The sequence below is a fragment of the Plectropomus leopardus genome, chromosome 8, assembly GCF_026936395.1.
Source record: "Plectropomus leopardus strain MGB_pleo_1.0 chromosome 8, ASM2693639v1, whole genome shotgun sequence".
In the NCBI taxonomy this organism is placed as follows: domain Eukaryota; kingdom Metazoa; phylum Chordata; class Actinopteri; order Perciformes; family Serranidae; genus Plectropomus; species Plectropomus leopardus.
In genome coordinates, this window is record NC_142183.1 from 6,190,948 (window position 1) to 6,302,195 (window position 111,248).

Sequence of the window (111,248 nt, forward strand, 5' to 3'; positions counted from 1 at the left end):
AATAATCACCAAAATACTTATAGTTTATAGTTTTAGTGTATATATTTGCAGAATAGGGTATCTACATCTGTATCGATGCAGAGGCAGTTTTGTGACATTTTTGATGGCATATCATAGAGATAAAGTGAAGATTTAGGTAGCAGAAACAATGATTCAATACAGACAAAATAATCGCCACACCTGATATGCAATCCAATACAACAGTCATGCAATAGTTAATTATTTTGTAAAGTTTAGGCTTTATATTTTTCAAGACCGGCTACTGCGTCATGGCATTTTTCTATTTAAAGAAAATACTTCAACTACAAAATGATTATTTTTACATTAATTACTTACCCCATGGTAATTTGAATTTGTGAAGAAAACTTACTTTGCCTCCACATTAAACGAAGAATCCAAAAACTTTCTTGATGAATTGGAGTGAGAGGTAGCTGCATTAACAACAGCAAAACTCTTCGCGAGTACCGTAATATGTAAACCACTTCCACATATGAGTGAAATCTCTTTTTCTGCATTCTGGAGAATTTTTATGCAATAATTTGTGCCTTTTTGCATCAATAAATGGTATAAATGTCTTTAATTCTGTCAAAACCTTAATGTCTAATAATACTTCACCATGACTTTGAAAGAAAATAACCACAATAAAGCCCCAGCTTGACCAAAATTTTTAGCTAATATTGTCTCCCAGAATACGTTTTGACTGTTGTTTCTGTGAAAAGCAAAGCATTTCCGTCATAGAAAACACAGCTGTTACACTGTCGCTGACAAGAAAACAGTCCTTAGCCTTATCACCAAACATCAGAGGTTTCATCAGCATCACCATCTTCACCGTTAATGGCCATCAACCTGATCTCCCCTCAGCATTCGTCAAGGTGAGGGTAACGCAACTCAAGTAGAAGATCAGAGATAGGCTGATGAATGAATCCCGGCCTGCTTTACTGAGAGTAAGGCCATGGTGGTAGTATTTGTGTTTCTCCAAACACTCTCAGCTCTGTGTCAGGATTATTATGGGCCGACTTCAATGGTCTGAACCCCATCTATCACGTCTCAGGCGATGGTGGCTGAGGGCGTTCTCACACGCTGTGAAGGAGACATCCTGTGAAAAACCAAGAGATCTGTATCGTGGCTTTATATAAAAGTAACAAACCCGCAACCGGTCAAACTTATTTCCCTGTTGATCCAGGCGAATGTTAATGACTGCAAATCTTGTCCTGTTCATGATGTGTTGATATGCTCTTATGAGATTCTAAAATTTATGTATGACCCCTGTAGGTTTACCTGCTGTGTGATGACTCCGAGAGAGCCTAAACAGATGTTTTATGTAGTTGTTTTGTGTCTAATTGTTCTTCTTTTATATGTTGTGTTTTCACTGAGGAATCATGGCAAGGATAATTTACTGTCACCTGCAGAGAGACAGACATTAAATTTTTGCTTATTCTTATTCTAATTATTCCTACATGGAACATTTGGAATAAGACTGCCATGTAATGCAGTTTCTTCATTACTAAAGTTTTGCACCAAGGTAAATTTCGCTGCTGTAGTACTTTAACAAGGCAATATTTTTCAGTAAAACTACACCCAGGTGGGTGTCCTGCTTGGTTGGCCGTATCACGTGATCACATGACATCCCTGCTTTCGTGTCAGCCTGAACCACAAAGTGGGGCTGCAACAGTGAAACGTGCCCCATTCTTACTAATTGAAATACTGTAGACCCCGTTGCCCAAATGTAATTATAGCATCAAGTATGGGCACTTGAGGAAACAGCAAGATACAAATTGAAATTTAAGAGTGAAATACAAACTGTCTCCTGCAGTGCATCATAGTGCCCACAAGACCTGGCCCGCAATCTGCATATGTTAAAAAAATAAAAAATAAAAAAAACGTTCTGAGTTATTTGATTGTACTGTTATAAAGCTATTATTGAAAATTAATTTCGTATATTAAATTCTTTTGGACACTTCTATCCGAGGCACCTGCATGCTTACATATTCTGGGAGGAATTTGGGATTCAGATGAATAAGGGCGAGCCTGAGATAAAACCTCCTCCCCTACAATTCATCCATAACCCAGTACAAACTAAACTATAACACGGAGGTTGAGTGAGTGCCATAAAGTCCTCCTGGGATGATATTTTTTGTGGGTCAACAATATTGCAACCATAACAGAAAGAGGACAGCAATTTTGTTTGCCCCTGCTAGAAGTCGAGGAAGCAATGAGAACCTTTACTACTAAAAGTAAAAATACTAATACCACACTGTAAAAATACTCTGCTACTAGTAAATACTTTAAGTATTAGCATCAAAATATACCTTAAGTGCATAAAGTAAAAGTACTCATTATGCAGAACGGCTCGTTTCGGAATAATGAATATCAATGAGTTATAATAAGTTATGCATTTATGTGTTCATCACTTAAATGCTGCAGCTGGCAAAGGTAGTGCTGTGTTAAATAATCCAAAATGATCCATCATATTTTGTTTCTTGAGATATATTTTCTATTAAAAATATGAATCTGTAAAGTAGCTATGTTGTTAAATAAATGTAATGAAGTAAAATGTTTAAATTCTGCCTCTGAGATGTAGAGGTATAAAGTAAGACGAAATGGACATTCTTGAGTAAAGTACATGTACTTCAATTCTGTAATTAAAGTATAGTACTTGAGTAAATGTACTTGGTTACATTCCACCACTGCTGATAGCTACTGGTAGTTCTCTGCAGTTGTTATCCCCAGAAGCAGAAACTGTGGAAACTGAACCCGGCCAATGAGCCCAAATGCTAATGGAAACATAAAGTGATCAAGAATACAAGCAAAAGGCAAAAGATTTTTTGCAGAGCCGCAGACTGTAATATTTCTACAAACTAAGCCTCTCATTTCTTTAAGTGTTACCTCTCACTGACATCTGGGCTTTAAGCTGTAACTATCATTGATATTCTACTTAATAAAACTCTGTTCCCTTCTGTAACTCGCGGGAAGATTGGTTTCCACAAAGGTTTAATTGTGCAAGAATATTGAGCACTCCATCAGCAGAGGAGCATAATGACAGCTAAACACAGTGCGTAAGCTTATATCAATACACTTGTCCCCCGGCACTGCTGTTGTGACTCCCCTCACGTTCGGGAGCTGTCAGCAGGTCGGCCGCGGGGAGCTCAGAGTGCAGATGACAGGTGGAAGAGCAGAGCGGCCGCGCTGGAATGAAAATGGCACAGCCTGGACAGCATGGCGACAAAACGTTTCAAGAGGCTCGAGAGTTCAGAGAGAGATGCTGTCCAGATGCCTCTTTTCAGACTCAGAGGAAGTGTTCATTCTTTGAGTCGGTGTGTCTATCACTGGCTGCGAGTATGAGAGAGAGGCTGTTTTTTTTTTCTCCAAGCTGTGATCTTCAGGCTTCTGCTCTGCCAAGACCATGGCAGATGGGAATGTGTCGATATTAGCAGAGGCCCTCTGCGTGCATGGACATGTCATGCAAAGTTCAACAGTGTCACGCTCCATCTCTGACTCTGCTGCTGTGTAATGTTTGTGTATGATTTCCTTCTCTGAAACTCTTGTAAAACTTGTGTAAACTTGTGCCTGCACACTCTTGTATTTGTTTTTCTGAAGACCTTCAGGGTTTGTTCCCATAAAGCATCATTAGTGTGACTGATATTAACTTTAAAAACCACTGATAATCGTTGGAAATGAAAACATTCGGATTCAGACGCAACCTTGAGACGGAGCCAGTTGTTGTTGTGAGGTTTAACCCCACAACACCTGCTTCATCATTAACATAAGAAGCAGCAACAGGCCCATTTTAAGCCCTGACATAAATTAACTTGCGTCCTTCTTAATAAAAGCACCATATCTGGTTTCCAGAGGACTTACGATCCGTTGGGACTAATGCATTTTCCTCCTGCTGGACGGCCGTGTAGCCGACGACAGAGACGTTTCACACAAGCTGTTGAAAATGGCAGCCGCTTCGTTCATTCTTAATCCAGATATTTCAATCTTGACACTTTTATGGGTGGACAGTCAAAGGAGAGTAGAAGTTGCACTGCCGCGGAACAAAACAATCCCCTTAGTTACAGTAGCCAGGAATTTGGCCACGGTGGAAAGACGCAGATGTGGAAGATCACATTTCAGATGAGCGCAGATACACCCAACAAGCCTCTGCAACAGCTCTGTGTAAAGGTATGTGCCACACTTTCCACGGGTGATCGAGTTTTTGATGACACATTAACAAATTTCATCATCTTCTCAGCCCCCCCCCCCAAAAAATGGATCTTTAAATGGATCGAGACATGGCGAGACAGCTGAAATCTTGAAATAGCTGCCACGTCTGCTGTGGCTGTGTGTTTTCATCCACCTATGGCGCCCTCACCACTAAAATCTAGTCACCGCAAGTGGATTGACCTCGCTTTGTAACCAGAGACGGAGTTGTACTTTGGAATTCACAAACTTTCATCTCTGCAGTCAAAACCTTTCATCGCAAATGGCTCAGCGTCTTGAACTGCCGTCAGTTATCTGCCAAGAAAAGTAAACACCACTCACACTTAAAGAAATATACGGTAACAGAGACACTGAGAAACATTTTAATTACGGGAAGCTTCATGGATGCTTAATGTGTTTAAGTGAGTCACGGCTCCAACTTAGGACAAGATACAGACAGTGGTGGAGGACGTTTTCAAACTCTTTAAGAACTAGCATCTGCATAATGGAAAATAGGTCAGTTTCTGGTCAAATTTCTATTTTAAGAAAAATTTGCGTGTAACTGCAAATATATGCAAAATCACATCTCACATAAACAAGCTTACATTCAATGCATTGAACTGCACTCTACAGTTATTGCTGTCATTTGATCAAACATTAAATTTCAAAGGGACACTACACCTCTCAAGTGACTATTTGTGTATCAATCACTCACTTGTGTTATGTTGAATAATTTGTGGAGAATACTTTGTTTTTCTCGGGTGCCTCCATGCTGAATGAAGAATCCAAAAAGGGAGAAAATTCTTGAGGAATTGAAGTCAAAGAGGTCTTAGTTATGAGCAAAACTATAGGCTATCGAAACATCTGTTTACAAACTCTCACACAACTCATGCAGTGTAATCCAAGTCTTATTTATCCAGTTGAATGCTCAGTTTTTCCCAAACAGACAGCCCTGTCCAACAGCAAACTGAACTCAAAGTTAATCTTAACAAAGTCAGACTCCACTGACAAATGTATTAAACTGTGGGAGCTGATGGTCTACCACTGCCTCGATTGGAGGTCTGTTTGCATTATTGTGCGACTTTGGTTGGTTTTAAAGGGTTTGTTTGGATACACAAAAGTCACACAATAAGACAAACAAACTAACTGATCGAGGCAGCTGTTGACCAGCAGTATCCGTGTTAGCGAGGTTAAATTTCCATTTTTGCCAATGAAGTCTGGCTTTGAAGAGAGATAAGTTTCAATTTTTGTCCAGTTTTCTGTCAGAAAGGGCTATCTGTACAAGTACTGAGCATGTGAGTGGATAAATGAGACTTGGAGTTGTGTCAGTTTGTTAACGGATGATTTGATGCTGTTAAAAGCGGATCCCGGTGACTCCAATTCATCAAGAATTTTCTCCACTTTTGGATTCTTTGTTCACCTTGAAGGCATGCAAAAAAACAACAAAGTTTTCTTTACATAACACAGGATGAGTAATTAATATCCAAATGAAGGGTACCTTCAAGCATAAAAGTTTGTGACCCCTGGGAGCAAAATACAAAATAATCAAAGCTCAAAGTCTGAGCTTTTTTGTAACTTTTAATAGCTTGTCACAGTCGAGCAGAAGCTACAGGACATTGTTTTAACTAAAAACTGTGTTAAAAAGATGGATGATATGACCCCTAGTGGTATAGGTCATAAACCCCGCCACCTCCATGTTAGTGAGTGGGACATGGGCCAAACTAAAAACTCAAAGTGCACGCCAAAAACATTTTCACAGAGATGGTTTCTGCCATTTTAGGTAGTTCTCATCACAATGCTGTATGATCAACTGTTTGTTTTTCTGAAAAGTTTGGTTTTAATCAGTAATCTGATGCTATAAAGAGGCCGCTGTGTTTACCAATAGATGTACAAGCGTACTTGCGATGTCCAATTGGCATCCCCAGCGCAGGATGACAGCACTGTAACCTTGATATTTTGGCTTCACTTTTACATAGTGGGGAGTTTTGTTGTCCATCTTTATATACAGTCTATGGTTTTAACACCCAAAACCTCTTTGTAGAAGGTCAGAGTGAAAAGTTGGCATACAAAGCCCAACTATGACCTCAACTTTGGCAACGATTATCACAGTTTATCGGTTTACAATCACAAAATGTTGCTTTATTTTACCTTAAAGACCATCTTTCCTAAACCATGTAGCTTTACTTGCCTAGTTCTAATTATTTTAGGTACAGACCACCTATACTAGTCTGCCTATCTATGTATTTCCACAGACACATGGACGCATGCTCGTCATCTGATCTCATCTAACAAGGCTCATAAATAACACACAATAGCACACGTACATGCACACAGCCGTCCTCATTCATTTTCGACTGATTTCAACCACGAGCAAAGCTAGTTTGGAGTGCTGCATACAAGCAGCTCACCGCCTTAAGATTCCTTCTCTTCCCTCTTCCTGTAAAAGAGCAATCATTTCTTCATTAGCCTTTTATTTGTTTCTAACTGTTCCACTTCAGGGGTAACACACACAGTTTATTTGGGTACTCTTAATTACAAAAGGGAGATTGTGTGCCCTCCTCGCTGAAATGAATGTCTCTCTCCGCCTCCCAGAGGGCAACAGCAGCTTAGAGTTGGGCTGTATCTGATTGCATTTTCCAGGATTGATGAAGTTATCGAAACACTGACCAGACTGACTCGGACCTTATCTCGCTTGTATACGGCTGTGAAGTCTTTAACCTGTGTCTTTCACCCTTGAGGTGAGGAGGATTAAGAGGAGAAATGCCTTTATTTCCTATTTGTTAGTTTTTGAGATTTTTTTTCCTTTGGAAGGAGAAGCCTGGGGGCTGTGAGCTCAGTCACGATAAATTACATTGCAGTGCTGTTTCTCTCTCCAGATAGCCGTTCAGGAGGTATAGCTACCTTCAGGATCTTTTCATTTTTCGTGCCGTTATTAAACACAGTGATAGAATCGGCTTCCCCTAGTTGATTCAGAAATGTCAAGGCTGACAACAAAAGAAGAAATATGGCTTTGTGTTTGCGGTTCACTGTCACCTTCAACATCATATCGAAGACAAAAACACTTTCACAGAGAGAACACCTACACATGGATGTACACAGAATTCTGCTACAAATAAAGTTAATACAAAACCAATCTGTAAATGATGCTTATTGGCATCATTTAGAGCCAATTCGGGAAACAGTGAAAAGTGAGTATGTAAGTAGTGAAAACTGAGTTTTTATGTATAATGTCAAATTATGCAAGACTAAATAAGCAGTAAAAGATATAGTTTGACATTTTGAGAAACATTCTTAATTGCTTTCTTGCAGACAGTTAGAGATTTTGTTGACCTGGGACAGAGCAGGGCTAGCTGTTTCCCTCTATTTCCAGTCTCATGCTAAGCTGAGCTAAATAGCTGCTAGCCCCAGCTATGCATTTACAGCACGGACAAGGGATCTTTTTATGTAACACTTGGTTATAAAGCAAATATTCCCCAAGGTCAAACACTGAGGTAGCCTGTCCCTCATAGTAAGAACAAATTGGTAAAATATGGTTTTAGAGCGTTTAAGAATAACAAGGTCCCTTAATTTGCTTTAATGTTTTGGTGCATTAATTAGTTTTTGGTCACAAGGGGGAAAACAAAAGAATCTGTCAGATACAACAACCTGCCATAATATTGCCTTCTGAAGTTCTTAAGGCTAATATGTCAGAAAAAAATGCTTAAACATTCTGCAAACACAGACCACAAACTCTGTGGAGTTGTTCTTTGGACCATGATGAGTTTACGTAAATTGTTCTGTTTTCACTCTGGTTTGGTGTCCACCATGAGGGAAAAACTACCCTTTTTGAATGTTAGGTTAGACTGGTTCAGCTAAAACCTTCAAGTGGGTTCAGAGGGCTGGTATCAGTCGGGCTGGGCAGTGGTTTACGATACTTTTTAAGGTATCGACCAAAATAATTTGTGTCAAAACATCTGTAGTCAAATAATACCTGCATTTGAAATTCTTTGTACCCAGACATAGAAAAAAGAGACTGTATGTATGGTTTTGCACGCAGCCAATCATGAGCGAGCATTCTTTTACTTAATGCGACATGTGATGGTTCATTGCCACAGCATTTAAAATTCATACAATCTGTGTTTTGGAAAAGTTGAGCACAATGATTTCTTTGTAATTGTAGTTGAACACTTTCAAGATATATTTGTGTGAAAGGTATATAGTATATGTAGAACTATATAGTTAAGTTTAGAAAAAAGATCACGTTTGGGTTAAAATAAGTACATTTGCATGATAGCATGATAAACTTATGTACATCTATTAAAATAGACCACGCTGACTATTTAAGGACACTATAGTGTTTTTAAGTGATGTGCATTGCATGTGGACGCGCTCTGTGCCATCCGGCCGTCCCCCGGTATATAATAACAATGCCACCGGTTCTGTCCAATCGCGTTCTCATCTGACGGCATCCAGCCACATTCCAGTTGGATGTGAAAGGTGGCTTTTGGAGTCACGCTCATATGCTGAAAACACTGACATGGCGGACGTATTTGACGAATCTGGAGTGAGAGTGGACTGGCTGTTTATACTACATGACTTCTTTATATGCTTCAATCATCATTACTTAAATCACTGGAGGTCACCACCAGACAATAAAAATTGTGATGTAATGGGCTGATGCCAATCTGGACCCTGCTAACCCATATGTATAAGGGTGATAACCACTGATAACGCCATTTAAACATTGAAAGCAGGCAAAATATGGTCAGTTTTCTTCAACAGCGACTAACTTTGTTTACCATTGGTGATGGGCAGGTAGCATTTAGTGGGTTTATCAGAGCTTGTATTTTGCTGGAAGCAGCTGCTGCTTTAAACAGGGTTGGTGAGAACATTGGGAATAAACCAAACAGTAAATGAGCTGTAAAACCAAAATATGAGCTATGAAAAGAGCCTAAAATGTCTTTCAGTGTGCATGAGGACAATAAAAATGAATGTTATTTTAACCATAAATACCATTATCGTGCTACAGTTGCCATGAAATATTTCACAGATATCTTCAGTGTGAACATTACTTACAGTATGAAAATAGTTAGCATTTTGCAGATATGTTTAATGGGATTGTTTAGTTGATAAAACAAGGATAACTGGTAGCATGTGTTCAGCTAATGCAAAATAGTTGCATACGAACAGACTTTAGTTCTTCACATACACACACTAATGTATGCACTACATACAAACACCTACAGTGTTTTCCTGGACAGTCACGCTCTTGATATCTATCCAAAATCTCGGAGGGTGAGGCTAAAAGGCCTTAAGTCTCATCCACAATTGATTAAGGGCATCGGACTCAGCACGCATTAATTCAGTTTATGGCCATTAAAAGAAGAAGAATGCTTGGGCTTGCAAATGGCAAACTACGACTGTCAACGGCATGATGTATGGTAGCTTATTATATTCCACTCATTATGATTAATAACATAGGAAGGAATCCTCCATTCTTGTCGAGATGGAAAATGCAATTAGCTGCCTTGGCTGGCGTTGCAAGCCAGGCCTCCTCTTGGCTGCTCACATCCCCAAGATAAAACACCCAGTTTACAGCGGGAGACTCAGCATCTAGTGCATGAAAACCTGCAGCCGGTTACACATCATCCCTTTCTTTCTGTTTGTAGAAATTAGATTTGGTCCTGATTCCAAAATGACATGAACCATAAATTCTTTCTATTCTTTCCCTAAAATGTAGTTATAAAGAAATGCTGATTTATTTGAGTAAATAAGTTGTTAAGGACTTAAAAAATAATGAAAAACACATATTAGTTCATATTTATGGTTGTGTGCCTAATGCTGACCACATACTTGAGGTCACAGTCTGCTCATATTTGTATTTACTGCTGTGCAGAGGTGTGTGAGGGGCGGAGAGGAGGTAATAGTGTTGGTGGTGGAGGTGAGTTATGGCGAAGAGCAATGGGAGGGCATTCTCATCATTTCTGCACCTGCAATCAGCACCTTTGAGACTGATCGAGCTAAACATCAATTAATGCCATGATATCCTCACGGAGACTCTGCTCGTTCTCACCTGGACTCACAGCAGCAGCCTCCTGATTACGGTAATGATTGCGTTCAACCAAGAGACACTCAGAGAGGACTTAGTTTTAGTGCAGTGTTTTTCCTCTCTGTGCATTTTGCTTCTGTAATACAAAAGATATGATAAAATGTTATTTACTTCACAGCTTGATATAAATGTTTCTGTCCAACTGTAGACTTTGGCATTGGTTGGTTTTTATTTATGTAAAAAACAAAAAGCGATATGGCCTGCACTCTCAAAATAATCTCTTTGTGTTGGTCCCCAGGGTTTCACACAGAACTTGGCAAAAAAGCTCCTAAATATGCTGCCCCCTCTCATGGGAATAATTTACAGAAGGATCAAACTGACATTTGCTGGATGATTTTGGGAAGCAGAAATAGTGGAAAGTATGGAAACAGTGTCAACAATTGATGGTAAAATGATACATTTTGTTCTTTTGTCCCAAGTAGCTATATTTTACTTTTAGTAGTGTCACATTTTAGTATTTGCATCTATTAGCTGCTGCAAGCAAGCAAACTTTTAACTATAAAGCATGCTAGGCGGGTATACTAACATTGATTATGATGTTATTTTATAACAGGCGCTGCCGTGTTGACGTCATAAATGCATAAACGTGGCAGGCAAAAGTCAATGTTTGGCCAGTGGTAAGAAATCTTTTTATTAATCATGCATAGAAAAATATAATATAAAATATATAAAAAATAAATTAATATATAAATAAACAGATAACAGCTATCAACCTTGTGTGTTAATGCTCTTAGCTTTAAAATGCAACCCATTTTCTTTGTAGCTTCAATGTTGATCCCACTTTACAACCTCAAAGCACATGAACACACATGAATGCAGCATAAGTAATTCTCACTGAAATCAAAATGCACATATCGATTTATTTGACTGTTTGCTAGAAGCATACATGAGTGGAATTTTTTTTTTTTTTTTCTGGTGTGTTGTACCAAGAAAACCAAAAAAAAATAGGCAGTAAACAAGTTTTTGTTTTTTCTGTTTATTGGTCTAATGTATTTTTAAGGCCACATGAACAACAAATTTTATTGATTAAAGAACAAACATTGTTTTTGTAAGACTATGAAATAAAGAAGTGATACATAATTTGATAAGCAGTGGTGGAAAGTAACTACTGTGTTGTGCTTGACATAAGTACAACTTTAACATATGTGTTTTGCTTCCATTTTCTTTAAATATTTCACTACAATTCTCAGAGAGGAGAGAGACAGCAGCAGAGCTCTGAGGGGTTTTCCTAAAGGAGCGCTGGCTCACAGGGCCCAGGTGCTGCCAGTGAGGCTGACGACCCTCTGCCACAGTCACCTGCAGGACCTGTGAGGTCAACAGAAACACAAAGTTACAGGCAGACAGAGCAGAGAGGGTCCTCACATTATCCAAACCACAACTCTTTATGTTCTTTTCATATATTGGTCATATCATGTAGGAAGGAGGACTTGCCGAGCGTGATGTGCTGCTGATATGTTTAATCAGAGAGCAGTCAAATAGGTTTTTTTGGATGCCACATTTTCTCTAGACAAGAACATTGATACTGGATGATTCTGTAAAACCTTGTATACATTGCAAACACTTTTGAAATCCTCACTTATTACAGGATCAATGCATAACATTAGGGAACAATGTGGTTATGCCAAATAAACTATGAGGATTCTGTTGGGTAACTTAAATACTTTGTTAATTTTAGAGATACTGGCCATGTGGAAAGTCATAAATTAAATTGTGCAGTCCAGTCTGTATAATTTGGGGAATAAAAAAGACTCTCATTAGTCTCTATTGTTTTCAAAATAGCTGTATTTAGTCACAATGCTTGTACCAGGAACCAGGAACAGACCCACAAAACAGTGGCAGCACAGACTCTGCTTGACAAACAATCTTTCCAACTGTTAAGTTATACCCAAGAAAACAAGGACAGACATAAAGGCATGTGTAGCTGAATTCACAGTCCAGTCTTCATCCAATATACCAGAAAGTGAGACACCACAAGGTGGGGTTTTTCAGCCACAGATTTTAAGGATATAGGACCTCTTCTGTCACATAACAAAGGACCTGTTGGCCCTCAGTTAGTTTCAGTGTCTCATACTTCAACATGAACAAAATGTGTTTGGTACAAAAACAGATGTGCCACCTTGTGTTGTTGTGATGCTGCTGGGTGTCTTTTGTGACGTCGTCAGCACATACAGGAACCACAAACAGGTCACATCCAAAAGTAGATATGAACAAAAGAAAAAACTACAAAAAAATACTTTATAAACTGAACATGAAGTCCTGCAGTGTGAACATTACTGCAGTTAACACCTTGCTGGCTCTGCTATCACATCTGCCCTTATTGGCCCGAATTCAACTCCCATCAGCCCCCTCTGCACCGTCTCTTGCACTCAGCCTTCCTACAGCCTCAATAAAGAAAATATAAAGTGTGTGTGTGTGTGCCTGTGTGTGTAGACTGACCAACTCTCCTATTAGAGGAAGGGAAGAAAAACACCAATAGCAATCGACTAACAGCAACTTGAGATGGCGGGCTCTCATCCATCACTCTACATGTTTCGCAGACGCCATATGAAAACACAAACAAGCAATCAATTGTTTTGCGCACAGCTTGAGGCCTCCTAATAGAGCACATTTATCTGACGCCGCGGTGGTAGCCCCAGCAATACTTTAATTTGTGAGACATTATGTTGAGTTAATGCCTACCAGGTTGCCGTTCAACCGGGGGGACTTGGCACATTTGGCGGTGTTGTAAAAAGCCGGCTCTGCGCTGTATTGTACTGGGACCCAGTGATGTAAATGATCTCACCCGCTGTATCTTTAATGGGTTGTGAAATGAATTTATGTGGGAATATTTGCAGAGGAATATTGCATTGTATCATGGCGTAATTAGAGAGCAGGAACTGTGCTGCCCTGTACGGAAGCGGCTGCACGACGGTCGGCTCTCCGTTTGTCCTTCGTCCGCCCCTGTGATTGGATGGAGAGTCTGGTGGAGAGAGAGAGAGAGAGAGAGAGATGGCACATTAGGCCTGAGGGCGCATCATTATTAGAGTGCCTGGCTTCCCTCTCTCTTTCTCTGTCTCTCTCTCTCTCTCTCCATGCTCTGGTCTAGTAAACACACACACACACACACACACACACACACACACAGAGTACACATTTCATTCTTCCTCAGATGTGTATGATGCCAACAAAGAGTTCATTTACAAAAGCCTGTTTTTTCCTTCATGTTGAAAATAAATTTAACCTCAACTTTATTATTTGATTTCTGGAAAATAAACAAGGCTCAAGTCAATAAAGGGGTTTTTATTGTTTTCATTCAAGGAATTAAATTAACTTAAAAAATAGCAATTTTTGTGATTGTGAGTTTTGAATGTTGTCTTTTCCTTCCAAATTGTGGTCAATTATTTTTGGACGAAACCAGGGTTGTAGCTACAATGGAAAGCGGGGAACAGAAACTTGTATTTTCCTGATAATGCTTTACAATTTAAGGTCACACTATCACAGCCCTGCCTCCCATTTTCATGTTTTTCCATTGCATCATGTGACAAGTAGCCTGCTGACTGAATCCAGTGTGTTTAATTTCCTAAACAATAAATGACCCACTGTTAACACGCTGTCAGCATTGCTGTCATTTTAAAGGGGCTTCATCTTGAAAGAGCTGCTGTCAGTTGCTTCTTGCTGTTGTTGCTCATCACGTGAGCTCCTCAGATTGAGCAACTCTGTTTAAACAGGAATAATGCATTTCCATTATTGTCTGTGGTTAAAGTGAAAAAAGAAATAAACACTAGCTGGTGATCATCATTAAAAACACAAGTCTATAATCTTAACGCTCTGTATTTTAGAAATTAATCAGTTTTTCTCCATCTTCACAGACTCCTGTGATTAGTTGATGTTCCCTCAAATAATGTGGCTACATGGAAATGATCTATGAATTGAGATTTGCAGATTTCTTGACTCTAAAGGAGATTAAAATGTATTATCTACTCTCTCATCATCATTACTTAAATATCAACTGATACACAAATCACCCAAGCTACCCCAAGATTGTTGCTGCACCAAATAAAGTAATGCATAAGAAAAATACTGAATAAATAAACATAGAAAAAGCACCATTCAACAAAAGCAGTAAAAAAAATTAGAAATGTTGCAAAATATGGATAAATAAATATAATATTGTGTCAGAATTGCTGTTTACAATTTAAACACACACTGAACACAAAAAATACATATAATCTAAATCAATAGAAATATGAAAAAAATGCTTGAACATAATGTGAATATGACGATGTAAAAAATAACTAACAAACTATTATTGATGAAGAGCACAGTATAAAATCAGCCTCTTAATTAATGATTGACCTACTTATTGATAAATACTTAAATTAAGTTATAGATTCATGTCATCTAAACCTTAGAGAACGGAGTGCATGGTTAACCCTCTCTGGATATCATTCATATAGACTTTTGTTTGCAGGCAGATGTCACCCCCTCCTCCTCCTCCTCCTCCTCCTCCCTCTCCAGGATCGCCCGGGGCCAGTCTCTTGCCCGCTGCCCGGGGTTGGGGAGGCTGAGCTCGGCCTGACAGGCGGCTGGTGGCTCTTCAATGCGGCAGAGGAAATTAAATTACCGCTCCTGTTGCCCGTTTTGTAAACAAGACAAAAGCCAATGATACGGCCAATTACACTTAAATACGACGCATGTGTACAACTCAGAGCAGACTGTGGAGTCAGGGACGGAGAGGAGCGTAAACACACTGTGCAGCCAGTTTTTGTTCTTATTTGTCCTGTAGAGATTCGTCACAGTTTTATGATTTTATAAAAAAAATATATTTTAATTTATTATTTATTTGCACAAAATATGTGATGTATTGAAAGCGAGTAGGATGTTTCCAAATGAAAGACATGAAAAATATTTTTTAAAAATACCATAATAATAATATAATGATCACCAAATCTTTTGCCTTTGCTGCATTAGGTAAAATTAAAGTTTTCAGTTGGAGACTATATTAAAGTATGCATTATTTCATTAAATATTGATTCTAAATCATTGATAGAGACAAAAAACATATCGTTGATTAAACCACCATTTATATTTATATTTAATTTTTTTTAAAGGCAGGCTACACTCGGACGTTCCTGGTTAACCCAAAAATAATGAACATTTCCTTTTGCAGTGGTGCATCTTGCAGCAGTGTTGCAGCTCTTGACGAAATTGTTGATTTTCCTATACTCCTGCAGACAGAAGACAAATGCATATGAAAATGTATTTATTGCAGACATAACTGACTTAGACATCTGTTGCAAAATTATATTTAAAATTCAGAGGCCTCAATTTTAGGGATAAAGATCTGTTTACAATAATTATAACAGTGATTACAATAATGATGGTGATAATTACAATAATAATGCTGTGTATTGTCAATACAAAAACATTACAGATTACATTGAATGTCATTTTAATTCTGCAAAAGAAGCTAATGTTCCTCTTCTCTCCAAAAATCCTTCTCAAAGTCTGCCCTCACAGTCTCACAATAAACCCCCGATGAAAATGGCGATCAGAGTAAATAAAATAGATGGTCTTTATCAAAGTAAATTAGATTCAACTAAATAGTTCACCGGAGGGGCAGAGCAGTTCCTGTAATTCACTTTAAGGTTCACCAACTTACTCAATAAAGCCCTGGCTAGGAATCTAACTGATGTCTAATCGATAGGTTTATCTGAGGCAAACAGCTGGGAAGAGCAAAATGAATCGGTTTGCATTTAAACGGAAAAGTGGAAAAGATAAAGTCGAGAAATCTGACGTCGAGTAATGAAATCACGGGTTTTATTTTACCTTTTGGTGTCAATTTTTTCCACAAATAGACTTAACTCACAAGGGGAAAAGTTAGAAATAAAACATAATTCTCCAATTTCTGTTTTCTTTCTTTCTTTTTGTTCTTTCCTTTTTTTACCCATATAGTTTAGGTCAAACAACAACAACAACAGCAATACTACTAATAATAATGATAATAATAATAATAATAATAATAACAATAGTGTAGAAAAAATACCTGTTTTTCTGAGGCCTGCGCATCAACATGACATCCCTCCATCCTCCCAGTCCTAAGCCTGCATTTCAGCGATTTCTCCCCTCTTTTTTTACTATTTTCATTCCCCACCTCCTCCCCCTCCTCCTCCTCCTCCTCCTCTCAACCCTTCTCCTCCTTTCCACTCCGTCCAGTTTCGAGTCGTCTGATCCGGGCAGGAGGCGCCAGGTTTTCCCCTGAGGGAGGCGAAGAGTCAAGGACTGAACCCTCCAAATGCAGAATAATGTAATTCTACACTCTCAATAAAAAGGGTTCCAACATGCAGAATGGTTCTTTGTGGGGTAGCGTGCAGCAGAACCCCACACTCTGAGGAAAAATAATCCTGGAGGCTACACAAAGGTGGTTCTTCTTCCATCAGGGCCCTGGCTGTTGTTATGCACTCTGAAGAAAACGGGTTTCCCGGGCAGCATAAACAGTCGGTTCTTTCTAGATAGGGAGCATGCAGTGCACTGGAGGTTCAAGGAAAGTCATATTTTTTATAGTCTTTAGTACACAGTTTTGGCCATCACTGCAAGTGGTTGTGATTTATAATATTGTGTTTGAGCAGTTAATAGCCTACTGAATATTAGGGATGACTCTATCAGGACAAAGCAAAAAAAAAAACAAAAAAAAAAAACAACAACAATATGCAGATTATTGTAAATAGACTGTACATACTAAAAAAAAGTGAATATACCTTAAACTAGGTCAAGATTAAGTATTCTGTAACATCCTCAAAGCAAATAAGCATCATTATGGGAGCAGCATCCATTGTTCGAGGAAGCCATGGCAATAGGAAAGGAGTATCACACAAGAACAAAGAAATCCTAAAAGATATGTTGAACCAGCTAAAATGTTTTGGCTTGACACATTAAGAGCATTTAGACCTTTTCATTAATTGAGCAATACACATTAATACATTAGAGAACCACCAATTCAACAGTTAAGAAAACAAATAGACACATATATATATGCAAAATAAACTTGTAAAACATTTTGAGCTTTTTAGGGTGGGGGACAATGTGTGCACTTGACCCCAGTACGTCTAAAATCCAGTCTACGGCCCTGACAAGCCACAGCAGGATGTTAAAGGACTAACAAATGAATGATAAAAAAGTATTTGAGAACCTTGTAAGTTTTCTTATTTAACATTTACAGGAGTCGAGACAACGCACAGGCCCCCATCTCAGACCACTGGACCCTGTTTTTTCTGGGTGTCAACTCTGAAATCCAACCTAACAGCAGCAGAGAGCCAAACAGGGCCTGGGAGGGAGGAGGATGACAGCCTTCGTCACACTAATCTTTAACATCCTTGATTGCAGAGGCAGTTTTTTCCCTCCCTCCCCAGGTCTGGGATCATTTCAGCTGTCAATTTAAATGTGTCCTTTATCAGACAACTTAACAGCTAGACATCCATTATCGGATGCCCCTACTGTCTGGATTTTGCCTTTTTTTTTTTTTTTACACAAATTTGGACTAGACTGCACAAACAAGCAGCTGACAGGATGTAAAAGGGTTTACCCATGCATGTCCACTTTTGTTGATACACACATTCATAGTTTGGGGGGATTGAATGTCTATGCATTCGCCTGGTATTTTCTCAGGCCAAATCTCAACCAAAACTGGAACTATAGGCGTATTTTTGCATCGTCACATCGTTGCACAAACTAATGCAAAATAGACACTTGCATGTTTCCTCTCATTATTACTCTTTACAGAAACAATTAGTGAAGTCTAAGAAAGCATTTTCTGTGATGGATTGTGGAAAACAATCCAAATGACCAATAATAGGCTTTGCACAAACTAATGACACAAAACAATGTTTAACAAAATGAAGAACATCAGCAACAACAGTAACAGGCTTAATCATCACCAGGGACGTGTCCGGCCTGTGGTGGGGACACGTGCCACCGCTGAAATCTGATTGGCCACCCCAGGTGCCACCCATAAAGAATGGCCAATCTTTCCAGTCAGTTTGAACTGTTTGATAAGTAAACTGAATTTTTGTTTAGTTTGGAACTGCAATTCAGTATTAAACCTGTGAGGCAGTAATGTGCCAGAGCTGTGTGAAGACTAATTTTACAAACAAATAAATCGATAAAACTGTTGGTTCGCACAGGCTTATTTATTTCATTTCTTTGGCACTTTATACTATATTATACTATTTACTTTTTGAGAAACAATTTCTCTAATAAATGGAAGCTTTATTTTACATTTGTGTCATATCACTCTGTTGTGTTGTGATTCGTAGCTCTAGTTATCCTTTAATCTAAACAAGAAACAGGAATGTAAGACACTACAATGTTCCTGGCATTTTTTAGTTCAGAAAACGTTATGAGAATGGTACAATGTAATGTTTTTCTTTTGGTTCCCAGAATGCTTTTCTTAAAGTTAGGGTAATGTTCTCTATAGAATAAATTTTTTTTTATTTTTTTTAACCAAAAACATATTAAATAACAAAAAAATGAAATATAATAATAAAAAATAATAATCTCAGGCCTGAATGATATGTTCTGGATGTTGCTTTGAAAACCTTCTTCCTTTGTTATCATGTAACATTTTAGGAACATTTTATAAAAAGAACATTCTATGATCTGTCACCTCTCAACATCACCGAAACATCCTCTGAATGTTACAGTGAAAACGTTACATCTTGGTCAGCATTTAACCTTATAGGGACATTATTTTAAGTGAAGAACATCCTTAAAACGTTCTTGAACATTAGAGTAAAATGTTGTAACATTATTACAACTTGTAGATAACGTTAGCCAATGTTATGGGAACGTTCCCTGCCTGCTGGGTTAGTAATTAGGAGACAAAAATAGTAAATTAAAGCTATGTCGCTTTACTTTCTGCCACCCCTGCATAAGTCAGTGCCCCACTTGGGCCACCCCAGTTAAAAAAAAAAAACTAGTCTGGACACGCCACTGCTCATTTCTCTTTACAGAAACAATTAGTGAACACGATGAAAAATCCAAATGACCAATAACACGCTTTGCACAAACTAATGACACAAAACAACACAATAAAGAACATCAGCAACAACACTAACAGGCCTAATCATCATAATTATAATTAAATAAAGAACAATAAAGAACTGTGTTTAAGTGCGATTTTAAGGTTTATTATTTCCATTCCCCTCTATGCTGCTTCTCTGCAACATTTCTGGACACTTTTGCTTTTTTTGGTCTTATTTTTCTTCTGTTCGTTTTAATTTGGTGTGTAGGCCCCTGGTCCCCCTTCCAAATGAAAGCTATACCGGTCGGTAGGACGCTAATATATCGGGGAGGAAACTGTGACAAATTCCTTTTGTCTCCGCTTTGCTGGTACTTTATTACCCAGACGAGCAGCATGGCCTGGAGATAACGATTCATCACGCACAGCCGGCAACCATAGACAACGCCTTTGGGCAAAGTCAGCGAGGAGCTTTCATATTGAGAGAGAGAGAGAGAAAGGGTGTGTGTGTGTGTGTGTGTGTGTGTGTGTGTGTGTGTGAGTGAGAGAGAGAGAGAGAGAGAGAGAGAGAGAGAGTGAGGGGGGTATACCTTAATTGGCAATGGGGTTTTATTGCATTAGTAAAATTGCTGATTACAATCCAGCACAGCATCATTGCACGTTTGCATTTAACAGCTATAGGTAGACCTCCTATTGGCCTATTTTATCGCTAGTTTTATAGCGGCAGCCCTCCCATAATAAGTCAGGGATCTTTATTTAAAAAATAATAATAATTTAAATCCCCTCGTGTTTTGAAGCTATAGTTTATTAGATAAAATTTTAATGATCCTGATGGGAGAACTGGGTCATTGCAGCAGCGGATAGAGAGATGTATAAGAAGAGAGCATAATGAAGATACTTAAACAAGCATTTAGAGGGAACAGGGAGCATGAGCAGTTCATACACACTAATCTCATTATGTGCAGAAATAGTGTTTCCCTTTGCAGATGTCAGACACACGAAGAAATGGAGAAAGGTGTAAACAGTTAAAAGGGCATTTAAATACATTAAGGTTAAATATTATGTCACTTAAATCTCTTTTTGAGATAAATCTGATGGTCAAAACAAGACATTTACAAATTAATGTGAAAATAACCCAAAAGATTATTATTTTAAAAACTGGATAAATGAGATTTTCTTTCTAGCTTCAATAAAACTGCAGAATCATATTAGTAATACTTTCTGTTCTGCTCAGATCTGTGTACAGATCACATGATGAGACATTTCATGGAGTTTAAGGTGACATATCAGCGTGAAGAGTCCCAAACTGCACATTAGAAATCAGACAACTTTTTAAAATCATTTTTAAAATTCCCTCACGCTTCATTATAACAGCAGCTCGTTGGAGATAATCACAGCGAATTTGTTGAGAATAATGAAACAAGACACTTGGTGTCTTGTTGAGTAAGCTCTGGTTGTCAGACTCAATAAAGAGAAGTCTGATATTGCTCCTGATGATTAGAGGTTTACAGTTTTACCATTGTGTTCAGCATGTTGGCAAAGAGCCTCATTTGTCCACATGCAGAGAGCTGCCTCCTATGAACAGGACACATATTGGAAAGGCTTTAGCTATAGGATTTCAGTGTAATTTCCTGCTTCGGGACATGTGGATTATGAGGATTATTTTCAGTTACTATTAAAAAATAAACGCGTTTAATAAAGTAGAATAAAAGTTTCCAATACTAGGTTTGAATCTGTAAACATAAATAAATAAATAAGCAAATAAATAAATAAAACCTTGAAATAGTTTGGTTTATTTTAGAATATGTTGTCCTTTTTTCTCTTGGTCTTGTCTTTATTTGGTAAATTTAATAATTAATCCACAGCAAACTTATAAGTGAAAAATAATTATAATAAGAACTACATTGTCTTTGGGTTAATAGATGAAGTAAGGTGTTGGTACAGGAAAGACGTACCACTGTTATTGCTGCCACAGTTCAAATTAGTACCACCTGCAGATAATTATGGCTAGATGTTGGCACAGTTAAAAAAAAATGTGCAGGGAAGAGTCATGAGTCTGTTAATAAACATCTCACAATGACTTTTAATAATAAATCGATATTTTGAAAAAGCATGCAAATAATAACAAGAAAAGGTGTAAACATCAACTGAGTGACAGTGTTGAAATCAACCTGAGGTAATTTATTCAGAATATATAGACCTATAAATACTTTTAAATAATTAGCTTGTACTTATATAGTTTACAAGGGTTTAGGTTTGGTTTCAACACTGGAGGGGATGCACATGAGAAAAGGAGTCTGGGTGTCCTGTGACAGAAAATTTTGAGCAACACACACTAAATTATCTGTATTCTGGTGAATTTTTATCCACCAGTCTATGCACTTCTCTGCATCAATCTATGGTATAAATGTGTTTAATTTTGACAAAATGAAAATCTTCTTCTAGATTTCTTGTTTGTTTTAAGGGGGGCAAGGGGCCCCAGAGGCACTGTATTTCGATTTTTTTATTTATTTTTTTTCCTGTAAGAAGAGGTAAAATTTTAAGAACTTCAATGATGCACATGGTATTCAACCTGCACAGTAAAGCAAGGGAGAGGTTTAAAGTTAAGGCATTACATGAAGTTTAAATAATTAAATATTATTTAAAAAAAAAAAAAACATCATATTTATCAAAACATTAGGATTGGGGGCATAGTTTTGCAACATTTTGTGTGACAATACTGTATCGATACAGGGACACCATGTACGGATTTATTAAATAAATTATTAAGATTTATTTTTATATAAACTATTTTTTAGTAATCTTTAATTTAAAAAAAACACTGTTGCTTTTTGAGTCATTCTGCTGCAATAAAAAATGATTAAAGTGAGATGAAAATGTCATCTTATTAGGTAAAAACAGATGTTGACAGAGCTGGGGAAATACGTTTCTGTTCAACAAAGGTAATAAATCCAGATATATGTTGTGGCAGTGCCTGGCATTTTGCAAAATATTGAAATTACCATAATATTGTATTGCGATTTTAAGTATCGTGATAATATTGTATGGTGATTTAAGTATCCTGATAATATTGTATGGTGATTTATCGTGATAATATTTCATTGTGGGGTCTCTTGAGAAGCATTAACATATATTTTGGCAGAATTTAGCATGATGACCAATTTAATTATTTCTCAGATTTTGTTATGGTTACCATGGTGCAGCCCATGTGCAGAAAAAGGGATTTAAACCGCTTTTTTTGTTGTTGTTGTTTCTAAGGGAGAATCCTCAGACCCCCTGTTTTATCGTGTACCCCCAGTTCTCATAACTTTCACTGATTGGTCAGCATTTACACAGAGAATGTAGGCCTATCTACTAAACAGATATGACAAAGTTTGGGATCCCCCGTGTTGGTGTAGCACTAAAGGTGGCGCACAATGAGACCTCACATCCCTGCTGCTGACATCACCAGCAAAGAGAGATGTGTTATACCTTCAGCATTATTTCCCAGCCTTCCGGCCCATAGATCTCCCTGCTTTTGCATAAACGGCCAATTACCTTGTCTGTAAGCTGATCTGCGGCCTCAGTGCATCCTCTCGTCCCTATTCATTTCATTGTAACGCGCAAATATAAACAGGCCTAATAGCAGCTTCACTCGCACTGCTCTCGTCCCGCACCGTTATTGATATGGCCTCGAATTCACACAATTGATTTTTATGCTTCCCTCTAGCCACCTTGTGCAGTTGAGAGATATCTTTATTCGCACGGAAAGTGAAATAAGTGCGTAATAAAACGGTGATATATTAAATTCGTTTTTCCCCGTGTCGCGCTTTTATTGTGAGCCATTTTTCATCTTTATTGAATTGAGACCCGGGCGATCCGCGTCGTCGCTCCGGGCGAAGAAAGGTTAAATAATTTGTGCAAATCAGCAACGCATTTGGCTTTCATGATGGGACTCCTGCAGCTGCCGGTGTTTAATTATCTATCTATCTATCTATCTATCTATCTATCTATCTATCTATCTATCTATCTATCTATCTATCCATGTTTTTCTCTTTATTTGGACGCGTAAAACCTTTATTTTACTCCTGGGTCTATACATTGTTTCCTATGCATCGCTTATGGTTGGTTTACATTTCATTACTTGTGATAATGCACGTTGGAATGGGCCTATCAGTGCCTTTAAATCAGGGCATACTCTGCACAACTTCCCGTCAATATCACCGGATTTATGGCTTCATTGTGCGCAACAGATTATTGCCTCAGCGGCTCTCTCTCTCACACACGCATAAATCTGGACCAGTATTTGTTGTATCTTGCAGGACCCGCGCGCACTGATGTAACCGACATTAAAAATAACAGGGGATACCACTCAGGCTCGTCCACCAGCATGATCTGCAACTTGCCATTTTTTTATATATATTCGCTCAGTGCTCATTGATCCGAATGTTGGTGGATCCTAAAACTGGTGTGCCGGGAAAATCTGGACGAGGAGCATGGGTGAATGTGTGTTTGTTTTGATTGCGTAGACAGTGAGCGCACAGACAAAAAGACACCCGTGTATCATATCTGAATTGAAAACTGAAGTGCTGTCGAGTTCTGCACCAAATCGTGTCCAACAGCAGGTACTCTGTCAGGTGAAGAAGAGTTCCCAAACACAATCTTATCATGGAAGATTCTCCAGGGGCCTAAATGTCAACCTGTAAAGACCCTTTGCTGACAAAACTGTGGGACTGCGTTTAAAACATATTTAGCCCTTTGAAACCTGAGCAAATTGACTTAAGTTCTTTCAAAAACATGGAAATTAACAAGAAATTACCCCAAAATAATAATAATAATAATAAAAAAGACCTGGAAAAAAGGTGCAAAAAATAACAATAATTACAAGTATTATTAATGATAATAATATATAGCCTATATTTATGGTTATCTGTACATTTTTCCATAATTTTGAGATTTTAAAAAAAACCAACTCTCTTTCTCGCTCTGTCTCTCTCTGAAAGGTAATTTTCAGGTAATTTTCTTGTCACTTTTTACAATCATCTCTTGCAATTTGCAAGGGATTTCCTGCCAATTTTCCTATTGCCTTTTACCCCAGGATTTCCAAAGAAAGCGCACCAATTTGCTCACATTTGAAGGGTTTAAATGCGTGTGAACGACGTCTGAACGCAGCAAAGTGATGTCAAACCAGGTTTTAAAGGGTTAACCAAGAGCAAGGGCGTATAGGCTTTTTTTCAACATTGGGGGGACATAGGGAGATTAAGGTCCTCCACCAAAAAATAATTGGGTATCAACATCTTAATTTCCTGCATTCTGGTGATTTTTTGCACTCATTTGTGCCTTGTTTGCACCAATTTCTGGTGTAAATATCTGTAATTTTGTCAAATTAAGTCACTGCTAAAAAAAAAAACAAAATACACTTATGTCCAAGAGTCCCCAAGGAAAGATGGACAAAAAACATCCAAAAAGCATTTTATTTATTTAGATTTTCTTAAACAACCGAAATGTTTCAATTTTAAGATTTTTAAAAAATATAAAATGTATTCACACAACAGAAAACACTACAACTACAAAAGAAGACAAGCTCGTGCAGGTGAGATTAAAAAACCCTTTGGGGTTTATGGGGAATCTCACCTCAATAAGGATAACAAACAAATACAAATATCACGTAATTGATGCTAAAATATGTATCTTTTTTGACATGAGGGGAGAAATATTTCTTAACTGTCGAAATTTTATATTGAACATTAAGTCAAACTTCTGAAGCTCGATTCGGTGTTTTTAACATGTAGACACAAAACAGTTTGGAAAGCGCTTGCCCCGGACCTTCTGCACCTAAAAGGCACAAACACTCCTGTTTAATATCAGCAAAGCTGCAGATAATAAAGAAAGCTGCGGCTTCTTTAAGACAGCAAAACAACTGCCCTGCTGAAGAGGGAGGGAGGAAGGGCGGGGGGGAGGAAGGGAGGCGAGGTTTGGCTGGATGACCGAATGGCAGCTTTTACGCAGAGGGTTGTCTCACCTGCTGAAACGCACTTCACCCATTCAGCACAACGGAGCCGTCTTTCGCTCTCACCTCCAATTAATATCCACGCCTGCGAGGTCAGCGCTTCGTCCTGTCGCCTCTTTTTGGGTTTGTTTTGTCTGTGGCTCTATTTTGATGCGACGAGCTTGGGTATCCTACCATGCCCCCTGTGTATGGATCGTCTCTGCCAGAGTAGGCGAACAAAGCGCATCAAGCCTCTCCAGAGAACTGCCTCCTCTCAAAGAAATCACGGATTGTTTGTCTGTAAGTACTCGGGATAACCATTTGGCGTCTTGGGTTGTTTTTTTTCTTCTTGTTAGGCTGCTTTGTATGTAGTTCGCTGGGAAAAGAACACGCTGTTAAAGATGGATACGCTTTTTCTTAGCCCGATGGATAGGCATTTAATTTAGGGAACACCCGATCCCAATGCTGGACAAAAATTGTCCAATGGCAAGATTCTGGATAGCGCTGGACACGTTATTGGTTTCCTGGGAGTAGAACAGGCCCGTGTCGATGCTTGAAACCCCCCCAAAAAACAGCCCGATACCGCAGCACAAACATTTCCCAAGGCGCGAATTACCATATGACAAAAATACATCCGAGCACTGATAACTGACAAACCCATCACAGATTTAAAAAAAAACTATGGAGCACACCGGGATTGAGGAGGTGAACCAGACGCACCAGCAGCAGCATGAACCCATCAGCTTCGGCATCGACCAGATCCTCAACAGCTCGGACCAGTCCAGCGGCTGCATGCTGCCCAACCGGACCGGCGACCCGGATTACGCGCTGGCCCCCAACGTCTACAGCAACGGGTACAACAGCGTCTACAACCCGGCCTGTTCCATGGCGGCGGGTCTGGCCGGCTCCTACAACGTCAACATGAACATGAACGTCAGTATGAACATGAACATGAACGTTAACGTGAACTCGGGCGGCGCCGGAGGGGTGATCCGGGTGCCGGCGCACAGACCCATGCCGCCTCCTCCGCCGCCCGCCGCTGCTGCGCCGCATCCGCCCCCTTCGACACATCCGCCGGGCATCGGACCCGGCATCGCCTCGGTGCCCGGGATGGGGATGGGGAATGCGGCAAACTTCACCTTCCCGTGGATGGAGAGCAGTAGGAGGTTTGCCAAGGACAGATTAACAGGTAAATAAGAGTTTCATCCTGCAACACTTGTAGCTTGATTTGTGTTTCCTACTACATCAGATTGGGTCAAAGAATGTTACACATTCATGCACCTTCACCTGCATTTCACACCCTAAAAAATGAGCCCAAAGACTCATGCGCACACTACTATATTTTTCTGTCATGGGCGTGCAGAGTTCGAGATTTTCTGAAAAAAAAAACAGGCCCTGGATAATCTGGGCCTAATAGCTCAGGCACAGAGGGGGACCTGATTTCATCTTTAGGTTGTAATCTATAACGAATCGTATATGCACACACAGTCAGCTTTATTATGCTGGAAGGGCAGTCTGATGAACGAGGGGAGAAATTGACATGGACGTGCTGATGAATCAGTATTGGACCATCACTCTCCATTTACAGCGGATGACGGATAACGACGTTCCGCGTCTTTTCATGAGGATGAATGATTTTTTTTTCTTTGAGCCAATTGAGAACGCAGGAGGATGAGTCATAATAATAATAATAATGACACAAGGCATCTCAAAAATCTTAAAATCGGAAGATTAGGCCTTTTATTTTTATTGTTATTATTATTATTATTATTATTATTATTATTATTATTTAAGAATCTAAATGTAATGTTCTCAAAACAAAAAATGAAAATAAAGATCAGCACAATTAAAATAAAATTAAATAAAATCATAAACATCTCACACTCAATTGATTCTGATCCTTGCTTTTCTTTTTCCTTGCTGCAATTAATAAATAACCATGACGCAGCAAAAATACATTAAAAATATAACAACTGTAGACTCTAAATAAACTTAGATGTTTGTTTTTGTTTTTTTTTTTTAAAAATCTAATAACCTTTATAACCCTCTTTTAGGAGAATATAATAAAAACAAAACATGAAAAATAGCAAATTATTTCTTTTTTAAAAAGGAAAAGAAAAACTAAGATTAATTATTATTAATCAAATTATTTAAAAAACTATGACGTTTTTTTCACAAGCTGTATTGATGTAGTACAAATAGTCTGCGTTACATAATGCCAGTTAAATTGTTTTTAGTCATTTGCTCACAAGATAATGTTTAGTTTTATCTCCAGACACCATTATACACTTACATTTATTATTCATATTTTAAATGAAAAAAAACATGAACACAATAATAATCACGTTTTTTTTAAAAAAAAAAAAAAGTCATAGGCGTTTACAGCTTCTAATTTTATTCTATTTATTTATTTTTGCGGTGACAATACAAATAATACCGTGGCAGCAATATCCCAAATGGCAGTTTTCTGTGACAGATGGGACAGATGTTAAAAACAGTTGTAAATGTAAATTCTAATAAGAAAGAGGTAGTATAACAACAGCATTAAAATAATATGTCATTTTAAATAATTATACCCGAAATCTGACCTTTTTATTTATTTATTATGATCTTTTTATCTATTTTTATTCTCTTTATTAATTTTGGAGGGGGAGGTGTCACTGGTGTTTTTCTCATGACCTCATCGTTATGAAGATGAAAATGAAGAACATCATGGATTTGCACAGCCTCACTCTCCCCCCTCCACCACACACACACACACACACACACACACACACACACACACACATACACGTCTCCACGCATTAAATATTCACCATTCCGTTTCTTTCCACCTGATTAATTATTAAATACTGGGGGACGATATGTCAACTGCAAAAAGATACAGTGTAAATAGGCTTATCAATTCTACTCATAGTCACCGAGGGCCTCTCGTTTAATTTCTCTCAGCTTTGTGTCGCTGTAATTATTTCGCAGCTTATATCTTTCCACTGTATTGATCAGCCAAAGATCAGCAGTACACACACACACTGCACAAATACACACACACACACACACACACACACACACACACACACACACACACACACACACACACACACACACACACACACACACACACTTGCCAGATTTAGCCTGCTCTGTTTCCAATAAAAGGCCATAAATCAAATGGACTATCATCTATCCTGATGGGCAGAGCACCATTTTAAATCTTTCTCTCTTTTCGTTTCTTGTTTTTTTCTCTATTTCTCTCTTTGCATTTCAAGTTGAAACCGGAGGAGAAAAACTGCCTCGTGGAGCTTTAAACAGCTAAACATTTAGCCAAAGGCTTCCAGCTCTGGCAGCCATGAGCGTTTTTTTGCAGGGATGTAAACGAAACCTGTTAAATTGCACAATAGTTTTCTCTCAATTTTCAGCCATGGCGCGCGTCCCCGTGGCCTAACTTCAGGTTATAAATCAAGAGAAGTCGTATCAAACTGACGCAAAGGATTAAACTGTGAGGCGTTAGAGAGATAATTTAATCCATTTCTGAAAATAAGACTTTTATTTACTGGTGGGTTTATGTTGAGAATCACCAGCTCCTCTTTGCATTCAGGGCAGATAGCTATTCATTTCATTCTTCTTTTTCTTCTTCTTCTACTTATTATTATTATTATTATTATTATTATTATTATTATAGTGGCAATAATAATATTTTGGTGACAGCAGCGTTTTATTCATCTGTACCATTCTGCTGTTAAAATGATTTTTACTTGATTTAGCTTAACACTTTTACTAAATTTATTTATTTATTTTATATTTATTTAATTATTCTATTCAGCTTTGTTGTATTTAATATTTTAATCCTGCTCAGCATCTTGCAACAATAAACAAATTTATAACATAAAAAAACACATTAAAAAATAAAGAGATATAAGAGACATTTAAAAAAAAAAAGAAGTAGTGGTCTGGCTATTTTAAAGATATAGGTATAAAATGATCTGATCAATAATTGTGATAAATTGAAACACATGCTCAAAAAGTATTTTACAATACAATATTTGTATAATCTCAAAGTCATAACTTTTACGGTACAAATTCTTACAAATGAGTAAATACACGGCCAAACACAAATACAATAATTCGTGTTACACACTAGTAATAGTAATAATAATGATAATAATATAAGACCAGAAAATAATATGGATCGTTTGGCAATAAATACAGCCGTAATACAGTATGTGCAGCTATATAGGCCGAAGCAATATCAATAAAAAAGCAAACAAACAACATAATTAAAGCCCCTTTCTCCGCAATAAATCTGTTTCTGTCTTAATGGCAGCAGAGGAGGAAAATATGATTTTATTTCCGCTCCTGTCCTCGTGGTTCCACACTGCCCCGTTTCTCGCTGTGACGGAAGACAGTGTCCCTGCCTTTTGTCCCATACAGTGTAATAAATAGCAATATATGTTCATGTTATATTTCAATATCCCCTTTAGAATCCTTCACGGATATATTTATTAGATTGCTACAAAGGTAATATCCGCAGTGGGGAAGGGAGGCGCTGTCACCGAGAAGTGTTATTAAGTATAGGTGGTTTTATTATGGGAAACATATCCTCTGTGGTAGCATTTTATTTTTTGATATGCTTATGCTAAATTGTATTACCCAGGCGGCAAATTTAGTATTTCTCGATTATTTTGTGTTTCATTGGAGGGAGAGGAGAAAAAACTCTAATCGTTTTTGCAATATTTTCTTTTCTTTTCTTGTTTTCTTTATAATAGTAATAAATGGTTACATATGTATGAATTCCTTTTTTTACACAAATGCTACATTAACAGTTTAACTGTTTGTTTTTTTTTAATTTTATGCTTGACTGAATGAAAATAATTTAAAAATCCTAATTTTGGATTTTAAGAGGGTATAAACACACACATTAGGGTTCATTTTAATTTCTCCAACAATATTATATCATAGGAAATACCAGACTTGCTCCACCAGCTTCATTTAGCTGTATTTTCTGTTTATATGTAGGCTTTTTATGACTGTGATTCTAAAATTTAATGAAGGATTGTGAAATTTCTAAAATAATATAGATGTTTTTTGTTGTTGTTTTTTCATATTGTCGTACACCTTCAAAGTCATGGTAAAAGGCAAACTCATAATTTAACAAAAACAAAACTGGCTTACTCTAAATGCATAACTAATTGACAAATTTGAGAGCTACTGATACAAGCATATATTAATATTTTGGATTATTTTCATTCATGTAATTCCAACAGGGCTGATGCAGTTGAGCATGGAAGGTCTTTTAATTTGAAAATCCAGGCGATTTTGTGCTTTTTAAACCGCATAACCTGAACTCTCTCCGCATTTCTTGTGCTATATAAATAGCCTACAGCCCTAATATTAATAGCATTGCATAAATCTGAAGGCATATCTGATTCCTAAGCTGTCTTAGCCTTACACAATGAGTCAAAACATTAATCATGATTGATGCAGTATCCGTAGCATCACTGTATCGTATATTTCTCAGCATTTTGCACGCTGTGAAGCTTTTTCTGCACTTGGCAGGTTCAGTCAGAGGGTCCTGCAGCCTGCATGTTAACTTCCACTTGGGTTTCCTCTGAACGTGCTTGAATGCGCCTGGTCCATTAGTTAGCCCGCAGATGGCCTGAAATAGCCATCTAATGCAGTATTATTTAGCCAGACCTGCCGCTGGGAGCAACAACAGGCCTGCTCGCTCTCTGCATGTGACCCGTACGGCTGCACATAGTTTTGGGCTCCCAAAAAAGGACCAATTATAAGGTTAAAATGTATTAGGGACATTATAGAAGCGTCAAGACTCATATGAGATTTAAAAACATACAATAAAGTGCAATAAGGTCACTTTAAAGTCGCTGTTAAGGGCAATAAAGGTGCACAACTTATAGAAATATCCGAACCACCATGGGGATTTTTTCACTATAAACTGATGATTAAATACCACAGATGCCTGTCTAAGTCCCGAAAGGAATATTAGAGGGATAGCATTTCCATTTTTACTGTTATTGAGCACCAGAGCAACACATAATGTGAAACCTGATGATAATATTATAGGAATATTACCATAGGAGATTAAAAATAATAATGAGGAGGAAGAAAAAGAAGACGCGGACACTATAAATCCAGCACAAAACACAATAAAAAAAAAAAGAAGAGGGTAGTTTTCATTTCAGTCACTAAATTTGCATGGCTAATTTCCACTCAGGTGATGTTAACTTTATGTGACCTACTGTAACAGCACATTGCAGCCATTCGTCTTTATTTTACAAATCATTTGCCTCGTGTACGCCTCAATTTGCCACTCGTGTTCAGCACCATCAGGGGACGACGGCGGCTCCCTGGAAACGACTGCCGAGCGCATAATAGCTTCATGTTCCATTTTCCATTCAAATTGTCATCGTCTGTGCGGCAAATGAATTTTCAGGTCGCTGAAACTCTGAGCAGCAGCAGCAGCGGCGGCAGCACGTGGCCCCCCGGGGGACACCTATGCAGATGTTTTCATATTCATTTTGGCTTCTGGTGAGCTTTTCTGACAAAACAAAAACAAATAAACACCCTGTAAGACAGGAGGCAAAACAGCTTGCTGGGGAGGAATGACACAAAGAGAAGGATTGAGAGAGGGAGAGAGAGTGCACTGTAAAATCTGACAAGTTGGTTTTGCTTAAAAAGAAACAAAAACGTAAAAATCTAGTTTGCCTTGAAAAATGCAAGTGAAAATAACTATTAATCTTAATATATGTTGATTTAATATCCAATCGCTACATTTACTTAAAACTGAGTTATATTTACTTAATTTTGTGAAGTTGTTGCAACTTAGAAATAACAAGTTTTATTAAATCAATATTTACAAGTTTTAGCGACTTAGTTTACTGCGCTAAATATCTGTATTCTTCTTGTTGCATACTAGTCAATCATATTTGTGTTTTTTTCCAACATGTTCAGAAAACAGAGCTTGCAGATCTCCCAACGTCAGCATTAACAAAATCCTCTTTGTCATGATCAACTTAAGTCCGATTAACTTGATACAATGAAGTTAATAACAATTAGAAAGAACAAGGTAATTTCACTTGTCATTTTTTAATTGCAACAACTTCAGAAATTAAAGTAAATAGAGCTAAATTTCAAGTAAACTTAACACTCTGATATGAAGTAAACAAATTAAAATTAATAGTTATAGTTACTTAGTCTTTTCAAGACAATTAGTTTCTAAGATTATTTTAAGTAAGATCAACTTGACAGATTTTACAGTGTGATTTTTTTTCCTTCCTGTTGTTGATTTCCATTCTGCCTCAAAATGAGAATGTGGCTTGGGAGTGGATCTATGGCCAAAAACGATCTCATTACATTTATCGATCTTCTGTTTACCCATGGCTGACAAAATAGACAGGATTCATAGATATTTTATGATGCAGGGGATAAGTTGTTATTAATACCCAGATACAGTGATATGTGAAAGTGAACCGCCAGGCAGAAAGGCACAAAAACACAATACAGTGGCAGCGAGCAATTCATATTTTTGAATGGACACAATGACAAAGCAGTTGGGAAGACACATAACAGTCCGGTCAATACATGTTCATATGATTTATTTAAAAGAATGAATAATGTCCTCAAATGCAACATCAATATCTTTAAATTCTGGGTGGTCTGTTCCGAAAAGATGATGTTTATATGGGTGTAGATTTTGGGCGTTATCCGTAGGAGTTAAAAAGCCAGATGCTTAATAAGGTATGGAAGACAATTTATGCTAAAATTGTATAGAATTAAAATTCTAAAAAAGGTTATTATTAACCCTTTGAAACCCAGAAGAACAGTGCTGCTCTCAGACACCTTTCACAAGTGTTTTAACCTTTGAATTCTGAAGAAATTGGTGCTTTTTATTTATTTATTTATTTTTTTTAAATAGGCCTTTGGGAAAAGGGGCAGTGAGCAACTTGGTACAGGTTGCAAGGAGTAGATATAAAGAATTATTTTTTAAAAAGCTAGGGAAAAAATGTATAAGGAAAAAAAGAAAAATATCTTGGAAAAAAATATATTTTAATTAGTATTATTACATAATTTAATATTGTGTTACAAAATTATGTTTTTAAGCTATTTTTCCAGGTCATTTCTTTTTTTAATAAACATTTTTGTGCCAATTTTTAAGAACAAGTTTGCATGGAAATTCCTTGTGCTTTTTACTAATTTCTTGCTATTTTTAAGGGTAATTTCTTCTTGCATTGCTAATTGCCTTCTTTTTTAAAGACCTCATGCAAATTTGCCCAGGTTTCAAATGGTTAAAATACATATGACTTATAAATAGACCAGAATACATATCCATCCAATCTGTAAAGAGATAACGGGACATTTGCTTGACCCACTGTGTGTATATTCATCCATTTATTCTTTTCAGTGTAGTTGGTATTTTTTATATCAAACGGCAGATATTTGTCTTTAGTCATGTAATGTTAGCCTTCCGACCCTTTGGCCACATACATTTTAAGAAGAATCAGTAGAAAACAATGTGTTTTAAGATTTATACACTTTAAGTACAGCTTTTAAAAGATGACTATATACCCTATAAAAAGTTACCCCCCAAATTTGCTAGATTGAAGGACTGTTGCTAATGGATTTGTTTTAAGTGAATGGATGGCCTTCACTGACTGAATCTGATTGGTTGACCAGTATGTGCTTGATTTATTTTTGCAACCCTGCTAGTTGTCACTTATTCTTCTAAATGGCAGATATGTAATTTTGGAGCAAAACCTCACCAAATGCTAACTTAAGAGACCAGCAGTAAATGACATTAAAGTAGACTCTGCTCATCATTCAGGCTTCCTTCATGTGATTAGCTGCTGCGCGTTGGCGCCCGCACAGCGGCTGCTGCTGCTGCTGCTGCTGCTGTGCTCCAGATGTGGGACCTCACTGTGTCTCCCTTTCCTTTAGGGGAGCAGGCAGAGGACAGCCGAGCCGGAGAGGCCACAGGGGGGCCGGGGCCTGCCGGGTCCCTCTGTCCTCTCCCCAAGGGAGACATCGGCAGGGTCCCCGTCTGGAGCACTGTGGAGACATTAGCCAAATGCTATTACCCCGAGCTCGCTCACCTGCGAGACGGCAATGGCCTTCTAGCAGACTATCCTTTTCCAAAGGGGGCTTGCCCAGGTGAGTCTCCCCCTCCCCCCACCAACCTCACCCCCTACCTCACCCATCTGAGTCACAGCTGATTTTTCAGTGCATCCTGTGCACTCAAGTTGACTGAATTTAAGAAGACGAGAGAAGTTGATTCATTGCAAAATTATTTCAACGTGTCTTCTCAAATTCAGTCAAGTTTGTCAAGTTTACATGACATTCGGCTATATTTACTTAAATTTGTTAAATTGTTTCAACTTAAACATGACAAGTGAAATTACCTTGTTCTTTCTAAGTGTTTGCAACTTCAGTAAGTTAGTCTCACTTCACTTGATCATAACAAAGAGGATTTTGCCAATGATGAAGTTAGGAGATCTGCGAGTTCCTGTTTTATTTACATGTTTAATAAAATATAAATATGATCGACTAGTTTACAGCCAGCAGAATACAGATATATAGCAAAGTAAACTTGGTTTACTAAAGTTGCTAAAACTTAGAAAGACTGATTTAATTAAACTTGTCATTTTTACGTTGAGGCAATTTCATAAAATCAAGTAAACATAGCTAACCTTTAACTAAACATAACAATTAGATATAAACTTAAACATAAATAAAGAGTAATCGTTTTATTTACCTACATTTTTCAAGGCAATCAATTTTCTACATTTTTTAAAAGTGTCGTTTCTTATAACATTGCATACCACCTGAGGGAGTTTTGCCTTTAAATGTGAAAAAAAACACATTGTTAAAGTACAAGTTGGACTTTTTGCCACTATTTAACTCTATGAGACCAATTTTTTCCCAGTCGTAAGCGATATAATTTTTCTTGAATTGTTTTTGGAACTGTATAGCCCAGCTTTTTAAATGACTTACCCTTTCTGTGCAAACCCGAGTGCTGTTTGGTTTTCAAAATCTGGCAGGGGAATATTAGTTGTAATTACATTTATCTTCTTCAATTGGCAGCTTCTGGGCCTTCTCTTAGACTCCCCAAACAACACTGGCTTTTCCAGAGTTAAGACAAAATGGACAATAATTTTATCTAACCAAGGACTGGAAAACAAAATTGTGTTTATATCATGAGCGCAGACAAACAAAAACTCAAGGGAAATAAGTCTGTATTTGAGAAGCACAGCTCATTCTTGTTTAGAAATGGAAATAACTACTTACACTTAAGGATATTAATCTTAAACCCTCGAAGTCCAAACTTAAAATAACCTCATTGCTAATGCTGACATGGACTTTTTAAAAGTTGTCCAAAGCTACAGTCCACCAATTTCTCAAGTATCATCCATAAAAAAATCAAGGCAACCTTTTTTTTCCCACCTTTTTTAGCCGCCCTATCACCCTTTTCCGTGACTCGTCGTATCGGCCACCCATACCAGAACCGGACGCCGCCCAAGAGGAAAAAGCCCCGCACCTCCTTCAGCCGGGTGCAGATCTGCGAGCTTGAGAAACGTTTTCACCGGCAGAAGTACCTGGCGTCGGCTGAGCGCGCCACCTTGGCCAAGGCCTTGAAGATGACAGACGCACAAGTCAAGACCTGGTTCCAGAACAGACGGACGAAATGGCGGTAAGATTCTGCTACCGTTTTTCTTCACTTAAAGTGCTATCTGGTGCAGTTCAGTCTCTTAGTGGTGTAAAAGTAGAGAAAAATGAAGCAAAGGCATCATAATGCTGTCTTCTATGTGCCAAGTTTTGCTCATATCTTCACCCTCATGATCTACTTAAGCAAAACAAAGAGGCCGTGGTGGATTTCTCAGAAGCCGTTTGTCTTTATGAGGGCAGGATGTTCGCTCCTTCCTTCCAATTTCTTTCTCCTGCCATAAATTGACAGCACTGAACATGTCTGTGTTTTGCTCTCGGGGTCCAAAATGCTTACCGGTGTTTTACTTTAAACGCGAGTAAAAATGGCCCGCAGCTGAAGCATCCGAGACGTCGTACAACACAACACCTATTTTGCTTAGCTTAGCTGCCAGTCGAGGCCAGTTCACTTGACCAAGCACAATTACTCCTGAGCCTCCTGAAAGGCCTTTTAGAAACCTGCTGTCCAAAGCAATACTGAAACACTCACAGGAGGAATTGACTGCCAGGTCCATAGACAGAAAACACACACACACACACACACACACACACACACACACACACGCAGATGCTCCTTCACTTCATTCTAACTGTTGTTTATAGCCATTTGGAAGTAAATGAGTAGGAAATCAAATTATGAAGCCCTGCCCTTAGTTAAAGGGACAGGACGCATATTTCATAAGCACATTATAAACAATTAAATTACCTTTTAGGGTTTAATGTTTAAATGATTCTAAAGCTTTTTAGAAAGAGTCAGTGGCGGAGAGGGGAGGTGGCTTCAGGGCACTGAATGTTTTCTTAAAAGCCTCAAATCGTTTAGCCATTTAAAATACCTTCAGCTTCGTGTCATTTCTGCTCAGTCTCTCTGAAGGAGTTCAGTTCTGTTACTTCATGTAAGTGATGTTGTTTACACCAAATTCGTATCTAACCTATCATGGATGGATTACCGAACAGGCCTTTCGGGCACAGGCCCAGGGGCCCAAAGTGTCAGGGGCTCAACTCTGTATTACCTGCAAAATGCACTCACATTAAAACGTACCAACCTGGAAGAGACTCAAACACTACTGCGCATATTTAGTGGGCCGAATTGCGCAGAAATAAACCTTGAAGCTAAACAATTTTTGGGCATATGTGCCAGGAGAGCAACTCCACTGGAAAAAATATGCACCATCTTGTCATCCGCTTTTAAGTTATTATTATACATCTATAAATTACCACAAAGAGACACAAAAAGACATCAAAGAGATGCAAAGGAATTGCACAAGACAACTTAAATATAACTTAAAAATAGGCAAAACAACCAAAAACCGACACAAAATGACTACAAAGAAACTAAAGACCACTAGACTGGGACACAAAATAACCTGAAAGAAATTTAAAACAACGAAAGGGAGACACAAAATAAGTACAAATACACATAAAACAACCCCAAAATACACAAAATGACCTCAAAGAGACTCAAGACAACCAAAAAAGACACAAAATATCTACAAATAGACACAAAACACCAAAAGGAGACACAAAATAAATTTTAAAAAAAAATCAAAAACAAAAAAAAACAGAAAATGACCTCAAAAAGACACAAAATGATGCCAAAAAGACATCTGTAGTAGATAATAGGATCTAGGCTCCATAGGATGACTTATTTCCTTATTCTCTGTGATTTCTTCTCCAAAGTGATATCCAGATTTATTTGGTATTTCATTATTTAAAACAGCTTGAAAAACAATGCATATAGCTGTCGTAAATCCCTAGGGGAGCATGCCACCGAACCCCCCTCTGTTTTGGCTGAGCCTTGAACCTGGTTCCAACCCTGGAATGAGTTTTGACCTCATACACATAGAAAACAAGTAAAACACACGTTTTTTTGATTTAGTTTATGGGCATCTTTGTCTTAAACAAACATGTAATACTGAAATTTGATTTAATGATCACTTTTAAAACAATCACATCCTGTAAAAAACAAACAAGATAAATTTCTCAACAAGATACAATAAAAAGGAATTTATTTGAAATAAAAACCACCAAACTAAATCCAAGACTAAACGGCGTGACACGAGTAACAAGGGAATTGGCTTAACTAGTTTTTCTGATTTCCTAGTTTTGCTGAGATTTATGCTATTTCCCTGTAGTGTGCACCTGATAGGATGAGCATGAGGGATGTCTTTGCGTGACAACTACGCTAGTAACAAGAGGATGATCAAATCAACAGCCGGGGAATGAGATTATGATAATGCTGTTAACAATAATGTGTGGCTAATGGATGGAGGTTGGTGTGCATGAAAGAGTGTTTTAGAGGTGTATTTCAGCCTGTGATTTCTACCTGTCATTTGTATTTTATAGTAAATTTGGACAATATTTGTTTATTATGTTTTGTGCTATTAGTATTACCATTATAAATTTAAAAGAGCCAATTAATTCTTCATTTTCCCTCAATCTGGGTTAGTGGTAAAGACAGATTAGAGCATTTCTTGGCAAAAATGAGAACACAAACATAGGAGCAAATGTCCTATTTACCATTCAAACATCTGCTATTTGAATTAATTTAAATATGAATTAAACTGGAAATCAGAGGTAGAAAAAATTGATAAGTAAAAGCAACATTTTATTGACTTGGAGTCACCATTGGAGCTCAGTTTGGAACTTGTTAAGGGTTCGCAAATTCTTAATAAACTCCTTTCTGGCATTTAGCTCCTATAGCTCAGTTCTTTTTATAATCCTGCAGACTAAAGTGTGCCAGTCACTTGAAGTTAACATGCTTGGATACTTTCCAACATAAACACTGCAACTTTTCCATTAAGGGCATGTATCATTTTAAACATACTTTAAACAACACCCATCTGTTACTTTTCAAACACAGCAAATGTTAATATCAGCACCAACCAACAAAGTGTACAGGAATTATGTTACTGTTAACATGTGCTTCTCTGAAAAGTTAAAAAAAAACAAAACAGTTTTCACCTTGAGGCAGGAGTTGTACCTCCTCCTCCCTCCGTTAGTCACGTCTCCTATCCTGCACCTGTCACTCATCCTGATCAGCTGTCATTTAGCCCGAAGCTGGAGTAACTGGCACAGGTGTTGAATGAACATGCACTAAAAGCAGCTAATTTGCAAATAAACAGGTTTCATTTATAAGTTTTCAGAGACACGTACAACCATGCTGCTTTAAACAGGCAGTTTTAAAACAGGCCGCTGTCTTTAAGAGGCTGTGGTGCACAAATTTTTTTAAGCTAGCATCAACCATTTCATGCAAGCTTGTAAAAGAGTTACATAAAAAAATGTTAACTGTACCTATATCACTCTATGGACATCAGACAATGCCTTGACTCTCAGCATAATCTCTGAAATTACGTTATGGCTTTTGTTTTTGGTGTGCAGATTTTTGAGAAAAAAAATTCTGGGGGCCACGCTTTTCGGGGGTAAAATGATGAATGAAAAAAGGAAGGAGGACATGAGACTAACATAGCAAACAATATTATATTATGTGGCATTAATATAGGTTACACATGCCCCATAAAAATAAACATTACTTAGGTATTATATCTTCTTTTGTCCGATTTTTGTCTCCCCCGTCCACGCAGGAGACAGACTGCGGAGGAGAGAGAGGCTGAGAGGCAGCAGGCCAACCGGCTGATGCTGCAGCTTCAGCAGGAAGCTTTCCAGAAGACGTTGAGCCAGCCTCTGCAGCCGGACCCGCTCTGCCTGCACAACTCCTCCCTCTACGCCCTGCAGAACCTGCAGCCCTGGGCAGACGACAATAAGGTGACCTCCGTCACCTCCGTGGCATCTGTAGTGTGAGCATGTGTGTGTGAGTGTGTGAGTGTATGTGTGTGTGTGTGTGTGTGTGTGTGTGTGTGTAGTGGAAAGGGAGGGAGAGACAGGAGGGAGGGACAAAGAATGAAATGTGTTTGTCAGCTTGAATGGACAAAAGGAATCTCTATTCCTGACGTTCAAAAAACGCAGCACCATAATGGGATTGTCGTAGATACGGGAGAATGATGCTTGCTTTGGAAAAAAAAAATGAATGGACATTTTGCTTCCTCACTCATTGATCGTTACCAGCAACATGGTGTAGAGAGAGACAGCTATCTGTTACTGCCAAGACCTACAAAACACTGTGCGGACTTCACAGCACAGGAGCCGCACTGACATTGCTGTTTGTCAAAGTTAAGCAACTGTTATCTCAAATATCTTAAAAGTATGTTGAGTCATTTTCCTGCCTTACACCACGTTTCCACTTTCCCTTCAGCTGACGGTCTAAAAGAGAGGAGGGCACTTTACCCATAAGTGCCAGGACACAAATGGACACCTCTGTACATGCCCAACTATCAAGACAGTCCCCCCTCTTTTGCCTCTGGATCCCTCACGAGGCGGCAGAGACTCTCTGCCAATAACGGCAAAAAAAAAAGACCTCCTGTTTTTCGCTTTTGACTTTGTACAATGTAGTAAATGCATGTTTCAACCCTTTTCTGTGTGCACTCGGAAGTACCATTGAAGCCGGCTGCCGTGGAGGTGGACTGCAGTATTCAAGTGGTAGTGGATTGGTGGAACTCCTGATGACGAATTCCTCATTATGTTGAATTTAAAAGGTGTTTTATATTAAATGATATTGTGACTTTTTGAAAAAGATGACAAACCTCTCTGTTTTTCTTCCCCCTCTATGTGTCGTTGGGTGCTCCCGCTCACCGCCTTGTCTGTTGTTTGTCACTATTATGAAAACCATGCAATAATACTTTATGATTTTAGCGAGCTAGTTAGCCCCGCGGGATTCGGCTATGATTACACATTAAAGTTTCAAACCACCCAAAGGTAAGATACCGTCGAATTGTATCAGAAGGACAGTGCAATACCTTTTTTTATCCATAAAAACTGATGACTACAGCTCCCAGGTGTGAATGTGAAGGAGGGCGTTGCCGAAAAAACAGCAAGCGTGCTCAGCAGAAGCCTCCCTGGATAAATAAAGGTTTGAAAACTGATGCCAGCTCAAATTAGAATGCGAGTACAGGAGAAAGTACGAGTTGTGAAAGTACAGGTTGTGCCACTGCAGAGGGAACATTGGATCACGGTCCGGCTTTTATTTATGCTTGTGTTTTATTCCAGCGATTTTAATACGTTTGTTTTAAGTTTGTGTCATTTGTCACTTTATATTTCATGTTGGAGTTTGCACACAGTGCGGGGCTCATGGTGAAAAACAACTTTTGTAAGCGTGAGATGATCAGTTATAGCAACCATGAAGTGTGATTTGGTCATACTTCCTGTCTTTTCTATCAGTCCACATTATGTTACGCTCTGCTTCCAGTCACTCAGCTGACACCTACAGAAGGAATGGAAAACTCCACCCTCAAACAATCCCTCAAATACCTGCCACCTGACAAACTTTATCAACACATCTGTATTACTTTTATTCAGGTTTGAGTTTCTCTTGGACTCAGTGAAGCCAGTTTTTATAAATATAAAAATAACAGTACACTCTAAGCAAAAATGGTGCTAAATGGTGCTTGTCATCATAGGGAACCTGTTCAGGAGCTATATGGCAGCCCTTATATGGCGCCCCTGTCAAATAGTGCTATATAGAATAACTAGAGATCATATAGCACTATATTATTTTTACATTTTTGAGCCTTGGCGCCTTTGAATAATGTCAGATAATACCATGGAGGAGTCTGTTTGCTTTAAAATGACACTTTATTAAAGGTCCAGTTTGTGAGATTTAGTAACATCTAGTGGTGAGTATTATAGATTCCAACCTGTTGAAACTTCTCGAAAATTCCTTCTGTTTGTTGTTCAGGAGGTTTTTTTTACCAGCAGCTGAATTATCCAGAGATGTCCTCCTGTCCTAAACATACAGAGCTTGAGATTAAAACCCATAAAAATACAGAAAAAAGCAGTTTGGCGTTACAAATCAACGCCTTTCCAATGCTGTTTGGCTAATTGTAGACAGACCCGCTCACTGTGTGATATAAACGTCTTGTTTTAAGGTATAAAAAAAAAAACAATAGCTCATATTTTCAGGTGATTATACCCTAAAGGAGTGTTTCTCCTTGAATAACACTTGTCCTGCATGTTTCCTCCCTGCTCCAACACAGCTGATTCAAATGCTCAATGCGTTATGAACTCCAGAAGCTGCTTGATAATGAGCTGATTATTTAACTCAGCTGTGTTGCAGCAGGGAGAGCTGTTTTTGGAAATGCTCACCTGAAGAGAACATCCTTAAATACAAAGTCTCAGAATACTGCACTCAGTGCTTTCTGAGGAGCAAAATATGTTGCTGTTTCTAGCCTGGAATATTTCTGTGCACACGGGGGCAAAAAAAAGGTGAGAGCCACTGCTTTTATGTGATATCTTTTGGAGATAAACACCGTTTGTAAGCTATTTTTATGCTGGTTCTTTCCCTAGCTGAAGAGCCAGACACAAAAGCCTCTCTACTGGGTCTTCAGCTGGGTTTAGTTTAGTTAACTGGGGTTAGAACAAGTGGAGAACTTCTTGTAGCTGGTAGTGTTCAGCATTGTGTTTAGATGAAGACACCAACAGGATATCTTTGGAAGCAAACTCTGTTTATTCTGACAAATTATGTAAATAATAAAATCCTCCATGAATTTATGTGACTTAAGCCCCTATTCCATGGAGAACAATAAAACAGCAAATAAAAAAGCATTTGTTCAATACATTAACCCTTTGTAACCTGAGCAAACTGGTTTCCTTAAAAAACATGGGAAGAAGACAATGAGCAATTAAAGAAGGAACGATGAAAAAATAGCAAGAAATTAGTAAAATATACAAGAAAACTACCCAAAAAGGAGTAATAAATTAAATTAAACAGACATAAAAAAATGTAAGAAATTTGATAAGACATCAATTGTGAAAAGTGCTTAAATACTTATAATAGTATAATAGTTTTTCCCTACATTTTTTCTTTTATTCCTGGACATTTTTCCTTAGCTTTTTTCTAAATCTACTTCTTTCTTGTAATTCATGGTACTTTTCTTTCCAATGTGTTCATTGCCATTTTCCCCATGTTTTTGACAGAATAGGTTTCAAATACTTCTGAAAGAAGCACAAGAAAAGTTATGTCGCTCCGGGTTTCAAAGGGTTAAGCACAGACAACATACCTGAGATAAGATATAAATCAAAATCCTCTCTCAATTGTCATTTATGTGACACACATCAAATAACACAGGAATATATTAATGTGCCACACAGTAAGTTTTAGCTAGCAGATTAACTTATAAATGAGGTCAATGTAGTTCAACAGAGGCTAAAGGCAGGACAAACGTATATAGGGGGCACCCCCGGAAATGAACATAGGGGTGCAGCAACTGAGTCTCAAAAGTTCCACATATTATCATTGTGGCCTAACGTGTCAGGTTGTAACTATTTACACAAATTTTGTGTAACTGTAATACTACATGTCACACGTGTTGCTGGTGTATAATTGACTTTGTTACACTCTAAGGGGCCGTTTACACTGCAACAGTTTTTGCATGAAATGTTAAACTTTTGTTGCGGTTTGGCCTTTAGTTCACATGACAATGGTGTTTTAGGGGCCTGAAAATGCAACTTTTTGAAACTGGGTAGGAGTGCATTTTTTTTTTAAATGCCACCACTTTTGTTGCCATGTACTCTGGCAGAGCACAGATCCACACTTCATGCATGTTGTTCTTCTATGTTGCATCATTACAAAGTTACACCGCCAACTACTGGCCTGGCATGCATACTACAGCATTTTCTGTTGTTTTTGTGAATCTGTGTGCACAAAAATTGTTTATACAATGTTATCATATTATAGAAGGGCTGTTCTTGTCTAAACGTGGCCTAAATAATACGATGGCTTAAAAAGTTCCTTGTGTGCCAGCGGTGCTATACAGCACCTCAAACACACTGAGGAACCAACATTTTTTCTGTGTTTCATCTATACATGCTGGAGAAAATGTACACATAGCTTTCTGTATGATATAATCCTAAATGACACCAGCATTATCTTTTAAAACCCCACCCTCTTTTTGGAAAGTCAGCTCCCACACCGTTTTTGGTATTGTCTTCCATTGTTGTCTCAGGGAATCACAGCCTCATAGACACCAGACAGTCATAAACATTTGTTATCATCACGTCCACCTTATCAGCAAAACGCTTATCAGCCGAGTCATAACAAAAACGACGCATCTAGAAGCACAGTAAACACATCATTCAGGTTCTTTGCTCGTAAATGAGCCTTCACCACCATGAAACGTCACAGGAAGTGAGCCTCGCCGTGCCCACCTCCTGTCCTCGCAATCAAATCCCTCAGTTTCACTGGACTGTGAGCGTAATGTCAGCCTCTTGTTAATCTTGGCAGTGCCTGCTGCTGACAAATACCTATCACCTTTATGACATACTTAGCTTTGCAAACTCCAGGGTAAACATCTTGTGCCTTTTGTTGGGATATCAGCAGCATCTGGCTGCTCCGAGTTGTTGCTCAGAGCAGGTTGATGATCTGGTTTGAAACAGCTGTCTGCAACTGCAGCCACCCCCAACAACCCCGCCGCTTTCTCTAAAACACAGCGCCTAAGTTTAGTCGGTTTTTCGGTCGTCTTGCCTGGTTGGGATCCTGTCAATAGCAGGCAGTCCTCCAGGTGACGCCTCCTCAACCCCCATTTCCTCCGCTCCCTGGTGCTTTCATCTCTCTGTCTTGGATGCCTTGAAGACGTGACTTGGCCCATTTTAGAAAAATTCCTCCCTTTACTGTTTTCAAAACCGTGCATTGTGTTTTACTACAGGTGCTTAAAGATTTTTTTCTCCTCTCTCGTTGTGGCTCTTTTTTTTCTCACCCTCTCTCTCTCTCTCTCTGTCTCTTGCTACCACAGGGCCCTGTTCTTATCCAATAAAATGTCACCACACAAGACGAACAAGAGAGGCTCGGGGTATATCAGACTTCCTATCGAGTGCTGTGTTTTGAACAGGGCCACCAAAAAACTATTCATTGTGTTCGCTTTGTTGTGTTCTTTGTCATGCTTCGTCTGCTCTAATCAGTTGTTTCCATTCTTGAGAAACAAAGTCAACATTTAAGTTATTATCAGGTAGCTGTTGTGACTTCAGTGATCAGTGAGTGGAGCAGCGTGAGGTTTGACTCCCAAAGGAGAAGCTGATAGAACTGACGGAAAACCAGCAAATGTCATACTTTATTATATGGTCACTTTACAACATTGTGCAGTATAATCACAGTCCCAAGGCGGGCACACACACACACACACACGCACACACACACGCACATTGATACGATTTTTTAAAAAATGCTATTCTATGACGTGCAACCACACGCAGCCTCCTAAAATAATCACTCATAGATAATCATACATACACTTAAAAATTGCAATTATTATTACTGTTGGTATGTCAACACATTCTCACTCCCATCTCTTAAAATACCAACGAGTGGTCAGTGGTCCATCACATCAAAATATGCAGGTCTAGGTTCCCCTGCTGCATTAGTTATGGACTTTAATGGACGACGGTCTTTTTCAAAGTAAACTTAGAACGTAGGCAACAAAAAAAATCCTTGGTTTTTGGTTTTACTTCCGTCAGTTAAGTACTTGTTAGGTTTAGAAAAAAAACCATCATGGTTTGGCTCAAAATAAGTATGATTGTTACTAACGTAATACACGCTACACATACAAACAGTGATCTCTGGGTGAAAGTCCAGAGTTTGTTTGACAAGTCCACCTCCCCTCCCTCCCACCCTGTGTGGACGTTGTCACTCTTAGCTGGCCACCAGTGTCTTTAAACACTGGTATTTGATTAATTTAGGTTGTGATGTTAGTTTACCAAAAATCAGTGCCAGGCCATTCATATAGAATAATTACCATATTTTGTTGGTTTCAAGTTTAACATATCATTGTTGTTAAGTAACCAAAATCCAACATCTTCCAAGTGTTTCTTGCCAATGTAATCTTGATGAGGAATAACAAAATGTTGTCATTGTACAGAACAAAATGCAACATTTGCAAAGCATCATCTTGTTAATGTCCAAACAATTTGAAATTCTAACGTCAATCGATGTTTAAAATACGTCAACCCGATTTCTATTCCACACAAAATTTAATGTCTGCCCAGCGTAAGAGTCCAACGTCCTTCTGATGTCTGGTGCCAGATGGGATTAAATAACAGTAGTTGCTCAGAGCATAAACAAATGCCGCCCCACAGCACGTCTCATACTGCTGCGAAAGGGTGACCAAGTGTCCATATTTGACGAGATGAGAGAGAGGCCAGGTTGTATTTGTCCAAGTGGTGTTGCCGTACCCCAGCAGAAGGCTGTTTCACAGGGTATTCAACTAACATTAATTATTTTTATTATGTCGTATTGGACACATAGCCCTCATTAAATCTAAGTGCCAATCATTTATGTTGTGCTACATGTGTAATTCATGTGAACAATACTAAATCTGGTTTATTTAACATGTTTACTTAACTATGGAAACGTGTTCAGAGGGATTATCTGCAGCATATCCACAACTGTACAACTCATGACTAATGGGAGCCTGAGCGTGATATTGAAATTGTTTGTTTTTTTACTTGATACCACATATAATGATATCAGTCCACAGTCCTAACTACCATTTTCAGGCCACGACAGCTGCTGTAGCCACTAGATTTTGGAGGAAAGCAATGGCCACTTCAGACTGCCAAACTCTATTAGATCGCTGCTAATGTGTTGACATGTGTGGCTTTGTTGACGAAAGGCCTTTATGGTTGTTGACTTTCAAATGCTGCCACGGCCCCTTAGTTTGAGTTTCTTGAATTGCATATTGCAGAGGAAATCTGCTGCAGAAAGAAAGGGAGTGCTCTAAATTAATGATTCTACAAAAACAGGCCTCCATTTTGATGTACAAGGAACTGTGCTGTTTCCCTTAGATGTTTGGTCAAATAAAAAGTGTCGCAATACATATTTCTAAACAGATTTTCGCATATGGGTGGAACCAGAGTTGTGGGAAATGGAAACAAATGAAAATCACAGTTTTGTTCCACTTGATGTGTAAAATTAAATGCATTTAATGTCAACAAGTGTCACCTCCGATGAACCAGAGTGGCATTCAGTCAGCAACATGGAAACAATTTGAGTCACAATGGATTTTTCCAGAACCATTTGTTCTTGAACACATTCATTGATCACACAACATTAGGAATGACTCAGAACCACAATGCTCCGGTGATAGATGTAATGGTCCCATATTGTTTCGTTTGGTTATTTTATCTTCAGATGTACCATAGCTCCGGAAACACGATGTCTTGTGGCTTTCGTTGATTCAAATGAGGTCAATATTCTGAGTGGAGACTTTCTGTTTCACATGATGATAGCTGGTTTGGCTAGACAGATTTACTTTGCTGTTTTTGGATCAAGAGGACACTAAGTTACAACTGCCACGCCAAAAAGAAACCCCAAACAAACAAAAACAACAAATGCACAAACAAACATGCAAAAAAACAGATCAGCATCACAAAAATAATGTAAAGAATTTAGTGTTATAACATGATGGTTTTCATGTTTTGACAAGATGTTTTTATATTATAACAAGATATTTTTACTTTATTGGTCCATACAAAAGTATCATGTAATGACAAGAAACATTTTTTGTGATGACATTAAACAATTTATCTTGTTATAACATTTTGTGTTTCATATTTCACGTTTCACGTTAGAACAAGAAAATATCATGTTTTTACATGAAACATTTTACATTCTAACAGGATAAATGATATATTTTTACAACAATAAAAGTTCTTGTTATAACAGGATAAATTTGTAAGCAAAAAAATGTAAAAAGTTTATTTTTATTACACAATGTTTTTCATGTTTTAACAGGATATTTTCACATTAGAAAATATGTTTTTATTACATACACTCTTATCACATTATTGAAAGAAACCTTCACTATTGTATCAATATATTCTTTGTCCTTTCAGAATGTAAAATATTTTAAGTTAGGCGAATAAATTATCATATAATAACATAAAACGTTTCATGTTGTAACAAGCCAAATCATATGTTGTCATAAAAATAACAGATTCTTATTATATTAATGTAATATCTTGTAATAACTTTAAAATATTTTGTAAAAATGTGAGAAGCATTTTGTCATGACAATAAACTTTCAATGTTATTAAGGTTTACTGAGCGATTTTTATTTATCGGGCAGTATCCCACCACAATTGGAGAACAGATCACTTTAAAACTGCCTTTAAAAATTAATTAATTAATTAATTAAAAGCCATAACTCAAATGTATTCCTCTTAATGGCAGTGTCTTAAGCACAAAACTACAAACATTCCAAGTATGTATTTAAACTGAAGACCAATTAGTAGAGTTTGAAACATTTAACAAAATATTCATGTGGGGTTTGTACTGTAAGTCATCATAAAGTGGATATACGGTTTGATGGGATGATTATTAAATAACTGGTGGCTGCTGTAGCAGGAAAATCCTGGAGCATCGAGTCACCTTTGTCTGAGTGGAGTGAAGAATGAAGAGCTCTTTCTGCAGCCTGACGGCATGACAGACTTCAGAGCTAACTCGGCCCGCTGACATGACACGCTTTCATGGCTCTCTCTGTCTCTCTTTTTCAGTCACACGTCTATGCACACACACCCAAATGCACGTACTCATCCACACATACATGCACAAACAGTTAAACGCATATGTTTGCATACAGGATTGCATGTAGGGACAAAAGGCACACATGCACACATAAATATAAGCAAAATTCTAAACCCAAAGAGGCTCTGCAGTGATAGAAGATGACAAATCAATGTAATAGCAGGTAATTATAATTTTTTTTTTATATATATACCTACAGCCTCAGGAGTCGAAAGTGCAAAGAAAATGTGTCGAGTAGATCAAAAACATCACGAGAACGGATATGCAGACGTGTCCTGGCAGTCTGTGACACATTAAAGCCTTCACAAGCTTTCAGGCATGCATGAAGACAACTCATTCCTTCTTGGTAATACTGGTACTGTGGATCAGTGACTCAACACCTGCTCAATACGGGGCCAGCAACTGACACACTCTGCAGGCACTCATTAATGTCAGAGAGACATTTCACAATTAAGCAACTCAGCTGCAGTTTCACAATTAGGTTTCAAATGTTTTGTGTAGATGTGCGCCCTGAGATGATTTCTCTTGCAACAGAAAAGAACCAAAGTTAAGTAGTCAGGGCAGAAGCCTGCAGCACACAATGAGCAACTGCGACTGTCCAGCTTGTGATTTGCCTTGAATCCAAAATCCTGCATGACTATAAAAACCTGGCTGTGGTGGCTTTGGGCTAAACAGTGAATCATGACCAGTTCTAGGGCTCTGATATTGAGATCAAAACAAGGAATTCAGAGTGTCCCAAAAAACAAAAATACAGTCTTTGAGGATGTAACTCATAGGCAAAGGAGCATGTAACACACTTTGAGCCACAAATATAATCTGCTAAATATTTTAGCGCCAACTGTACTTTAACCCCTTGAAACCAAAGCAAATTTGCTTGATTTCTCTCTAAGTTAAAAAACAAAACAAAACAAAAAAGAAAAATCCCAGTGAAAAACAAGAAATGACCTGAAAGGGGTGTTTAAATAATAATATAACTCTGTAAAATAATTTTAAATATATAATTATGATAATTATAATGTAGTTTTAAAAGAAATTCCTAGCTTTTTTAAAATGCAAACTTACTAACGTCTTGCAGTTTGTAGAACACTTCTTGCCAAGTTGCTCATTTACTTTTTCCATGTTTTCAAAAGAAAGTAAACCAATTTGCTCAGGGTTCGAAGGTTTGAATACTTGAAGGCATCTGAAAGCAGCAAAAGAAAAGTGATATCAATCCAGGTTGGGTTTTTTTTTTACTTTTTCCTTAAAACAAACTATTTATAAAATTATCTGTGCACAGTTTGGAAAGTTTCACACTGGGTTAATCTCTTCTCTGTAATATCTGAGACTGCAATGGCTCTCTGCTTCATATCAATATTTTTAACCACCACTGAAGACTCTTCAAAGGCTGCAACTGCCCCCTGGGCTGCATTTTTAATAGCACTGACCAAAGGCCTCTTTTATTTAGTCCAAACAGCACATTAAGTGATAGACATAAGGGAGAATATCCCTATCTTAATATAAAAGCTGTAAAGCTTATTTGAGGAAGCAATTAGGAAGATACAAACTACTGTACCTTGCAGATGTTCATAAAATTGGTGGCTGTGCAAACAACAACTTTATGTAATTACATACTTGATAATAAAACATGTGGGCTTTATTTGCCTTCTCTGCTGACTTGATGAGTCAAAAATGATATTTTATTTTACATATGTATGTATGTGTGTGTGTGTGTGTGTGTGTGTGTGTGTGTGTGTGTGTGTGTGTGTGTGTGTGTGTTTAATTAATTTGTTTTCATATTTTTGTTTCTCGTGGACCATTTACTTGCATGATAAACTCAATCTATACTACGACTGCTCCATCTACTGGTGATCCATTAAAACATTAAGTTTCATTTGTCCCGCCTTATCTTTAATTCTATTGGCTTAGGTCCTCTGGAACGTCAACACGTACCGCTTCCCTCATTGGCTTAGTGATGTGTCCGTCACTCCTGTTTACGGAAGCGTAACCGCCCACTACAAAGATGGAGGACGATATCTCAGATTTGAGCAGACCACAAATGTACTTGTTTGGTGAGCCGACTTATTCAGACTAACCCTAAAAATATTCGTTTGCACAACCAATTTTACAGCCAAGTTATCATGCACAGATAGCCATTTAACATTTTTAGCGCGGAGAAGTTGGCTAAGTTGCTGGCTAACCTACGTGCCCCTGCTCGCGCCAATTCAGCTCTTTTGTTAGCTAGCCGAGGAGCGCATGGGGAAACAGCAGCTATAGCAAACAGTTAACCCACGACTGTCAATGTGTTATGTATCTTTGTGTATTTTGTTCGACATTTGTGCAAATATATGGTTGGTATAACGCCGCACGTATCGTTTATCCCCAGGTTGTACCCTCAAATCGGACAAACGGGAGTTCAAAATTGACGTAGACGACGATGATACGGAGCAACAGCTGTCACTCAAAGCAGTAAGGAAGACACTGTAATGCACATAAAATAACTGTACACGCTGAATATTAGGTCTGTAACGCGTGTTTTAATTGGGAATTATCATGAGGGTTACTTGTATAAAGTAGCATTTTGTTAACCAATTGAAAGTTGAGAAAAAATGTTTCAATTCTTTCAAAAATATGAGGAGAAGGCAACGAGCAACATAACAAGACATGGAAAAAGTTACAAAAAATGCCTTATATTAAGGGTGAAAAAAAACCTTAAAGCATATACATATATAGATATTTTCTTAAACAAAACCTCAAATATCAAATTATTTTAACTGTTGTTAATATCATTTTGCGGACATTTTTCCAGATTTTATTTCTGGATAATCTTATGTAACCCTACCTTCTTTTTTAAAGGCTGCATGGCAGTTAAATGATGTATTTCTCTGAAGATATCAGACTATTCTAGCAGTTCTATTATTTGCCTTTACCCACATGGTCATTATTTACACATTATTAATGATTTTTATCAAAAGTCCCAAACATATTATTAACTCATTATTAGTTTTCTTAGTTTTGCCCAGCACTAATTTATTTATTTATTTTATTAATCAACAATTGTGGGGCGTAAAAAGTAATATATTATCAAAGCCAAAAAGGATGTTTTAAATATATTTGTATGCCTTAGTTTTTTAAAAAATAAGTCTTTTAAAATGTAAAACTCAAAAAATCTGTTAACCCCAAAATGTACCCCAAAAAATGTCTGGGACATTTACTAGGGAAATGGCAAAACAGCTTACAGATTACTGTCTATTTAATTAATCAATTAATTGTTTCAGTGCCTCAAATAAAGAGATCTTTACCAGGTATTTCAGGAATTTAGATCCCTTCTGGAGACAATAATCTTTTGAGAACATTTTGTAAGGAAAAGAAACCTGAGGTTCATCCATTAAACCTGCAGTTGTCACAGTGCTTTGGCTCACACAGGTCTCATACAGGGTATCAGGAGTAAAAGTGATGATTCAAAGACATGGAGGTGGTGTTAGGGTGGTTATAACGACAGCTGTGCTGCTTTTTTCAGGTGTGTCTGGGAGCCGAGGCTGAGGATAAGTTCCACATGGTGGAAGTCGAGGGCCTCACTTATGATGGAAAATCGACCAAAGTGCCGCTGGTTGCCCTGAAACCATCCGTCCTGCCTTCTGTGAGTGAACACCATAACTGACAGCATTTTGTGACGTATTTAAAGGCCTCATCAATGGTGTACAAGTAAAGAAGGTTGTTGCCCCATATGCAAAATCTATAATGCCTTGTTCTTTTTTTGTACTGGTTATAGTAAAAGTAAAATAACTTTCAGGACAACTCATTCATACTGTGGGAAAATACAAAAACCAGTAATGAAGAATGCGAATGCAAATATGACCTACCTTAAAGGATGCAAATAGTATAGTAACAATGATAATATTGTTTATTTCGTTGTAGTAACCGTATCATTTTCTTGTCTAGATGAGTTTAGGTGGATTTGAGATCACACCTCCAGTTACGTTCCGTCTTCAGTCCGGTTCTGGACCAGTTCACATCAGCGGGCAGCATTTTGTTAGTGAGTATTAAGGCAACAGCTGCTAATACTATCTTTTCTTCTTCTAGAATTGCTGACATACATGTACAAAACATGGCTCAGGTACATCTGATTTATATGCATCACCGTGCAGTGTCAGTAAGCAGCGTTTGCTTTTTTTAGGTGTGAAGGATTCAGAGGATGAAGAGGAGGAGAACAACACGTCACCGGTGAAGCGACCTGCAAGCCTGATGTCTGGGAAGAGGCCTCCGCTGGTAGCTATCTCAGTATATTTTAACTTAAAAAAGAGTTTTTACTTTTATAAAATCATGACATGACATGTTTTTAAACTGTATTCTAGGTTTAGATGATAGAAGGTTAAATGAGGTTTTTAAAAACTTCTCTGTGGCAGTGGTGCGTATTTGATTGATGCGTGGCCACCTTATGTGAGCAGTTTTGTATATTGAGCTTCAAAATTTTTTATCCCGAATAGCATAAATCATATGAACTCTTATGTTTTCTAAATAAAAAATGCATATAACTTACAAAAACACCCCACACAATGTTAATAAGTTGTCAGAGTAAAAGAGTGAATGAATAACTCAATTTGTTGTGAGAAATGTGAGAAACAATCTTAAAAATCTATGGTGACAAAATACACAGGAAACTGTTATTTTGATCTTCAATGCAAACATCCAAAAAGCATACACCACTGAGGTCCTCTAAAAAACTTTCAATTGTTTTTTTTTTTTGATGGAATAACTATTCACTTTTCTTTTAGAAAAAAATAAAGATGGATTCTGACGACGATGAAGACGACAGCGATGAGGATGATGATGAGTATGTTTTTTATGCTTAATTTCAGTGTCCATGCCTAGTCAAAAAAAAAACAACAACAACAAAAAACCCACCTCACAAATGGATCTGCCACATTTACATGTGAAAAAATATGTGATCATTTTTAGCATTTGGCAGAGAAAATGCTGTCATTGCTTTTTACCTGAGGTAATGTTTTTTCTTTTCTTCATTCTTGTAGTGATGATGAAGACGACGACAGTGATGACAATGATGTGAAGCCTCAGAAGAATGTCGGAAAAGAGCTCAAAAAAGTAAGCCCGATGCTTTTTTTTCTTCCTTTTTATAAATCATATTAAACACATCATTTTAAAAATGTTAACTTTGATTGAATTTGCAGACGTAATGGCAGTAGCTGTGGGTTACTGCCGGGCAGAGGCTTTCAAACTGTGAGGTCCGCCTTCCTAGGAGACATGATACACACATTTTTAGAGTCAGGATCACTTAAAGGGACAGTTCACCCCAAAGTCAAAACTACATTTTATTCTCTCACCTGTATTCATCAGTCTAGATTGTTTCGGTGTGAAATTGCAGAGTGTTGGAGATATCAGCTGTAGAGATGTCTGCCCTCTGTCTAATAATATGGAACTAGATGACACTCGGCTTCTGGTGCAAAGTTTTTGGATTATTTTGAGTAACCGGGTCATGGCTGACAGTGGCAGAAAAGTGAAAAGCACTTCGGGCTGAATTAATACAAATATCTGATGGTTTCAAATCATGCAATGTGTAATAATGAGGTAAACGTGGAGATATCACTTTACTGCAAGGTTTTACATACAATCATGATGAGAAAATAATATAATTGAAATTTTTGAAAATACAACATGCTAACCTTGAGCTTCTGCAGAGTAGTTTGCTGCACTGATCAGTTTGGGCTTGTGAGACAATGTGTTTTTTTATCTTAAGCACCAAATAATCACACTAAAGCAGCAGGCTAAAATATAAGTCTCTGTCATTCTACATGCAACTTTAATATTTTACTTTTATGGGAATTGTAAGAGGTTGATTCTTTACATATAATTGGTACTACGTGTTTTGAAGTGATAGTTATAGAATTAATTATGCTCTTTTTTAGCTCCTTTATCATGTTTTTATTTTCTATGAGAGAGATTTGTTTATTGTGTTGTTGCTATTCTTACTTTTAACATTATCAAACAAGAAATATTTCTTCTTGTTTATACACTTTGGAGTGTTTTGTACACCCTTTTCTTTGCATAGCTTCCACAGCTGTTAAAACCAAACTAAATATCCTTGTACAGTAGATTAAATTCACCTGGAGTGTTTCCAGTCCCCTGCTGTCCACCAGGTGTCAGGGTAGCCAAGGGCTTGCCCCTGAGTTTTTTCTGAGTAAAAGGAATTTCACTGTGTTGCTGCAGTCCGCCCCGCTCCCCCTCCGCTTCTCCCACATCGTGTAAACTCCCACAGACTGTATCCTATAGTAGCATTTCATTTCAGCAGGCCCTTCCCATTCTTGCACTCACTGACCGTCCACCTTTTTGTATGAGACAAAACATGGAACTTTTTCATCCTGTTCGCTCATGTTCCCACCTGTTTTCCACGAGTAAAACACAGGGTCTGTGTGGCGTAATGATCGGATTTCTCCTCTGTAATCTGCTTGAATTCTCACCGTCTCACCAACAAGACTGCACTAAGTTATCCTACACACACACACACACACACACACACACACACACATGCACACACACACACACACACACACACACACACACAAAAGTATATATACACACTGTAGACATGTGTACTTACTGTTAATGTGTAAGTACACATACATATTTGCAAAAAATTCACACAGTCTGTGAACATTAGCGCTGCACATCTACAGTAGACATGCAGAGAAACACACTACATGCAGTTTTAAATACACGTGCACACTCACACCAGTTATGGGAAACATCTTCCCCCATTTTTCTGTAACACTGCATATCTTTGTCCCTCTGTCATCCCACTGTTAATATGATTGCTCCTTTTTATCGTCTCTCATGCCATTTCAGCTTTGCACCTGGCCTTTGCCTTTGAACACTTGTTTTGCGTGTTACCACAATCATTTGCAAGTGTGTGGGTGCATGTGTGTATCTGCCTCATTTTTACGTCGGTGTCTGTTTGTGATTTCTTTCTTCCTTCTTTTTTTTTTTTTTTTTTAAAACACACTATCCAAGCGTAAACTGTGCCAGGCGAAAGATCAAAGCGGGGCAGATGCACATACCTGCGACGTGAGCGCCGATCCTTGCCTCAGGGTCAGATGACAGCTGAGCATTTCTGTCACCTGTTGATTTATTCTGTTGTCTTCTCCTTCAATTCCTCCACCTTCGTCTCACCGTACCCCTCCCCTCCATGACCTTAATCCTTGTCTTCACCCTGCCTCTCTTTAGCTCCATAGTTATCTAGTTGTCTCATTTTTAAGTAATGAGAGCACAAAACTCCAGAAAGCACAGCTGGGAGATTTTTTTGGACTGCTAATTCAGCAATATGTCAATATAATTTATCATACCCTTTTTGTGTTTTATTGAACTTCATTAATGTTTCAAGTACCAGCAAAAGTATGTCCGTAGCATCGTGTACAGACAGTTGGCATCAGATGAATTTGGTTTGCTTGTTCTTTCATCAGATATATTTGATTCAAACAGGAAATCAAGACTTGTATATTGTTTTATAGACTCATAAGATGAAGTTCTAGTATGGCTGCTTGAGTTAAACAACAATATTACAATTACACTGGCATCAACAAATATTTAAGCCCTGATCGGAGCTCAGTTTCAGGTTAAAAAACACTCAAGGTGAGCCTGTGGTGAATTTAATGTTTTCTGCCATTTGTGAAGAACGCTCACGAAGTTGCATCATTTTCAATTCTGTTTAGGACCACACTGGATGTGTGTTACAAAATAAGAGCCTGAGGCATGTGGCGTACGTGTGCTTTGTGTTTAGAAGTTCGAATTGCAATTTGACAGTTTTGCCATGACAAGTAAATCTTACATCATTAATTGAGACAATTATCATAATTTTGGCAGCAGAGCAGCCCTGCAGTGCCAGTGTTGGCATTGAGAACAAACCCAACCAATGTTAAGAAAATTAAATAGCTGATAGTTGATATTTAATGTCCCCATCCAGACAAGTTTATAAGTCTGTAAAATTATATGCTATGATTAATATGCTGTTAACCAAGGTTTTCCCAGCAAAAAGGGGAAAAAAACGTCTGAAAAGCAGATCTGCTCCTTCTCCCTCATAGAGAAATTCTTGATCTGTCTTCCTCCCCACACCACTGCTACATACAGTAACCTTTGCTCTCTGTTTCCTTAAGTGCTGACAAAAGACTAGGGGGCTAGGGCTAGACCGCTGACAGTTTGACTGGTGAAAGAGCAGTGTGCATCAAGATAGCGTAGAGGAAAGAGAAATTTAGTCATATATGTTTGAGCTTCATCCAGGCTCAGATGTGGAGTTTGTTGTGGTGACTAGCAGACATATCAGGATGCTAAGTGTATGTAGCGTCTTTTATTTGTTTACATGATTTGTTAGCTTGTAGAACAGCTGGCAGTGGCAGACAGTCTTAATGGTTGTGAAACACACAGTAATATCTGTGAAGATGTTACAGTGTGTTTGCATTGATTTGGTTTAACTCCAAAAATTGCATGCTTCACTGGGCTTGCTGTCAACACTTTCACTATGCTAATGCACACAAGTCCACTCTACGTTTGAGGTGTGAGGTTTCTTTGATGGTGTTGTGTCAAAGTGTGTTTCAGTGCCAATATGTTAAATAATCGTAATCTAGTTTGCCCGGCGTATACTTGAATCTCAGATTTTAGGAAAGTGCACAGACATCGTCCCCTTCAGAAGAAGAATGTGAAAAAACCTCTCTAGTGACAAACTTTGCACAGATACAAGTCAGACATTTTAGGGGACATAAACATCAGAAAAATACATTTTTGAATGGGGGCGGGGGAGAGGGGCTTTAAAAAGACTCAGTCAAAAAAATACCAAAAAGGCAAATAATTTGTCTTTAAGAAATGCACTAATAGGACGCCTTTACGCTGTAGGAACTTGGCCTGAAACATAAATCTGTAGGAGCTCGGGGACTTAATCTGCATTTCAGTCAAAGACTCAACTTCTCCACTCTTGTGTCTCCTTCCAAATATTACATTAACAACCTAATGACTGTATTCTTCTCTTGAAACAAATTATGTCACAGACAAAGCCAACACTTTCTAATTCTTAAGTGTTGTACTTAACTTCGTTGGGGAAGCAAAGTGGTTTATATTACTGGTGAAAGACTATGATATAACACTAAAATGAAAGAGGCAAAAACCCGAAGGAATCATAATTATTCTGAATTGAATATACCAGTCGCACACACTGAGGAGCATTTATAAACGGTTTGAAGAAAGCACAATGTTTCTTTGCTTGATTGAGTTCTGTCCTTTGTGTATTACATTCTGATTTGGAAACAAAAGGTCTGCAACCACACTCAAACATCCTTCCAGCATCTTCTGTTACCAGGCATTGCTCTAGGAAATAACATGTGTAATTGCCTTGTAGCAGTTATGTCAACATGGCAATTACACTTCTCGCCCATTCCAAGGAAAGGGTTGGTGCTCAGGAAATGCAGGTACTTGCCTCGGCTATTACAGGGTAATTACGCAGGTGACTGAGAGCAATGGAAACCTGACAAAAAGGCCTCCAGTGAGGAGAAAAACAATGACAAGTTATTGTTCTACTAAGTATCTGATCAGTGACAAATTACCGAGTATTTCTAGTGCTTTTTCTGTCAATTACATACAGACTGGTGCTTGGAGATAAATTCACATCTGATCATGTATAATCTCTGATTTTATTGCAGTAAATGCAAAAAACCTTTTATTGAGATACTTAATCAGACTAAACTATTAACCCTTTAAAAACATGAGCAAGCCGGCCAGATTTCTTTCAAAATCATGCCAAAAGTGAGCAAGAAATTAGCAAAAATTTACAAGAAAATTCCTGAAAATAAGCAAAAAAAAAAGAGAAAGTGAAAAACAAAAGATGACTTAAGAAAGTGGTTATACTCACACACATACGTGTGTGTGTGTGTGTGTGTGTGTGTGTTAGTATCCATCTATCATCCATCCATCCATCTATAGTTTTTTCTTCTGTAATATAAGTTTTTAATTATAAAAATTGAAAATATAGGTTACTGGACATTTTCCCTTACTTTTCTAATAATATGTTGTTGTACCTCCTAGCTAGTTTTCTGGTAATTTTCTTATGGTTTCTTCTCTTTTTTTGCAGTTTAGCAGGCATATTTTTTTCCAAGTTGCTTATTATGCTTTTTCTCATGTTGTCAAAATATATCAAACCAATTTTCTCAGGTTTCAGAATTTTCAATGAAAGAAAACTGATGACCATCCAGGTGTTTCTTCCTTTTTTTTCAAAATGTTAATGTTTTTCTATTTTAGGATTAAATAGTCTAACAATAGTCTTCACATGCAGTATTGCAATTAGTAATGCAGTCCCCATTCAAAATGTGCTGATTGCTTACACTCTGGTATTGCTGCTTATAGCTTTCTTGACAACTGTGCATTCAAACAATTTCACACTTGACTCTGCGCTTCATTGGGCCCTGAGCAAGACACCTGCTATGACATAGTTAAGTCCCCTAGCAATGCTATAAAAATACACTTAATTTAGGAGCAAAAGCTTACACAAAGTGACATCACTGATGTTTTAAATGTTTTAGTTTGCTAAATTTAACATCTCTGTGCTATTTACTATTGGTACTCAATACCTTTTAAGGTATCAACAGAAATAATCCAGCACCAAGTAGTACCAAAACCTCTCCAGTTAAACAATATCTGCATTTGATGCTTTTTGTACTCAGATCTAGAAAAATAGACTATCTATATGGTTTTGTTTGCAGCCAATCACTGCAGGTCTTCTATGATTTAATGTGATGTGTGATTGGCCCACGACCGCAGCAGCTACAACCCGTACAGTCTGTGGTGCGGCGTATTGACAGACACTTGGCAGTTCAGTCTGCCACCAAAATGTTTATAGTGTGACTGTAGTACTTGCCTGTGGCGTCTGGTGGCATATTATGCATCTGAATGCTCACATTGGTATCAAGTGAAGTCCTGAATGCAATTTTTTAAACGATACCCAACCCTAGTGCTCTCCTGTCTCTCTTAAGTCATCTGTTCTTGAATAACTGTATCTAGCGAGCTGTGCCCAGCATGCCGTTTAGTAGTGTAACAGTTTATAGGATCCCGTCTCAAAAAACTACACAGTGTGTACTTCTAACAGCACTGTTGATAATAAATATGTCCGTTGATCTTGCAAGAGCTTTCACTCGACATTGCACTTGTTTGGGTCTTCAGCGGTACACCCACCAAGTGTGAAGTAAATCTGGTTTTCAAGAAAAATGGACAGACATACGGACAGAGCCCCCCTCCATTTTAGTTAGATGACGACCTTACAGGGGTGAGTGAAAATAACGTGAACAGCTCATGGCAAAAGACTGAAGAAAATTAACCACAGTTGCAAACACTTATACAAATGTGGTTCACATTTTGTTACATGGCAATTATAATTTGTCAGCTATAAAAGAGGCTTGGCAGTCAGAGCTTTGATATGGGAGTTTTCAAAACAACATGACACAACCACCCCAAAGAGGCAAAGGTATTTTAATATCCAACATAAAATAATAAAAGGAGCAGTCTGAATTTCAGTTGCATTGACAAAAAGGAACCACTGTTACAGTTTGAAGCAAACTAGCAGTGATATGTTTAATATGTATAGCTGTTAAAAACAGTAATTGGCCAGCGATCTAAACTGTTTAAACTTTGTAGCTGTGTTTGCAGTTTTCATTCAGTTACTTCAAAGTGAGTCAGGGCGCTTTTTCATTGTGTTGATTAAATTTACAGCTGCTTATAAATTCAGATTGGCGCTCCTGCTGTTATCTCACGTTTGGATTTGTTTACTGTGATTTACTGTGATCCATGGTTAATTTAGTATACATTTTCAGAACTTGTAATACAAAAACAGAGTTGTGCATCTTTTCTTATCTTTTTAATACATATTCATATTTATTGACAAATTTTATGAGAAGCGTTTTCCTGAAAACCTAGGCATGTCATATTTTCTTATTAATAAATGTTGGTTGTGTTTTTTTGCTTTCTCAGGGCCCAGAGTTTTCAGTAAAGAAGCCCAACAAGACTCCGGTGAAACAAAACGGCCCTGCAGGAAAACCATCAGGATCGGCGGTCAAACCACAGAATAAGGTAGGTGACTTGTGGTAATTTTGTTAGCTGGTTGACAGCCATTGTACTGTAGAACAATTGTCAGCTGTTCAGGTCAACTAAAAACCAGATTTTTCACCACTGATTACTGGATGGGCAGCACAAATTTACAGGTGCCGTGAAGACAGACCTGTTTTTTTTCCCCCAGATTGAAGCAATTTCGATAGATGGATATTTACTTAACTAGAGATGGGAATCGAGAACCAGTTTCATTTCATTTGAGAACTGGCTACAAATTGTCCTGTCCATTAGAATTGAATGGTTATGAGCATATAGGTTACTTCTTTTATTGATAGCGACATGTTTTTCTGACAGATGCACATTGCAAAACAATGATATCAAAACTTATGCACCTAAGCTGCTGGAAACTTTCAACAAGAAAGAGTCATGGCAAAGAAACGTTCACACTCAGAGATAATAAAAGAGTTGCGCTGACGCTGAAAACCTGTGTAGGTCAGTTTTTTTTTCCACACAGAAAATTGATCTGGAAAAGGTTAGAAAATTGATAAAGATTTGAACCGCTAAGTAAAATTGATAATGGCATTGGTATCAATAAAATCTTCTGAGCTGTGGTCCCTTTACTTAACAAATTGTGTCACATCATGAAGAGAAAATCAATGAAACCTCCACAGAATAAAGAAATGGAGCGCAGTAAATGAAAAACTTCATTCTTCTTTGCGAATAGTCACGGACCTCCTACTACTTACAGTATGGCTGAAGAGAAAAGCTGATAAATCCTGCAAGCAAATGCGTTACATAATGTAGTGAAACAAGCAAGAAAAAAAACCTCTTCAGTCAACTCGATCTTTTCGTGTTGTATTATTTCTGTTCAAACTTGAGCCTGAGAAGACGCAAGGTGTCAGTGATCAAGGGTAATTGTTTGTGTTTATTGGCATTCAAAATTAAAACATGTCAAATAAAAATGAAAAAAAAAAAGACTTGGAGAGCCTTCCCACTCCACAGCCAAGGAATGTGATAAATGCACATTGCAATTAGCTCAACCTGATAGTTAATTTCTTGGATGGAATGTCTTGGACAGCCGCCTCTCAAAACCCACAGCTTGAACTCTGCCTCTCTTTAAGCAAACACACCTGACCTCTAAACAGGTTTCCCGGGGCAAGGTTTAAACCCGCGACCCCTTTGGCCTGACCCCGCCGTCTTGAGTTGCAGCCACCTTTGATGCCCCCTAAACCCCCGTAGCACACATATACACAAGGGAATACAAATTGGCAAGCTCCTCTGCAAGTTTACAAATTTCACAAGGCATGTAACTGTGATTTGAAAAAAGTGACTTGGACAGAAAGTCAGTTTAGATAAGACTTTATGTGTTGGCATGCAAATCCTGGCTGCTTGTATAAACAAATGCAAAAAAAAATCCACTGTACACCCAAAAACAATTTCCCTAATGGGATTAAAAAGGTATTTCTATTCTATTCTAAATGTAAATACTTTTTCTATACGTTTCTGTAAAAATAGTCTTGTGTTCGGATTTCCTAATGTTCCTACTTGTTGTAGGTCAAATGTGTCTCCAGTGTAACTGATCCAGAGGGTGAAATGTATTATTTGTCTGAATCTTCACAGGTTTCAGTACTAGAAAGGTAGCCATGTCAGACACTTGTCAGGGTTGGAATTAACCTTTTTGTCCACCTGCCACTGTGGCTAGCAGATAATAAAATCTACCAGCCACTCAATAGATTACCATAGTTTTTGTGCTATTGTGACATCAGTATGCTAAAGGCACACCACGTCACACACCCAGTGCACATCAGAAAATTGCAATTTCTTATCTGACATCTTGATTGAAAGCTGTGTGATTTTTATCATGTTAAACACTGAGCTGCAGAATTGCTGAATTCCTGAGGCGAGAAAGCGATTCCCTCTCGGGCCAGGCTTCTCGGTGTGTGGGAGAGTGCTGCTAATTCTGTAGTGGCCGTTGTCCAGACATAACACAGTGGCTCTTGAAATGCTCTGGGGGATTAGCCGGTGGGCAGCTGAGCCGGCAAAACCATCCCGCCAGTTTAACTTTCTGGCCCGTGGAGCTTCAACTGCCCCCATCCCCTCTCCACTTCTACACAACAACTGTTCTCTCTCTACAACCTCTTCACACCCCTCACTTCCTGGACACACCTTCTCCCAATTGCTCTCATTACCAGCGTTTGATGTCTGGTGCAGCTTGCGCTTCCAGATGCCCCTGAGGAGCGAGGAAGCGGGCGTGGGTGTCTGTTTTTTCTTTACTAAATGCAGGTGACTGGTCATTAGATTGGCTTGTCAGATCTGTTGCCAGTACCGCAGTTCTCACCTCTCGCAGCCCAGCGTGTTGCTGCACCTCCTTGCGTAACAGGCTCGACATGAGAACCAGCTAACTCGAGTTGTGCTGATCTGAAGTAACTTTATCTCGCAGCTGGTGTCTTTTGATTGATGGGTTTTGGAGAAGGTGATGCCTTCAAGCGCACGTCACGGTCGTAAAGTATATACCACTTCACTCAGGCTTATCCCAAAAGGGTGTGAGTCATTGTTTCAGCGACTGATTGACATGTGTTAGAGCAGGTGCCTGTCTTGTTAGTGCTTATTTGCTTTTTTTGTGTGGATGTTTGCTTCTAACTATGACTCTGGACCTGTTGCGCATGATATATGGCCAAAAGAACGTCTTTACTTAAATATACAGGTCATGGGATTTAAGTCAAAGTCCCCAGTGACCTGACGTTTTCCCAGACAAGGGCCTCTCATTCCAACAAAATGACACTTACCATCCGTGGGCAGACCCAATGAGCAAAGGTGTCGCACCATGTGTTTGCACTGGATTGAAGACAAGACACTGCATCAAATGATAGTGTGCTTGTGATTAAGTTCCATGTCTTGTGGCATCTGTAATCAGTGTCTGGCCCAGATGAAAAAGCTTGCTGGCGTTGTGTGTTTATCAGCTGTTTCAGGTCCACAGCTGTCCCTTGGAAGTAGAGAGCTTCCCATAAATAATAAATACGTAGTACATTTGTCTGGCCCGGAGCCAGCAGCATATGTGCTCTTTTTTTGTAGTGTGGTATGTGTGCGTCAAGGTTTTCTTCATTTTATACCTTTTGATCTGTGCTATAAACTGCAGATCTCTTGGGGACAGGGACAGATGATTGCACTTTTCAAACGAGAGGCAGAACTTATTTTCTCCAGATTGTTCCACCTGTTTTTAACCATTCCAACTCTCACTGTGGTTTTCAAAGCCTGAATTTGCTAAAGGTTTTTGATGAAGTAGATGATAGTAGATGATTTTTCCGCAGTTTTGCCTTTTATTAGGATATCTGTAGGTAGACGGGAGGGTGGGAGAGAGGGGTGATGACATGCAGCAAAGGGCCAATGGTCGAAATCAAACTCAGACCACTTCAAAGACTTCTTACGCACGTCAGTCTACTGGTTAATTTTGCTACTCTACAGTTTACTACACTGCGCACCAATGGGGTCGATCCCACTCATTTGGTGATTACCACTCAGACCGTGGTCCCGACCCAGCAGCTAGCTGTGTAAGACACTGTGCTCACTCTCTAGTCTTCTCCCAGATCGTCCTGGTGAGTAAAAAGATCAGCTTTGATCTGCCAATCCCTTTAGCATTGTTAGCTTTGTTAACACTGTCAGCTCTGTTGGCATTGTTAGCACTGTCAGCACAGCTAGTAGTGCTTATGTAGTTAAAAAGGGTGTTTTGTGACTCAAAATAAGCCATTTACTCACTGGAGCAGCCTGGAGGGATATCTGAGGATTGCCACCGTATTTCCGCAGCAAAGAGGTTACCAGCGGTAATTGCTAAATGAGCTACGCTGCTAACTAGATAATCAGCGAAGACTGGAGCGTGGGCAGTGGGCACTACGTTTCCACATGTTAATGCTGCTGTCCGGCTGTCTGTCAGCGAAGCAACAGAAAATAAAATAAAAGCTTTGACATATACAACACACAACAATAAAATTTCACTACCTTGGATTGATTGTGCTTTAAAATGTGGCGCACAAGCTCAAAGAGTCAGTGCAGTGCCAGACCGAAAGTATTGTATTTTATGTTTTCTGAAAAACTAACGTGTCAGTGACCAGTTAATGGCTGTCAGGCTATCTCAAGCAAAATTAACCGAAACTGGCATCCCTTCTACTTACAGTGTGTGTTATTATAAGGAGGAACAGAGACCTGTAGCCTGAAATTATCTCTGCCCTTCTCCACCCACTGAGCTGCTTCACTGCCTTGTGGAGTAATATCATGTTCTGAGGTAGAAATAATCAAGAATCAAAAAGAAAATCTGTTATTGGGCATTTGCTGCATTTGTTCATGAAGTTTTGCTGTGTTTTGTCTCGCGGTCCAAAGAGTTGCTTTATACACGGCTCCTCTCTCTTCTTTCAAATGTGTCTCTGGCTATCAATGAAACCCTGCAATTTCACTGGATTCCACACTGGCTTTACATGTAGGGACAAGCTCTGTGGCTTGTGTAACATGCAGTCCCGGCGTATGGCGTGTGTGTGTGTGTTGTTGTTGTGTCACATTCAGACACTTCCTAATTGAGGACCTCTGGGGCCTCGACTGCCCAGCTCTGAACACACCTGTGAGCCCGCTAGTTCAGTGTTCGCTCTGCTCTCTTCTCCACAAACACAGAGGAGTCTGTATGTGTTGGTTAAGTGCACCTATAATGTCACCAAAGATTATTAGCAAAGGTTGCGTGTGACTGTACTGTTTTAGTCTTGACCATCCATAAAAGTGTGGAGGTGTGATCTTTTCTTGTGGAAGTCATTAATCTGATGTCAGCATAACTTTTAATTGAAAAACAAGCGCATTAGTTGCACTTTGACCTTTGTTCTTTAGTTCAGTCGTTAAGATTTGACATCAAGGGAAAAACACATTTGACAATCTATTACTCATTGGAGAGTCAGGGCTTGCCCTCTCCTGCTTGCAAACAATAAAAACATAATTTGTACCTGATGTATTTGTAGAAAAGATGGTGTAATTAGGCTAGAATTTGTTGTCCTTTCTAGTGCTTTTATCTTCTTCCAGCTGGCTACCCATGCCAAGTCTGTAAACACAGACCCAGACAAAATGGGTCACGATAGGGCTGTTGTCCAGACTGGCCTTTTGGTCAACAAATGGATTCATCACCAATAAGACAGCAGATAACAGATGCTCTTTTTATATCAGACATTGCCTAATGCAGTTTAAAACAGTACATGGGTTGCATATTCCCAGATCTATGATAAGTAAATGGTTCCCTTCTGTCTCCTCTCTGTGCAACAAGTGTCAGTCTAATGAAGCTACTACATTGTCATATTCTGTGTCCATGCTTAAGTGAAGCTAAAATATGCTGGATACGGTCGCTGTCATCTTATGCCGGTGACGTCATCCCTGGCTAGAGTCTGTGCAGTAGCAGTGTCCACAGTTTGGGCACTCTTGAAAAAACTTAGACCATTCACGAGCAGTGCATGGATTGGCTCTCAAACTGTCAATCATGGTGGAAAATCCTCTTTTTGTAGAATTGAATAACTCATGAAAACCGAACATATCATAAAAACAAACGCTTGAACAAACATCAGGACAATGTGAACTACCTTCAGTGACAGAAACCATCATTGGGAAAAATTCATGTAGTGTGGACTTTGAGTTTTTAGTTTTATGCCCCATCCATAAACATGAGCGTGCAGGCTTTATGACCTGTACTGCAGTCAGACACCAGGGGGCATCAAGATGAAAAGCTATACTTTGGGGGAACTGTCATCTTGTCCATCTGTACAGAAAGTCTTATGGTTGTGTCCTAAGATTCAGTAACACTGGTGCAACATTTTCCATATAATTTCAAAAATTCTTGATTGCAGAATTGAGCCCGAGCCACAAACTATTATTTTTTAATATTTCCGGGATGTCTGAAAACTTCACATTGGCTCAAAGACGACTTATCATCTCTTTTCATTTGGCAGCCAAGAGCTGCTTGCTAATATTGTGTGGGGGGGTAATAGCATCCTTGATGTTAAAAGGCTTGTCAGTGCTCTTGAGCTGGAGAGAATATATTAGAATATATTAGAAATGAGCAGGTGAACTTATTTAATGCCATCTGACAACATTTCATTCTATATTTTGAGAAAGCAATAGTGTAATGCCATTTGATGATTTTTGCTAACAGCTGAATGTAAGATCCTTAGATTTAGCCTCGGGTGTCTAGGTTGGATGCTTTGTTTCTATTTTTTTGTTTGTTTTATTTTGGGGACCCCCCCCCCCCTCCCGTTTTTCTATTTTCTTATTTTTTTATTTTAATAATCCTGGAGAAGAGCAGTGTCTGTAGTGTAAATGCCTAATTATCTTCATGCTGTATTTGTATAGTTTGTCTGTATTTGCTAAGTTGAAAGAGGGTAGTTATACACACATCACGTAGGTGCAAGGCTATGAAAAAGCACCGTACATGAAGAAGACTGTAATGCCTGCACGCTAACTCAATGCCACACAAGTTTATTTAAGACGTTTTAATCCTGCTTGGATCTTCGTCAGGTCAAACTTTGACCTGAGATTTGAGATGGATCAAAATATTGTCCTAAATACACTTGTGTGGCATGGTGTTTATTTGCTAACAATTTATGCAAACTGACCCCACTCTCTATAAAATGCTTTAAATACCAATAAGAATAACTTTGTGCTAAGCTCAAATGAGAGCTCGGAAAAATAAACTGTAGTGGCGAGAGCTGAAAGAAGAAATAATGTGGCATAATATGAAGCCATCTTTTTATCTACAACTGCATAAATCTCTCTCTATTTGACATATCAATCAGTGTTTCTTATCTAGTTGATGTATTTTTCAAGACACCTGCCCCAGGAAAAGACAAACCCCAGGCTGGCCCGTCTAAATCTCCCTCACTGACTGAGATTAAGACCAAGTTGTCAACGGCGGCCAAGGAGGTAAGGCTGTCATCCTCTTTTGCAAATTACCGCTCTTAATTGAATGTCTGACGCACGGTTAAGCTGATGATTTAATGGTGTTTTTCATCAGGGAAAACCACTACCGAAGACGGAGCAGAAGTTTGAGAACTTCGTGAAGAGTTCATTTAAAATAATAGACAAAAAAGTAAGTCATCATGAGTCATTTGATGTATCGTGTACATCACTTGCACATGGTTTTGGAGAACCCTGATTACAGGGCATCTTTGTTTATTTCTTCTACATATTTTGATCTTATACCACATTAACAATTTATTTCATTTTTTTCTTGTGATCTACGCATTTAGTCTCATAAACACTTAGTCATGGGGAGTTGTTTAGTGTGCAGCCACAGGCACATTTACATCAACCTTCATTTCAAGCTTTAAGAGCTTTTGCTGTGATAGATACCCAGGAATGCATTATTGTTCCACACTGTCCTCATACCATACACTGTCCATTATGCCTCAAACGTCTCTCCAACAGAGCATGTTCTCTTTGAATTATATTCATTATGTGTCAGCGGGCTCTTTCGAGATGGAATGGGAGTACACCTGCCAAGGCAAACTCTTTCTTGGTGATTTACTGGAGTGTGTGTCTTTTGTAGCCTTAATGAAGGGACTGGTGGTATGTGGATGGTACCAGTCTCTTTCACATTCAAGGCCTTTGACCAACCCAAAAAGAGGGTTTTTCTAAATGTAGGACTTAAATCTTTTCTAATGCTGCTTGTCATTTCAGAAGAAAAACAACACCCAGCCCCCTGCACATTGTTTTGCAGAGCATGAGTTAATCAGCCAAAACCCTTTGGATTATACCAACCCAATGCAAGAAAAAGTGTTTAATGTTTCTGCAAACCACAGATGTTACACTCGCATGTTGTTATGTATGGGATACACTGAAACTTAACACTTAAGCAAGGCTGTGGTTAACATGTGGTCAAGGTTAAGCACAAAAACCACTTGGTTAAGGTAGTGGTAAGATCATTTTTGGGCTTAAAATACCCAGTTTTGGTCACAATCCTGGCAGGAACTTCAGCAATGTCTCAGCTAGATAGATTCACTTTTTACAGAACCATCTTTGCTAGAAAAACACTGATGGGTCACTATACAACACCTACGTTTGGAGCCTAAAAAGCAGATGAAAACACACCAACAGGTAGGAAAACACCCACAGGTGGAGCCTAAAAAGCTGCTGGAAAAATGCCAGTGGAACTCCACAAAGCACCTGTGTGTGGAGCCCAAAAAGCCGCTGGAAACACTGTTGGTTGACCACACAGCACCCACGATACATGCCAATTGGGTGCTATAAAATACCCCAAATTTGGCACCTTAAAGACTATGGAAACAGACCAAGGAGTCACTACAAAACACCCATGTGTTAACACCGTTTACAGAGAAACAGCCAAGTTTGAAATGTAAAAAACAGAAAAATGTGCCGACAAGTCGCTACAAAATACCAGCGTAAGGAGTCTTTAGCGATGACTCGCCATGTCACCGCGGGTTTTGTTGTTTGTTGGTCTCTAACAGTGGGCTGCAGCTTGGCAGATGTCTTGCTTAGGTGACACCATTCATTATCTACTCCACCTCCAGATGACGAATTCAGATTATATACTATATTGTCACTTTCAAGACACTGACAGGATACGTTTGAAATGAACAACTGTAATGTATTTGAGGTTTGCAGAAATGTACAATGCCAAAATTTTGTTGAGGGGACTGGGCTGATAAACACCACAGACTAAGTGATTCTAGGCCGTGTGTCGAATTGTAAAGCAGTGTTTTCTGTATCATAACATCTGTGTGAAGTCGGTCACTTGAAAAGGCCTACTTTAACATTCATGCATGATCACATTGCAGTGTTAAAATGTTAACTGTACAGTTATGAGAGCAGGTGAAAGCTCTTTAGAGCGGCACGAGGGCTGGATGGACAAGGGAAAAAGTGGGGGTGGAGTTGGGTCGGGGAGCGCTTGTTGATCCCAGTGTGTAGAAACATCTGTGGAAGTGCTTTGGTTTCATCAGCCAAGGCTGAGATCTGTCAGACCTGGAGCACCTAGTCATATACTCTGGTATGTACTGTTGCCCCCACCCAACCCCTCGTTGTTCCCCCAACAGCCCCATCTAAACTCAGCGTTCCCACAGGCGAGACGCACAAAAGCATGTTGTAGTAAAAGTGAGTCATATGTCTAAAGCTGTATAGCACTTCATTTGGAAGATTTATAATATGTCTCTTTCTTTTTTTTCTATTTTGTTGTTATCCCTCTCTCCCCTCTCTGCACCTCCCTCAGGTGGTCAAGGACCTTTGGAGTTTTGTACAAACACTGAAGATTGAGAAGAAGTAACAAACCGTGTACGCTTTGAAGCATTTGTATGTTTTGCATCCTGCAAGACATTTAAAGGCACAGTCAGCGAGATTTCCTACTCGGCCTTATTATGTCATCATTGCTAATGACTCGGAGTAAACAGAAGGACTGAGTGCTGAGAAGAGGTAAAGCCATTTATGATTCAGGTGTTATCATTTTTGTTAGATGCGAAGCGCCTCCTGGAACTTGCTCATTCACGTTTAGCAGACAGGCTTTCCATTTCATCGCATGCCAATATGCACCCCCTATAGGGAAGGAAAGTAAAAGCATCACCAATTAGAACCTGCAGATGTCTTTGCTGCAGGAAGGACATAGCTGCTGCATTTTTAACATTTGCGCCACCTGTAGGCAATAAATGTTGCACCTGCAGAGTTTTACAGCTGCAATAAATAACAGATATGTAAACTGGCAACAACATAATCCAAGCATTCAGAGCCAAAGACAGACCAGACAGAATCTAGTCAAGTTAGTCATGGCTAATATTTTTATATGGTTCTTCTGTTCCTCTGTCCTACCCCTTCTTTTTCAACAGTATCTTTTAAAAATATATATATATTACTACAGGGAGTCACCAAAGACAAAAAATTTCAAATCTCACACATGGAATAAAATATACACTCGTACAGCAGCATGTGGTGTAACCGTCAAATTACAGAAGCCATTCCTTTCCTTGCCTGTAAAAGGGAAGATCGGCATGCCAACATCTTACTCTCTACACATGTAGTCAGTGCAACTTAACATTGGCTGAGCCGGCTTTGAGGTGCTTCGCATCCCCAGCACTGTGTGTCCTCTTTACGTCAACAATGCAATAGGAGATATTGCAGAATGTGCCTTTAAATATCTCTACTGTAAACTGAGATAAATCAGTCCCATTTTGTGTGAATTGAGCAGCACATGCAAGGATGGTCAAGACAAGTGAAATGGAGAGAATAGCAGTATATTTTTCCTCCGAAGTGTTATGTTATTTTTTAGTTCTGTCTGGCTTTAAAAAGCAGTTTTAGCTTGCGAAACATGCTTAGATTCGTCTGGCATACTTGCTCTATACATATTGTACAGGAATTTGTCTGAGGTCAAGATAGCAGTTTTTTTAATTGTCATTCAATTTGGTCATAGTAACTCATGCAGCAGAACCTGCAGTAACTCTTTTTTTTCCTGCAGTGAAAAGCTTCAGCTGCTTATGAAATATTTCACTTTAAAAGAAAAGAATGCATCTAGAAACAGTAAGATCCATTTACGTTCACGGATGTGTGCAGTTGCTGCTGTTACATATCTTCTCCCGTCAATCTGATGAGTTAAGTAAAGAAATGTTTCATCTCGTGTTTTTATCAGGAATACATCTGACATTTCTGGATGACAGCTGTCATTGTTTGGATCAGTGTCCACCAAAGTGGGTTTTTTTTATTTTTCTCCTGAGGTCAGCTATTTTTCAAAAATCATTTTTAGTGGGAACACAGCATGCTCACACTTTGCTACAAACACCAGCAGTGTGAAGAGGTACTGAGCGTCTGTTCTGAGCTGAGTGCTGCATCACAGTGGAGGAGGGGTGTAACAAATACCATGAAGACCAACTGTCACATCTTACATGTAGCCTAGCAAAAATGGAGGATAAATCTGTTAATTTACTGGGGAGGAAGGGACAGTTAACTTTTAATCTTGAGGTGTTTTTTTAATCTTGTGTGTATGTGTCCCTTTTTATCATTCTGTGTCCCCTCTCTATATTCCCACGTTTGCGGGTTGAGAGGAGGAACTGCTGCAGAGAAAAATGAATGCAAACTTTTAGGAGCAGAGTGTGGTGCAGTGTACAACCAGACATGACATATATTTCAACAATGCTGCGACTGAACAGTCCAGCTCCAAAAATATAAAATCAATATGTGGTGTCAGATATTTTGATTGTGGCAGACTGCCACAGTTCAATAATGTGTGAGAATCCCTGCCATGTGCTAAATGCTTTTTTACATTTACGGATATTTCGTATTAAAACACCTTGACGCAACCAAAGCACTGCGCCTCCAAAGCGCTCCCCACTGGGTGTTTCCTGATGAGCGCCTGGTGCATTCAGCTGGAAAAAAAAACACTTTGGTGGACACGTGGCTTTAATGTTTAATGTTTTGAATGCTTTCAGTACATATGTAGTTTACTTGGTTAGATGAACTTGCAGAACCTGCTTACATTATAAACCTGTTGACTGGACTTATTTCAGATGGCATTTTTTGCAGTGTGAATTCATATCAAGCCCATTAACATCTGTGATTACCTGAGAGGGTTTTTTTATTACAGGGATTACAACCAAAAATAATCTGTAGCAACATGATCATCAGAGCAGAACACAAGACATTATCAAGAGTATTATGAGCCCTGTTAAACAAACACAGCTGCCCTGACACTAAATGTTTTTCTTTAAACTAATGCACATACAAAAAGTTACACATCGACAGCTCCAGGACTATATTTACAACGTGGCATTAACACGGTTGTATTTCAGTGTACTCTAATGTGCTAAAAAAAAAAGAAGAAGTTACAAGCCTATGAACACAGAATATCTTATTTATTACAACATAATCATAGGTATATATCAGAAAATGACATCGGCGTATCATCACGTCACCTTTACAGAAACCCCATAAAGAACTCAACCCCATAATTGTTTGCACTCTGTTGCTATCAGTGCTCTGATGACAATAAGCAATCGCTCAGTGCTTATGTGTTTACGGTCCTGTATAATGTCTTTTATGAGCCAAATGTTGGCAGTTGGTTGCCATCTTAAACCAATCAAACAGCTTGGTTTAACCCTTCCCATGTATTTCAGATTCCTGAGCTGTAAACGTATTCGGTGATTAAAGTCGACCTGAGAATTTACCGAAACATTAAATTTTAATGTCAGTAATTTCCACTTTGCAGCGAGTTTTCAGTAGAAGCAGGATTTATTTTGGGCTTGTGTATGAGTTCATGACTGAGTCCTTCATTGATGATTTTTAATACTTCCCTTCTTTTTTCTGTACAGAACTCTCTTGCTTTTATTTCCAGATACGGCAGCTAAACAATTATGTTTTTAAGTGTACGCTTAATCCGCCCTTGCTGATAGCTGGTATTGCAGCTTTGATCTGTTGTCATGAACTTTTATTTGAAATGTCGTGTTCTAGTTTAGTTTAGAAGTGTTTTATTCTGCTTATGAAACCCCTTTTTAAAATGTCTGAAATACTATCCTGGTTTTGTTAGCATGTAATTTTAGCCCTGCTGTTTTTCATCTTCACATTGTCCTTTTTTGTAATTCTGTTATTTTGACATCAGTACCTAAATATGTCCAGATGAAACAGATTGTGAGCTTTGTTGATGACGTGATGCACGTTTAGGGCTCTTTTTTTTTTTGTCATAAAAAAAAAATGTGTTTGAAATTTGGCTTTCAAAAATACAATTTGCAGCTACAAGCATGATAAAACATTGAGTTTAGAACAGCATTATACTTAAAGTTTCTGGATTATTATTAGTGGTAAGTATCTACTATTGTGTTGGATTAAAATAGTCCTCAGATTTAATACTATTTAGATCTAATGACTCTCCGTATTTGCTTTATCCATAATATTGCCTTGTGTCTGTAATCTGAGGAACCCGGTGTCAGACGCCAGTGTGTGGTGAGAGGCATCTTCAGTTTGAATTGACCAGAGAGTAGGCTTATTCTCTGCATATGTCAATGCAAATTAAATTGTAATACACTGTACTATTGGTATGAGTAGATGACGGTTTTGCTGACTCAACGTGTGTCAAAGGAAAGTGCATTTTGTCCATTTAGTAAAATTTTATTGATTACTTTATGCATGACTGCTGACAGTGGAAATTCATACATTCACAGTTTAAGACAAACATATCCATCCTTTTTTTTTTAATTTACCTGTAACATTTACCTGAATAAAGTGAATCCCATTTGGTTTTGAGTCCCACATTTTGAATTTTGTACCTGTAGAGTAAAAAATTTGATTTTCCTACACAGATGGAGGACATAACTTAAGTATGTCCAGAACAAAGAGAGTATAGAGGTGAGATATGAGTGAGTATTTTTGAAGTTAATATTTCAGTATTTTAACTAAATTGCTTATGTTTCCTCCTTTGTAAAAAAAAAAAAGGTGGATCATCAACAACAGCTAACCTGTGATCTCGAGACAATGGAAGAAACAGTCCACTCAGCCTCGAAGAGTAGACATCAAGTTCAGCTCATCTAGAATTGAGAGGGACAAACATGACCAAAGTGAGTGGACACACTGCTTTATCATCTGTAACCTTGGAGGCTCACTCAGCCTCGCCGTGTGCTGGAAAGGTTATTGATCACTCGTTAATGTCATATCAAATATAAATTGATCGATGAAAAGCCTCCTTATCCAAAATACTAGAAATAGGGGCATTTTCTCCAATTATTGCTCTCATTAGCAGACTGTTTAGGTTGCTCAGCGCTACATGGGCTGTTAGTCATTTTCCATTTATTTAAGTTATGAAATGACATGTTAGTAGTTTGAGTATCTCAAGCTATGTTCAGACTGCAGGTTTGTTTCTTAAATCAGATCTTTAAGAGAAACTGCCCGCACGGTTAATTGCATCAGAGCAGATTTGCATACTCAAACAACTGTGGTAATGTTGTAGGCGTCAATTGCTATGTAACTACACCAGTGACGCAGTTCTCCAGCATGGAAAGATTAGAAGCGAAGGTCCTTCGTTTTGTGCTTAAAACAATCATGCTGTGAAGTCGGTGTCGAGCTTTTCTCTGTCACACTCTGTGTTGTCTTCCATAGTGCTCTCGAGCATGGCTTCATAGATGTATTAAGAGAAGTGTGTATAGTGTTGGAGGCACGGCCCTGTTCATTCTCGTGAAAATTTGCGTAATGATGCACGAAGCTGAAAAAGTTTGACTTTGTGGGTATAAAATTACCTGGATCTTCCACATTGCAGGACACATAGAGCGCAATATCGACTTCCATCGGCAAAGTGCCAAACTTCCGGTTTAACACTCAGTTAATCTGGATAAAATGATAGTCTTTCGAAAAAGTATCAACCAAAGAGATTGAAATTTCATTGTAAAACTAGTCATTTTGCAGGGGTGGTGACGCTCAAAAGAATTAGCCACTACTATACAGACGTCTCTTGTAAGTTAAGAATGTAAGTCAACAGGAAAACATCTTTTGGGGCTAGATGGCATTATGTGAAGGACCTAGAAAGTGTATTTTGCCACTATTTTAAATTTGCTTCAAATCTTGGCGCTCTGACTGTGAGTTTGCATGAATTCTTCTCAGCACTTTTGTCACTTTGAATTTTACTATATTGTTTTGTGTCGCGTTGAGAGTAACAGGAAAGACACCTTAAAACCTGATCTGAGCGTCCACACTAAGATGAATTTGTAGACATCTGATTGGAACTGCGTTTCACACCAGCTTCAAATGTGGTTAGGATCTGATTTCCAAAAATTGCATTTCATGTGTTTTTGCTTTCTCAAACAAACCTGGAATCAATCTGAATTTCCCAAACATGGATTCAGCCTGACAGTCTGAACAGCGCCTGAGTTTCCTGAGTTGACCAGTGGCTTTTAGCAGTTCATCATCTATTTGACTGCATCTTTCTGGTGGTTAAACTTCCCAGATTTTAAAGTTGATGAGCTTTATGTGACTACAGCATAAAAACACTGTCAAGAAACATCTTGGGCAACATTGCCTTTTGATAATGCCATGAGCTTCTTGGATGAGTTGAAACAAGATTTGAGTCTTGGACATGGCCATTTAACTTTAACACGTTTGCAACACATAATCTGTTCTCATTATGTCCCATGGCATTATCAGCTGACATCTGGTTAATGAGGAAGACATAAAAGACCAGCATGCTGGATCCTTTTTCCTCATTATTGAAATCCCCATAATATCCCTTTCCTCCTGAAAAGCATTAACTCAGTTTTTTTTTTTTCAAATTTGTTGTAAAACAGAACTTGATGATTTGATTGATTCAAACTGCTGAAACCTCATATTAGCTTCAGATGAACATAGTTTTTGCACTGAAATAGGACTGTGAATTTTGTGTCCATTGTCAACATCATTAAAATTGCATTTAGAAGAATCTTTATTCAGCCATTATGGGTCAGCAGTGCTTTCAGTGTGCTCATCGGTATGCGAGTATTGTTTAAGGATATTCTAAAATGTGAATCTTTCCTTAATCAACCATCTTTGATGTCACCACTGGATGGCACTGAAGCTCAGGTGTTAACTTCAAAGCCAGACTTCTTAATGATATATATTGATTAAGCCTTTACCTGAAGTGTGAGTCAGGCATTACTTCACTGCCAGCTGAACAGTTTTTGCCCCGTAGCCACGAGGAAGTGAGGCGGATGCAGCCACGGGATGACGCACAATTTTATGTTCCAAACAAGACGACTGAGAGGCACGTGGAAATCCCCCCTTTGTGGTTGACTTGAATTCCAGTCCAGGGTTTGACTGAACCAGCCTGGAGGTATTGACACACGCACACATCAAAATCCCAAAGTGCACACACACACATATATATATATAAAAAGAATGGTAAGCCTACAAGTTGGTCTGTGCACCTCGGTGCAGAAAAAAAATAGTTTTGATACTTGCAGAGCTCAATTCCACTTGAGCAAATAAAATAAATATGCAGGGTGCAGGAGAATATGTTTTTTTTAATTTGGGTGAAGTGATGTTTTAAAGGAAACCCCCAAATGATCAGTTGGATTACTGACCCTGTTTTTTTCTGAATTTGGGAAGAAAATTGTGTTTTTTATGCTTTCAGGGTGAGCAGAGAATACAAAAAAGACTAACATTCTTGATGAGTTGAAGTCATAGGGGTCCATGTTTAACAAAAGGAAAAAAAACGAACTAAAGCATCTTTTAACAAACTCTCACAACCTTTGCAGTATAATCCAAAGCCCCTTTCTCACTGGACAAAATCCCCACTGAGGGCTCATGTGTGCTCACCGCCACATACATAGACAGGAGCCCATGTGCGTACTCTGCAATAATCTCATCTGTGTTTGTGCATGTTTCCCGAATGCTAACAGATACAGACAAAATGTAGCAATACCAAGTGAGATCACTGAGGCTATGTTGAGTAGTTGTAGCGACATATGACCATAGGAGACAACAAAGAAATTTGAATGATTGCAGAGCAGGACAAATTGGTAATATATATGATTTGCCAGTAATATGCAATGAAAAGAATTCTCCGTCCACATGTACAGACCTCCGCCGGCTGCAGCGCTGCTTCTGTTTTGACTCTGCCCTCTAGTGCCATCTTTTTGATGTATCCATGTCAACATAAAGGACACATGGAAATATGAGGTTACGTATCTATTTTCATATGTAAAGGGAGTAGAAATAAGCCTTAACACTCACTAACATCTGACCTTTCTTCTGTAGTGGGAAAGGTCGCAATCTGCATCAATTCCTGACACAGTTGACGTTGCATTAGTCGCAGGCGTTTATTATCAGCTTCCTCTTCGATCAGATACACTTGGCAGCGATGAAAACATGACTCACGGGTAGACGTGCATATTGTTGCTACCATAAATTCTGTCTCATTCTCCTCTCCATCCAAGCAGCTCTTGAACATTGTTCTAAATTAGTTGGCACTGAGTTTGAAAGGCAGACTTAATAAGTACTTTAAGTAATAATAAGTAACTGTGCTAACATTTTCACTGACCTTCATGCTGCTTTTTTACTGTTTTATTAACCCTGTTTCCCTTTGTGTTTGTGACATTAAACATGACACACTAGTTAAACAAACAGAAGCAGACTCGTCTACATGACTGGTTGACTGGCAATGGGAAAGGAGTCTATCACCTATTTCAAGAGGGTTTTCCCATGTTTAAAAAACCAACATACACGTGGTAATTTTGGTGGAAAAAGGGTTCGAGTGTGATTTATTAGGTGGTATGATCAGTTCTTTCCAAACATAGCAAAAATGCATAATAGCGTACAACTGGATAAGTGGATTATGCTGCATGAGTTCTGTGAAAGTTTGCAAACTGATGTTTTGATATAGTGTTACTGTTTTTAAAAGCAGACCCCTATGAGTTCATTTTATCAAGAATGTTTTCCTTTTTTGGAGTCATTGTTCACCAAGGAGGTATGCAAGAAAAACAAGAGTTTAGTCCTGATTTAAGCGTAACACAGGGTGAGTAACTGTCTGGAGGGGTGGTAAATATTTCCTTAATGGTAGGCCCTTTTCTATTTAGGCCTTACTGTAACAGTAAAACCACACAGGGATAGGGCAGGTGTGCTGTACATGTGAGACTGCAGGTATCATTACCCCTACGTGTGGCAGCCAAACACGACATTAGGCCATTAGGGAAATTCGCCCTTTTCTCTTATCCAGCAGTCACACGATACGGGACAGGACAGTCATGACAGTGTGTTCTCAGTCACAGATGCCTCCAACTGTGTGTGTGTGTGTTTGTGTGTGTGTGTGTGCGTGTGAGTGTGAGAGAGAGAGAGAGAGAGAAAGAGAGAGTGTTTGTGCTCTTGGAGAACAGGTGTGTTTTGTTTGTGAATGTGTTTATGCCCCCTGTGAAGAATGTGCAAGTGAGGAATGAGAAGGGCAGTTTGTGATGTATAAAACCACCTCGTTCAGCCATCTGCCCTATTAAAAGCCTGAAGTCTTTGTGTGTGTGTGTGTGTGTGTGTGCGTGCGTGTGTGTGTAGGGGGTAGATTAAATAGTCTTTCATCCGTAGTGAATCATCTGTACTGTTCAGGGACATTTTAGCACAACAAAACATAATAGCCGTACATTTTTTTTCCATTAAAACATGAAAACTTCCAGGGGACTTGTGGTCAGTGCAACTTTAAAGAGAGAGACAAATAACTAAAAGTCAGACATGATCACACACAAATGATTGTTTTCACAGAAACTGGTGTAACTGAGGACGAGGAGGTACAGTTGATAACATGTAAAAACTGTTCTTATACAATCAAACTGAAGTTTTAAAAGCAGCAAAAACCACCTGAACAACCTTTTTATTATTCTTAAAACACCTCCTGGCACTTTTCAAAGAATTTATCTAAACCAGCTTGTCATGTTAGTGGCTGATAGTAAATGCTAATCTAAAAAAGATCCAGCTAGTCTAAAATACAAGTGTGTTAACCACAGAGTTAAAAACATGTTTTTAAAAGAAATCCTTTCCTTTTCATCACAAAACTTTTTTTTCCCAAAAATCATCTTCCCTCTCTTTCCAGTCTCCTCTGCATGACTGTTGTAGTGGATTTAATTGATGAAAGCAATCAGGTGTTACAGCCTTCACCTGGATTTACCTGGTCAATGAGCCGTGTCAGAATTCTTGAAATGCTGAAACGTTTGCAGTCATACTGCAGTTATTGGCTTTTAAAAGATGCAGGCCAACTATGGGATGTTTCTGGGCCTCATATGATCATAACATATCAAATATGTTTTGCACAAATTGTCATCCGAAAGAGTAGTTAAGATATTATAATGGAATTTTAGAGTTTGTCATCATCTCAAAATGATACAAAATGTTGATGACTCCTTATGCAATAATTCTTGCTCCTATGAACTGCTTTCTTGAATTGTTATGTTACTTCCCCAGTGACTAGGAATTCTGCCAGTTACCAGCCAGCAGACAGGACCTACGAGCTAAATGCAGTTATGACCTGCCCCTGTGGTTATGGTTGTGCTAACATCGGGGTTACTACAATAACTGTATGAACCTCCACTCCCCCAAAAAATGTAACTGTCTGCCATTTCCAAATTACAGGTGTCCTGTGGCGTTTAAAAGTTCTGTTTACATATTGTTTCTCAACAAAATGCATTGTTAAAACAGTTTTAATTGCACATCTTTTACATCCATTCAAAAATTGCTCTGTAGCTCTACAAGTGGTCTCATACTTATAAGCTTATTTAAAAAAATATCATATACGTTTATATCCAGTTTAAAGGTGAAAGCCCATTGCGTTTTGTCATTTATGGGGGAGAAAAATCCCAAATCTTGACAATCTGTTCACATGCAGTCAAAAAACAAATTCATAGTTAAATTCAGACGTATTTCACCACTTCACCGCCTCCTTTTATCAGTACGACATGTAGCAACTAGTATCAATTAAGCTACAAATTTCCATTCGATACAATCACCTGTGTAGCTGCCAAGAGTATTACTCCACATGCTTCTCTCGAGACGTCTTGGAAGTGTCAGTATATGTTTCTCAAAGACCAGGCACTGTTTTCCATGAATCTGAGGCACAGATTATGCAACCTCATCCTACACTGTTCTTTAAACTGCCTTCAGGGAATGCTAACACTACTGTCAGACTGACTATATCACTCCACTCACAACGCCTCAGCCTGCATTTTTACAACTCCAGTTTTGATAGCTGAAAGCAGTGGTGCATGGCAGCGAAACTTACTCTACTTATTTTGTGTTTTTTTTTAAGTGATGTCGCCTAATAGATCTATTTGATAAATCTATTTTAGTGTCAACTCTTTGGTAGATGTTGTTGTACTACTTTAGAAGTTCTGCAAAAGTCAAATCATGTGTCATCAGTCAAATTGTCTCTTTAGGGTTTACCTGCAGGACATCTTATTGAGGACAATATTTTTCATACTCATCCCTGGTGGAAAGAAATGTAAGGTCATGTCTCTGCAGGCATGTACATTTCCGCCCTCTTTTTTCTCACGACCCAAAGGGATGTGTGATTTTAAACACATCTGTGCGTCTAGTTTGAAAAAAAAAGCCGCTTCACAACAACAGGTGTTGTTAACGTGTGCTAATACTATATAATAATTCTGTGGTTGAGACATGTGGTCAGTACTGTAACTGGTGATAAGTGTTATTGAGAAAGAGTGAAGTTGGAAAGCAGCTCAGTATTTGTCCTTCAGAACGGGACATGCAGATGTGTTGAGAAAGAAGCATTCTTTTTAAAGCTGCGCTGTCAGATTTGCTCTTTGGCGGCCCCCAGTGGCACTGACAGATAACTTGGATTTTTGGACTGAAGTACCCTTTAGCTATGGAGCGAGAAGAGAGAGTTGTGGCATTGAAAATAAACATTTGGCATTTAAAGAGGAAACGCTGACATAGAATAAAAAGATCCACAGGAAAAAAACACAGGAATTAAAATTACTTTTATTTTATTTTGTTGTTTTTTTCATTCTGATGTGTTTTTCAATGACAATTTTCTCATTTTTTTCTTCATGTCACCCTTTTTTCATGATGACAGTAGTTTTTTGGTTTTTTTTAAGTATCTACTTCCCTCACTGTTTTGGCGTGGAGAAGAAGAGTTTGCTGGGAGGGCAAAAACAACATGATTTACATTTCAACTGACAGTCGTCCTTTTTACACAGAGGTCATGCTATAGTTCTGATACAGAGTCCCTTCTTAATGCCTCCTTTGCATGCCAAAATCTGATTTTGGATGCCAAAACCTACTGTCACTGTTCCACCAGACACACACACACACATACACACACAAAGCTGGATTCAATTTAACGTATGAAAACAGTAAAACAGTCTGTGATAAAGGGATCAAATTCTTCTCTTTTTCCAGAATTTGTGATAAAATGTATTTTTTTACAAAAATCTCTCAGAACTGGTGCGTTTGAGTGAGCATGCTGTTAACAATGTCTGTTTCCTCTTGTAGTTTGTAACACGTCAAACTAAAACTACTGACTGTAGTCTATTCACCCCCCTCTGCACACACACACACACACACACACACACACACCCATCCCTCCCATAACAATTGTTTTGACCTTTGCTCTGAGGAAATAGGGCCGTCTGTGCTTGATGTGACAGGTTGGCACATCACCTGGATACAAGCAAATAAACGAGCAGAGGGAAAAAATATCAAGGGAACATTTCAAGCATTCACAGAGAGCTTTCAAAATGGAACAATGACTTTGCCCTGGGGGGAAAAAGTGATCATGCTGGTATGTTTATATTAGACAGAAAGGAAGCCATCATTGTCATCACCAGTGATTTTCTCTTTCACGGCAAGATTTTGACAGTTGACTGTATCTTAATAACAATTCCCTCTATGTATAAGTCAATTGTCACGGATGATGCGCTTATGTAAACATTTTTCTTCACAAAAAAAAGCAGGCAATTCTTTTTCCTGTCAGGTTTCGTGAACTCTGTGGCATTATCGCGACTAGTGTGAATACTAAAGAGCTATTTTTAACTATTTCAGTCGTAAATCAAGTCCTGGCACTCTATTGTTCCATTTTTTATGGCGCATTCCCATTTTTTTTAGCTGCTCTTGGCATTGGGGGATGATGGGGTGGGGATGTTCATGTAAGGATTGGGAACACTTCAGCGAAACAGACATCGGGGGAAGTAATTGTGTAAATTAGAGGAAGAGGTGGGGGAGTTCATCATCTATCTTCCCGTAAGCAAAAACCCTGGCCCAGTAAAACACAGCCCAGTTGGTACAGCAATAGGACATGCGGTTATTAATACAGAAGAGGGAGGTGCGCTCACCTCGACAAGCGCCAACATGCGAGCGCATTACCTCTACGGCTGCTATGGCAAAGATGTGAGCTGCATTCCTCTGCCCACAAACTCAGAGCTTTTTTCCCCTGACAGAGGAGAGGCTCCACAGAGATCTGGGAGAGTTTGAGGCTACAGAGAACTCATCTACACTTTCTTCTGTGGCCTCATGTCCCACATTATTATCACTCTACACTTGCATTATGGTTTTACAAAAGTACCTTTCATTTTTTTAGTTGCCATTTTGTTTGGATCTTTATTTCAAACAAGCCAAATAACATGGGAGAATGAAAATAAAATGTAAGAAAGAGAAACAACATCAGAGTGCCCGTCAGACATATTTAGTAAACAACATAAGTATTTCGTGTCCAAAAAGGAGTAGAAGGATGTAAATACTTACCAAATCCTACCTCTTTTTTCTTTCAATTTTATCAAAAAACTTAATTTTATACATGAATATTCCCAGTTTTTGCCCCAATAGTCACCATACACACCTCAAATCAAATAAACACACACTCACACACATAACAAAACAAAGAAAACACATCACAACAAAAAATATCACGCTATCAAGAGCAAACTACCTGCTTTATACTCCTGTCGTACTGTTCCCGTTCCCCTCTGTTCTACCATCTCATATCCTTTCAGTGTGTTTTTCTGCATGTATAGATGTAGAGTACGTGTTCTCTGTGTATTTGATTAAATACAGACTGAGACGACAAATGCCTGGATATATATTTAAATATATGTTACATGCAGAGAGAATTTTTTCACAGGGCTGGCGATGGGGCCACTGAAAATGTTGTGCATACACTCATACTGTTACAGTTTATGTTTTGAGTTCATACTAACACAGTTTTAATATGTTATGTATCTTTATATACTTTTTAGCTGAATTATAGTGCTTTGAGTAGCTGGTTGTCCTTTTTCTGTAAAAAGTCAAATATAGAGCTTTAACTTGAAGAAGCACATTGATTGTAGACAAAACATGTTTGGGAACAAGTCTTATCAAGTTTTGGGCAGATTTGTGGGCACTAATAGAACAAATTTTAATTCAGATATCCCCTCTCATCTCATCCCTTGCTGAAATTTAGCTTAACTCAAGAGTGTCATTTAGCAGTCTGCCTGACAAGCTGTGCCAACATGGCTGGTACGATGGATACTTTTGGTTTTCCAGTTTCACAAGATACCACTTTCTTCTTGCTAACTTTAAAAAGGAGCACGACACAGCCTCTTAAAGACGGTAATGTCAGCCTATAATTATTTTTCACTGAGGTGGGGGGGGCAGTAATTGTATCAGTGGGGCGCCATTAGTTACATGCACAGTAAAGGCTGAAGTAGACAGAGTATGATTAAGAACAATAATGTTATGTATGTAGCACAGATTTCTTAGAAGATAGTCTGGTATTCCAAAAATGTCGATGACTCAGTGTTATGTTGGTTTGATATCCGTCGCAATGACTTGGTGTGCTGTTTTAATGTCCCGTGCCCTGAAACACTTGACTTGAAACATATCAAACCAACCCATACGATGAATCATTCAATTCAAACGTTCAAACAAGAATCTAGAGAGGGTCATGGAAATCTTTTTAGATCCAGTCTTATTGCTTGAAGCTAAATGAACTTTTACATACAATCAAAAAATTAAAGATACAACAGCATCTTGTGAATCTGCCAATTAGCTGTCTTGTAAATCGAGCCCTTATACATTATAGAAGACTTGCAAGATTTTTGCATACTTTCATGTCATAAAATCTTTACCCTCTAATCCAAACCTTGATTTCACTTAGCTGCATGTCAGCGTACGGCACAAGATACACACACGATACGAATATACAGGCCTCAAAGGGGTGATTCTTTCTTTTTTTTTTTTTAAAGGAGTGCATGATCCAGTGTTTAAGTCTCACATTGCTAGAGAATGTATGCCATAGCCTTCAAATCTTCTGTTTTTAATCTTTTTTTTTTTTTTTTACCAATAATGTAGTTCCTCTGCTTTATCACACTCGACCACAGTGAATTGCCTCTTCGGGAGTGGGTGCAGTTAGTTACTGTGCTACCTTGTTGAGCCTGTGACCACCACAACTCTGACAAAGATCAGCAGTGGCAAGTGGATGACACTGCTCAGTTTTACCGAACTAATTACACTAGTTCCTCAGACCAATATTTTAAATACATTTTTATTCATTGATGTGTAACAAATGTTGTTGATCTGCAGGTTTTGTCTGCAATGCATCGTCAACCACTCCTGTTGCTGCCATCCATTAATCTCCATTAAAACAGATGTCACCACATCCCTGGTTGCCTGTAATTAAGTGGTGAGTAACATGATCTACTTAATAGGAATGATAGTCAAAACTATGAAAACAATGCTCTAAACAGATGTTTTTTACCTATAAAAGAGGCAGTTACCTTGTGATAGCCAAAGGTAGGAGCTTAAATGTATCTTATGCTTTAATTTACTGCGACAACACAAGTTTACTCCACCGAATGCACATTTATCTGCCTCACACTTATCTGTCCACGATCAGCAGCAGCCTTAGGCGGCACTTTTATCATATATTTGACAGACATGCCTCACTCACACCAGTGTGGTTCAACAAGGTAATTTGTCAGTCCCCAAACTTCAAAAGGCTGATATCTTGTAATGACTTTAGCCCCCGAGCTCTGTGCGAAGCCTTTATGCACCTTGCATGTTGTCTCATTTGACATCTTTTCCAGCTTTCTTTATTCGCTACAAGATTTTAACAAAGTGAAGGCATTTTAACTTATCTTAACTACAGTGATCGGGTGGCTTTCTCTCTCTGCCAGCGCATTTTTTTCATTGTCTGGTTTCCACAGGACACAGAATAGAAAGGAAGTGTTTACACAGACATTGAGTTAAATTTGTTAATAACCCAACAAAACTCATGAGATGCAGTGACAGATAAAAGCAAAACCTCTCTAAAACCCACACATATACACAGACACATTCACTCAACTATTTTGCACAATTAGGCAAAGTTGCAGGACTATAATTATGATTCACATTTTTTAATGAATTTCACAAAATTAGTACAGAAGAGGAGGACTTCTACAACCGGCCCCACTTCATTTGGGTTGAGCTACAGCAAACTCACCAACGCTGCACTGGGCTTTAACCTGATTTACTGGTTTAACTTCTTTTAATTATGCTTGGCTTCTCCTTTTTATTGTCTGATTGTATTTATTTCTCCAAACAATCATGACACAGAGACACTGATTGCCAACACAATAGGCTGTCAGGTTGTCCAGTTGGCTCACATTTAGATATCTTGTGTCAGTAATACCATACGTTAAGATTAATCTCTATAGTTGACTGATCATGTACAGTATGTTGTATTGCTCTTTGACAGCTCAATATGTTAACGCTGTCAGGGCTGATTAACAGCAGACTGACTCAGCACCCCTTCATGTTTTTTCCCATTACCACTTTGCTCTGTCTCCCAATCTTTACACTTGTATTTTGAGTTAAATTTATTCCTCAAAATAGAGACAAAGTAGCATAGCATTTTACTTCCAATATTCTACAGATATTGCAGCTTTATTGTTTATAGTGAATTCTTTTGACAACGATAATTGTGTAGTGAAATTCTGATATCGTGCCTGCCCTAGCTCAGCCAGACTTTTCCCCTGCGCTGCTACAATGCTAAAACAAAGTGTGGCTTTATGGCAACATGAGACCAGATTAACATTAACATAAAGCATGTTGTTGGAAAAGTGATAACAGGGATCATCTTAAAATATCACCATAATCTCAATAAATTAATGATGTTGATATGAGTATTTCTCCAGACTGAGATTAGGCAGTGGTTATCCAACAAAAAAGACATCATATAGACACAGTTTTGAACTGCTAACTGCCCAGCAACCATAACAAAAACCTAACAAAACTGTCAGTTAATTCACAGTCTAATTTTACCGAGCAGTGCATCATATTGGGTGAAATTACAGGACTGTGATTAAAACAAAAAAAACTGTTAGCTTCAGACGACAGCAATCTATTACCTAACAGCTTACCAATAAACAACCTACATAAGTGACCCGTGTGCCCTGGCTTGTGTATTGCCGTGCAGGGTGAAACCAGATGAGCCAAATACACAAATAAAGCAAAGCAAAAGCCAGCTTAACTGCCAACTGTATCACTGCGCAGAAAAGAGCATGCAGCTACTCATGGATGAGAGGCTCATTACAATGCAAGATGTAAACATTAATGGCGTCCTCTTTGGCTGAGCCAGCAGTGGATGCACACTTCCCCTCTGTGCGGTGATTCGGTTTGTGGGTGGGATAGTTCCCACACGAAACTGCTTACAACAAAGTCTGTGGATTATCTTGAGTAACCGGTTCATGATTTCTGGAAAGAGACATTGCTCTTGAGTTTCTCAAACGTGTTTTTTTTTTTCGTACTTTGAGTGCCACAAGCCAAGTGCCATTTAGTTCCATTATATTGCAGAAATTGATATTTCCAAAACTCAGCAACTCCAACCAAAATAATCTTGATTGATAAATGGCACTACAGGTAAGAGGACACATTTTTTGTTTTTTTTGGTGGAACTGCCCCTTTAATTTCTGTAGATCTAGATGAGAGTGCAGCTCAAGACATAAGCAAAGCACAAATTAACAATAAAAAAATCATATTTTAAGCGTCTTATGTTTTCCAGAGGTGGAATATACCCACAATAAACCCATTCATATGAATATTTATATTCCTTTATACCAGCATAAATGATCCAGAAACCTTCTTGAAGTTCAGCACCAAATGAGGCAGTAAGATCTCAGCCTGCTTTGACAGTGAGACTGCATCAATCATATTTTATTTTATCTCCCCTACTGTCTAAATTTAGTGTGAGGTGACGCAATGCATCACATATTTCTTTGAAGGAAATGGCGTAGGCAAGAGCAAAAAAACAACATCAGCCATATCAAAAGCTGGGTGGGTGTGGAAGGGTCCGGCCTTTTTCTCGGTGGGTGGAGGTACCAGCCTGCCTTCCCTTTGTACATCTTACATCTGGAACGGGCACATTTTTTCCCCTCTTTTCCAAATAACATCTGCAGCTAAAAAGCCAGACAGGTAGTTAGAGTTGATTGGTCATGGATGGATTTTCTCTCTCTCTCTTCTCTTTCTATGTTGCTCTCTCTCTCCCTCCCTTTTTTTTGTATTCTACAAAGCCCAGAGGCTAGTATTTCACTGATTACAGAGTCCCTCCATTTGAATGGTCGTTTGTGTATTGTCAGAACAAAGGGGCGAGCGGCCTCTGAAGAGGTGCTAGACAGGGGAATGGATTGGGCTCAGCGATTAGGATGAGTGGAACTGCAGGTTCAGGCTAGCTTACCAGAGCAGAGACAGCTCAAGGAGGGACTCCACTCCAACTGCTGTGGGACCGTTCGTGACTGGGGGAAGAGGACTTGTGTGCTGCAGCTGCACTGCAGTGCGACTTATTGTTGAACTTAAATTGTAAGGGAGAACATATCGTGCACTGACCGACCCGTTGTAGTGCTCTAGATCGGGCTTGTAATTGTAGATGCTGAAAAACTGATTAAGTCCCTGTAAAAGGTTCATCACAACCTTAAGGCAACTATTAAGAAGTAAATATCAGCCTTAAAAATTAAGTGGCCCAACAGTGAAGTAAAACGATGCCATTTATTTAGGAAGTTATTGTTTGAAAGAAAATCAAACATAAAATGTCTTAAAAATGTCCCTTTTGGCATTTTCCAAATAATTCCCCACACAGCTCAACTTTAGCCTGAAATATATGTACAAACAGATTTCATTTCATTATGGAAAACTATGACCTAAAATGTTCATCAACTATTGTTTTATCCATGATGAAGATGAGGCGTAGACAAGCAAACAACAGATATTTCATAATAAAAACGATGACGAAATGTAGGTTTTATTTTCGCTGACGAGATGAGATGGGACAAAAATGATAGTGTTGGGAAATGCTACATTAAAAATAAGAGAAAATAGAACAATAAATTACTTTATGACATGTTTTTTTAAAAAATGTTTTTATCAGGAATCCAAGAATGGTCGTGCTTGCAATTATTTGTGTGACGACGTGTGTGTGTCTGTATCTGATTGTGGGTTATGGGGCACATGGATATGTGGAGTGTGTTGGTCACAGTGGTGGTTGTTAGCAGCTAACTCCACTTGTTAGCTGTTGAACCGCTGCAGAGCGAGCAGCTGCTGAATTTGGCAGTTAGGAGGCTCAGTTATCTGTGAGTGTGGCTGAGCTGTAAGTTTATGGTCTGAACTCAGAGCTAAAAGTGCAGTTTTAATCATCAATTCTGTGAGAGGATGCAAGTTTAAATCTCTAGACTAACATGAAGCAGATTTCAAAAGATTTTAGGATGAAAAATTGTATAATTTTCAGCTTTTTAAGAGTGAGATGGATTAGTCAGAGTTTTCAGTGAACCTGGGTGGAAAAAGTGTTGGCTAGTTGTCTTAAATTAGTTATTGATGGTCTCAAAATTTGAGATTTCGAGTTTTCAAATGGTGATCAGGAAGTGTGTACTCATAAATCATCGTTAAAACCCGTCAAGAACTCTGCCGAAGAAGATTGGTAAAAATTATTTGTAGATGTAGAAAAATGTAAAGACTTACAACCTGTCATCTTAATTCATTTTTTCCTCATATCTGAAGTAGCCCAATTTAATAAGTTAAATAAGAAAAAACATTCTGACTAAAATGTGATGCCTCCATACACTAAAAGTACACGAAAACTATGTTTGATAAAAATGACAAAAATGTTACTAAAACTAGTAGGTGTTTTCATCTAAAAACTAAGACTAACCTAAAATAGTTGCCAACATTAACACTGAGGTCAACAAAGTTGTATTTTTTGTAGTTTTGACTTAACAAATAGTGCGAATGATGGGATTCTTTTTCCAAAAAGCTGTGATTAATTGATAGATTGTTGGATTTCTTTTTTTCCAAAAACAATGCAGGTCTCCCCACTATTTCGAAATGACATTGTTATAATTAAAATGTTCCTGAATTTGATAGTTACACAAGACCAGACCAATCTGCTGTGTTGCCACAACAAGCGCAAAACAGACCAGTTGCACCTGAGGAAGTGCTTTTCAGACAGCACCGTAATCAGATAAACATTAGCCTGACAGGTTTCGGCTTTGAACACTCACTCAGTACTTCTCACCCCTAACATGAAGGTAATGACTTGAAATCAAAGTCGTCCTCATCAAATTGTGTGGGTGAGTCTGGGTCACACTCTTGGTGGGCTTCAACATCCTTTTGATTCTAAAGCGTCACCTTTTCAAAGCTGTTTCTAAGCTGATTTTTAATTTAGCCGTCGGCCTTTTGTACCATTAATGAGATCTATAAAGTGCTATTCGTCAAGGGTTGAGGATGCATTTAAAACACAGCAGGGCAGCGAGGTGTTTGCAATAATCGTCAAATAATCATGCATTTTGCGTGAATGAGTCAAAGCTTCTTTGTGAGTCTCATAGCAGTTTAATGCCACATTGCAAACAAACAGCCCCTTAATTTGGTAATTATGGCAGTCTGAGAAAAACAATTATGGGGTCGTTCAATTCAGGGAGGAAAAAAAAATTAAAGAGCTGACAAAAAACACTTACATCATTTTACTTCCCAAACTTTCGCCACCAGTCCACCCAGCTCTGAAGGCTTATTATGTCATTAAGGCACTCATATTGTAAAGTCTGAGAAACTTTTTGATTACCTCTGCTCGTCCAAGGGACTTGACATTTATCTGTCAAGCACGAGCCAAAAAACCCAGAACACATGGGGTCTGTCGGCACATTGTTATTCAATTGTAGCACTGTGACACATTTTGGCAGTTTCTCCGCGCTGAGCAATGGCCAAAGAATCCGTCCAGGCAGGAATAGTTTAGTGATGTCTTCGAAATGCATGTAGTCACATAAAGTTATTTCACGTGTTAGCAGCTAGCAACAAGAGAGCAACAACTCTCGACTCTGAGAGACGAGATGGAGCAAATCATCATTAGCGTCAAGCAGGCGACTGAAGTCAATGGAAACATTAATATGTTCTGCATGTACCACGGTGCTCAGAGATGATTTGTTGAAGAGCGATGCTTTAATTTTCACCCTTCACTCCCACGGCCTCTCCACCCCCCAAAAGAGCGCCCGCACCCAAATTCTCTGGCCTCTTCCCTTCAAGGCAAAACCTAAATGGCCCTTAATGACTCCATGCAAACAATGTGTGACGGGGGACAAATTACTAAAACACTTCCCGCTTTTTTTTTTTCCCCTCCTCCTCCTACTTCAGGTGATAACTTGAAAGGTCTCCGAGGTAGCTGGCTGTAGCTGCGCCCTCCCTCCCTCCTCTGGCTCCTCTCTCTGTCACCCTCCGCAATGTCAAGGTGTCGCGACCCCGTTACGACCCAAACCCATGTTAACCGTTGGACTTCAGTAGCCTGCAGAAGGGCACGGCCCGCAGTGTGAAAAGGGATGTGTTTGGAGAGGCGGGGGTGGGGTCAGCATATACTAATGGGGTGAGGCTGATTTCAGCGAGATGAGAGGAAGAGGGCCGTCCTGTTTGGGTCTCACACGCTTGTCGGCCTGTGACTTCTAGTTAAGAAAAAAAGCTCCTGGGTGGCTTATATGAGTCAGTGGTCACCCCTCGGCATCAATCGCCTCACCTTGAGAATTGAATGGGTCACATACCCCCGAGGTACCCACCCCTCCTCGGCGGCCCTGGCACCCCTCCTTTCCTTAAAGTCAATATGTCCGTGTCAGAGATGAAAGTGCAAAGTGGGAGGGACGCGGAGGGGGTCCTGACACTAATGTAGTACATTGGGCTTCACTTACTGATCTGCCAAGTTCTTTTGTCAAGCCCTAAATGCCTGCTAGGGCCCTTTGAACCGCTGAGCGCTCGCCCGCCTTCAGATGCCTCCTCCTTTTCCTTCAATGAGATATCCTCGGTGACATTCCCACAGTCCCGTCGCTGCGGACAGACACGCATTGCTGCACGAGGTTCAAATTCAAAGGCTTGAAAGGAGCCTGGGAGTCCTCTAAATAACATCATTCGCCACTTTGCAGCTTAAAAGTTGAAATTTCCTCTCATCAAAATTGAAATACAATTGGCAAAAGTGGCCGCAGAGGATCCTTTCAGGCACCGTTTTGAATCTGTGGTTTGAGAGCACTTTCATTGGCTGCCAAGCTCAGCAACCCAGGTAAACTAAGACCTTTAACTTGCTTGCTTGTTTTTCTCACTCCCTCGCTCTTGTCAGCTAATCTCTGTGGGTAACCTTATCCCAACTCTTGAGTGGCTGCCCCCCCTCCTCCCTCCCTCCTCCGAGCCTCAGAAACTGGACTGTGAAACAGCTCTCCCCATTCATAAAGCTCACTCTTGTTATGCTCGACCAGCAGCATACTGCATTTGATTGATTCTTGCTGTTTTATCTTTTTTTTTCACTTTTTCATATAGTGTCAGTGGGCAATTTGTCGGAACTCTTCGAACTGATGGCGTGAAAATTTAGTTTTCAATTCACATTTAAAGTCCTTCCTTTTAAAGGGCAGATGACTCAAATTGAAAACACATATATATTCTCAGTGACCTCCAACAGTATGTTCATATGCAGATATTTTTTTATTTTAGTTGCTGAGGTTTTGAGATTTGTGTCAGCATATCATAACAAGGGAGGAGAATGGGACTTTGGCTACTCTGTGGTGCTCAAAGCATCGACAGATTACATTTCAAAACTTCAACTGCAAAAACAAGAGTCCCACTCACTCTGGATAGTCGATAAATGGAAATACTTGAAGAAAAACTGTCCAGAAGGCTAGTTTATTCAGATTTTTGTTTATATAAATTACGCAAGCCAACCCTCAAGTATGCAATGAGTCGTACAAATGAGGTATTTAGTTCTTATACCTTGCACCTTGTATTAGTTTTAGGGATGATAACAATTAACTGTTAATTGGTAAACCGCTCAACCACAGACAATGTTTTTGACCACTTATGCATGTCAGTCTTTTGTTTAATTTGACTGATTTTCAGTTTACTGCACAGTGCACCACCCAGCCTAAATTGGTGTGTTTCCATTAGGTGTATTTTATATTTGTCATTTAAATTTGTGCAATTTGAGGTTTAATGTAAAACGTGCCTACAGTCAGCATGGCTAGTGGTGCTAACATAGGTAACAGCGCTAAAGGGCTTTAGCGGCTTAAAATGAAGCTGTTTACTCACTGGTGCAAATATGGGGGAGGCGAATTAGCAAAGGAGTGGCCCAACTTACTCTACCTCTGATTGACTTACCCGGGTATTTACCCCAACTCTAACCAGTCCCACTCCTCTCTCTCCTCCAGACAACCAGGGCAACAAGTACAAGCCAGTCATATGGAGAGTAGGGTGGGTCATCCTAGCCTAGGTTTTGTAAATTTGCTTGGAGGAGAGCAGAGGGTGGGCACCATTTTTCTGCCACAGCTGGGACAGCATCACCAGTAATAGTTGCGAAAAAGAAAATGACTTTGGTGGTGTGCAGTGCAGAGCAGCCAAGGCTAACCAGTGAACACCAGAGAGGTCGTGGGCACTTTCTGCATGTTAACATAGCAAGCCAGCGAAAATAAAATCAAAGCTTAATGTGTGTCAGGCTATAGAAAGTACAATTAACTGAAAGTGACATTGCTCATTTGTATAATTCTTTTATTTTCACGTGGATCAACTGCACAGTTTGTTATCTCTTGTGGATTTGGTGCAGAAAGTTTAGCAGCTTAAAAATGAAACAGAGGTACATCTAAACAGCCAGTAAAGTCCTTTAATAGCGGTCATCAGAAATCCCTTTTTTGTCAGTCAAATTATGTGTTTTATGTCCACTTTGCATTATTGTGTGCCTCATATTAGTTTAAATTTCTAAAATAAATCTGCCCCTCTGACTCTTGATTGGCCAGCTGCCAAGGTGACTGTTTGTCCAGACAAGTGCATGGCAGATCCATCCAAAAATTGGCTCATGGCCATTACTTATTTCCCATACTCTTAAGACTGATAAAATGATAAAAGTGGGGATCTTCCCCTTTGACACAGGCATGGATTCGTTTCCTCCTGCTTGTGACTCACAGGTGGCCACATCAAGCCTGCTGCTGAACTCTCCTTCCTCAGTTGTGGATTTACAGTCATGCTCCGAGAAGTTTGTCACAAACATGTGCTTAAGAGGCGATGAGTGACTCCACAATGCTGGCTCTATCACAGTCGGCGTGGTAATTGCTGTTTATCACCCTGCCTCCTTTAAATCAGTTGTCAGGTGCTTTTATTTTGAACTTTGGTAGAAATCTTAATCGCCAGCCAGCGGCAGCTAATGTAAGCCGTATTTGATCAAACGCAAGCCTTACATTTGTAAAGAAATCATCAAATTATCTTCCCAGATAATTGCTATTTGCCTTTTTTTTGCTGTGATTTCCCTCCCTTAGGCAGACAAGGCTAAATTAGTCATACTTTAAATGACATTATTCATCAGTTGTGTTACAGGGATGATTAAAGTGCACTGTGGTTGACAGGATCAAGCCTTCTTGTTAGGCAGACAGCCATGAATCACAGGGTAAACCCACATCAACCCACTTTATCCACATTTATACTTGCACACAACACAAACGATTTAACTTGTCCTTATAAATCACTGCATAGAGTCTTTTAAAGAAAAGCCACAAATTAATATTTTTTTTCCAGAGAAATCATTCATTTTTGTTTATTTAGTTTGCCTTATGTTGATCAGCAGCTGGAGCTCTAAACTCACCACAGGAGGCCCTTTGAAATCCCCAACATGGGAAGTTTTGTATGTAATCATTTAGATTCATTTTGAATATCAATGGAGCAGGAATGCCGAGGATCCCGTTTTAATGGGACAATAAAGACAAACCACAAAGGTTTTCTTTTTTTCTTCCTTATTTTAATGGCAGCAGGGATGTGGGCTCGCTTTACTGCTGCCAGCTCGTAAACACATTCACACCTCTCTTTCATTTAAATGCGGGATAAGTTATAGCACATTATTGAAAAAAATCGAGGTCGACAACAACCTGCATTTGAATACTGTCTGGGAGAGCCGTGGCCAATCCACAAACCAGCAGCAGGTTAAAAAGCACGAATAAGCAACGATGAACACGCAGTTTCTGTGGCTGTTACGCACAATAACTCCATTGATTTTTCACTGTAGATAGGATGTAATAATAACAATAATAATAATGTTAATAGTTATTATAGTAAATACCTTAAAGAAATAGAAAAACGAAATGTGGTGGACGTAACAGTTAAAATAAATGAAAATTTGTTCTTATAAAACTCATAAATGCGCGAAAAAAGTAGTTTAATATCACCCCATTCCTCCTATTAGACGTACAATTTTAAATCTGATTGTCCTTGTCCTCATTCCAATACTATTTCAATAATTTACCAAACTTATTTTCAGGGGAAAAAGGGCATTAATTTCGATAAGCAAAATAACAAACCGAAACGCAACTAATCTCCTTGTCCTTGTTCTGCTCTGCGCAGCGCTTTGCCCACCGAGAGGAAAAAACCCTCTCCAAGCTGATGGTCTCTCCAAGATTACCCTATCAGGTGCAAACCGCTGACATGTTTCCACCCACCAACAACAAAAAAGCCTCTCTGTGCCCAAATCTCAAGCCGCAGACGCACAAACACCACTGACAGGCACTGCTGCGCCATCACCAGCCCCCAAAACCTCTCCAGGGATCCGCTGCTGCCGCTGCCGGTTTCCACACGACTTTTTCCGCTGAAAAACATAACTTTTTGTTTGCCTGGATAAGTTTGTTTAGCGACTTGTTTTTGGTGGAAGGGCGTTTTGTTATTCACCGCTTTTTTTTTTTTGCTTTTTTTCCGCCGCAGCACTTGAATAAAATGACCCATGCAAGGTGTAGAAATCCCCCGCAGGTACGGACGGAGTTGAGGAGATTGTGATCTCTGGAGCAGCAGGATTGGGATTGTGGGGAGCTTTAGGTGCGCGAAGGATATTTTTTTCAGGAGATTTTTTGAGAGAATTCTGAATCCTTTCAACGCTTGGCACCGATTTTCGGAGACGGGATTTCGGGGAGCTGAGGAGACTGAGCTGAGAAAAATAAACAACCTTCTGGATAATTCCAACAAGGAAACACCTAATGTTGCACTCCGTGACTCTGCTGTTGCTCTCCAGTGATCTATCCTTACGCTGGGATTCAGTCTCCTACTTACCGCCGGAGTTGTGTGCGTAAAAGGACGCGCAGGGGAGCGAAAGCAAGAGAGAGGGGGGCGATTTCGCCAACCTTTCCCGGGGCTCTAAATCTGTGCAAGCAGGTGTACTTCAGGTGTATTTCTGCGAGTCAAGATGTCTGTGCTGCCTTCGAGGTTCATATACCTGTAAGTGTTCCACATCTCCGTTTGCCCTTACATAAAATCATGCATTCTTACCAATAGAAGTCGCCAAAAGCTTCATATTTGCGCATTGCTTTCATCCAGGTAGGCTGCGTTTTATTCTTCATGTAATTGCCTGTGTGATTCACTCCCCTCCTCCCTTCTCTCTCTCTTTTTCTCTCCACATAGGTGTTTACATTTTCTGGTACTCTATTTCCAGCTCCAGGTATGTTTACTCCCCTCTCAGATAATTTTTGTGTGCATGTGTTTGCATGTGCAACTTTTTTTTTAATGTGAATAATGCTGACGATAGATATAGGTTATTTCCAGAGTGGTCTTTACTTTATTAAACGCAGGTTTTGCTTCTGTTATATATAAATATTAATTAGGGGCCCGAGAAGAAAAAAAATATTATATAGCATAAATGCGCTGCGCGTAAAGTAAATCCTAAAACCAATAAAGATATTGAAAATAATCAGAAAATAAAGTATAAGAGAAAGAAATGGGAGCTTATAACAATCTTATAGTGGTGCATAATGACAAAAATACAATAAATGTATGAACAAACTCAATATTAATCAAGTATAGTTCCTTGTATTAATATTATAGCAGCGGTGAGGGAAGAAAAAATGCAATTATTGCAATTAATTGTACATAAAATTACTAATTCAGAAATGCTATGTTCACCTGTAATTCTAAAAAAAATATTGGAAATTCGGGACTTTCTTATCTGAAGCGTATCAGCTGTTTTGCACGCGGACTAATCTGCTAATATGTGAAATCAATACTTCCAATCTGGCAAAAAAAAAGAGTAATTAAAAGCAGTTGTTTTTAATCTGAAGTTCAAGTAGCAGTTTGGGTGTTTTACAGCAGAATCTTGTAATAAATGTTGAGATCCCCGGGGTTAAACGTTGTTCTTTGAACAGATGGGCTCGTTTGTTGCTCGTTGCCTTAGTTTTTTTTATTAGTCGCGTCTCACTTTGAACAGTAATGATTTGCAGGCATCCACTCACCTAATTGCGCGCCGTGATTCAGATAAGATGCAGAGAGCACGCGCTCCTCCACTCATAAAGCTATCTGATCACTTTATTGCTATGACGTGTTTGATCATAATTTTCCACGTGCTGTTGTTTTAAATTAATCTCTAAGTGGTGCTGTGATCTTAAATATTAAAACATGATAGGCTGGGTTTTTTTTTGGGAGGTAAGAGCAAGGTTAGCTTTTTTCTTTCATCCACTTCTGGGATTCATTTTCTTCTCAAAATGAGCAAAATGTTGATTGTGGTTTTTATGTAATTACATCTTTAACAGACCACAAAAAATTTATATTTATTTATATTTCAGAAAAAAACATTCAGGTAAGAAACATTAGACTTTTTGGGACAACTTAAATGTTGCTAGGGGAAGTTTCTTTGCAAACTGTAGAAAATACATTTTATTGGCTGCACAATTCAGGTGTTTGCTACTAAGTTTTTCATGTAATGCACAAGGATCACCTTGTCCTGCGTGTCGCAGAGGAAGTAGCTCTGTCTGTGGGACAAAATACCAGGTCAAACTCCTAAAGTGAATTTTCTGATCCAGATTTTTTTTCAAATGAAATTTCTCTGAAATAAAATACTAATCCCCACAAACTAGAAGACACAAAGTTGTGTAAGTCTATGTACCCTGATTATTCCAACAGAGCTGGCACATACAAAGCTATAGTGTCGACTGACCATCACTTCATGCAGAATGTGGCCCAACAGATGTGAGAGGTGCACTCATGAATTATTTTTTGTCTGTGATTTGTATGTTTGTTGCAGTTTAAAAAAAGTCAGATGAGATAAAGGCATTTTGCAAACAAAGGACATGCATCATGGCTTTCTGGGTGCTTCCAGGATAATGATCAAACTATTAGAAAAATGTAGAAATAGCCCTTTAATGTCCTCCCTTCACATTGTCTTTCCATGTTGGCTCTCCACATATGGCTAGTGGCTCTTCGGTGTCATGTTGTAGTTGTGATTTCATGAGATAAAAAAAACAGAAGAACCACAGCTGGAAGTAAACTTTGAATTCACTGCTAACATGCAAGAGTGCGTCGTTTCGCATTTGTGTGTGTGTGTGTGTGTGTGTGTGTGTGTGTGTGTGTGTGTGTGGAGCAGATAGCAAGGTGTATCTTAGATGGATGCGACAACTAAGCTTCCTGCGCAACGATGAGTGCCAGACTTTTGAAGTTTCAACCATATCCGTTTTCATGCTGTGTCTTTGAAGAAAGGAGACGGCGTGATAAAAAACTGTTGTCGCTGGTGTTCACCGCCATGTGCTTAGGCTTGCCTTTCCCTTGACGCAAAATGCAACTGTCTACCAAACACACCTTCATGTTTGTTTAGAGATGGGGAGATTTGGGATAAATCCCTCAGCAGCCCAGTTAGGCTACGTTTTACTGTTTTTTTTCCCTTGCTCGTCAGCTTTGAGGTTGATTTTGAGAGAAAGTTGACAACAGTCGATGCTGATGTTTGACTTTGGAAATGGATGTGTCATTTTCAACACATTTGTGTGTAGTTGTGGATTTCTGTTGTATAAATGTTTAATTTTAATCCCGCATATTTAGCAGTGATCCAGCTTCTTTCTTTTTTTAGTAACGTCTTTGATTACAGACTTTGCATTCATGTTTTGTGAAGTGCGGAGATCACTTGTCAGTCAGTTTGAGTGGTCTGTTTCTTTGGTTGAAAAGTTGTAGATGACGCTTTTTCCTTTGTTTGTTCAGCCGTTGTGGCTGCTGCTGCTCGTGCTTACTGCTCAGCTTTTAATGCATCGTTTTTTGGAGTTTCCCTTGGGAACACTTACTAGACACCAAATGTTTCCAGCATCAGATATGAAAGCTGCCATAAGCAGCAATCTCTGATGGGAGCAAAATAAAAAAGTTGTTGTTATATTGTTTTTGCAGCTCCTCTGTCTTTTAAGGCATATTCAGCATCCCTCTAATATCTATGTGCAGTAAATTAGTTGCACACATTTTTCCATGCATTTATTGAACACAAGACAGGTTGCATTGCCCTAAATGTTTCACACAGGTGTGTGTTGATAATGTCAAAGAATTGAATAAGTTGCTTTGAGTTATCAGTGCCTTAACCCTGGATGAGTTTATAGGATTGGCTGAGTGTGACTATAGACATAGAGGGTAATTGTTTTAGGACTATAAAAAGTACTGGTCTTGATTTCTTCTCTTTTTTCTTTCAATTTTTTGTTAACTGTAGCAAAAAAAATTAGATTATAGGTTGTCATGGCTGAGCAGTTGTTTCGTGCAGGTTATGTTGCATGTGCAATGCTTTGAAGTAAGTGTTGCCTGTATAGAGAAGAAGTGTTCAAGCTGAAACCTCTGTGGGGTGCGAATTTGCATTTCCTAGGGCAGCAAAGGAAGGGCTCGCCTTACTACGCCTCTAATTGGTTTGCCTTGACATTATCACCCTAACCAATCTCACTCCCCTTGTCTAAACCTAACTAATCCAACCAACAAAGGCAACAAGTACTAGCCAATCATTTGGGCAAGGTGGGTCATTTCTTTGCTGACTTAGGACTTGCTAATTTTATGATGTAGTGGATATGCTGAAATTTTGCTCTTCAACAAAGCTGTGGTTGTTTTGAGGTTAGGTTTAGGCACAAAAGTACTTTGTTATGGTTTGGAAAAGATCACCTTTTGGCATAATATACCTGAATTGGGCAGTTGATCCCTGCTGGAAAAGCAGCAATTTTTAGTGGCACTGTCCCTGCTGGGAAAAAACTGACAGGTCGCTAATGTACACCTACATTTGGAGGCTGAAAAGCTGCTGGAGAAAGAGCCACTGATCATCAAAAAAACACCAACTTTTGGTGCCTAAAAAGCCACTGACAGCAATGACTCGCTAAAGGACGACCTGTTTTGGTGTTTTTTGGTACTAAACAGTGATCTGCAGCCTAGCAAGAGTCCAGCCTATAAGTGACATGCCATCCACCATCCCCTTCACCTCCTGATAGCAAAGTCAGCTCATACTGTATCCCTGTAGAGACATTGATAGTATATTTATGGACAAAAATTGGATAAATGGGCCAATAGAGCCAAAGCTAATTGTAATCCCTTTCATTTTAAGAAAAAAATATTATACATAATTATTTTCCATGCAAAAAATGCTACTCCCAAGAGATATTGGCCATAACTCCAATAAAAATCTCATTGCATGAATTTAGGTCATCGCAACGTTAAAGTTTTAATGCCTTGAAGTCAGTATTAACCCTACAAGTGAGTTGTATCAGTAGGTGATGCATTTTGATATCCAGCCTCTCATTTTCTACACTGCCTGATGCCAAAAGTAACATTTCGGGCGTGTTTCCTAGATGTCAAGATACAGAAGCTGTGTCCCAGTGCAGGGGCTGGATCCTCCAAGGTCCACATTTCTGGACCAAATACGTCATAATGAGCCAACAAGTCAAAAACCCAAAGTCCAAACTGTGGCCTAGAAACGCTGCCTAATGCCATATTATATATTCTATTGGGCATTTGATGGCAAATTCCTTGAGTTGACATTAGAATTGAGTCCAAACTCAATTCCACGGCTCAGCATACGTCCAGATTGAAGGACTCATCTTTGTGGACATTGGTCTTTGAAGGATTCGGCGTCCAAGTTGGGGCACAACTTGTATGACACCTGGTTCATAAGTCTATGTTTGGAGCCTTGATTAGACTTGCACAAGATGTTTATTTCTCCTCTTTGAGTTTAAGGATTTGTTCTTCCGAGGCTGCAATTTCCCATCATGTTTGCTGTATGTCATTAATTTACCAAAGTTAGAATAACAAGGACTGGGGGTATGTAATGTGTATATAATTAGCCACCTGAGAACAGCCACATAAAAAGCCATTACTGTGCAATTACCACACCATACAGCTGGGGAAATGGGATCTTGGCGTGAACTGAGATTCCAGGGCTTCTGAAAGTATACGTTTCCGCTCGCTCTTCCACATGTTGGGTGACAGAGTTGCTTTTTCTGACACGCTGTCGAAGCCTGCGATTTCCTCTGTTTTTATGTCGGGTCTAAAGGTGACTCGTAAACAGCCGGCTAGTGAATTCTTAAAAGGTGGATACGGACAATTTGATCAGAAAGTCCGCCTCCAAGAGTGTTTTTGTGGTTCAAGGTGCCTCCTGCCATCTTTCAGTCTTGTCTTCCGCCTGCTGCGTTTCCTAATTTATGGACCCTACTCCGCCTGCAGGCAGATATTTGTTTGATGATAGTGCAACAGGTCTGGATGCTTCAGGTGTATAATTGCTACTGGCTTGCTTGCTTGTGGAAATGGAGCACAGGTTTCTCAATATCGCCCGAGGCACATAGTATACTGCTGTCTCAATATGAAGCAACAGAATTTTACACTATAGGCTTTGCACTTGTTCTGTGGGATTTTTACTCAAATGCTGACTTCATTAACACATCTTGTTGCGTAGTTATCAGCTTGTAAATGCGATTCATATAAAATGTGCCAGTTGAAAGCAAGAACTCTAAAATGCCGTAGCCACAATTTCCCGGTCGGTTTCTCAGTTTTTAGCCCCCGAAGCACAATTTTTTGACACAGAGCCCATAAAAGCAACAGCGCACATTACTATCAACACCTGTGCCGTGACGAGTTCTCACTGTCTGTCTTTCCCTCTTTATATGTTTCTTCATCTTCCGTCTTTCTTTCTGTTTCCTCCTGTCTCACACCTCTGTGCAGGAATCCCAGCAGACCTCTGCTGATTTCAGGTTTTACATCGAGAACCACACGAGGAACCCGGACGACCTGAGCCGGAAGCAGGTCCGGATCTATCAGCTCTACAGCAGAACCACGGGGAAACACGTCCAGATCTTGGGCAAGAAAGTCAACGCCAATGGAGATGATGGGGGCAAGTATGGTATGGGAGAACTCCTGTGCATCTCACCTGACACTTTAGCTAGTTTGCAGTAACAGGAAGAGAAATCACCACCACCTTTCAGCCAGATGTTGGTGCTTCTTCAAATTGTCTTTAACGCCCCTCAGCGACTTTAGCTGTTTACTACCCATTGTTTAGAAGCTGTTTTCCATCTGTGTTTGGCTGGGGCAAAGTGAGCGGTGACTTTCGTAAGCCACCAACTACTGGTTGGAGTGGCTAGAAGTTGCTGACCTTGAAATTGATGTTTACTGCAGCTTTTGGGTGTCCAGAGTAAGTCTTTTTTTACCTTAAAGATTTATGGGCCAACAGTGTGAGTTATTGCCAGAGTGCCTTATATGGATCAAAACTGACTTCTTGATTTGCCATTCTGCAAAATATTTTTTAAAGTGGGCCAAGTGTCCTCGTCACTTTATGAAATAGCCAATTTTGTCCCCATCACTATTTAAAGCATTACTTGTAAGAAATCTTCTGAAAAATGGCTTGCATCAAGAAATGTTAACTGACAAATGTGAGAAATGTGAACTTTGAGAAAGATTTATTTGCACAACTAAAAACATACAATGCAGTGTAAATATAGAAGAAACAAACATGAATTGTCCAAAAAAGTAATGCTTCTTATGTTTCCCCTAAAATTTTGAAACAAGGCCTAGGCTTTTCATAGTAGCCTTGGCAATGCTCTTTCGATGCAACTTTTTTCCCAAACCATTGTAATTTTCTACTCTGATCTCATACCATTTTCCCCATCACATTTCCTAAAATTGCGGTGATTGCTCCAGTCACAAATTTAAAGACTCGACTTGACAAAATCAAGAAAGATTTGCATCTCAATTTGGACTTTAAAACCAGTGACTCCTGGCTTCAACTGGACTTGAGCCTTTTGACTTAAAAAATACTTCTCCCAAGACCAAAGATTTAAAAGAATATTCTTTAAAAGCGTGCCACAAATCAGTTAATTTTACCTAACTTCATCAACCAACATTAACAATTCATTCACAGTAAGTCAACGCTCATTTCCTCAAGTGACAAATTGCAATATGCAAAATGTGCTGGTCATAAATGATAGATAGAGATGCAACAGCTTCCAACAAACTTGATTAACCAAATAAATACACATTTCAAAGACACTTGAGATTTTTGTAAATGTAATATATTACTCTGCTTTTTAATGGCATTACATTTGGTGAAAAGTGCAATATGAATTGTGTAGGGCACAAGACTTAAAGTTTACGACCTGGGACTTGTTAATGTTGAATTTGGACTTGACGAGGGACTTGAGATTTACTTCTGACTTGCAAAACAATGACTTAATCCCACCTCTGGTCATTATCGCACGAATTGTTGGATATTGGCAACCAGTTTGATTTGGTTCAGTCCAGCAGTGTGAAAGTACTTCACTCCAACTTAAGCATAAAGGTGACTAAAAAGCATTTGACAGATTTCATTTTGCACTTTAAGAAATGTTCCTATCAACTTTAAACACATCCTCCTTTGCTGTCTGTGTGGACTTGTTAACAATTTCAAATCAAAACAATGGCGGCGGATGAGTAAATTGCCGGTCAGTGAGGCGCTCTTTGATGCAGCGGCACAAAACACAAGGCAACAGGACTTGTTTTGTGCCTTCCTGCAGATATTTTGCTCATAACAGCTGACTCACAGCTCTAAAATTGCTGGTCTTGAATGCCTCTGAGTGAGTGTGTTGAGTCGCAGATGCGCCGAGGCGAAGTTTCCTCACTGCTTGTTAGAGCTTGAGTGGAAGCAGATCCAATTTTTCCCATGAGGCCTTGCCAATTCTACCCTCTGCCCCTCCTCCTCCTCCTCCTCCTCCTCCTCCTCCTCCTTCTTCTCCCGTCCCCCACCCTCCTCCTCTTCCTCCTCCTCCCCATCCAGCTGCAGTACCTGGCACCTGTGAACTCCTTTGCACTCACTAATAATACTCAAGAAGACACTGCTTGCTCTGATCCACTCTCAGTCACTGCGGCTTCATGGCGGAGGACTGCAGAGAAAATAGATTGCTTTGATGTAGCGATGAGTCCATATCAGTGCAGCCAGACGGCATGTTTTTATTCTTCTTTGGTATTAGCAAAGCATATTTATAACTTTCAAGAGACTAGAACAATCATTTTTCAGAACAATCTGTTGTAAAAGATGCCTGTTGTCCCCTCAGAGCAGATGGTGTCTCACTGCAAAGTCTTTAAACTGATAAATGCTGCAATGTGGAATTAAAGGGATAGTTCACATTTTTTCAAGTGAGCTTGTATGGGCTACTTATCCATAGTCATTAGTATATTTGCATGCACAGTTTCAGTCGTGCCACAGTTATAGCTCGAATAGGCCTTCAATTTGACTTCTATCCTTGTCCCAGTATACAATCACCAGGGGAGAATCGATTTGTTGATGGAAGTATGTCCGACTCTGCCATGGTAGGTGGCGATATGCCTCCGTTCAGCTAGTTGCAATTGCTCTTCCACTTGACATATTACGTCAAACACCAGTCAAGTTAGCAAGTGACGGGTTGCATGTTGACACAACATGGACAACTTTTCAGCACTTTACTATAAATCTATCTTCTATGAATTTATGCTGTTAGACTTCCGAAATATGGAGCATGCACAGAACGCCAAAGCACGTTCAGGTCCAGTTGAGGCGTATACATGACAAAGTAAATCAACCCTCATCCACATTATCTAGGTGTGTTAGTCAGACTTCATAAAATTAAACCTAGTGCGATTTCAATATGAAATACTCCTTTAAAGCAGCTTTTTCGACAGGTGACCCCATGCTGAGGTCATTAAATGCCTGTGGCACCAATAGAGTAAAAAAATACACCAGTTAAGTCATCACCAGAAATTGAATTTAATTTGATATTGATCAGATATTCTAAAATTTCTGTCAGATTTTGCAGTTTTGCCCATTTATTTGCCAGCTACAGCCGCCACAGTAGAGTTTCGTGCGTGAGAATTGTTTAAAGAAATACCCAGAGTTAATATACAAAACATCACAGTGACCACTCACTGAGTCAGAGAGATTTGCTTGTGGATGCCGTTCAGATAAACAGACATGACTCCATTTTTGGTATTTTGCCATCAGGGGTCACAGACTTACAGTAGGGAGGAAAATATTGTTTTATCTGATGTTCTGGGTCCAGGCTTCATAGCTGAGGTTGAGTTTTGGGTCTCCATGCAAAACCAGCAAAGAGCGAGGAGGCCAAAGTGTTGTCAGATGACTCCTGATTTGACTTGCAGAGCTGAAATATCTTTTTAAACATCATTGCTTTTGTACAAACCAGGATTTTTTTTTTCCTTCTCAAGGATCCCAAAAAGGTCCAGACTGATCTTCCCAACGATAAAAAAAATGCAGAAATATTGCTCTTTAGTCGCCAAAGAAGACGAACGAACTGAATTCTTACAAAACAAGAAAAGAAATCACTTCTAAAGTTTCACCTTTGAGACAGGTTTCCTTCTTCGTCCCAAGGTTGGATTTTTTTAGGGTGAGTGCGGAGGAGGAGGGGGGTTACTTCTGCCCCCGAGCCCGTCCCATCCCCTTCGCCTATTCTTCCCCTGCTCCCTTGAGCGCTACTGAATGGCCCTGTGTGTTAAACAAATGGATCATCTTAACTTTTTGATTGAGTGAGCACAGACTAAAGGGAACTTGAAACCTAATCCTGAGGGGCACATAACCGCTCCTCAAATGTTTGGCAGATCTCTTTGCTGGTCGAGGGGCGAGCAGAGACAAAGGTGACCTCGCAGGGGTTAACATTTGAGGGAGGGAGGGGGTCGAATAAAAGAGCTGCCGGGATGCGTCTCGAGAGTGGATTACTGCTGTGTCAGACTAAAGTGGCGTTGTTGTTGTTTTGATACATATATGGTTTTGTGTTAAGGGACACTCAATAAATCTTTAAAATTATGATTTGCTCTGGAGATCCAAAATTCCTTTTTTTGTTTTTTTTTCTTAGAAAAGAGGCAAAATGAATGATTGTTTGCAGTGTGTGTCAAGTCAGGTCAATTTTATTTATGCAGCCCAAAATCACAACTGTATATGTCCTGGGTTTTTAAGAAACTTGTTGTGATTTCCAGCTATTATTATGTAGTCCTTGACGCAATTAAAGGTAATTTACATCTCTGGTACAACTAATATCGTTGCAGTGCATAAAAATGTATCCATGAAATATCGACTTAAAATATACATTAATGTACATTTTAACCCATTGAAACCTGGAGTGGCATCACTTTTCTTGTGCTGCTTTCATAGGATTCACAAGTATTTAAACCTTTGAAACCTGAGAAAATTGGTGCAATTTCTTTCAAAAACATAGTAAAAAAAAAGGCAATGAGCAACTCAGTGAGAAATGATCCACAAATTGCAAAAAAAATAGTAGATTTAGAAAATTGTTTAAAAAAAAAAATAGGTAAAAAAAGCCAACAAAAAGCTATATTTCTGATGAACAAACTAACATATATTAAATAATGTTACAAAGTGATTTTTTTGTGAAATTTTCTAAGCAAATTTTCAGGTAATTTCCTTCTTTTTGTTTTTTTTGTCTTTTTAGAATTATTATCTTCAGGTAATTTTCTTGTAATTTACTTTTTACTAGTTTCTTGCTAATTTTTGGGTCATTTCTTCTTTCATTGCTTATTGGCTCCCCCTCCATGTCTTGCTTAGGTTTCAAAGGGTTAAGCTTAATTTAGTTTAGTTAAGTTAAGTTTTTGCTTGATAAAGTTCTGTTAGCCCCACGATTTTAGAGTGTTTTTGGTTCCTTTTGGATTGGAAATTAAACGTGATGATTTTTATGTCTTCAGTATGTGGGCTCTCAGAAAAATTAGTATTGAAAAAAGGAGTCTAGATGCTGTCGAGCATAAGTGAGATAAACATACCAGATATGTTTAAATGTATGGGACTCCTGAAATCTGTCTTTATGTGAGTGGAGTGACTTATGCTTGTCTACTTTTTCTTTTCTTTTACAGCTCTTCTTGTTGTCGAAACAGAAACTTTCGGAAGCCACATTCGAATAAAAGGAAAAGAGAGCGAGCATTACATTTGCATGAACGAGAAGGGCAAAATAGTCGGAAGGGTGAGTATCTTTTGGTTTTTTATTTTGGGAATATTATCAAAGACAACTGATCCTTTGGTAAAAGCTCAATATCTTCAACAAATAGACTAAAAATTCTGATATCAAAATGAATATTTTAAAAGCAGCTCTTAATCCAGGCCGAATTGAACGCAGCCTCAGATCTGCTTTCTCCTGCTGTTTTTGTACACCCTAACAAAACCCCTTTGATAACTCACAGCCCTTCTTCCATTACGTAATCGGCCTACTCCTTTGACACTCGATCAGTCAATTACGGACTGCAATCACCACAATGCATTGAGAGACTAATGGTCACTTAGGAGGAATGCCATTGCAATTATATCACTTAGTCACACCAGGTGGCCACAAGCGCGGGATGACTGCATGTGACTCTGCGGACGCCCCGCTCCGATATGGAAAAGAAGTTAATATTTGAAAACGTACACTGCGGAGGCACACGTGTGATTTTGTTGCATTAATAACTCATGCTGTCAGCGGCAGAGGGGCTGCAGTAATTCACACACGTTTTCACTCTCTCATCGTGGTCATCTGTTAGAAACAGGCATTTTTTAGTTTTAGTTGCTGGGGCCTCATTTGTTTAACAAATGTTCTTTAACTTCCTCTTTTAAACCACTGAAGGATTATTTTAACAATCAGAAAAAGTGACATTTTAAGCATTGATTGCTGGTGGCTTTCGGCTTGCTTAACCCTTTAAAACTGGACTGACATCATTTCTTCTGCGTTAAGACGCCTTTCACAAGCTGTTCAACTGTATGAAACCCGAGCAAATCGGTTTGATTTCTCTGGAAAACATGAGGAAAAGGCAGTGAGCAACTTGGCAAGAAATGCTCCACAAAGTGCAAAACTAGTAAAAGGTGACAAAAAACACCTGAATTTCTTTCTTTTTTTTAAAAAAAAGTGGAACATAAAAAAACTAGGGAAAATGTTCAAAAAAACTATATTCATAATCAATATAGTTGTACATTTAAAATGATATTTTATATATATATGTTATTTTCAGGTAACTTCCTGTAACTGTTTTGTAATATTTGCTTTGCTCATTATCGTCTCCAATTTTCTCAGGTTTCAAAGGGTTAATGATAAAAATAAGTTGTACTGGAACAGATTCAGTTTAATTCCTCAGTGTTAGCATTAAGGTTTTTCTAAAGTCTTTTCACCCAAATTTAATAAAAACAAATATTTTTGGACATTGCTATGAAGAGATGCAGATAATGAAATTTTTATGGGCCCGTCTTCTGAAATTTGTCACTGTTATCTTTGATCATCACAGATCCAATGAACAGATTTCAGTGGGACTACTTTCTTTCAAAGAAAAAGTTTGTTGTAGAATCACTCGACATCGGAGGTATGCTGTGAGCATAGTACAGAACAGTACAGCTGACAAAAAAAAAGGTTAAATCTTATTCATTTTCATGAATGTTTGGCAGACAGATGTAAAGTTAGCCTTTTCTTATGCTGCGTACACACTACAAGCGACAACACAACACTTCACCAGCGACTCTATCGCAGTCGCTGGTGAAGTGTTGCTAAAGTGCACATGTTCGCATTTGTGTCATCGCATCAGTTTCAACAATGCACCTTGAGTAAACGTCACCTAAAGTTTGTATTTTGTCAAAAATATATCTTTGCTTTTCATTGATGTATGAGCCGATTTTAACGTCACATTTTGCCCCTCCGTCGTATCCGCGTCAAAAGCAACATGTGTTGGGCGTCAGTTTGTTGTTTCCAGACCCTGATGAAAGCAGCTCGGCCTTGCTTCCATTTTTTTCAGCAAAACAAACAGAAAACTCTGCAGTCCAAAAAGCATCGCGATCAACCACTGATGTAAAAGACGCATCTTTGTCAATGACACCTGAAACTGCCACCAAGATCAGTTATCACTCTTTCTATTATTATGATTTTTTGATCCACTGAGGTTTTATATTTATAAAACATTTCTCAAGCTGAGAAAATGATGTCAAATCATTAATGTCATCACAATGTAAAGTTTATGAGCCCAGCTCTAACTCACGGATGGGGGTCAGCGCGAGAACTTTACTGCGCATATTCAGTGGGCTGCAGAAGTAAACCCGGAGGGTAGAAACAGTTTTTGGTTTCATTCTGAGTCCATACAGAGATGCAATACAGGCAATGCTTTTTTTGAATGGGTTTTTGATAAAATGTCTGCAATAAGGTCTGTGGAGCTTATTTTCTGCAATAATCCAAACTCCAATGGAAAAATCCCATTGGCTTTTTGAAGAGAGAATCAAGCGATGCTAAATTTCGCGTCAGCCTACAGAAAAACGTAATTTTGCAGCATTCTATACAAATAAGCCAGAATGTTAGTTAAAAAGAGGTCATGCTACCATGGTAATAATGAATTAATGTCCTATTTTCTCCCCTTTTTCAGCCCGATGGAAGGAAGCAGGAGTGCGTTTTTGTCGAGGAATTCCTGGAGAACAACTACACAGCTCTCGTGTCGGCCAAGTACAAAGGGTGGTACCTGGGCTTCAACAGGAAGGGTCGGCCCAAGAAAGGCTCGCGGACCACGCAGAGGCAACAGGAAGTCCACTTCATGAAGCGCCAGCCGAAGGGCAGGCCGGACCCGCTGGAAGAGTTTCGTTTCACCACAGTAACTAAGCGGACACGAAGGGCTCGGCGGTTAAAACCCAACCCCAAGAGGAACTGATGGGACCAATGGGACAGCACTAATTTTCCTCGGGGAAAAAAAACAAAAAAAAAACTGTAACTGAAAATCTCAAGCTTCTTGTCTTAAAAGAATCACCTTAAAGACTTCACTTCTGTAAAAGAAAGATGGACAAAAAGAACAAAAAGATGTTTTATTTTTGTATTTCAGGATGACTGAATATTTCCTAACTCTTGGATTCTTCTGGGTTGATGTCATTGTGCTAACGTGTCTGTCATGTTATTTATACTGGATAAACTAAAGGACCTCTGAGAGAATTCCTGTCGCCGTCGTCCTCAGCTACGTTTGAACTGCAAGCTGAAGACTTTCTTTTTTGACAATGGGGACTGAAAGCAGGAGCTGACGCAATGTTATAAAAATCAGCCAACTAGAGATTTATTGGAATACCTGTCGGTTTTTGTTTGTGTTGCCCCTGACAATGCGGATCCCATACTTTCCACTGGAATCAGACACCATGGAGATGAAACGGAGAGAGGTGGCAGTCGCAGGTGACACTGCCGGGATAACTGTGTAGCTTTGAGTGCAATATTTTACAGGTCTCTCTCTTTCTCTTCTTCTTTTTTTTCCTTTTTTTTCCGTACGTCTCTCAACCTCCACTCGCGGCTCCTGGAATGCCTTCTGAGTACTGTGTGTGATTTCCTTGACATTTCCATGCAGCCTGTGATTCAGCTAAAACACGACATGCTTTGACTAGTCGGGCACCAGCCGTGGCTTTGTTCAAACACCTAAAAAGAAAACAATACAAAATATTACAGCTGATGTGAATCATAATTCCACAAGGTCTTCCAGCTTGGTTTGGGATGTTAATCCCTCTCTCCCTTTTGGATTTTTGAACAGCTCTTCCTCTCATGTGTTAAAGCTGTTCCAGAAAAGGATGCCTTGATTCTTTGAGTGTGAGCTAGCTAATATTTCGGGGCTGGTGATGAAGACTTCCTCTACCTCCTTGTTCTTCTTTGTTTATCTTAACCTAGCCCGACTGTCTGCGTTCAGTTAATCTCAAGAACCTTTCAGTCGACGCTGAGCGGAACTCTTTTCTCTCTTTCTTCCAAAATCGTCTCTCGACTGTGAGCTCATCTTCGCTCCTTTTCACTCTCACTGGATGAACGTCTCAGAGATGCTTTTGGGAAATATTATCCCAAGAATACTGTAGCTCTGACCACCCCCGATCACCCGCATTTGACAATTAAGACTTCTCCTCAAAACCCAGACGACCCAGCTCGTCCAGGATGATGGGAACATTTCCAGCGACATGTGGTCCGAATCGTAAAGGGAAAAGTCTGTGCTCCTATTCTCTCACTGAAGCCTCTTTTCACCAGTAGTATGTATTCACCTGTCTGCCGGCAGGTTTTTGTATGAGTTGCTACTAACAACATGACACATTTATGATTTTTTTTTTTTTTTAAACAAATGTAAGCAAAAATAATTTTATGACTATTATTAAGATATTTATTGCCTCCCTTTGTAAATAAAATGTGATGAGTTTTATTTGGCCTCTGTTAATAAAATGAGGACTATATTTTAAACCTACTTTATGTCTTTTATTGCACTGTGCAGAAAAGTCCCGATTTAGGTTGGAATTTTACGTTGAATATCAAACTGCCTAACAGAGAAATGCTGCAGGTAGCGATTGGTTAGACATAGAGCACATTCCCTTCTCTGCATACTGCCAAGGTATGCATTTTTATATACAAACCCAAAGTGTGAGCACTGCTTTGAAGGTCAGCGCTTTTTAAATTGAGAAAAAGGCATATTGCAACATCTCTGAGGGCTTTTTATATCT

The 111,248-nt window shown here is 38.9% G+C and overlaps 3 protein-coding genes across 5 annotated transcripts; all 3 read left to right on the plus strand.

Moving 5' to 3' along the window:
• Positions 1-25,227: 25,227 nt before the first annotated feature.
• On the plus strand, positions 25,228-40,593 carry tlx2 (T cell leukemia homeobox 2). Of its 2 annotated transcripts, XM_088080784.1 has the most exons (5): positions 25,232-26,422; positions 34,183-34,395; positions 35,695-35,932; positions 39,525-39,705; positions 40,193-40,590. In XM_088080784.1, exons 1-5 carry the CDS (start codon positions 25,915-25,917, stop codon positions 40,202-40,204), a joined length of 1,152 nt encoding a protein of 383 aa, XP_087936910.1. In that variant the 5' UTR covers positions 25,232-25,914; the 3' UTR covers positions 40,205-40,590. The 2 variants fall into 2 exon arrangements, with proteins under 2 accessions (XP_087936909.1, XP_087936910.1); XM_088080783.1 differs by having other exon boundaries at positions 25,228-26,422; positions 39,525-40,593.
• Positions 40,594-50,499: 9,906 nt separating this feature from the next.
• Positions 50,500-73,876, plus strand: npm1b (nucleophosmin 1b). Its single transcript, XM_042493405.2, has 11 exons — positions 50,500-50,616; positions 50,931-51,013; positions 52,065-52,184; positions 52,487-52,580; positions 52,722-52,813; positions 53,320-53,378; positions 53,575-53,647; positions 60,560-60,658; positions 67,478-67,573; positions 67,665-67,739; positions 69,876-73,876. The coding sequence occupies exons 1-11, from the start codon at positions 50,568-50,570 to the stop codon at positions 69,927-69,929; spliced, it is 894 nt and encodes a 297-aa protein (XP_042349339.1). The 5' UTR covers positions 50,500-50,567; the 3' UTR covers positions 69,930-73,876.
• A 123-nt stretch (positions 73,877-73,999) lies between these two features.
• On the plus strand, positions 74,000-110,991 carry fgf24 (fibroblast growth factor 24). 2 transcript variants are annotated; one of them, XM_042493117.2, is made up of 8 exons: positions 74,000-74,193; positions 76,290-76,430; positions 84,647-84,746; positions 94,931-95,791; positions 95,975-96,011; positions 101,501-101,678; positions 106,658-106,764; positions 109,172-110,991. In XM_042493117.2, exons 4-8 carry the CDS (start codon positions 95,760-95,762, stop codon positions 109,448-109,450), a joined length of 633 nt encoding a protein of 210 aa, XP_042349051.1. In that variant the 5' UTR covers positions 74,000-74,193; positions 76,290-76,430; positions 84,647-84,746; positions 94,931-95,759; the 3' UTR covers positions 109,451-110,991. The 2 variants fall into 2 exon arrangements, with proteins under 2 accessions (XP_042349051.1, XP_087936912.1); XM_088080786.1 differs by having other exon boundaries at positions 101,501-101,669.
• The last annotated feature ends 257 nt before the right edge of the window (positions 110,992-111,248 follow it).

Excerpts from the sequence above, each read along its gene's own strand:
- tlx2 (XM_088080783.1), top strand. The coding sequence starts at position 25,915 with ATGGAGCACACCGGGATTGAGGAGGTGAACCAGACGCACCAGCAGCAG. Across the intron at positions 26,423-34,182 it reads TGCCAAGGACAGATTAACAG|GGGAGCAGGCAGAGGACAGC; the intron begins GTAAATAAGAGT and ends CCTTTCCTTTAG. Across the intron at positions 34,396-35,694 it reads TCCAAAGGGGGCTTGCCCAG|CCGCCCTATCACCCTTTTCC; the intron begins GTGAGTCTCCCC and ends CACCTTTTTTAG.
- npm1b (XM_042493405.2), top strand. The coding sequence starts at position 50,568 with ATGGAGGACGATATCTCAGATTTGAGCAGACCACAAATGTACTTGTTT. Across the intron at positions 52,185-52,486 it reads AACCATCCGTCCTGCCTTCT|ATGAGTTTAGGTGGATTTGA; the intron begins GTGAGTGAACAC and ends TTTCTTGTCTAG. Across the intron at positions 53,379-53,574 it reads AGCGATGAGGATGATGATGA|TGATGATGAAGACGACGACA; the intron begins GTATGTTTTTTA and ends TCATTCTTGTAG.
- fgf24 (XM_042493117.2), top strand. The coding sequence starts at position 95,760 with ATGTCTGTGCTGCCTTCGAGGTTCATATACCT. Across the intron at positions 95,792-95,974 it reads CCTTCGAGGTTCATATACCT|GTGTTTACATTTTCTGGTAC; the intron begins GTAAGTGTTCCA and ends CTCTCCACATAG. Across the intron at positions 96,012-101,500 it reads TACTCTATTTCCAGCTCCAG|GAATCCCAGCAGACCTCTGC; the intron begins GTATGTTTACTC and ends ACCTCTGTGCAG.